The 132203-nt window shown below is 32.9% G+C and overlaps 6 protein-coding genes and 1 long non-coding RNA gene across 9 annotated transcripts; 4 read left to right on the top strand and 3 right to left on the bottom strand.

The window, feature by feature from the left end:
- Positions 1-16681: 16681 nt before the first annotated feature.
- LOC101221714 (transcriptional corepressor SEUSS) lies at positions 16682-28318 on the top strand. Of its 2 annotated transcripts, XM_031888223.1 has the most exons (11): positions 16682-17035; positions 17259-17284; positions 17433-18845; positions 18936-19055; positions 20393-20441; positions 20600-20814; positions 20910-20978; positions 22131-22228; positions 23363-23456; positions 24522-24591; positions 27035-28318. In XM_031888223.1, exons 3-11 carry the CDS (start codon positions 17772-17774, stop codon positions 27985-27987), a joined length of 2742 nt encoding a protein of 913 aa, XP_031744083.1. In that variant the 5' UTR covers positions 16682-17035; positions 17259-17284; positions 17433-17771; the 3' UTR covers positions 27988-28318. The 2 variants fall into 2 exon arrangements, with proteins under 2 accessions (XP_031744083.1, XP_011657440.1); XM_011659138.2 differs by lacking the exon at positions 17259-17284.
- A 189-nt stretch (positions 28319-28507) lies between these two features.
- On the bottom strand, positions 28508-31233 carry LOC101215380 (ribosome maturation protein SBDS). Its single transcript, XM_004146733.3, has 5 exons — positions 31020-31233; positions 30488-30617; positions 30124-30324; positions 29842-30012; positions 28508-29179 (listed from the first exon to the last, which is right to left on the bottom strand). The coding sequence occupies exons 1-5, from the start codon at positions 31151-31153 to the stop codon at positions 28736-28738; spliced, it is 1080 nt and encodes a 359-aa protein (XP_004146781.1). The 5' UTR covers positions 31154-31233; the 3' UTR covers positions 28508-28735.
- Positions 31234-34167: 2934 nt separating this feature from the next.
- Positions 34168-61236, top strand: LOC101215617 (small RNA degrading nuclease 5). The gene is made up of 14 exons (XM_004146734.3): positions 34168-34403; positions 34575-34631; positions 34720-34785; positions 35312-35445; positions 35556-35665; positions 36052-36180; positions 36339-36409; positions 40239-40298; positions 40759-40814; positions 49811-49871; positions 49969-50236; positions 59507-59688; positions 59773-60068; positions 60888-61236. Exons 1-14 carry the CDS (start codon positions 34299-34301, stop codon positions 61009-61011), a joined length of 1719 nt encoding a protein of 572 aa, XP_004146782.1. The 5' UTR covers positions 34168-34298; the 3' UTR covers positions 61012-61236.
- An 8069-nt stretch (positions 61237-69305) lies between these two features.
- Positions 69306-71394, bottom strand: LOC101215856. Its single transcript, XM_004146735.3, has 2 exons — positions 70437-71394; positions 69306-69719 (listed from the first exon to the last, which is right to left on the bottom strand). The coding sequence occupies exons 1-2, from the start codon at positions 71213-71215 to the stop codon at positions 69659-69661; spliced, it is 840 nt and encodes a 279-aa protein (XP_004146783.1). The 5' UTR covers positions 71216-71394; the 3' UTR covers positions 69306-69658.
- Positions 71395-114291: 42897 nt separating this feature from the next.
- On the top strand, positions 114292-117734 carry LOC101216099 (xyloglucan endotransglucosylase/hydrolase 2). Its single transcript, XM_004146736.3, has 3 exons — positions 114292-114746; positions 116904-117097; positions 117199-117734. Exons 1-3 carry the CDS (start codon positions 114468-114470, stop codon positions 117587-117589), a joined length of 864 nt encoding a protein of 287 aa, XP_004146784.1. The 5' UTR covers positions 114292-114467; the 3' UTR covers positions 117590-117734.
- A 4219-nt stretch (positions 117735-121953) lies between these two features.
- LOC101216338 (lysM domain-containing GPI-anchored protein 1) lies at positions 121954-124878 on the top strand. The gene is made up of 5 exons (XM_004146737.3): positions 121954-123046; positions 123521-123638; positions 123735-123896; positions 124012-124043; positions 124366-124878. The coding sequence occupies exons 1-5, from the start codon at positions 122362-122364 to the stop codon at positions 124665-124667; spliced, it is 1299 nt and encodes a 432-aa protein (XP_004146785.1). The 5' UTR covers positions 121954-122361; the 3' UTR covers positions 124668-124878.
- A 3949-nt stretch (positions 124879-128827) lies between these two features.
- Positions 128828-130829, bottom strand: LOC116404389. 2 transcript variants are annotated; one of them, XR_004217233.1, is made up of 4 exons: positions 130567-130829; positions 129724-129910; positions 129028-129164; positions 128828-128906 (listed from the first exon to the last, which is right to left on the bottom strand). It is a non-coding gene; the product is annotated as an uncharacterized LOC116404389 (long non-coding RNA). The 2 variants fall into 2 exon arrangements; XR_004217232.1 differs by having other exon boundaries at positions 128846-128906; positions 129028-129910.
- Between the last annotated feature and the right edge of the window lie 1374 nt (positions 130830-132203).

The raw sequence follows: 132203 nt of genomic DNA, 5'->3' as shown, positions 1-132203 counted from the left end.
GTGCTCAACAACTAGACAGTACAAAATATGTACTATGTTATGAAGTTCATGCAAGACATAGTAAGGCAAAAGGGAGCGTCACAATTAGAGAGATGGTATGCATTTTCTTGCACCATCTTTTATAATTATCATTCTTACACTTACGACAATCTAGTTAATACATTACATTTATTTTGTTAGCAGTTGATTTAGACAAACACCTTACACATAATTTGAATTGGATGCAGCGAGAGTTGATTATTGTGACTTTCTAGGAAGCTACATATGATACATATTTTTTGTTGCAATGAACCAATAGTTTTTATATTATGCAAGGTTATGTCTTATACGATCCTATTTGTTAGATACTATTTTTTTCAACTACATATTATCCTATTTGTTAGATACTACTTTTTTTTCCTGTAAAAACATTGGTTTACGATTTGATTAAAGAAAATTAATTAGTTTATTCGATAGATGTCTAGTACGTTTATGAAGTATATGTTATTTGCGTTTCAATTATGTGCTCTTATGGTATGAATTTTATATTTATGATTGTTGATAATTTGCATGAGTTGTTTGAAATTGTGAAGGTAGAAGTTTTGAGTTGTTGGAGTTTTGAAGTTGTGTGAGTTCTGTAGTTTTGGAGTCGTATCGGAGTTGTGTAGGTTATGTAGTTGAAAAGATATTGCAGAAGTTTTTTGAAATTATGAAGTTAGAAGTTTCTTGTCGTTAGAGTTCTAGAGCTGTGTGAGTTTATGTCATTGAAAAGGGTTATCTTGATGAATTGATCCAATTTCTTAATGGGCAAAAGACGTCAAAGTCCCCTTTCTGAATGATATGTTTTTTTATGGTATGTTTTGGCCAGCAAGAAAATGGGTTTTCTTGATGGGAAAAAAAAAAACATTAAAGTCCTATTTCTTGATGGTCAATACCATCAAGAAAGTGTTTAACGACATGTTTTGACCATAAAGAAAAATAATTTTCTTGATGGTCGGCCTTTCTTGATGTTTCCCTACTAGATGGACAAAAACCATTGAGGTAGAAATTTGTTGGCGTACTTTGCATATCAAAGAAAATAAATTTTATAATAGTTTTAGTCTACTTAATGTCATTCATTTGCCTTAAGATTTCAAATTTTTTTAAAAAATAATAATAAGTAAAGGGTGGGGAGTCGACAATCGAGAGAATGTGATGAGAGATTTAAGTTTAAAAAAAAAAGAACAAAATCCACTTTTAATTTGGGTTTATTTGATTAAGTGTATTGACTACGTTTCTCTTTTGGTATAGAAAATTTATAGAATAAATCAACAAGATTAATTGATCATTTATCAATAGAATCTAATTATCCAAATATAGAAGTCGCATTATCATTTCATCAAGGAGTTATGAAATTCTAACGACAATGATCAATATAAGTTTTTTTTTTTTTCAAAAGCTCAGAGACTAAAATAAATCAAAATATAATAAAATACAAAATTTAGAAACGGACAAAAGAGAGAGTTCACTCCATTTCCCCAACAAATAACGTCAAATGGCATGTAAGCTATTAAGAAAAACAAAAAAAAATAGCATGAAAAACACAGCCAAGTATCAAACATGCTTCATCTTCATCATTCTTCCAAAAAGAAAAGAGAAAGAAACAATGCTTTCCTTCATCAATTCCATTCATTACGAACCCATTAAATTCCAAGAAACAAAAAGGAAAATTCCATGCATGTATGTATGTCCTTGCATGAACATGACACCATCGCACATACATTACATACATAGTGACACGTGCTTCTGAATGAGGTCACGTGCTTCAGCCAAAAAACTAAAGCGCCGTTATGTTTTTATAGCGCAATAGGGCATAACGGCCGTTAAAAGAGCAAATTGTCAGCTAAGCGAACAGTTGGACTAAAAGAAGATTCTCTAATCTAAATTATAATATTATTTCTTGAAGTCCGGTTACGTACGGCCAAGTCCATGCTAACTATGGGTTTGGTCTAGTTAGTAGCCTCTCAAAACTTGCCACGCAATGTAGGTTGAGTTGTGTAAAGCATTGGATTGTGGCTTTCTTTCTTTGAAAATAAAAGGAGAATAAATAATAATGGAAGTGAGTGATATATTTAGTCTAAAAATGTATAGTGGATTGATTTGGAAAGATTATTGAGAATTAATAAAGGTTTATAATAATAATAAAAGGAACTAGTTGCTATTATCCAATCAAATGAGGAGGAAGTGGAAATTTTTGTTTGTTACCAACAAAACACAAGTTTCATCCCAAATAAAGAAATAATATCAAAATCAACACAAAGGTATACTTGTGTATTATTATTATATATGGATGTTACTTATGGTATGGTGTTAAATATAGCCTATGACTTTAGAACATATTCTATAAATTGCAATACTTTTGGGTCAAAACATTTCATAGTGTAACCTATAACTCAATAGGTACCAAGGGTTTGTAATGTTTAAGTATCGTGTTTAAATATTCGTGTCCTATGTGTTGAGGGTAAAATGATCCTAGAAAATTGTTAAAAAGAGTAGTCTTTGGGATAAAAGGATAAAAATAAAAGATGGTATTGAAAAATAGTTGAGATTACTACAAATTTAAAGCTTATTTAGATTGACTTGATGACATTAATTAAAATTGTTATAAAATAAAAACAAATTAATAATTTGTTTTAGCCATTCTTTCTCAAAAGTGTTTTTATCAATTTAATTTTGTTTGTTACATGCTAAATGTGTTTTTTATTATTATTATTAACGTTATATTACTATAAAAACCAACTATAAAATACCATAAACTAAATTATATAGTGGTTTTGTCGAACTGGTCTTTTAGAATGGTCACAAATTGGAGGTTAAACTGGTTGTGGTCAAAGGGCTATGGTTGGAGTGGCCGTTGAAGTTGGTTGTTGCACAACTATGGTGAGAGGTGGGCTATGGTTGGATGTGGCTAGGGTTTTCGATCTTGTCCTCAATCATTGATTGCTTCATTCCATAATTCTAAGTCTTCTTTGAAATCTCGCTCACATTTGTAAATCATCAAAACCTTTTTTGTCTTCTTGTTTGCAGATTTAGAGGAGATCCCTAAAGATGGATGGACTTTATGAGATTGAGACTTCTTATAAAACATCATTTTACCTTGATTCTCGTTCAAGGATTTTCATTCGAGCATAAATGGTGGTTGATAATAGCCATGACAACATAGTAAAGTAAGGTAGAGATATTTTAGTAGTTTTAAGAACGGTGTAAATTATGGAGACATTAACCACCTCTGACTCAAAACTCATTTTTCTAAAAATTTAATTAGTATATATCCTAAATAATCGACTTATTTTCTTTAAAAACTATTTTAAATGGTTGTCAAATACTCTATATTTTTTTATTTTTCAAATGGACTGTTTCTTTTCAATATTAAAGCACTTCAAAAGTTAAATGAAACAAATTTTTAATCTATACTTAAAAATGAGTTGTCTTGTCACGTTAAATTTTAATAATTGCTATTAATTTTTAATCTTATTTAAAAAAATTCATTGACTTTAATTTTAGAAAAGAAAGATAGACACAATTTTACTTGATAAAAAGAGTAATAATTTGGTGCAATACAACAACATCTTTTGAAGACCAACTAGATAAAATAAAGGCCCATGAGGGGGAAATTCAAGTTTAAAATTATTAGTAGTGTGGAGATATTAATTTTCTTACTTATTCAAATTTAATGAACTCTGTTTGATTGGGTTGGAAAGCAATAGGTTAAAACTTATAGAATTAGGAAAAGTCGATTCGAGTAGCTATTGGAGAAAAAGTTACAGCTCGTGGAAAATGGGTCATTAAGTGTTGAAGGAATGCTTGCCTCAGCCTTGGCCTTTGAGATCGAGGTAGGCGAGTTAGGTCGTTTAACCCAACTCTCTTTTATCTTTCAAATGTTTCCTTTCTTGACCCATCGACTCATTTTCATGTCCTCCTCTAATCCTCACATGGGGATCATATTTTATTGAATTCAAAATTTGTAATCTGGAACACTTCATACTAATTAGCGTTAAAAACTATCATATAATTAAAGAGAAATTATATGAACTTTATTTATCAATCGCTACTCTAAATTATCATGATTCTTTTTATTAGAGTGTTGTATATGTAAAAATCATGTCTTGGAGGGACTCTTACAGCAAGTTACCATTAGTTCATCTATATCAAAGTTTTAAATTTTGTTTCAACTCAAATAAAATTGGCAATTAATGCATGGGAACTTCTACTTAACATAAAATCCACACAAAAACTAAACATATTCTAAAATTATGTGTCTTTGAATCTGCTAAACAAATATATAAGATGTGAATATAAAAGCAATAATAATAAAAATAAATAAAATGAAGGAATTATTTCCAATAGTACAGCCGGTGAAAATATTTATACATATAACAAAGTTTTAGAATATGATAATTATCCATTAGTGTTTATCAATGTCACGAATAGAAATATATTAATGTATGTCAATGTTTATTATAAGTACTACATTTTTCTATATTTTATAAATATTTTTGTTCATTTTGATATATTTGAAAATAACCATAAAATGAAAAAACTTTGTCGTTCTTCCATTCTTTTTAATATCTAAAAAAATATTTGGTTTAAGATTCAAAAAGGTGTTGATGTTAGCAAAAATATCAAAGTCTTAATTTTACGAAAATGATGAAAATATTAACATTCATAGATATATCTACAAAATTTATAAAACAAAAATATTTAAAATGTAAATTTAAATTAGTATATAAACATTCTCACCATTTCTAAACAAGTTAACATTTTATTATTTATATTATATTTACCTTTTAGAAACATTTCATCCATCCCATTGATATTGGACCTCATAAAAGTATTAATTATATCAATAAAAATGTTGACATGATCACAAAAATATAATACTAAAAATAAAAAATATTTTTTGAATGTGTGAATAAAGAAACATATACTTCTAAGTTGTGGTAGCATTTGATGCAATATTTTGGAATTGGACCTCAAATCCATGCACATCAATCAATTTTCTAGGCTATTTAATCTCTCTTTGATTGATGTTTGGACCCATCAACCTCTTTGTGTGCCTTCTTTTTGGAAAAGCCCTACAACTTTTAGGATTCCAAAGCAAATAGGTTACCCTTTATCTTATGATTCAATGTTCAAGCTGCATGCTTGCTTTTGAAGGTATCACATCCAAACTCTACTAACGTGCAACTCACAAGCTTGGAATCATTTATTTTCTTTTTATGATGAAGTAATCTCATATATACTAGCACATATATACTAGCAAGTTGCATTATGAGATTTACAATTATGAGTGTTAAAAGATTTAACGAGTATGATGCCTTGAGTTATTCATCCAATTATTTATTTCTAAGTATAATATTTTTTTTTCTTACGTGTTAGTCAAGTTAAATAGACAATTGTTTTGTAAATTTTAAAATATAGAAGAGAAATGTTCTTACAAATGGATCAATCTATATATGGCGACTAAAGTAATCACGATTAAGATTTAATATCTCGAAGAAACGACTATTGAGTTAGATGAACTTGTACAAATGATGTATCTCATCCTAAGCTACTTCAACATTTAAGTTGATGATAAAAGAAAATCATCTAACATCTAAAATACGGTGATTAGAGTGATATTTACTTGTGTGAACAACTTCATCAATTCATTCCAAAGTCTAAGATTGTATGAGTTTATGATAGCCATCAACTTTCTCTTTCAAACTTATAAACTAATTTAGAAATGTTTAGAGAAAAGACTTAAATCTATTACGAAATTTCACAAATAATATTTATTGTTTTATTAAGATTTTTTTATATTTTTAGGATAATTATAACTTTATCTATATTATTAATTATATATGATTTTCAAAATTAAAATCAAATTGTTTCCTTAATTACATTTTACTGATAACTTCTTATTTATGATATTAATTAACCATAATTTTATTATGGAAAATTAATTAGAAATAGTTTATTAATTCAATATAAAATGATTTTTTTTTAATATGGAATAATTTAGTAATTAAATATAATTGTATCATTATTTTCAGCCCCACGTATTGAATCTGTGAAATTTATTTCGGCGCCAGCGACGATTTCGTCTTCTTCCTCCTTTAATTTTCGTTATTTTTTTCATCAATTTCGGCATCGACTTTCTTCTCCGATTTGTATTTTAAAAAATTGTTTTCTTCTTCCCTTTCGATTTGCTACAGAATATATGGTTAGTCTTTGTTTTTTTCTTTCGTATATTCTTTCTTCTTCATTTTTGTAGCATATATTTTTTTCCTTAAAAAAATTATCTTTTCGTTTCGTTTCATATGATTCGGTCATGTTCCTTCTATTTTGTTTAATTTTTTATTATTCAGTTCATCTTCTTTTCATGTTCGACATAGAATTTTTATCAAATGTCCTGTCATTTGTATATACCATGATATACCACTGAATAATAAATTTATGTTTTGTGATTTGTCACATATATACTATTGCATATATTCAATATTATATACACATATTCTTTTTCATGTTCTGTGATTTTTTCTTATTGCGTATATATACCAATATATATACAGATTATACATCCATTCAATATTCTTTTTATTTCTTACCTATATGCTATTGAATAATTCATGTATATTTTGTGATTTGTTACATACATACTACTGCATATAATCAATCATATATACACTAATTTGCTTCTTCATGTTTTGTGATTTTTTCTTACTGCATTTATATACCATTGTATGCACAGATTATGTATTCGATCAGTATTTTTTTTTAATTCTTTTACATATATACTACTGCATAATGCATATATTTTTTGTGATTTGTTACATATATACCACTTCATATATTCGATAATATATAAATGATATTATTTTGAATATATATTCAATATACTTTAACGTATTTCGAATATGAAATATAAATTTTTTACTAACCTTAAATTTTTGCCACATTTTTTTCCGAAAGATCACTGTATTAGTCGGTCGATGATGTTCTTCTTCTTCACCGCTTATACTTCCCCTAATCTTCTATTATTCGGCGTCTTTTGTGAAGAAAATGGAATCAATATTTAACGTATCCGAAGAAGGAAACTTTTACCTTTTTATTTTTTTAATTTTCTAAACCGTTACCCACGTCCCTTATTTCACTCATTGTCAGTCCACATTCTATAAACAAATTGATATAAGAACCTTTCATTCATAAAATATGAACCGTGTTATTCAATATATACTATAATTATATGGAATATATGAAAAACAATGCAAAACGAAAGAAAGAATGGACAAAGAGAGAGATTGGAAAGTGAGAAAGAGATCGAGAGGGAAGATTTTTTGAACAAAATCACCAAAATAAAAATAATTAGGGAAATTTTTTTATTATAATATTACCATAATATAATTAATCACTTACGATATTTACATAGAATATTTAATAAATACAAATATTAATCATGCATGATCCACTTCCCTTTTTCCTTTTTCTATTTTTTTAATATATTATTAATAATAAAGATGGGTAAATTGGTCATTTAAGTCTTATATTTGTGTAAAATATTAGTCAACTATTAAGACATTTGTGAAAATTTTGGAAAATTTGAATCAATCTTATAACATGGTATCCCATTTTATGCTATCTTAGTTAAAGACCCATTAATTTAAAACTGATGAATTATCTTAATCTAACTTATCAAAATTGGTTATAATTGCCAATAACTCAATTATACATCTTCACTTATCATTTGTAGTTTTAACACACATCCATCGTCTCTTTGATCTTTTGCCAGAATTAAACCAATTATATGTATATATAGTTTGAACCTTTGTTGACAACATACCACGACTTAAGATCCTAACTTGAGTTTAATTACATCGGCTACTACCAAACTCATAACTGTAAATCTCATAATGCAACTTGCTAGTATATATGAGATTACTTCATCATAGACATAAACCTAACAATATGTAATGTTAACTTTCCTCCATATCCAACCTTCTCAATGGTTCTTGAAAACTCTCTACTGCGTTTCTCCATCTTTGCTAAACACTGATGCACTGTTGTGAAAGATGTGAACAAACTTCTACTTGAAGCCACATGTATATATCGAAGAAACACAATCAATTATTCAATTAAATGAGTGTCTATTATTAATTTTTGTGTTACTCTCAATGTAGACACAAAGGGTGCGTTTGGGAAGAGAAAGAGTTATGGAAAAAATGATTATGATAATCCTAATGTTATAATAAATATGTTTAGGGGAAGGTTTATTACTGGTAGTGTTATGATAATGTGTTTGGGAGAAGGATTATACTAGTATCATGTTGATGATGACGATTGATATGTTTATGATGTTATGATGCATGATATATCAATTATATGATCAAAGACGTTATGATTAATATTCATGTCATGCTTAAGATATGTTACATGTCTTGGACTATGGTGTGTTTATTATTATTATGTTTCTAATAGAAAATTAATATATCACCTAGGGGGACTAGTAGTGGGTCCCTTATTAGGTATACTTTATATACTCACTATTTCCTATGTTTAATATTTAAGGCAAAGGTAGATGATTTGTAGAACTGGTGAGCAACATGAAGGATCTGTGACATACCATACGTGGACTCAGTTATGCTTCCGCGTCATTTTATTAGTGTTTGTGTATTTTTATTTTGAGACATTTTATTTATGGTTTTGTCTTTTTTTTTTGGTTTTCTTTAAAATTATAGAACACACGAGTCACGTTTTCAAATTATTTTTATTGCTTTTGTCAATTTTATGTCTTCAAGCATTTCTTTGAAATTAATTTTATATAAAAAAAAAGTTTTCCTCTTTTCAAGAAAGTTTAAAATATTAATTATCTCTTGAGTAAGGACCTTAGCTTCATTTTAAAGTTTGGGTCTCACGTCACCCCGTGCATCGGGGATATGGAAATCTCAACGAGACGTCGAGAAAAGTTTTCCTCGATGTCATGGAAAAGACGTCAAGGAAAAGCCTTATCTTGACGTAGGTTATACATAGGACTAAAATTTTTATTATTTTTAATAATAATATTTGTTTTTTTTTGTTATCGTGAGGTATTGTTTTCAGTTCCGCTTCAAAATGCAACAAACAAAATTTATAACAAATTATTAAAATAAAAAATATGCAATTTATAAAACTAAATACGAAATCTGAATGTATAACAAAAATTACAATTAAGTTGTTGTTCAAATAGTTCAAAATAATTACATTAAAAGAAAAAAACTACACCTATCTCTTAAAACATAGTCACAGACGCCAAAAGAATGAATTCCAAACCTACAAATGACATGAAAGTACAATTAGATATATATTACATATGAAAAATTAAACAAATTAAAAGTTGAAAATACGTACCCAAGTGTTCACAGTCTTCTCTATGCTTGACTCATTTCCTTGATCATTTTCCACATCTCTTCCATTTATCACACTTTCTTCCATTTTTCAAGCAGCCTCTTCCTTTTGTCGGTCACCCTCCTACTTCCTTATTCATTGTTATTCAATTAAGCGGTTAGCGTTTTCAAGGTTAGCCTTTAGTTCGCTAACCACTTTAGAGTGCATGTTAAAAGAAGATGAATAACTGGAAGCAATATCTTTTGAGACTTAGGCTTGGGGTCTCAAGCAAGACCTTTTAAGTAGCTCGATCGCCTAACTAAAATGATCTTGCATATCTCGTCCCCAGAGAGTGGTTGAGAACTCTCTAGGGTGGGTTGGGACTGGAGCTCCAGCATTTGATTATGCACAATACAAGTTGTAAGTTGTAAGATGAGAATTAAAATAGAAAGTACAATAAAAAGTTTTCATAAACTTACATGCGCATCCACTGCTACCTGTGAAATGAACTTGCCAGTCATACTGGTGTATGTTTCTCTGAACAAGTCGACACGATCCACTGGACGACCATGTTCTTCAACGAGCTTGTATTGTCCTTGAAGGAACAACTTGGATTGCTTCTATGGTTGTAAGGTAGCTTCACTCTAGCAGCCTTGTTAACCCTTGATTGCTCATACATTCAAACAATCAAAATGTTACATCCAAATAACAAAATGAAGTACTGTGAAGTCCAATTAAAGTAGACGATATAAATCACCTAAAATTGTCGAGTCATGTAATGATCGCAAAGGAAGTGTCAATCTTTCACGCAATTCATCAATCTCGATGGTGGATTCGCACGTGCTTTTCCATGGTCAGTAAACTACTTGAAATGTCGATGATTGTTTCCTCTGAATTGCTTTCACATATTGATCATTTGATGCTCAACAAAACAAATAAGTGCTCAATTTTCGAAATCGAGCATGAACCAACGCTACAAAAGAAAAATACATAAGTTGGACAATTACATAGGTAGGTTTAAAATATATGTTGAGTAATTTACAAACTTACCTGTAGGCTACCCTTGACGACCTTGATATACTTTGGAGGTACATTAGCCCACTTGAGAGTCTAGATTGGAAATGTGTCTCGCATTAACACGCCGATGGTGCAGCTGAATCGAACGGCGTGTGGCGAGATAGACTTATCCCCTTCTTGAGCAATTGATATATGGATCTTCCCATTTTGTTGTACATACCTATCCAACTTCAAGTTTCTAGAGTGCTAACGTCTTCTTGGAGTGAAAGTGAGAGTAGGTTGAAGGGTATCTACGAAAAAATAACACTATGAGAAACAGAAACTTAATTACCAATTTAAGTGTTTATGTAACGAGACTAACCCAAAGTGTTGGCCACCAAAGACGATCCTCCAACGTTATTGAACGCGTGGTCCAAGTTTAGGTATACATTTGTCTCATGAAGACCACTGGAAAATTATATAATTTATGTAGGCATGAAAACCAACAAAAGTTAAACAAATCTTTCAGTGAGAGATGTTTACTAATAACTAGAAATTCTAACGAATCTAGTTGTTCCAAGATTTCATGCTCATTCATTACCACTAGAGGAGTCTTACGCTCTACTTTTTCCATCATGTATTCTACTTCTACGCCAAGCGTGGTTCTCTAGAATATGCGTTGATGTTCCATGAAAGATATTTTTCCTCTTATCCCGAACGACGATCTATCTACCATGCATATAAGACATGCATGATACCCCTTCGTACTCCACTCAGATAGGTCACCATATGTCGGGAAGTCATTAATTATCCACAACAAGGCTACATACAACTTAAAGAATTGTCCCATAAGAGAATCATACATACACACACCAAAAGTCCATAACTCTTTTAGTTCACCAATCAATGGTTGGAGGTAAACATCAATTTTCCTACTAAGAAATCTTGGATCGGGTATGAGCAGTGACATGAAGAGTTTGACTTTTTCATGCATTTTCAAGGTGGAAAATTGTAAGGAATTAACACCACAGGTCACATACTATACGAGTTACTCATATGACCAAATGAATTAAATCCATCTGAAGCTAACCCTAAACGAACGTTCCATGAATCTGAAGCAAAATAAGAAAATTCACAATTAAAATGCTTTCATCTCTTTGCATTAGTTGGATGTCTCAACACAACCTCTATTTTCACTCATTTATCCTTATGTCATCTCATGTCAAATGAACTTTCTTGTGATATAAACAAGTGTTCTAATCTCGGTACCAACGGAAAGTGGCGTAATACCTTATGTCGAATTTCTTTTCCTTTCTCAGGATTAACCTTGTACCAAGACTCATCACAAGTTGGACAATGTGACAAATCCCCAAACTCTTTCCACTACAATACACAATCGTACTTACAAGCATGAATAGTCTCGTATCTCAGGCTCAAATCACACAATTTTCGTGTGGCTTCGTATAATGAACTAGAGATATTAATACTACACATTAGAAATGTATGTTTTAATATCTCCAATAACATGTTGAATGACTTGTTACTACAACCGTTGAGAATCTTTACGTGCATGATCTTAATCAAAAAAACTCAGGGAGGAAGCCTCATAACAACTGAGGTAGCTCACAACGTTCTTCATTCAATAAATCCTGAAATATGTTTGTTATCTCTTGTTCTATATCTAAACGACATGTCATTCTCCAAACCTTCATTTATTTCTTCTACATGTTCAATCGAAGCTTGCAAATCATGAAACATACTAAACATTTTATTTTCTTCAGGAAAAGGGTTACTAATAGTTTCCTCATAAAAAAAGTTACTGTTGCTAATTCCTTCATCAAATCTTTGTATACCTCTATGCAAGTTCACGGGCTCTCCATGATACACCAAGTTTGTATAGGAGGAAGGTATTCCAATGGTTAATAGATGTCGCTCCATACCCTCTAATGAGTCCCAAATTGAGTTCATACATCTCTTGCATTGACACATTGTTTGTCCATAATTATCAACATGATACTTTGCAAGCTCTAAAAATTGGGACACTCCCTCTCTATACTCCACTAAGAGGCGCTTATTCCTAAGTTTCATTCAACTCTTGTTCATCGTTAAACGCCCTAAAACATAAATAGATTAGTCTTATTTTTCGTCTCAAATGCTTCAACTTGCTATGCCCAATCTCCCAACTTTCACTAAGGTTATGTTTAAAAGTACCTAAAACTTCTAACATACTTAATTAAAAGCTACCTAACACCTCGAACCCCCAAAACTACTAACAAATTAGAAACTAATTTTAACCTAAAAAGGCTACCATACCTGCAAGATAGCCATAAAACAAATCAACCACAAATTACTTCAATCTTTTACAAGCTATCTAACATTTTCAACAAACAAAACTAGTGACAAATAATCCCCACAAATTTTCAAATATTCAAGTTGGAAACAAAATTCATATTCATATTCAAATTAAATCACAATCTCAAATTCAATAAACACCTCCCCCAATTCAATATAATCCTCCTCAAATTCAATGTAACTCCTACAAATCTCAACACATTCAAATTATTTATCAATCTCAACATCAATTTTAAATCCTAAAAATACTTCAAATTTAAATTCAATACTAAAATCTAAAACTAATTCTAAATCTAAATCCTAAAACTATTTCAAAATCTAAACTCTAAAACTAATCCTAAAACTAGTTAACTAAACAAAAACTAAATAACTTTAAACAATTTCAATAAACTCTATCTATGCAAACAATTTTAATATACATTCATTAAATACATATATTTTTTATCTTTTAAAAAAATAAACAAACCTTGATTGAGAGCGGTGGTGGTCAAATAGGATGACGAGAGAGGGACGAGAGAGGATGGTGGGCAATGGAGAACTTTGACGGCTACGACGACGGACGGTGGATGGCGGACGACAACGACAATCTCTCTCTCTCTCTCTCTCGGCCTCTTCCTCTTTTCTTTTTTGTTTTAGGTTCTGTGTTCACAGAACAAGAATTGAAATATATAGGGGATCTCCCAATGCACCTAAAAAATGTTAGGAGATCCCACTTTTCCCGACGCCATAAAGTAAAATGTCGCGGAAAGTTCCAACCAAAATCGAGGTTTCACGAATGGCGTCAGAATTGGTTGGACCTGTCCCCGACGGTTCTGCATGACATCAGGAAAAATTAAACAATTACATTATTGTTAAATTTTCCTCGACGCAGTCAACGTAGACGTCGAAGACGGTTGGAACCGTCTTCGACCTTCCTGCAACAACGTCAGGAAAACTTAAACAATTAAATAATTATCTTAACTTTTTTCGATGTTTCTTTCTTTGGCGTCGGAAAAACTTCAAAATAAATTTTAAAAAATGTAATTGGTGGAGCATCCTTGATGATGTCTCAACTTAGACGTCTAGATTGCTCCCTTATACTGATGCTACTTTACAAGCGTCGGGAATGATAGGACATTCCTGATGTACTCTTCTTCGACGTCAATTTTCAGCGTCGGGAATTCTCCGTTTTCTTGTAGTGTAAGTTTCACTATTAGCAAATAGTTTCTTGTACAACTTCACTGCATTAGTCTCTTTAACTTCAAGATTGGTCATATTCTTCACTTATATATGATAATTACAACTTCCTTTTCATTCAAGGTCTCCCGGTCTTTATCTGATTTTTCTTTCCATGTTTATTTTAGTGTCTTATGCACTTTCTTGTAGGTTTATAAATCTCCTAACTTGCATCTCCCAATACCCAAAATATTTTTTTATCAAATTTTGTGACTCCATCGAAACTTTTTTGGCTTTGATGATCCTATTACTCCTCAACCAAGTGTCTCTTAACATCACATACATGTTAGAAATTTGCACGAGAGATAAATAATTGCATAACAAACTAAACTATATCTCAACTTCTATTACATATGTTAGCGGCAAATAAATAATCAATCATGAAAGAATACATGAAGTAGATAAGAGAGAAGAAAGAACGAGACCAAAAATTATTTTGGTTGCTTCGATCTCAATATTGTATCTGGTCTTTTACACTTGTATATTCTACTTTGATAAAGACCACAAAAAATTTCTCAAATTTGACAACGAAAATATCTCTCAAATATAGTGTAACAATAACTATTTGATTCTCACCACCATAACTTGACATCTTAGAATTTTTTTTAAAAAAGTACATATCTAACCAATAGAAAACGTAATTGTATTATCTTACCAACATAAGTTCCATAAAAAAGAAACTGGTTTGTCGTTGGTAACTCTCTACAAACCTTAACCTCAAGAATAAAACATTCATAAATGTGCGTACATGTGTGTGACGATTTCATTCTAATATTAACGTGAGAATATTGAGAGTTGAATTCAAAGAGCTCATATTTGTCAAGTTTTGAAGAACACTGCTTGACTTGATAATCCTATTGTGAAACTTTTTTATCCAATGGACTTGAGTGGATCATTGAAAAGACTTTAGATACCCATCAAATAATATTTTGACATTTTTTTTTTCAATCAAAGTATCTTCTTTATACGTAAATATGAAATCTCCAACACTCAAATAATTTCCCTGCATGATATTCTCCATAACACATCATATTCCTTTGCCTAACTTAACTATCTCCTTAGTTTTTACTAAATTTGGATTTTCAACCTACTTTCAACAAAAGGTCTCTAATATAGAGTATTAAATAGAACTTATTCTAATGTAGCTTCACAAATAAAATTCTTCTTGTGAAAAGATTAACACCCTACAACAAATCAAATAGATAGCTTGTTCATATTAAGCATCTACCTTTGTCTTGATACAAATCTCATGTATAATGCGTATGCTTAGCCTTTCAAATGTCAATTCAAAGAATTTTCTTTACTATTGTCTTAAAAAAAAAGATTTCTCCTTCAAAGTATTGGGCATGACACACGAATATAACATCTATATACATGTGAAAGTTCTAGCATAAATAGAAGAATTTGAACTTTTAACCCTCTTGATGGATGATATTTGTTTTAATTAATTAAATTATGTTAAATAAATAATGAGTAAAAAATGAAAGATATCTATTTATTCCATCTTTACTTTTTTTTTTTTCTTTCTTTTAAGTAGAAGTTTATGGCTCAACAAATTGCATAAGAAGATATAGATGATAAAAGTTAATGCTAAGTCATTATAAGTAACAGATTGAGTAACAACCCATACATCACTTAAAAACATATATTTATTTCAGTCTTGAGTTAAGTTTTGATAGTTGACAAATGTAATCCATATTGTAATATACTAAAATAAATTCTCTATTCTCCTTCTTAATTTTAGCACTAGACTAATTTTTGACCCACACCATCACAATACATAAGTTGACCATTTGTACTTTCCAAGTTCCACCTCACTTTCACTTACATCAAGTCTCCCCTATTCAACAATTATTTCTTTTTGTTGCCTATCACAACCTACAAAATTTGACATTACAACTTCACTCCCTAAACTCTCATATTTACTTTTACATAGTGCTTACTTTTACTTGGTGCCTAATACAACCGTACAATTTTAAGAATATCTAGTAAATTAACTTTCATCTTGTTCTATACTGTTCTATGTATTTTTCGTTTTTATAAAGTGTTTAAAAGTTCAATTTTTTATCCAACCAATCTCTAAATTTTCAATTATGTGTCTAATAAATCGTTGACATATTCAAAGTATTTTAAAATTCACAAACCTATCTTATATAAAATTAAAATCTAGAGTCCTACACAAATCTTTTGAGTTTTAGGTTGTGTTTACGGTTGAACTTTCAATTTCATATCTATTAGTTAGATTATTGGATTTTCAATTATTTTTAATAAATCATTGATATATTTAACCTTTAAAAAAATAACAAAACCTACTTTATGCCTATTGGAAAGTTTAAAATCTAGTAGAAAATCAACCTATTCCTAAAAGGTCAAACAAAGCTATTAGACATAAACTAAAAATTTCATAAATTAACAAACACTAAGAAACATTAACCTTAGAAAGAAAAAAAAAGGAGATAATCTTTGAGACAAAACATAGTGTCCAAGTAATAATAGAACTTGAAGGTACAATCACACCATAAGATCTGGAAAATGGAAGTATGATAATGATATATATATATATATATATATATGATAATAATTTTCTATTGAGTAATTCATGAAGTTCAAAAGACACAAATGTTATAATGGATGAATGGATGGATGGATGGATGGATGCATGATGTCATGTAATAATAAGGAGAAAGAGTTGTTTAATGAAAGGAGAATGGGGTTTGACTTGGTTTGTCACATGGAATGAGAGAGAGAAAGAGAAAGAGAAGTTAAAAGGAAAGAAGGAATGAAGAGAAAAAGAAAAAAAATGAATGAGATCGAATAGAAGTTTGACGTCCACAAGGACACCCATCAACTTTCTCTCTCTAACACTAAACACCGAAGAACACACAAACACACACTGGGTTTTCTTTTTTGGTTTATGAGAGAGAAAAAATATCACTCCCACCGCAAATCAATTCTTCACACTCTCGAACCCTAGCCAAGGAAACAAACCACCTTCCACCACTTTCTTCATATCATTCTTTCTTTTTAAACTACTTACTTACAGATTCCTAATCAACTCAACTCAAATTCAATCCAATTTTCATCTTCCAATCTCTTCAACTATTACTTCCTGGTGAGTTTTTTCTTGCTTTTCTTTTTCCAATTTACTTGATTTCCTTTCCTTTTCCTTTTCCTTTTCCTCTTCTTAATTCATTATTTCCATTCTCATTTCTTTTTCGATTTCTTTTCATCTTAGTTCTGGAACAATTTCAGCTTCCAGTTTTCAACATACTCCTTACCCTGGATTTTATTTATTTATTTATTTTTCCAATTGTTTGTTATTTTTTAATTTTCAGGATTTTTTTGCTTTTCCGGGATTTGAGTAAGTTCTTTTTTTTTTCCTTTTGGTTAATTGTGATGGCTTTTCAATGTGCATTTGAGTTGGATAAGGATTTTTTTAATAATATTTTGGTGTTTTTGTTTATGAAGACAAAGTGAATGTTGTCTGAAGTTCATCGTGTTATATACAGATTCATGCAAAAGTTCTTCAAGGATTACTCTAGTGAAGATTGTCTGGTTGTAGAATGTTCAAAACCAGGGCTTGTTCCATCGTTTCAGCATCTTTTGGTTTACAGCTATTATTCAGCAAAAATCTGCACCATGTGCTGAGGCTCAAAACTTTCCCCTTTCTATTGGTTCATCACAACGACCATGAAGTTTGCAACCAGGATTGTTCGGGACCAATGTTTTTTGGACTGAGCTCTCTTATGTGCCTTGCACGAGTTCTTGGGTATTAGTCAATTAATGTTCTTTAGATAGTTTTTCTATTTTCCTTCTTCTTCAGGAGTGTGTATAGATTTTTGAAAAAGATGGTACCTTCGGGGCCATCTACACCCATTGGTGGTGCGCAGTCTGTTTCACCATCGCTTTTGAGATCAAATTCTGGAATGATGGGAGCACAAGGGGGGCTGCCTTCACAGTCAGCTTTTCCTTCTCTTGTATCCCCTCGGACACAGTTTAACAGTATGAATATGCTTGGTAATACACCCAGTATGTCTTCTCTCCTAAATCAGTCATTTGTGAATGGAGTTCCGAATTCTGGGCCCTCAGGCCTTGGAAATAGCCAACGAGTAGGTATGGACGCTGGTTCTGAGTCAGATCCATTTTCACTCGTTGGCAATGGTGTGAACTTCAACAATACCCCTTCCTCATTGGTGACATCAAATACAGCAAACCCTGGTTCATCTAGTCAAGTTTCAGTACATCAATTTTCAAATCATTCTAGTGGCCAAATCTTACCCAATCAACAGCAATCACAGCAAATTGAACCCCAGAACTTCCAACATAGTCAGCATTCAATGCAACAGTTCGCTACGTCTAATAACACGCAGCAGTCACAGCAGCTGCAGCAGCAACAACAACATCAATTCCAACGAGGAAGCTTATGCAGTGCTGGACCTGTCAAGTTGGAACCTCAAATGAATAACAATGATCTCCAAGGACAGCAACTACAGCAGCAACAGCAGTTGCAGTCAATGAGGAATCTTGGTCCTGTGAAACTAGAACCACAACAACTTCAATCAATGAGAAACATGGGTCCTGTAAAATTGGAACCTCAACAGTCTGATCAATCATTGTTTCTACAGCAGCAACATCAACATCAACAGCAACAGCAACAGCAACAACAGCAGTTACTCAGTATGTCTAGGCAGTCCTCGCAGGCTGCTGCTGCACAGATTAATATTTTGCAACAACAAAGACTCTTGCAATTTCAACACCAACAGCAACTCCTGAAGGCTATACCTCAGCAAAGACCGCATTTGCCTCAACAATTTCAACAACAAAATTTACCATTGAGATCCCCTGTAAAATCTGTTTATGAACCTGGCATGTGTGCTCGGCGCTTAACGAATTATATGTGCCAACAGCAGCAAAGGCCTGAAGTAAGATTATGTGACTTAATTGTTTCATTTGTTAGCGGTTCAACTTATAATATACGCTAAATGACCTGTATAATCATATCTGCTTTGTAGGACAACAATATCGAGTTCTGGAGGAAATTTGTTGCAGATTACTTTGCTCCCCATGCCAAAAAGAAATGGTGCGTTTCAATGTATGGAAATGGTCGCCAAACAACTGGTGTATTTCCACAGGTCTGCTGCTATAAAACCCTGTAACTTTGACAGCTCTTGAACTTGTTAGGGGGAGGAATGAGGGAGGATCATAGTAAATGGGACACTAAAGTAAAATAAGGAGTGATAAGTGTCTTTCCATCGTTCTGATGCTAGGGAAACCTTGTAATTTCGATAATTCTAAGGAGGATGTTTAAATTATGTTGCTCTTGAACTGATTGCCATGTTGCAATGGGAAATAAAAATAAGAGGAAATGATTTAAAGTAAGAAGAGAAGACATACCATGGTAAGGTTGCACTGCAACAACTATTAGTCACATTCAAACTTGGGTCCCAATATATTTAGATAATTTCCACGATTACAGTTAATTAAAATTTGGGAGACCAAGGGGAGGAAGAGACGTTAAGAGAGGGAGAAAGGCAGTGGAGGTCTTGATCGTGGGACGACTAGAGGCAGATTTGAAACTTTGTGCTAAGCCCCACCCTACTCTATTAAAATGTTTTCCATGATTGGAATTGTTTGGAATGAATTGCAATGCAGGAGAGTAAGGGAGGAATGAAGGGCTAAATGTACTGACATAAAGAGACAGAGAGAGAAGTGTCTGAGTGTGATTGCAACGACTTGGGGCACAATTTAAACTTGCACTAAGCCCGAATCCCAATCGCAATTGTTTGGAATGTAACGAAGGGTTTGGGGGGGGGGGGGGGGGGGGGGGCGCTAAGTTTAACCATTACTTCTTGTGAATTTTGAACTTTTTATTATCATTCTTTCCTTTGATTACCTTATCTGTTGGTTTCATTCAAAATAATAATATTATTATTAGATGATATAATTAAATTTATCTTCATCCACTAGCTTAAGCTTTTGGGACAATTGGTGACTTAAGATGTTACTAGAGCAGGTTGGTTCAGGAGGTCACGTGTTCAAAAAGCCCACAAGCGAGGGGGAGTGTTAGATGATATAATTAAATTTATCTCCATCCACTAGTTCAAGCTTTTCGGGTCACTTAGTCATTTAGGATGGTATCAGAGCATGTGGTTCAGGGATGTGTTGTGTTTATGTGTTCAAGCTCTTGTAATGTTATTTTCTTTTCAATTAAAATTAATTTCCACTTTATAGGTTTTCTTCACATATCAAACCCACAAGTGAGGGGGTGTCAAATGATGAAGTATTAAAATTCGTTTCACGTACTAGCTTAAGTTTTTGGGTCAATTGCCCAAGTTAACAATTAACAATTATACAAATAAAATACAAAATCTTATATACTGGTGAAGATTTAAGGAGATCTTTCATATTTACATTAAAAGTTCAGCATTGATGTTAGTGAAAGTAGTAATCCTCGTAGTGCATTTCGCAGGATGTTTGGCATTGTGAAATATGCAACCGCAAGCCTGGTCGAGGTTTTGGTATGTCACCAAATTGCATTATGGATTTTGTACTTGTGCACTGACTGTTATTCTTGTTGGCTCTAATGTTAATTTCCTCTTGATATTCTACTTTTTTCTTTTGGTACATTTTGTTTAACGGACTTCTCAGCTATATCTGAATCCTCTTAACATTTCAGAAGCGACTTTTGAAGTTCTTCCAAGGCTGTTCAAAATCAAGTATGAGAGTGGAACGCTCGAAGAGCTTCTCTATGTTGATATGCCCCGCGAATATCATAATTCATCTGGACAAATTGTCCTAGATTACGCAAAAGCAATACAAGAAAGCGTTTTTGAGCAACTTCGTGTTGTTCGTGATGGCCAACTTCGGATAGTTTTTTCTCCCGACTTAAAGGTCAAATTAGGAAGTTTCTTACTTTTCTTTTTAACAATTCCTTCTGTTCTTAGTAAACATGCTATGTATCTTACCTTCCTTTCTTTTCTTATCAGATATGTTCTTGGGAATTTTGTGCTCGACGTCATGAAGAGCTTATTCCTCGAAGGTTGCTAATACCTCAGGTATTGATGAACAGTTTTGTTAAACGTTTCAAGAAACTCTTCAAGCTGTTACATCATTTTTGTGGTGCAAGAAAGTTATTATGGTCTCATACTTAGGGGTGTCTCCTTTTTTGATAGGTTTATTGACATGATTCTTTCAGCTGCTATCTTTTGGTGAAAAAATATGCATCCTTTTGCTCTTATAGTCTTTCTTATTTAATTTTCAATTGGAGATCTTTGTAGTAATTCACCATTAAGGTGTTTGGAGTTTTACTCCCCTATTTCCTTTATCAATGAAATTGTTTCTTTGTCCAAAAAAAAATTATAAAATAAAACCAAAAAATGATTACTATATACAGGTTCATTTTTTTCTCTTTCTGACCATTCTTTTTCCATTATTATTCACGTACATGTTTAAGTACATACCTATGTTTGATAAAAAGTTCTTGTTGAACAATATTACATAGGAGAACAAGTTCTCTAACCTGAACTAAGAGAGACTAATTATTCTGTGATTGCTGAAAGCTCTTCTATTGATCAGCGAGAATGGGAAAATTACACAATTGTTGAGAGATAGCTAGCGAATAAATCTAGTCCAACACTAGACTTCAATCTGCTGTTTGCAAATTGATTTGTTAACTCTCCTTCCTACTTTTCCTATACCTCCCAACAAACATCTAAGTTGGATCTAAGCCGGAGGATCCTCAATTTCGGACTAAAGCCTAGAGTGAAGGGGGAGATCATGTACTTAGCAATGACTTTTTTAATTGACCACCTTAATCCTCCTCATTGTCTATTCAATGTCTAGTGATGATTATTTGAAAGTGAGATTCCTGGCTGTCTGGTTTGCATGGAGGAAAAAAAAAGGAAGAGAGAAAAAAAAGGAGAGCAACCTTAGATTGATAAAGGGAAAAGGTCAATACAAAATCTGTAATTGGCTTTGCGCTATTTATATATTTTGTTGGATCAACTTCTGTGCATGTAAAAAAGATATTCTGTGCATGCCTATGTACAATACATCCTTACTCCTAGTTCACCCTGTTTCATTCTCTATTATTGCATTTCAGAGGATGGACATTTGGTTGAAATTGTACTTAGAAATAGAAGATTAATATGTCGATTGATAACTATTGTTGGTTATCTGATTTGCTGACACTTGATTATGACATGCAGGTTAGTCAGTTGGGTGCAGCTGCTCAGAAGTATCAGACTGCAATTCAAAATGCATCATCAAACTTGCCTACTCCAGAGTTGCAAAATAATTGCAACATGTAATGCCTACTTTTTAAAAAAATATCTTCATTATAGAGTTCCTAGATAATTCATGTTCATATTTATAGTTTTGACTGGCTTATTATGTTTTCTTTGATATGGTATAATCCATAGTGATCTATTGTAAATGTAGGTATCGTTTGAATGTATTATTTGCTTTCTCCATGCCCTCTCTTGAAGTTAATGGGGCGTTAGGCTGAGAAATGTTTTTGGGTGACCACTTTTATTTTCCTATTTCACTCAGTTGAGGAGCTTATGCCTATGTTATACTGATCCTTTTATGGTCAATAAGAACATTTCATTAATGGTAGCTGTCTTTCTCAAAAGAAAGCAGGTTTTACTAAGGTAGATGCAAACATGATACATGGGCTTCTACATGGGGGTAAATTGATACAGTTATTTCTGATAACATTTGGGGTTAAAGTTATGTTTTATCATCGTAACCATCTTAACTTTCGGTTACCAAGCTGTTAATTGTTCCTAATGTTACTTGATTGCTCTTGTATTTTGTCGAACAGAAAAATTATATTACTGATATTTACTGATTAGGAATGTTTCATTCAGACATTTTTGTAACTAGGTGTTGCATGTTGAACTAATGATTTGTTTCAGAAAATTTACTGTGTAATTGTTGTCTATGTATATCATAATCATATGTTTACATTGTGGAGCTTTCTTATAATCTCCTTGATCTGTGTTAAAAATTGAGAATATCAATATAGTAGCAGAATCTTGATAAAAATAAAGAAATTGGAAAGTGGTTGGAAAAGTTAGATTCCATGCAGTTGAATGATGCTCAATAAAAAATGAACGACAGTTAATTTACATTGTTTTTGTGTGTGTGGGTTGGGGGGGGGGGGGGGGGGGGGGGGTGGTGATTAATTTAGTCTAATGATTTGGGATTTTGTTACTATGTGAGGGCATACATTTTGGGAAGGGTATAGATCTCATTGTAACCAATTTTAGAACAGGTGCATCGGTAAATTTCTCTACTTGGGAATCTATTATTATGGTGACTTTTCACTAATTCTATCAAAATTTTATCCCTTTTTAATTTAAAAATTTTAAACGATATGGCTATTCTTTCATGCTTTACTCTGGCAAGATTTCTTATTTTTATGGAACTTTTTCAGGTTTGTGGGCTCAGCTAGACAATTGGCCAAGGCATTGGAAGTGCCATTAGTAAATGACTTGGGATATACGAAGAGATATGTCCGGTGCCTTCAGGTAATATTCTATATCAACTTATGGTTGTGTGCTAGGTTACTTAGTTTTCTTACCAAATTTGAAAAACAAGAAGAATTTAGTGCCTGTATAATTATTGTTTTGTTTCCAATTCTTGTCTTAGGCCTTTTTTTTTGTTTTATTATGAATACTTTGTTTATTGACCATTTCCTGGCCACTCATTCTCTCTTTACTAGAAATTTGTGTAATAGTAACGTCTTAAGTTTTTTCATTTATTTTTCACTTTTAGTGGTGTGATCAAGGAGTTCCTTCTCCATTCGCTGTTTTGAGGGAAATGGAGTTCTTTTATGGATAGAGGTGGTTTGTGCTTTGTGGGGTGTGAGAAACAATAGGGCTTTAGGAGGATTGAGATGGAGTATTTGGATGTTGGGCCCTTGTGAGGTTCTTGGTTTTTCTTTGGGCTTTGGTGATGAATTCCTCCTGTCATTATTTGCTTGGTCTTATTATCCTTGATTGGAGTCTCTTTCTCTAGGGTTTTCCCATTTGTGGGTTTAGTTTCTTTTACAGGCATTGTATCAATTTTTTTTTAATGAAAGTTAAGTTTTTTCTTTGTATATATATATGTATATAAAATTTATTATTATTTTGATATCTTTCTGGTCTGACTAGTATGTGCACATTGCGACAGATCCTCAATTATTCTTTACGTTTTGGATCTGATTTTTTCCAACACTATGTTCTTGTTGGCCTTCTGGTCGTTAATTTGGAAAAATATGTTATTGAAATTGTATTAAATTCCATAAGAGGTTGATTTGTATAAATTTGTTATATGAAATTGTATGTCGAAAGAAATGTATGAAGGAAATGATTTACGAACTATTGTGAGAAGCTGAATATGTTATAAACAGTTGGGACTTTATGAAGAAGTTGAGTGTACTAAAAGTTGGACTTTCTCAAGTTCAGAATCAAATATCATATTCTAAATTATGTTTTTTTAAATAAAAAAACTTATTATTGTTGTTGTTGTTATTATTATTACTGAGAAAAATAAAGAAAAACTGTTATTGGCCCAAATTTTCTGATAGCCATCTTTTGGGTACATTGTAGATATCAGAAGTAGTCAATAGTATGAAGGACTTGATAGACTACAGCCAAGAAACTACGACTGGGCCAATTGGTAAGCATAACCTCCATTAATATTGTGTCATCTTTCCTTTCGTTAAATGCATCTGTGCTGAGGCTTCTTTGACCTTTGTAGTTTATTTATATGCACTGTAGAAAAGGCTATGACAAGGCTTTCAGATTAGGGACTGTAGATATTCTTGGAATGGTTTTGTTGTTTCCTTTTCTTCCTCCGCTTCTTTGTGAATAAAGGAAAAACTTTTTATTGTGGAAAAATTGGTGTCAGAAAGCGATTCAAGATTAGATATCAAAATATTAGGGGCTTTCCTCTGGCGGTCCATGTTTTTCACGTTGGATGATCTTTAGTGATATGGAAATGTTTCGGGAGGAGGTTTGAGGCTTCATGATATTTGCTTCTTTTAGTGAACCACATATTCAGTCTATTTTTTTAAAGATATTAAATGCTTCAAACTTAAGGGACTCTATCTGCGAAGGTAAACCTTTGATGGAGGAAGCCACCTAATTAACCGGGAATGGCCTTTTCTTTCTTAAAGCATGGGAAGCATGGTATAGGCAACATTAAGATTAAAGCACTACCATTTTTTCTTAATGGCATGGGTATTTTTCAATGAAGAAAACATCCTATGGAATATGGAGGTTGTAAAATCTAAATACAGTGCTTTCCTGTTTATATCCGTCTTTGAAAAATTACTGGGTGCCTATCCGAGAACTCCTTTAGGGTTTCAATGTCTACTATTTGATAGGGGAGCAATTGATGTTCTAGCTCTCTTATTTTTTATTAAACAGTTCTGTTGTAGCCCTGAGAGGGATGTCTTTGGAGTCATTGTCCGCTCAATGGATCCTCAACACCCCATTCCTTTTTTTTTTCTAAGAAACAAACAACTTTCATTCTTACAAGGGCATACAAAAAAACCAAGCCCACCAAAAAACAAGCCCTTGACAAGAAAGGCTTTCAACACCCCCCTTCTTTCATTGTTCGGTTAGTCCCTCTTCGTCGAGTGTTTCTATTTATTCCTTGTGTGGAAGGTGAAAATTCCGAAGGTTAAGTCCTTCATGTGACCAGTTATATACAAGAGATTTAACACCTGGATTGGATTTTTGGTAATGTTTCCAATTTTGTCATGGTGGGTGGTGTATTCTTTGAGAGCACTAAGAACCTCGTTCATGATCTTGAGATATGTGAATTTGTAAGAGGAGTTTGGAATTATATCTTTCCTGAGTTTCACTTCTATTATGTTAGTTCTCAAGGTTGTAGTGTCAGAGTGACAGTTGAAGAATTCCTTTTCGAAGCTTCTCTCCACGTGAGAGTGTGTTGCTATTATCATTTGTCTGGTCAGACAAGCGGGTTGGGTTTGACATCTGCAAAACAGGAATTTCTTCTCCACTTGCAGAAAGGATTGTTTGTGGCCTGTGGAGTTCGTGGTGTTTTGTGTGTTCTTTGGGATGGGAGAAATGCCAAATTGTTTAGAGTATTGGAGATATTTTCTAGTGATGTTTGGTTCCTTATTAGATTTCATGTCTCTCTTGGGCTTCAATTTCGAAGTTATTTTGTAATTTTGTAGTGTTATTTTGTCATTTATCTTTTAGGTTGTCTTTCTCTTGATTAAAGCTCCTTATAGTTTGGCTCCTTTTTGGGGTTCTATGCCCCTATATCCTCTATTTATTTAGTTTTTTTTTTTTTTTCATTTTCTTCCATAGAAGTTTGGTTTGTTTATGCTAAGGAAAAAAAAAAACTCCACTTTTGGCACAAAAAAGAGAATTTCCCAGTATTTGTTCCGACAGTCATTGACTAATTGCTGAGTATTCATGTTCTATCGAGAATGGTTCATCATTTATACTTGACAACAGCTTGTAAATCAGGTCTTGGGAAAATAAAATACCTCCATGGTTTTATGTTCCCATCTTTCCTAAGAATAATCAGAAGAAATTCAAGACCTCGGAAACAACACGGTGAAAAAAAGATATAGGCATAGGAGTAGATGGGTTCAATTATAAAGAATACTCTCTAAAATTTTGCTATTTGTTTTAAAAATACTCAGAAGTCTTATAATAGTTGCAATATTACCAGTCCTTATCCTTCATAACATATTCATAATTTATGGAGTAGAAATTCCTTAGAAATTCAACGCAATTAGGACTTAGTATTATGTGGTGGTGACTTGGGATGAAAAATTTGATCGTGCCCATTCTAGATCACCACCACTTCGGTTTAGGTTTTAACTTTTGTCTGAAATTTGGAAGTATTAAATGAGAAGAAATTTGAGATACTTCCAAATTTGAGATATCAGTAGCAACGTTTGAGATCTGCTCAACCGTATAAAGACTTTATGCTGAATAAAACCTTCAGTAGACTTGATACTAATGCTTGGATTCCGAATTTGAATTTACAACCCATATGCTTTTGGATAGTATCTGAAAAGAAAATAATAAACAACATTATTAGCTCATATCTATTTCTTCTTGCAACTGTTTTGCAGAGAGCTTAGCAAAGTTTCCGCGAAAGACAAATGCTTCACCTGGCTTCCACAGCCAAACTCAAATTACCGAGCAACAGTTACCTCAACCTCAGCAAACAAGTGATCAAAACGCAAACGGTGATCAAAGCTCTGCTCAGACTGCTCCGATGCAGCTTGCTGCTAACAATGGTGTTTCTGTTCCAAGTGCAAATAACTCTGGTAATCCAGCATCAACTTCATCTCCCGCCAGTACCATTGTTGGGTTACTCCACCAGAATTCCATGAACTCCAGACAGCAGAACTCTATCAGTAATGCTGGCAGCCCTTATGCTGGAAATTCTGCGCAAATGTCGTCTCCAGGTTCCTCAGCGATTGTTCAGGCACAAGCAAACTCCTCGTTCCAATCGCCTACATTGTCCTCACCTAACAATCATCCACAATCATCAATTGGCACTGCAACAACTACTAATCACATGAGTGCCGCTAATTCTCCGGCAAATGTTCCCTTGCAACAGCCAACACCTTCTTCCGAAGCCGATCAAAACGAGTCCCAGAGTTCCGTACAAAAGATTATTCAGGAATACATGATGTCAAATCATCTAAACGGGATGAACACAATGACTGGTGTATCCTCTATAGGAGATGATGTGAAAACTGTTAATGGAGTGTTACCAGGAAACAATGTTATGAGTCTCAATGGACGGAACGGCCTCATTGGAACAGGAACTGCTAATGGTGTTTCTGGTATGAGGAGTGCAGGATATGGTTCAATGGGTGGTGGTGGGGGACTCAGTCAGACTAATATGGTCAATGGAATGAAATCTGCAATGGGAAATAACTCGATTTCGAATGGGAGAATTGGGATGGCGTCATTGGCTCGAGAACAGAGCATAAATCATCAAGATTTGGGGGACCAGCTTCTTAATGGACTTGGAGCTGTGAATGGATTTAATAATCTTCCATTTGATTATTGAAACAAGAGGATTAAACAGAATTATAGTCTTCTACGGATGGGAACCACACGATGAAAGCAGGGTATGATGGGTCTTGTTCTATACTGATTTGTTATTTAAAAATATTAAAGGAAAAAATGTGGTGGTTGGAGGTGTTGCTGATTGGGTCAGAGTGAGTTTCTTTGATTTCTAATGTACAACTTGTGATTTTTCCCCCCTTTTTCTTTCTTTCTTTCTTTCTTTCTTTCTTTTTCTTTTTATTTTTTGAGTTTTCCTTTTGCATTTTAGATTTATTTACCCTTCTGTTAATCTTTTTACCCTTTTCTTGGCTTAAAGAGTTAATTTTGGAATACGTAAAATTCTATAGCGCCAACTTTGTCTCTTCAGTTGAATGGGTTTTTTTTGTGTCATACAACTCTTACAGGCTGCCTTCCTTAATAATTCGAAAGGAAGAAAGAAAGAAAGAAAGGAAACGATTAGTAATTGTTCTGTTTCAAATCAAGCCAAGTGAGTTTTTTTCCACTTGCGAACACTTAAAACATTAAGAAAGAAAAACCAAATTGATTTACAACGCTGCCATAGTTTCATTACATTCTTTATAGTACAAAAACAAAAGCACTAAAATGTCAAAACTATGAAAACTGAATTCGTTACACGATGCGTGACATGTCAAGACCATCTAACAGAGTTTAAGCTACAACTAGCCAATGATAGTAACTAAAGTACAAAACCTCACAGCTATTCACCGAAGCATAACATGGCAGGTAGTTCAAAATGAATACTCCTTCAGGTCAGACTCTGAATCACCCATTGCCAATTCTACCGTGCACTCTTCTTCGGTCAGAGGTGGAAGATTCTTGGTTTTGCGCTTTACATTATGCTTATGCCACTCACTCTTGTAATGCTCTCTAAACTTTGTAACATCCCCCACAGCTACGTTGCATGTGCTGCAGCGTTTTCCTTCCTTTGGGGCGTTATCACTGTTGATAGAAATTGTCTGCTTTTGTAAAGCTTCACTTAGTTGAGGAATAACCGATTTCGTTTCCTTTAATTGCCTTGGTGGCAGCTCCACATTCTCATAATCGTCCTCGTATTGATCCACATTGGTGTCCCCTTCCTCGTGCAAACAAAAAGAGAGAACTTCAAATCTGCCATGTAGTTCACTCATTAATGGATTGCAGTCTCGATAAAAGCTAGGATCCAATTCACAAATCTGTTGAACCAGAAAAGATAAAAACTCAGTTCCCAGTATCAATGAAGTGCAACCTACTACGAAGCATTGCCAGTACTTAATGGGAAATGCACATATGAAGTTAATATTCGAGATGATAAGTACAATAAATACAAAGGATTCTACCACTACCTATCCTCGTTCTCATACATCTCTTTGATCGCCATGAGGATGGCAATTAATTATCAATTATATATTAATCTGTACAAATACATCCACATCTTGAGTACAGTATTTCAAAAGATTTCCTTCTCTCAATCCCACTCCACCAGCAAAAAGAAATGGTGACACAATAATATAAGTAAATAATATTCACATTTCAATGTGTCTTAACACTAGCCGCTTTTAAGCATGACTAAATGCCTAGACCTCGCTTGAAATTCTTCTCACTTAGAAAACAGGTTCAAGATGGCTTGCTTCCTAAAGTCTTCGTTCCCAGGATTTATCATGCAATATAATACATGTGTACATAGCCTAGTCCAACACAACACATGGGCAACTAATGCCACATTGACACCCATGCAGGAACCAACAACCAATAAAAGAATTCAAGTTGTTCTAGGAGAAGAGTGAAATGATGATATCATTAGCAAATTGGAGAAGATAAGAAAAGCAACAATTGCAATGAAGAAACACGGACTCACAATGCTTCGTTGCTGATTTCCTGACTGGTCATCGGAAACAATACTAGCACTCCAAGCATTTAACTTATCAAGGAGAGATGGAACGTTCTGTTCAGGTACGATATATCGTAACCTCATAGGTGACCGTTTAATTGGAAAGTGTTTCTGGAGCTCATGAATAACCTCTAGTGCCTGCATATCATAAAAAACATCAGCCGAAAATTGTGGCCTTGAATTAATAGTTATACAAATCCAAAGCAGAAGAAAGTTCCATCTCACATTCAGGAAAAAGTATCAACCTACCTGTTTCTTTGAGCTGTGATTTGGATCAACAGCAAAATGAATGTCACGCATTAGTCGCTCAATCATGCTAATGGTGTAAGGGCGTTTAGTTTCAGGATTGAAGGTTTTCTGCATAACAATAGTTGCAATATCACGAAACTGATTGGATAATTGAGCCTCCCTCTCCTTCCCTGCAACTTGAAGTTCCCCTTCTTTAAGAATCTAGTACCAGGAAGTTGACAATCTCGTCAGTTAAAAAAATGAGCACAAATGCACACACCAAAAAAAAAAAGAAAAAAAAAAAAGAAAGAAAGAATCATCCATAAATTACTAGATGTGATATAAAAACATTAAAAGAAAACCTTCATTCAGGAATTCCACCAACCTTCAAACAAATTTCCGTCTGATCATCTGTACCAAAAGCTGCTTTCAATTCTTTTGTTTTTGCAAGAACTCCTTTTGAAACATTCGAATAAACAATTTGCGATTGCAAGACCTCATCCAAATCTCTCTCCCTGTTACAACATACATTTTGAAGTTCATATTAGTCAAATTTAACTATACAACACAAATAATAAAATATGAAGTAAACCAGTACCAAAGTACGTCAAATAGTACACATTGCAAATCGAGCCCTAAAATCTAAAACTGGTCTGATGGATTATAATCATATCCATCTACTTCAACAATTTACCACTCCAACTAATGTTGTCACTAGCAATTAGAAGATGTTTTTCCTTTTCCTAATCCGTTAGCCAAGGGGATCCTCCATTTAACAAATAAATCATAAATTGGTTGCAATTTCTATCCTATTATAACATCAAAGCTATACCATCTTCTCAATCATAATAACCCATCAAACTAGAGAAAATCCGATAATTGAAAGAGAGGAAACGATAGAGTTTAAGGGAGCTTACACGCCAGAGCGCCATGAAAGGACCTTGTTCTTGTAACAGGCAATCTCGAAGCGAAGACCATGTTTCTTCAAACGAACCACGGCGACGTTGGTCAGCCGCTTCTGCCCGATCGGCTGCACCAGCGATCGGGACATCTTCGTTAAAGTTTGGCGATTCGATTAAAAAGGGAAACGATAACAATACTGATACTACAACGAAGGTCTGTCCCTCCACTTCGTTTATATATGCTTAATGGGCTTTACTTGCATGTTTGCCTCTCGAGCCTTCTTCAAAATAGTTTTTAGATAGCAAAGTCCCTTCTAACTAATACGACCGCTTGGGGTGGTGATTTTGGGATTAGGAAAGGATTGTGGCCCAAATCTTGTTTGGGGCGAAGGGTTTTCGTTTTTTACAATTAGGCTTAAATAACTCTGTAAACTATCATACTTCAACTTTTTATCTTTTTATAATTCTAACTTCCATCTTTATCATAATACTATATTCATAACTCTTCCTCCAAACACATGTTATAATAACACTACAATTATGACTCTTCTCTCAAACATATATTATCATAATACTACAACAATAATTTTTCTTAACACTACCATTCATATTCCTTCCCCTAAACACATATTACCATGACACTACCAATAATAACCCTAACCTCAAACATATATCATTTATGAGCCCAAACGATGGATTCAATAAGTTCTTGCCAATAACCACGCCCGCTGAATAGAAACATTAAACTAAAAGCCCATACAAAATGAGCACCTAGGAAAAACAGGCCATATGCAGATAATGAAGAACCATAAGACTGAATTACCTGGGATGCCTGTGCCCATAAGAAATCGCGAAGCCACCCATTAATAGTAATAGAACTCTGCGCAAAGTTTCCTCCCGTAATATGAGTTACTACCCCTTGATCACTTACACTACCCCAAACATCTGACTGCATTTTCCAACTGAAATGGAATATTACTACAGAAATGGAATTGTACATCCAAAATAGCCCTAAGAAGACATGATCCTAAGCTAACACTAGGATTATTATAATCTTAGGATTATCATAATCATTTTCCCTCATAACTCATTCTCTCCCCCAAAAGCACCCAAAATGTTAGACATATACCCAAAATTTCCAAACTTTTTATAAATGTCCGAAATGAACTAATATTTTACACAAATATAAGGCTCAAATGACCAATTTACCCATATTTATTATTAATAATATATTTAAAAAACAGAACGAAAAACAAAAGAAAATGGCCCATTGTTGAACAATAAATTTTGGCCAATTAAATTTTGTCATGTTATCATAACAAATATTATGATAATTATATTTTTATTGGATTTTGATAATTAAGTTTACTAAACTCAACCCAATCAAGGTTCAATGAGAAAATGGACTCAAGCCAAAGTTTAATAAGTAGATGGGTCCAAGTCCACCTAAAACCCGTTAAATTTCTCTATAAATAGAGACATTTGCCACTCATTGGAAGGAGTATTTGGTTGAAGGAATAATTAAAGCTCTGAAGCTTTGAAGAATTGAAAATTCAAACTTCTACCAGCTCTTATTCTTATTGTGCAAGTTCATATCAACCTCGAGATAAATTAAACTTTCCTTGGATTTCAGAATATCAAATTTCAAATCGGCTTGCAACTACAACATCCTGAAGATCGAAGATCAAGAAGTTATAAGTTTTAACTTGTATTCGAGGAAAAGCATCAAATGAGTAAAGACTAGAGATTGAAGTTATAAGTTTTATCTTGTATTCGAGAGAAAGCATCAAATGAGTAAAGAACAATATCAATTAATATACAAAGTTCAATTCTACGAAATACATTTCGTCGAAATCTCGTGTGAATAGTGTGGCACGCCCAGTAGGACCATCTCTGTCTTTAATATATTTCTCTTTTGAAAAACATCTAAAGAAAAACATCCAAATACTAGCAGACGCTGAAGGAAAACTCAATTATCTAAGGAATATATGGCTGCCTAAGGAACGAATTGTCCTCTATAAAGAAACGATACCTAAATAAATATGTTAAACAAATACGCTGTATACATTTATATTGTGGGTAGTTTATCAAGAAAACTATGGATTGTATACATTTCTATTGTGGGTAAATAATGTATACAGTGGATTCGTTGAGCGTACACTGTATGCATTTCTATTGTGTGAACGAATTTTCCTTAGATAATTTCAAAACTGTATCGGTAATAAACGAATTGTCCTCTATAAAGAGTATAATCGATTAAAAAAGAGTAAAAAAAAAGTCCGCAACCAACAATTTTACTATAAGAGCATTAGTAAGAACAACCGTAAAGAAATGAGGATTGTCTGACGCTTTAGAAGTTGTTTAACAATGTTGTTATTTTGATGATTGGAAGAAGTCATGAAGGTGAGCTTTTGTTTAAGAAGTTCAAGTATTCTTTTGCAAGGACTAAAAATTTAACTTTAAACTAATATACATAAACTGATATACATAAACTAATATACATTTCTATCGTGGGTAGTTTATCAAGAAAACTAGTTGAAGGGTAGAGATGGACAAAATCTTATTTATTAAATGTTGATAAAGGAAAAGATGTAATTAATGAGAAGCTTAGGTGTAATTAATGGATTAAGGAAAAAAGTAACCCACCTCAAAGTGGTAATGAATGAGAATATTGTTCAAGAATCCACAATATTTTCTCGAGAAAACTAAAAATGGATTAAGAAAAAGTCAGCTCCTCTCAAGATAACCTTAACCCTAGATCATACTACATAATGCTTATGTTATTTAGCTCGGGGCCATATTGGGACAATATTGTGAAATTTATTGAACAAGAGCTCCCCTCCCGACTTCCTCTAGTCGCAAACAAAATGACATTGTTAAACGACCTTATAAAACGTAAGACAATCTCTATTTTTTTATATTAAAATATCTAAAGTCTCTTATTAGGTTGTTTGACTTTCTTGTCTCTATTTTCAACCGTTGATGCACTCGACCGAGAGAGATCAAAAAAGTTTATTTCGAAGAATTTTTTAAATTTTAGAAAGAATCTCAATATCTTGATCGAGATTGACCTAAAAAAATAAAACTACTAAATTTCTAAAAGCGTGATACTTTCAAAATATAAAATAAAAAAAGGTGCTATTTCAAGTGATTTTCCCAATATTTTCTCTCCTTAAGGGAAAGGTAACGAATGGGTTTTGATTCACAATCTTCCATAGGCGTTGGGCTTTCGAGTTGAAGAGAGCAAAAAACTTGTTTGGCTTCTTTCTTCACTCTCTGCTCCGAAAATTCACTATGCCATCTTCAAGTGTTTCAGGTTTGGATTCCGAAGACGACGGCCAGTCGAACGTGGGTAAAACGCAGGAGAAGCCCAGCTTCTTCGATATATATGGAGCCGATGTATGCATTCTCTTCTTCGTTTGATTTTTCATCTTCTGTATAATCATTGTTCTTGTTGCTGTTAAATCAATGAATGGGTGTTCCCATTTCCTTAAACTGCATAACTTCTAGTCATTGTGCAGACACCGGATTACGTACTCCATTCTGCTTACTTTGATTCATCTCTTGTAGGCCAAAGCTGAGATTCTTTTCAAAACTCCGGAATCTAATTCAACTTTAAGTCTGCAAGTGGGTTTCTTTTAGTTGCTAAGTTTCTTCTAATGTTAAAGTCAGAAGTCACTGTTAGATTTTTATTGTCGTTTATCTTTTTCTGCAGGATGTTCAAGAACTTGTAAATTGGGTGCTTGCTGAAGGTTTCATGCCGCGTTGGGTTTTTATCAAGGTCAATACCTTTTCAACTTTTAAAGTTTAATATCTCTAACTTGAAGTTAAGCAAGGAAGACTTGACCATAAACCTTATGTGTTTAGATAGAAATCAAATACCGACGATGTTTGTTATTAGATTAAAGGTCTAGACCTCAAATATCTTTTAGCTACGTTCTGTCATTTTTTGCTTAAATAGACTTTTCTCCTTTCCTTTCTTCACTCCCATGTCCCATGATTCACATATAATTATTTGAAGCTGCATCCTGATTTGCTCCTATGGTGTTGTGACCTGGAGATAAAATCTTACACATTTTGTTATTAACTTGTTTTCAGTGATGTCTGAATTGGATTGAGAACTGGGATTTCTGTGTTTAAATTAACTGTTGAAAGTTTACGAGCATGCTTATTTTATAACTGTGGATGTTAAATTTTTTGACGAATATTAGTTTGAATAGCCGTATGCTCTGTTATCTTATCCACGGTTGATGGCTTTCCTATATTTAAGATTTCATCTGATCACTTAAAGACTTAAATGTTTGCAGAATAAACCCCTAATCCCAAAAGTGGTTATGGTTTATCTCCCTGGCCTGGATGCTGCTCTATACATGTCACAGTCCAAGATACTTCCTACATTTAAAAAATTCTGCGGCAGTCCAAGGGCAGTTTTAGCTCTTAGGTGCTCTTTCATTTATTGAACTTTGCAATTATTTATTAAATGTATCTTTTGGATTTTTTTTTGTGATTTACTTACCAGTCCTCATATTTTGATTTTTCACGTTTTGCTAGCTGTATATCAGATAGAATGCAAACAATTGATGCACTTTTGACGTGTAAGGTAAAGAGAAAGAGGGATGCGAACAAAGTAGACCTAAAGAATAAATTGACTTCTGAGCCAGGTCTGTAAACCATTGGCAACCGATTTAATTTTGTTCTTGTGCTGTTTTTAGTATTCTTTCTATTTTCTTGTAGGAGTACGGAATCATTGTCCTTTATCACTACAACTGCATCTATTACTAGTTATCATTGTATAAACTTGTTTTTGTTCGTCCTTGAGGGTATAATATGGTGATAACCTTTTCTGAGTATAATAATGTGCTACAAGGAGTTAAACGGTAAGTCTACATGGTTTTATGTGGGCAACAGACTGGTAATTTCCTGAGGAGAGGGAATTTTAGTGGCTATAATGCTAGTTGCTAGTGGTTTTGATTCTTTTTATCTACTGGCTTGTTTACATTCTGTTTCTCTCTTTTCCTCTCAATATATTTATTTGGAATGTGTACAGAAATATCTGGCCTTGAAAAAGAAGCACCAATATCTATCAAGCTCCCAAAGGAGTTACCTTTCCCTGTAACATATTATACGCTAACTGCCAAAGCACTGGAAGACAATGGTTATCCTTTCAATCAACCAGGTGAGTTATCTTTGTTAGTTAATTGTTTGTGTTCTCTTGGAAAAGCTGTATTTTGACACCCATGAATTCTCTCTCCACCCTCTCCTACTGTCTCCACCCTCACTGAAACGTTTTCTCAAGCTAGAAAGTTCCGTAATTTAATTATTCATTTGATTCAGGTTTTATCCAAACACTTCCGGCTCCTGAGGGATGTTCACCTAATGAAATGTTGGCACTTGACTGTGAGATGGTAAGTCCATTCTTTTTCTTCCAAATTTTGAAAATTTAATGTATCTCAATGTATGCTTCATCTTAAGACGCAAGTGTATTGTCCACCCCATGTATTCAACAAATTATCATATTTATTAAAATCTTTGATTGCTTTTATTTCATTTCCTTTTCACGTTTTACTGCTTATAGTTGTGTTAAAGTTGAATTCGATGCTCTGTGGCCCTTCAAAAATAATGAAAAAGTTCTTTACAATACCATAGCATGGGCAGGGCTTTTCCTTTTTCTTTTGGGGCACTTGCAGCTCAAGAGAAACAAGCAATATTTAAGGGAAAATATTTCTCTCCTTCCTTAAGAACACAATTTCTGTTGCTGTTCTTGGTCTAAATGTAGGAAGGATCACTTTCATTAAAAGAAAAACATCAATGTGCAAGGACATACTAAAAATTAGCCCCAACACGAGTGGTCAGACCCTAACTACAAAAAATACTCCAACAAATTTTACATCGAAGTAGGGCACTAAATAAATGGCAGCAAGGAAACCATCAATAGCTCTTTCTTTTTTTGATAAGAAAACCATCAATAGCTCTTTCTTTTTTTAATAAGAAAACCATCAATAGCTCTTTCAACATCGGTAAACTTCGTTTAAGCTGTAAAGAACAACATGCCTAACAATTTTTATTGAGAAAAAAAATTGAAAGAAGGCAAGGGCATCCAAAAAAATAAGCCCATAAAACCATCCCTTCTAAAGTAAGATGTTACTTGGGCAATATTTACAAAAAAAAAAAAAAAAAAAAAAAAATGAAAACGAAGCCTAGAGTGACACATGAAATCTCACTAAGGACTCAAAACCTCTAAACACCAAATTATTCCTCTCCCCTCAAACATCCCACAATAAAGCACACACCCCAACAAAGCAAAAAATTCGGTCCGAAAGGTAGATGGAGGAAGAACTCATAGAAAAAACTCACAAGAAAAGGTTCTTACAAGATGGAGGAGGCAATTTGTGATATGGATGTATTTATCTTCTTCATTGCTCACTGCTTATTTTGTGCGAATGGAAGGAAGAAACTTATTAGGTTAGGTGCAAAACTCATTGAGGAAATACATCATCCTGGATAGAGAGTTAGCAATGCAAACTTGTTTCTTTATCATATCATTAGTGTTTATACTCTCACGAGCAAGTTCTCACCAGAAAAAAATATTTTTAGGATATCAGCTTTCTGCTATGTCAATTTTTGTTGTGTTGGGCAGGAGGAAAGATGACAATGTCACAATAGTGGTCATACTTTTTTTTCGAAAGGGGACCAGCCAATGTTATTGATCATAAAATGCTCGAAGTATAAAAGAGTTATACAAAGAGCACGAAAAAAAGAAGAAAACTAAGGATCAGAAGGCGGACCCTTACTAGGTTGACATCCCATAGCGTCCTCATCATATCTATAAAAAACCACAAGCCCAAATACAGAAATACAAAGATACAAAAACAGTAGCCATCCTCTCCTAGCCCCAAAAAGACAACCCCCAGAAAAAGGCACAAAGGGGCTGAAAATAACATCTCCGAACATAGCAAAATACTGATTAACAAAACAAAACCAAAATCAACAATAAAGTCGGCTATGTTGATTTTATGGAATTAATCTATATATTCATTTATTATTTAGTAGAGATACAAGCCTATATATAACCATAGAGAAATACACTTAAGGAAATAATATCAAATAATATATCCAGAATAATATCTCCTAAGAATAATCTAATTATATTAATACCCTCCCTCAAACTCAAGGTTGAAATCACAAACTTGAGTTTGCTAAGAACTAAGAAAAGAAACAATATATCTAGAATAGAATAAAAAAACCCGAAGAACAAAGACACAAAGAACTTCTAGGTTAAAACAAACCCACGAAAAACTTCTGGGATAGAAACATAGATCCTCGTATAGAGATCTATAACAGAACCTAGGAAGAACGAAACAAGAACTTCGGGGGGCAAAATGAAAGAGCAAAACTGAAGCAAAGTAGAATCAAAGCTGGACGAAAACAGGGTCGGAATTGGACATAAGTGTTTTGTCGGATCAGAATGGAACCGAACGAACTAAACTAGAGCAAGTCAGAATCAGATTAAACGGGAAATCTGGGGCAAACAGAACGGAAATTGAACTGAATGGAGCAGAGAGGCTTAGCGGATCTGAACAAAAACAGAAACGAGGCGTCGTTGGATCTGGGCTTCGATCTAAACTTTGAAGGCAGACATGAAGGATGGGTCTGAACGAAATTAGACAGATCTGGAACAGATTGGAGGCAGACGCGAGGATCTGAGGACATGGGGTTTCATGGTTTTGTTGGGACAGCGTAAGGAGATGGAGCAACGACAACGAAATGCAGTGGCGAGCGGAGCTTCTTGGACGACGGACAAAACCGAAACTCTTCGGCTGGGCGTTCGGCTTCAACTGACAGAGGTTCAATCGGCTGCTTGGCTAACGGAAAAACAAGAGGTCGGACGAAGAACTATGAAGGAGATGGCCGCCGCGGACGCTAGTGAAAAACGAATGGGGTTTCTGGGGTTTGGATGGTGGCAGATTTGAACAGCAATGAGTGGCAAAGGGAAGGTGCAACGACAACGGTGGATTTGCAGATCTAAGCGGCGGCTTCGGCTAATGGGAGATGATTTTGCCTCCGTTCATGGCTAATGGGAGATGATTCTGCCTCCGTTGATGAATGATCAACGGAGGCAGAGATCAAACGGTATGTGGAGGCTAGAATTCAATAAGGCGAAAACCCTAGAGCTCTGATACTATGTTGATTTTATGGATTAATCTATATATTCATTTATTATTGAGTAGAGATACAAGCCTATATATAACCATAGAGAAATACACTTAAGGAAATAATATCAAATAATATCTCCTAAGAATAATCTAATTATATTAATAGGCTAGACCACTAGCATAATCTAGCTATCAGGAAAAATAAAAGCCCTCCAAAACAAAGTTACTGAATGCTATAGACTTTGAAATCTTTGCCAAGGGTGCACCAAGTGGAGGCGATACAGACTGCCGAATCAATAGTGTTCATACAAGTCTAATTTAACATCATTTCAATTTGGTAAGAGCCAAGAGTGGAAGGCAATTCATGATTTGGATGCATTTATCCTCTTCATTGCTCACTGCTTATCGGAAGCGACAATTGTGAAATCCTATCGCTGTTGATCAGTGGAATGTTCCTTTGGCAAGGCAGAAACTTGTTTGATTAGATGCTTACATTAGCATTATTGAGATTAATTACAGATTTATTCACAAGCTGGGAAGTATGAAGATAACAATTATTTTTAATGATTTTATGAAATATCCATGACAAGGCAGTGTAGTTATTTATTTGCTTTGTAAAATTTGGACTCCAAAGCTAAGTTGTTGAAATGTTAATGTTGCATGTAGTTGATAAGCCTTGCCCTACACTTTTATTTATAATTAGTTAGCTAGGAAATGATGGAAGTTTTGCAATCTCTCAATTTTTCACAGAGAACTCACTGAGCAGAAATTAGCCAAAACATGCTCTTTCACGTTTCTCAGCTATATACTCTTGTCTCACTGCCAGTCTGCCAATTTAACTAAAAGAGTTATCTTTTGGCCCCACCAATACACTTAATGCACTAATCTTCCTTACTCATGCGCCTATCCTTTTCCTTACTCTCTTCCGGGTATATACTTTCATAACAGGGGCCTATCAGTATTCTGTTCACATGCGTTAAGGCTACTGCACCAGCAAAGACTCAATAATTATCTTTATTTGTAGTTCTTGACATAATGCATTGTTATTGTTAATAATTCTTTTTTTCTTTAATTTTATTAGTGTGTGACCTGTGAAGGGTTTGAGCTCACAAGAATAACCCTGGTGGATATGGAAGGACGGGTAGGCAATCTATCTCTACCTCATTTACGTGCCTTGGCGAAAGCATTGGATTTTTGTACGATGAAACTTAACTGGTGCTTTGAAGACTTTAAACCAAGTACTTGATAGTTATTATCTGATTTCTGAAAAAAGAAATAATCTAGAACTGAACAGTTAATTGGCGTAACCATCTTGCTAAATACTAAGTTAATTCAAATATTTTTATCTTATTCCTTTCTTAGATTATGCTTCTCTTTGAAGTTAACGTGTTTATTTAATAATTTGAAGCTGTTGGATTTAAGTAGCATGCAGTTCCCGTTTGTCTGTTTTAGACCACCTATTGCCAGTTTTGGGCTGACAAAGTCATACCAATTTTTATTTAATTGGGGACTTTTTGTATTTGATTTTGCTTTTTTACCAACATGTTATACTTCTACGTGTCCCATTGTTTTTATTTTTTTCCTTTTCCTGGTTATTTCAGGTTCTTCTTGACAAATTGGTAAAACCATCAAATGCAATTGTTGATTACAATACGAGGCAAGATCTTCTTGAGCTTTTAGTAGACAGTTAGATTTGATGTTGATGATGAAAGTACTTGTGATGTCTCTATGTGTTTTTTTTTAAATGTCATCAAGAAATTTATATGATGTGAAATTTTAGCATCCTGTATTTGATTGATACAATGATTCATGAAGCCGTTGTAGTTATATCACGTATTTTACTATTCTTTAAATTAATTACCTTGTACAATGATGCTTGTTTTGTTTGTTTGTTTTATGGATGAGAAACATGTAAGAATATATCCAAGAAGTGTTGAAGTTAGAGCGAAATATGAAATAACTCCCTTAATTCATTCTATACAATAGAGTTCAATATATATAGGCATAGGTGGAAACCCTAACTATATAAGATCCCGTGTTCATATGACCATGATCTTTATATAAGATCCCATGTCCAGGTGCAGCCTTAAGCTAACATAAAATATGTTGTACTGCATCCCAATGTTTCACTATGGGTGAGGTCATGAACTGACTCATAATGCTTACCAAATAAGCTATGTACGGACGTGTTACTTTAAGGTAATTTAACTTCCCAACCAGTCTTCTATATCTCTCAGGATCCTCAAATAGTTCTCCATTTTTTAATAGTTGTAGACTGGGCATTTGTTAAGACTCTAAACCTGAAACTCAGTAAGATCTCAACAAAAGACCAAATAGAGACAAAATACTTTGCTATAGCCTATAATATATTAATAAAATGATCCAAGGTTCCCAGACAAGACAAGAATACCAAAATAACAAGTAATCTAAATAGCCAGATGACAAAAACAATAAAAGAAAGAAAGATTACAGCTCCTTCGAGAATAGCCGGCAACTTCTCCTAAAAGCTTACCACAACTTTCACTCTAAAATTTAGACCTAGTTTTCATGCCCAAAACATTTTGTATTTATATCCATGTCTCTAGTGGGCCCTTAGGTATTTCTTTCTCTCTCTCCTCAGCTCTCTCTTGGCATATTCCGTGAGTTTCCCATTTTACCCTTTCTTTTATATGTATGAAGGATTGGAGATCTAACATTACCGCACGCCTCGAAATGCACCTTGTCCTCAAGTGCACGGATCCCAAGTCTTTTTACTCTTTGGAAAGCCCTTCCCCTTGTTCGGCCATTCATTTATTGCTAACTCTCTAATCTCTCTTATCCATAAAACTGTTTCAGGCCTCAACTGTAATTCGAATTATTTGGTTACACCTTGGAGGTATGTATTGAACTGGTTGATTTTGCCCCAATTCTAGCTTCAACTGTGACACATGGAACACCTTGTGGATGCTTGCTTCCGGTGGCAACTCGAGGCGACAAGCAACTGCTCTTATCTTTTCAGTATAATATGACCCATAGAACTTTGGTGTTGGTTTTTCACTTCTCTTTCTTTCTAATGATCGTTGCCTGTAAAGTCTCAGCATTAAATACACTTCTTTCCTTTCTTGGAAATTCAACTCACTCCGGTGCAAATCTGTCTGCTTCTTCATCATATTTGGTGCAAGGACATCATCTAATCTGAACCTTAAAGAACCAATTTCGCTCACAAAGGTAGTGTGACATTGGGTTAAGCCAGTAGCTTGGCACATAGGGGGGTTGCCATGTCTCCATACTTCTTGACAAACCTTCCGTAATATCCTATCAGCCTTAATAATCCTTTCAATTCTGATACATTCTTGGTTGGCAGCCAATTTACCCTTGCTCTATCCTTCTCCTCATCGGTTTCCACCCCCGTTTGTGTGATCCACTTTCCCAAGTGTTGTATCTCAAAGTGGCGGATAACACACTTCTTATTTTCTACACCTTTCTTCGAAGCTTATACGATACAGTGACTTGATTCCACCTGTGGTAATCTACACCAATGCGCCACTTCCCCTCTTTCTTCTTAACTAAAAGCATTGAACGTGAGTAAAGGTTTCTCCTTGGCCTAATGATTTATGCTTGACCCCCTTCGGTTCCCTAATTTCTCACTCTCCCCTTTCTAAACGTACCCATACTTATAGGGTCTCGTGTTGGTTTTATTTCCTTCCCAAATGAGAATCCGATGGTCTATTGCCCGCTTTTAAGGCAACCTTCTAGGTGTGTCAAAGATATTATCATACTACATCGGAAGAGCTTGCATCCCGTGCAACCATTCTTTGCCCCTTCCTTCCCGACTCTTGTTCTCAGTCTTCTCTTCTTCCTCAACTTCAATCCAGGACCCCTGTTCTTCCTCCTCCCCAGCTTTCCTCAACTTTTTCAATGCACTGTCAACCATAGTTAAGGTCGATCCCCCTGAGCACAATGAGTTGGTGCTTTTTTTTAATTGCATGTGACTTCGGCGACTCATGTACCCTGATCCATCCCGTCGAGCACAACCATGGTATTCCTACCACTACATCCCTCTTTCCTAAATTAATGGTTAGGAAATTTATTCGGATGGTTATTTCGGGACGTTCCAGTTCGATTCTGTCGCAGGTTCCCTCCCCTTTGACGGTCGTAACAACTCCCATAGGTACTCCAATTTCTAAACTTCAGGTGATGGGTAGTTTGAGTTCCTCCACAATCTTCTGTTGTATAAAAATGGGAGTTGCCTCACTATTAATCAAAAGGTTTACCCCCGTCCCTTTAATGGTTTTTTTTCCTAATCGTTCCCATTTTTTAAATTCCGTGGATGGCCTGCAGAGCGATTTCCATATCATCACAGACCTCCATCGTCTTCAACTCTACTCTTTACCTAGTCGTGATCAAAGCTTTCTATCGAGCAACCACCTGACTGAGTTTCTCTTTTCGTTTAATTCCCTCGCATGAGTATAATGACTTGCGGCATCTGGGTTTCTCTCCTTTTTTTTTTCTCTCCCTGTGAAATTTCAATTTTGATGGGTTTTGGAGGATTGGGCTTCCCTCTTACCTGGCCCATGGGCTCCCCATTCACTAAGGGCCAATTTTAGGAAAATATTTCGTCATTTATTATCTTGATCTTCCCGATACCATCTTCCAAAGTTCCTAGATAATGGCTCACCAATTTCACCTGCAACTTAGGTTCTTGCGCGTCTTGCGTGATCCTTGTTAGGTGAACTCGCCGACTTCTTTTGCTGGTAGTTTTGAATTGCTCACACAACTTCTATTTCAAGTCTTCCCCGACATTATCTCTCACGATGGTTACTCCGATGAAAACTTACTTCACCTCGATGGACGTTTACCGCGATAACTTTGACGTTCTCCACCTCCTCTAAGTCATTTATCTCGAAGGCTTGCGGATCTCAATATACCCTGAATTACAGACTCACTCCATCGAGGGTGGACATTTCCAAAGTCTTATATTCATTTTTAACCACAGTTCCAGGTTCGACCGTCTTAGGCGTTTCTAACTCCTCCCTTTTCTCTTTCGTCTTGTGCACTCAGAAGTTCCTGACTCTTCTTTTCTCCTACTCGCCACACTCTTTTTTATTTCTTCAGCTAATCGGTCCATACTTTCCTTTAATCCGAGAAAGATTTCCTTGAGGTCTATAATCTTCCTTTTGTTTGATTTCATTCTTTCTTCAAGCTGTTTTTGAGCCATGGAACGTGTCCTTCCCATAATGAAGGGATCTGATACCAATTTGTTAAGACTCTAAACCTTAAACACAGTAAGATCTCAACAAAGACCAAATAGAGACAATACTTTGCTATAATGTATTAATAAAATGATCCAAGGTTCCCATGCAAGATAAGAATACAAAAATAACAAGTAATTTAAATAACCGGATGACTAGAATAGTAAAAGAAAGAAAGATTCCAGCTCCTTTGAGAATAGCTGGCAACTTCTCTTAAAAGCCTATCACAACTTTCACCCCAAAATTCAGACCTAGTTTCCATACTCAAAACATTCCTTATTTATATCCGTGTCTCTAGTGGGCCCTCAGGTGTTTCTTTTCTTCTCTCCTCAGCTATCCCTTGGCATATTTCGTTAGTTTCCTCTTTTTTTGTATATGTATGAAGGATTGGAGATCTTTATCGGAGTACTGCATGGCTTGACTCCCAATTTTTCTGTCTCAGATAGCAAATCAAGCATATATTTTCTTTGTGACATAAAAATACCCTTCTTGCTTGTCATTACTTCAATGTCCAAAATGTACTTAATCACTCCCAAATCTTTAGTGTGAAATCGACTTTGGAGGGAAGATTTGAGAGAAAATATACTTGATGTGTCACTGTCGGTTAAAACAATGACGGCCGAACAAGATCCCATAGTGTTGTCTAATTTGGTTCAATTGCAGGCTTAATCTATCCATTGTTTGTGTACTAAATCTCAAAAGTACCAAAACTGTTCCATTACAATCGTTGCTAATTTAGGTAACATGAACCACAGTCTCTCTTCTTCGCCCACACAGTGGTCATAGATTCCGGTGTTACTGCTTCTATGACAGGTTATACCAAATTATTTTCTACAATTTTATCTACTTCAGTTATTAATGTTACCTTAGCAAATGGATCAAAGCCTTCTGTTATTGTATCTGACACTGTAAATATCACCCCATCCCTTTCTCTGTCATTTGTCCTACATTTACTTCAGTTGTCATTTAACTTGATCTCTATTAGTCAAATCACTCGTGACCTTAATTGTTGTCTCATTCTATCATGGGTTGGCTATTGTTTGTTTCAAGATCTCGTAACAAAGAAGATTATTGGGAAAGGATATGAATCTAGAGGACTTTACAGTTTTGATCACCAAGTATTGACATCAACAACCGTTGCTTGGTCAGGATTTGTTTTTCCTTTTGATGCCCGTTTGTTCTTCATGGTCAGATTCCTTATCATGTTCTTTTTCCAGCAAAACTATTGTTTCCTATTGAGCCAAAAATATTTGGTTGTACTTGTTTTGTTCGAGATGTTCGTCCTAATTCGACAAAGTTAGACCCCAATTCTTTGAAGTGAATTTTCTTAGGCTATTCTCGTGTTAGAAAAGGATATAGATGTTATTGTCCAAGTTTAAATAGATATTTTGCATCTTAAGACTCTTCGAGGATAAGCTTTCACTACCCCTATGCCTAGTACAAGTCAAGGAGAGGAGGAGGATGATCTTTTTCTTTATACTCTCATGTCTCTAACTACCTCCCTTGATTTGTTTCCTCTAGCTTCTGCCCCTAATCATCTATCTATAACTAAAGTCTACGCTTGTCGACAACAACCTCCAGTTTAATGTTCTATCCCAAAAGACACTTTGTTATTGGACCTAGAACCAAGTGATGAGCTTCTTATTTCAGGTAAAGGTTGTCTTGCACTTATACTATCGCTTCTTGTGTATTTTATGGCCAATTACCATCTCCTATATGTTAGTTTGTTAAATCTCTTGACTCTGTCTTGATACCAAAGACTGTTTATGAAGCTTTGTCTCATTTTAGGTGGCAGGCAGTGTAATGATTGAGGAGGTGAATGCCTTAGATGATAATGTTACTTGGGATCTAGTATTTCTTCCTATTGAAAAGAAGACTATTGGGTGCAAACGAGTGTTTGCAATTAAAGTTAATCTCGATGGATTAATAGCTCGTTTAAAAAGCACGCCTTGTGGCTAATGGTTATGCTCAAACGATGGGGTTGACTATTTTGATACATTCTCTCCCGTTGTTAAGCTTACTTCTGTTAGGTTATTCATTTCTATGGCAACATCTCAAGATTGACCTTTACATTAGCTTGACATTAAAAATGCTCTTCTCCAAAGTGATCTTTAGGAGGAAGTCTATATGGATCAACTACCTGGATTTGTTGCTCAGAGGGAGAATGATGAAGTGTGTTGCTTTTGCAAATTCTTGTATGGGTTGAAGCAGAGTTCATTTGCATGGTTTGGAAAATTTAGTAAAGCACTTGACCAATTTGAAATGAAGAAAAGCAAATCAGATCACTCAGTTTTCTACCAACGATCTATGTGTGGAATTATTGTACTTGTTGTATATGTTGATGATATTGTTATAACTGGACGCAAGTATATTGTCTCTCAAATCTTTCCTCCAAAGTCAATTTCACACAAAAGATTTAGAAGTGCTGAAGTACTTTTTGGGCATTGAAGTAATGAGAAGCCAGAATGATATTTTTATGTCATTGAGAAAATATGTGCTTGATTTGCTATTTGAGATAGGAAAATTGGGATCCAAGCTAGGCCGTGCTTGGATGATACCTGGTCTACAACCGTTAAAAGATAGAGAACCATTTGAGGACCCTAAGAGATATAGAAGACTGGTTGGGAAGTTGAATTACCTTATAGTAACATACATGTCTAGACGTAGCTTATTCAGTAAGCATTGCGGATTTCCATGTATGCCTATATATATTGAATTCTATTGTATAGATTGAAATAAGATTGTTATTGCATATTTTGCTCTAACGACAACAGAGTCGAGTGAAGAAAATGAGGAGGAACAATCAATTGATGAAATCAAATGTGAAGGTGTGGAAGTGGAGGAAGCCATTGCAGAGGTGGAAGAAGAAAATACGCATGAGCAACCTGATTTGAAGAAACTTGAAAACCCATTTGTAATCATACACGAAAAAGAAGAAGACAAAGCAGTTGTTTGGGGTGAATAGTTTTGTGAAATTTTTACTTGAATTCCCCTTCCTGACCTGACCCAAGAAACCCAACACCTTCCTTATGATAATATTTTTCTTTCAACCCATTACCCATATAATTCGACCTAGGGGTGTTCGTGGGTTAGGATGAGTTGGGTTGAAGGACTTTTTAGATACGACCCAATTTTTCGGGTTGTAAATTTTGTTTTTTTTTTTTTTTGAAAAGGAAGCAACCTTAGTTATTAAATTTTTTAGTAATGAGCATAAGCTGGTACAAGAGGATTATACAATGAGCAAACAAAACAAGGATCAGAATGTGCACTTGGACATCTCAGCTAGGTTGACACTCTCTTAGCACCCTCATCATATCCAAACATAATAAAGGACCAAACAATAATTAAAGTCAGAGTGAGGGCTATCTACAACCAATACATCTCAATAAGAAACATAGAAACAAACTCTAACAAGACTAGGAATAAAGTTACATTCAAACAAAGAAAGAATCTACAAATGGAAGAAGCATCTGAGGTCGTGAGCCCAAATTGAATCATCAGTCAAGGAGGAAAAATGAAGGCCTGCCAATATAGTAAGATATCTTGTATTGAGAAGTCTCTAAATTGTTCGCTTAGAGAGCACCATGAAGAGGCATTCAGCTGTGCGAACTTGTACCTATTGGATCAAGAGGAGACTTTATTGTGAAAGACCTGTTGATTTCTCTCAAACCACCATTCCATCGAAATTGCCTTGACTGCATTGAAGCATTTTTCTTCCATAACCGGGTCGATAAATAGGTCTAACATTATTCTTGCAATCTTCATCAAAAACTCAATTGAGATTGTGTGAATGAGTTTACTCGAACAATCTGTGTGGTAGGTCCTCATGAAATCTGAGATAGAATAAGCATATATGTGGCGAAATATAATGAGTGAGTAGTTTCTTTTGCATAACTGAAGCACAATTTAAACTCCCGAACAACATAATTCATCAGGGTGTAAATTTTGTTAAACCTTATAAGTGAATGAACCCAACCCAACTATGAAAAATTTGGGTTGGGGTTGATTCGGGTTACCCTGGTAATTTATTTAAATTTTTGTATAAAGAGTATAATGTTAATACATAAATTTGATTTTATTAATTTTACGTGTGGAATGAAGATTAACAACTCAATTTCAATTTATATAGTGAAAATTTTCTTTTCAAAGTGCTAAAAAACTACTTTTGGGGGTTGTTGGAGAATAAATTATTAAAGAACATTAATGAAATTAAATAAAACTAAAATAAATATATGTTTAGATAATTGTATCATACGTGAGAAAGTATACATGTTAACCGTTAGTAATAAGTTCGGATTAGTTCGGGTTGGGTTGAGTTATTCTAGTGAACCCATGAACCAACCAAACTCTTAAGATTCCCGTTGATTTGAACCCAACCCAACCTATTTTGCACGGGTTGGGTTAAGTTGATTGTTTTTTTTTGGGTCATTGGATTTTTTGAACACCCCTAATTTGACCCTTGAAACAACCCTAGACCCGCCTCCAATTTGGAAAATTTTCGAATTGCTTGACCTATGACCCATGTTAATTGCAAATTTTATAATTTTGCTACTCTATAAAGAAGGTAACAAAATTTCCTTTTTTCCCACCATTTATCATCATGACTTCATACTGCCACACCCAAACCAACTACAATTAATATGGCCCAACTTAAGTCAAAGTTACTTCAAACTTGGAAAGAAGGGTTTTCTTCATTTGCTAAGGAGTATGATTATGTTGTACTGGCAATGTAAATTTTTAACAACTTAGTTTTCAGGTTCATTGATGATAGTCTTGATGGAAATAATTCTCTTTCAAGAGTAAAATATCTGATACATTGAAATTTGGTTGTCATTGATGTTAGATGGTCAGAGACGTTTTATTTTGGATGACTTATTTTTACTTTTACCTTTACTTTTGTTTTAAAATTCAAGGTGTTTTTTTTGTGTGTGTGGGGGGGGGGGGGGGGGGGGGGGGGGGGGGGGGGAGGGGGGGCTACAATATGATGTAATAGGAATTGAGATAATTTGGTAAATTCGTTAATGAACCAAAAGTTATTGAATACAACGGAAGAATGTAATGTAAGATAGTATACTAAAAGAATAATTAAAAGGAAACTAAAAGTAATTAATCAAGGATTAACCAAGATTAATCTGAATTTATCAAATTATCCTAATCCCATTGCATCAGTAATGCTACTTAAAGAATAGAGAATTTTTGGTTGTACAATGATGGTTCATTTTCATCATGTTTGTGCATGAACTTGTTGTCCGGGTGAAATTCTTAGCTTACTTAAGTGTTAATGCCAGTTGCCCAGTCTGTCAGTATGGCTACTTTTCTTTAATTCATTTGTCTTCATGCGATCTCAAGGTGCAATATACTAATGAAAAACAAGGATCTATCCTCATTCTCTTTTTTATGTTTGTTTTATGCGGCTTAACAGGTATAGTGGAATTACATGCGAGATGTTAAGTGGGGTGACCACTAGTCTGGAAGATGTTCAGGTTCTCTCTTTGACACTGTACTCACTGATGTTATCTACTTGCAGCAATAATTGTTTGATGAAAATTTTAAATCATTTGTGGTAAATGTACTTTGCAGAGAATTTTTTTAAATCTGGTTCACAAGGAGACTGTTTTAGTTGGCCATTCACTGGAGAATGACCTGATGGCATTGAGGATCTCTCATGATCTGGTAGTTGATACTGCAGTACTTTATAAGCATCCCCGTGGCGGCTCTCATAAATCTGCCCTTCGGATTCTTGCTAAAAGATTTCTTTCTAGGGAGATTCAACAATCTGGAAATGGCCACGATAGTATTGAAGATGCAAGAGCTACTATGGAACTAGCACTTCTTAAAATTAAACATGGTAAGTGACATTCTACTGACACTATACTTGTGATGAGCATAGTTTGACAGTCAACTCTGAAGTTCATTAGGAATATTACCGTTTAGTGGTGTTTATTTCAGTTAGTTTAGTGTTTAATAATTTGCAATCTACAATTCATTTACTGGTGCAAGAAAAGCTGATTGAGTTTCATGTTTGATGTATTCAATATTCATTAGTTGCCACATGTGATGTTAAGATGTTGCAGTGAAAATGAAAAGCCTGACCTATTTATTCATAAAACAAATAGTGGTTAAACATATTTTTGAAGGGGTCAACTTGTTATTCGACCATTCCTCAAAAGGGGTAGCATGCTCTCGAGGAGGATCTTGTTGAATTTTTATCCGGTTTCTTTCATAATGGAATAGTAAACTAATACAAATAGAAGTCCTTGTAGCTTTTCTAAAAGGCTAGTGCTGCTGAGGTTTCTAACCACTGCCTATTAGCATCTCCCCACAAGTATGAAGGAAGGGAAGTAGAAAGCATAAGGGAACGGGCTACTTCCAGAAGGTGACGGTTTTTTCGCTCGGCCACTCCATTTTGTTGAGGAGTGTAGGCGCACGAGTATTGATGAACAATCCCCTTGGAAGCAAGAAATTCACTAAGGTTATGGTTTTGGAATTCCTGACCATTATCACTCCGAAGAATAGCAATTTTTTGATGGAATTGTGTTTCAATAGTGTGATAAAAATTTTGAAACATAGAGGAAACCTCAGATTTATCAGTGATAAGGTAGACCCAGGTAAGACGGGTATGATCATCAATGAAGGTTACGAACCACCGTTTTCCAGATGAGATTGTTATCTTGGATGGTCCCCAGACATCACTATGAACAAGAGTGAAGGGTTGGGTTGGTTTGTATGGTTGTGAGGGAAAAGAGACTCGATGTTGTTTGGCCTGAATACACACATCACAAGATAAGGTAGTCATCTCAACTTTAGAGAAGAGATGTGGAAATAAATGTTTCATATATTGAAAATTAGGGTGGCCTAAACGAAAATGCCACAACATACAATCTTGTTCAGAAGTAGTGAAATAGGAAGATAAGAGACTAGTCCTAGGAATGCTACTAGAAGAGGTATCGTCATCAAGGAGGTAGAGTCCCCTACTATGCCGGGCAGTGCCAATCATCCTCCCCGAGCTCAAGTCCTGAAAAGAGACAGAATCAGGTAAGAATATTGCTTTGCAGTTTAACTCATGAGTGATCTTGCTTATCGAAAGCAAATTATAAGATAGTTTGGGCACATGCAAAACATTATGTAAGGAGAGCCCTGCACAAGGAGAAACCTTCCCCTTTCCAGCAATGGGGGCCAAGGAGCCATCTGCAATTCTAATTGTCTCGATCCCAGCACAAGGAATGTAAGATACAAAATGTTCAGAGGACCCAGTCAAATGATCTGTGGCACCAGAATCCAGAATCCAGGGGTTCTTCCCATCAATACTAACAAGACCGAAGGAATGAGGTATACCTGATTGGACAATGGCACCTAAAGTGGCAAGACTGAGATCAGTTTGGTTTTTGTGTGGATCGGATTGTTGAGGAGGTTCAGCAGACTCACTCACATACGCCCACCCTGTGTTCTGTTTGTCGTTGGAAGGGCGTTTCTTACTTCCTGGGGGACGACCATGTAACTTCCAACATTGTTCTTTGGTATGCCATTGTTTTTTGCAATGCTTGCAGACAGGAATTGGTTTTCCATTATGCTTGTCACTGCTACTGTTAGAAGATCTTGCACTAAAAGCAGCAGCGTCAATAGTAGGGGTGGCGGAAATATTCATAGCACTTGTGCGATCTTCCTCGAGGCGGATTTCAGAGCAAACTTCCATCAGGGAGGGAATCGGTCTTTGACCTAGTATACGCCCTCGAACTACATCAAACTTAAGATTAAGACCAACAAGAAAGTCATAAATCCTGTCATTCTCTTCAATTCTCGAGTACTGTACACCATCAGTGGGATCACGCCAGACTAGTTCTCTGCATAGGTCCATTTCTTGCCATATAAGAGAAAGCTTATTGAAAAAGGATGTGACATCCATGGTTCCTTGCTTGCATTCATGAACTTGCTTTCTCAGCGTGTATAGACGAGAGGCATTCTGACGTTTTGAGTAAAGTGTCTGGGCTGTGTCCCAAATATCCTTGGCTGTTGCAGCAAACAATAACGGCTTGCCAATTTGAGGTTCCATACTATTGATCAATATGGATCGAAGAATAGAGTCTTCTTCCTTCCAATATCGTTCATGTGGGTCGCCCGGTAGGGGCGAGGTATTTCCCATGTCAGAAAGCTAAATTTTTGTCGTCCTTCGAGGACCATCTTTACTGACTGAGACCATGAGAAATAGTTGTTGCCATTCAACTTTTCTTCTGAAAGATGATACATGGAAGACTGAGCCACTATATTAGTCACATAAGGAGAGGATACATTAGGGAACGAGTTTACCGGATTCTCAGAATACATCGGTAGAGTGGATGTCGTCCCTAAGGTAGCCTCAAGTGATGTTATCTGTTGTCGAAGCCCTTCCAATTGTTGATGAACTATTCCCGAGGAAGCTTGCACGTTACGGTTGGAATATGCCGAAGATTCACCAACCTCAAATGTTGAGTGAATTTGAGAGTTTTTAACATCGGGATGGTAGCTAGGATCATTGGGTGGCTGGCCATACAGATTTGACGGCAGAAGCGGTGGTAGCCGATTGGAATTAGATGGCAGGACATAAATCGGGGCGTGGGGAGCAATATAGGCCGCGGACGAAGAAAAGGGTTGGACAGATGGGATGGTCGGCGCCGTCTGAGGAAGAAAACCAGGCGCGTGGTGGTCCGGCGGCGGCGCGGACGACTGCGGTAATGACGAAAAATTATTTTCGGACGTTTTCTGTAGCCGGCTTAATAATTCGTCCATGGCAGCACTCATCCGAGCATCGATGGCAGCAGCTACGACAGCACTAAAATTGATGGCTGGACTTCTATTTGATTTTTAGAAGTGGTTTGGTTTTTTTGGGTTTCTAGGGTGTTTTCATTGTCCCGCTCTGATACCATATTGAAAAGAGAGACAACGAGTTCACACCAATTTACGTGGAAACCCGAGTACCGGGAGAAAAACCATGATTGTTTGTGTTGTTATTATTTTCTAATGAATAAAGCCATAGGTACAAGGGAGAATAAATAGAGTACACAATGGAATAAAAAAGGAAAAGATTTAGGAAAATAAGGAATACATTCCCATAATCTTTCCATAATTATTCTAGGATTCTAACAAGGAAAAAGCCTAGAAAAAAGGAAAGAATTCCAACAATATATAATTAAATTTGCTTTCAACCACCAACTTAAGCTTTTGGGTGAATTGGTGGTTTAATACGGTATTAGAGTAGGTAGTCCAGGAAGGTCCTGTATTCAAGCCCATGCATTGTCGATTTCTCTCCAATTAAAATTGATTCCACTTGTTGGACTTTTCAAATATTTCAATCCCACAAGTGAGGGGGATTGTTGTGATTTATAACTGAATTTGCTTTCAAGCACCAACTTAGCTTTTGAGTGAATAGGTGGTTTAATAAAAAGCATAAAATTCAAATTAATTAGCCATTTTAGTTTGTGAGTACAAGACTTTCAACTTGGGCAGGGACTAGAGTTTGTAGATGTCATCCTAACATTTAAAAAAAAAAAGAAAAAAAAAAATATATATATACATATATATAAAAGAATTTCAACTTGAAATAGGCAATGGCTAACAATTAACACGATAGATAGATTTAGAGAAGAAAATTATGAACTTTAAGGATTGGACACTGGTAAACGGCAGTAACATTTGAAGTTCGCTGTCTAGAAGTGCACGAAAGGAGAGCCTATTCAACTTAAATTTTAGGTTTTGTGATTTTTTATACTTTTTTTAAAAAAAAGTTAATGGGCTTTAAAATTTCGGCCCATTCTTCTTTATTTTTCTTTTCCAGCATGTTTGTGAAGTGTCTCCAGTGTGTCCAAGCGTGTCTGATTTATTTATTTTTTATAAAAAACTCATGCAAAATGGTGTGTTGGACACGTGTTCAGACGAATCCGTGTTCGCAAAATGTCCGACTATACCACCTCTAATATGAAGTGTCCGTGCTTCTTAGCACTAGACCATCTGTTTCTACACTGCCATTTTTGCTTTCAAGGGTTTTTACTTTCAAAACTCTTGTTCCATTCATATGTTATAACTATTGAAAAGAGAGACAACGAGTTCACACCAATTTACGTGGAAACCCGAGTGCCGGGAGAAAAACCACGATTGTTTGTGTTGTTATTATTTTCTAATGAATAAAGCAATAGGTACAAGGAAGAATAAATAGAGTACACAATGGAATAAAAAAGGAAAAGATTTAGGAAAATAAGGAATACATTCCCATAATCTTTCCATAATTATTCTAGGATTCTAACAAGGAAAAAGCCTAGAAAAAAAGGAAAGAATTCCAACACTCCCCCTCAAGTTGGGACGTAAATATCAATGAGGCCCAACTTGCTAACGCAGAAGTCGAAGTTTGGTCTGAGAAGCCCTTTGGTAAGAACATCAGCAACCTGTTGACTCGAAGGGATGTACGGAATGCATATGCTCCCACTGTCAAGTTTTTCTTTGATAAAATGTCGATCAATCTCAACATGTTTAGTTCTATCATGTTGAACAGGGTTGTTAGCAATACTAATAGCGGCTTTATTATCACAGAAAAGCTTCAATGGTGTCTCACATTCCTGATGAAGATCTGTCAAAACTTTCTGAAGCCAAATTTCCTCACATATTCCTAAACTCATAGCTCTATATTCAGCCTCAGCGCTGCTCCTGGCCACAACACTTTGCTTTTTACTCCTCCAAGTTACAAGATTGCCCCAAACAAAGGTACAATAACCAGAGGTAGATTTTCTGTCAACAACAGATCCTGCCCAATCCGAGTCAGTGTATGCCTCAATGGTCTTTCTGTCTGTTTTTCTAAACATCAGCCCTTTACCAGGTGTTGATTTTAAGTATCTCAAGATTCTGTTGACAGCTTTCATGTGTTCCTCATTAGGGGTCTGCATAAACTGGCTGACAACACTCACAGCAAAGGAAATATCAGGACGAGTATGAGATAAGTAAATTAATTTACCCACGAGGCGTTGATATTGTTCTTTATCAACTGGAACTTGATCATCAGAGTTTCCTAGTTTGCAGTTGAATTCAATAGGAGTGTCAGTGGGACGACATCCTAACATACCTGTCTCGGTTAACAAATCAAGGATGTATTTTCTTTGAGATACGGAGATACCTTCTTTAGATCTGGCCACCTCCATTCCAAGGAAATATTTCAAATTTCCCAAATCCTTGATTTCAAACTCATCGCCCATTCTCTGCTTTAGTTGACTGATTTCTGCCTGATCATCTCCAGTCAAAACAATGTCATCCACATAAACTATTAGAACAGCAATCTTTCCTGTTTTGGAAACCTTTGTAAATAAAGTATGATCAGAGTGTCCCTGCCTGTACCCTTGGGACTTGACAAAGGTAGTGAATCTGTCAAACCATGCTCTGGGAGACTGTTTCAGACCATATATAGATTTCTGGAGTTTACACACATGCTGACCAAACTGAGCTTCAAATCCAGGCGGAGGGCTCATGTAGACTTCCTCTACGAGGTCTCCATTCAAAAAGGCATTCTTAACATCCAGCTGATATAAAGGCCAATCTTTGTTCACAGCAACAGATAACAGAACTCTAATAGTATTCAACTTAGCAACTGGAGAAAAAGTTTCTGAATAGTCAATACCATAGGTTTGAGTAAATCCCTTCGCAACTAACCTTGCCTTGTGTCTGTCAAGAGTACCATCAGCTTTGTATTTGAGAGAGAACACCCATTTGCATCCCACAGTTTTGTGTCCCTTAGGTAGAGTACAAATGTCCCAAGTACTATTCTTTTCAAGAGCTTTCATCTCTTCCATGACAGCATTCTTCCATTCAGGATACTTTAAAGCAGTGTAGATATCTTTTGGTATTATGGTAGAGTCAAGGCTTGCTGTAAAAGCTCTGAACTGAGGAGAGAGAGTATCGTAGGAAACATAATTGCAAATGGGGTGTTTAGTACAAGACCTGGTGCCTTTTCTCAGAGCAATGGGAATGTCAAGAGAGGAATCATACTCATCTGATTTTCCTGTATGACCCTGTTCCGCTTCATTATTACGGGTTTCTATTCTGACCTCAATCTCATCATCACTGTCCTTTTCTTCAACGTTTTCAAGAACAGCAACATTAGACCTGTCATTCTCACTTATCATATTCTTAGTACAGGGTTCAGTAGGGTTTTCCATACCTTGATCTCGAGGAGGTTCAGAGTCTTGGACTGGAGCCGGCGGCTGACTAGTAGGGGAACCGACTTCCTTTTTGTGATTCCTCCTGTAGTACGTTTTCCAGGGGACTTGGTTTGTGGGTAGGACTATGGAATGAGGAATGATGTTAGACACAACACTAGGAGTGGGTTCGATGAATTCAAAGGTGTTGTTAGACTCTTCACTCACACTCTCCCCCTGAAGATGGCTAACGGGAAAGTAGGGTCGATCCTCACAGAAAGTAACATCCATAGTGACAAAGTATTTTCTGGATGGTGGGTGAAAACATTTATAACCACGCTGGTGAGGGGGATACCCAACAAACACACATGCCTGAGCCCGAGGGGTAAATTTGGTTTGATTAGGGCCAAAATTATGGACATAAGCGGTACACCCAAACACACGAAGAGGAACCTCAGAAACATGACGAGTCGATGGGTAGGACTCCTTAAGACAATCTAAGGGAGTTTGAAGATGAAGAATACGAGAAGGCATTCTATTGATTAAATGAGCTGCTGTAAGAATAGCATCTCCCCACAAGTATGAAGGAAGGGAAGTAGAAAGCATAAGGGAACGGGCTACTTCCAGAAGGTGACGGTTTTTTCGCTCGGCCACTCCATTTTGTTGAGGAGTGTAGGCGCACGAGTTTTGATGAACAATCCCCTTGGAAGCAAGAAATTCACTAAGGTTATGGTTTTGGAATTCCCGACCATTATCACTCCGAAGAATAGCAATTTTTTGATGGAATTGTGTTTCAATGGTGTGATAGAAATTTTGAAACATAGAGGAAACCTCAGATTTATCAGTGATAAGGTAGACCCAGGTAAGACGGGTATGATCATCAATGAAGGTTACGAACCACCGTTTTCCAGATGAGGTTGTTATCTTGGATGGTCCCCAGACATCACTATGAACAAGAGTGAAGGGTTGGGTTGGTTTGTATGGTTGTGAGGGAAAAGAGACTCGATGTTGTTTGGCCTGAATACACACATCACAAGATAAGGTAGTCATCTCAACTTTAGAGAAGAGATGTGGAAATAAATGTTTCATATATTGAAAATTAGGGTGGCCTAAACGAAAATGCCACAACATGCAATCTTGTTCAGAAGTAGTGAAATAGGAAGATAAGAGACTAGTCCTAGGAATGCTACTAGAAGAGGTATCGTCATCAAGGAGGTAGAGTCCCCTACTATGCCGGGCAGTGCCAATCATCCTCCCCGAGCTCAAGTCCTGAAAAGAGACAGAATCAGGTAAGAATATTGCTTTGCAGTTTAACTCATGAGTGATCTTGCTTATCGAAAGCAAATTATAAGATAGTTTGGGCACATGCAAAACATTATGTAAGCGAGAGCCCTGCACAAGGAGAAACCTTCCCCTTTCCAGCAATGGGGGCCAAGGAGCCATCTGCAATTCTAATTGTCTCGTTCCCAGCACAAGGAATGTAAGATACAAAATGTTCAGAGGACCCAGTCAAATGATCTGTGGCACCAGAATCCAGAATCCAGGGGTTCTTCCCATCAATACTAACAAGACCGAAGGAATGAGGTATACCTGATTGGACAATGGCACCTAAAGTGGCAAGACTGAGATCAGTTTGGTTTTTGTGTGGATCGGATTGTTGAGGAGGTTCAGCAAACTCACTCACATACGCCCGCCCTGTGTTCTGTTTGTCGTTGGAAGGGCGTTTCTTACTTCCTGGGGGACGACCATGTAACTTCCAACATTGTTCTTTGGTATGCCATTGTTTTTTGCAATGCTTGCAGACAGGAATTGGTTTTCCATTATGCTTGTCACTGCTACTGTTAGAAGATCTTGCACTAAAAGCAGCAGAGTCAATAGTAGGGGTTGCGGAAATATTCATAGCACTTGTGCGATCTTCCTCGAGGCGGATTTCAGAGCAAACTTCCATCAGGGAGGGAATCGGTCTTTGACCTAGTATACGCCCTCGAACTACATCAAACTTAGGATTAAGACCAGCAAGAAAGTCATAAATCCTGTCATTCTCTTCAATTCTCGAGTACTGTACACCATCAGTGGGATCACGCCAGACTAGTTCTCTGCATAGGTCCATTTCTTGCCATATAAGAGAAAGCTTATTGAAAAAGGATGTGACATCCATGGTTCCTTGCTTGCATTCATGAACTTGCTTTCTCAGCGTGTATAGACGAGAGGCATTCTGACGTTTTGAGTAAAGTGTCTGAGCTGTGTCCCAAATATCCTTGGCTGTTGCAGCAAACAATAACGGCGGCGGCGCGTGGTGGTCTGGGGGCGGCGCGTGGTGGTCCGGTGACGGCGCGGACGACTGCGGTAATGACGAAAAATTATTTTCGGACGTTTTCTGTAGCCGGCTTAATAATTCGTCCATGGCAGCACTCATCCGAGCATCAATGGCAGCAGCTACGGCAACACTAAAATTGATGGCTGTCCCTTCTGTTTGATTTTCATAAGTGGTTTGGTTTTTTTGGGTTTCTAGGGTGTTTTCATTGTCCCGCTCTGATACCATATTGAAAAGAGAGACAACGAGTTCACACCAATTTACGTGGAAACCCGAGTACCGGGAGAAAAACCACGATTGTTTGTGTTGTTATTATTTTCTAATGAATAAAGCAATAGGTACAAGGAAGAATAAATAGAGTACACAATGGAATAAAAAAGGAAAAGATTTAGGAAAATAAGGAATACATTCCCATAATCTTTCCATAATTATTCTAGGATTCTAACAAGGAAAAAGCCTAGAAAAAAAGGAAAGAATTCCAACAATAACTGTTACCATTTCTTTGGGATTGACAGTGGGAAAATTATTGGCAGCAGTCTTGATTGATAACAAACATATCTTTTGCATTGTGCAGTTTGGTCCTGGGATTATCTTACCTTGTGATCATGTGTTATAAATTGTCAAATTTGAAGGCTTTTCTCTTGTTTTCCATCAGGACCAGACTTTGGTTCACCTCCATCATTAATCCGAAAGAAACTACTTAATATACTTGGTGAGAGTGGAAAGACATCTTCTTTCATTGATGATATTGCAACGGTGAAGAGATATTGCTCTGAATCATCACATGCATTTCCTGTAACTTCTGATGATGAAGCTCTTTCAAGGGCAAAAAAGGAGGTTGGCTAACTGCTGATTGTATTTGTCTGAAATTTCAAATATAACTGATATCTAATGGTTTGTTTGGGCCTGTTATTGTACTAGGCAATGAATGAGAAAGTTCACTTCATCTGGACACAGTTTTCAGAATTAAATTCTTACCATAAGAAGCAGGTAGATGATGAAGAAAAATTAAATGTCAAGCTTGCAGAGTTGCTGTCATTGCTTACGTGTGATACAAAATCTGTCAACAAGAAAAGGAATAGGGCCAAGATCTCTGTTGAACTGCAGGAAATTTTGGCTCGCATGGATTCTAGAATCAATGACCTCTATACCTCATTACCTACTAATGCTATGCTTATCATTTGCACTGGTCATGGCGACATAACACTTGTACAGAGGTATGTGAATAGCCCAACTGAAATCTTTCCTTTCCATTTATTATGGTAAATTCTGACTGCTTCCAAGTACCTAAGTTTCCATTTAATAGATCAAAGAGAAAATAACAAAGAATCTAGCAATTATTAAAACATGGATGACAATATACTGCAGGAGTTACCACTTTCTGCCTGCTTCATTGAACTTATTCATGCAGTAATGTAATTACTTTGTTAAATCGATTGATGAAAACTTGTTAGCTGAGTTCAACATGACTTATGGCTATAAACTGTGATAAAGAAAATCTCCTTAGGTGTAAATTAGCAAAAAAGAAAGAAGAAAAACTCCTTGGATGGCTGATGTATGTAATTAGCTCTTTTGTTTTTACTTTCCTTTGCGCTATATTATTAGCTTTTGTTTTCACTGCAACCCCAAAGCCAACGATCTGATTGCTGAAAAGAAAATTTGTTGAATTGAATAGTAGTATTGGTGGGAACGCAAAACGTTACGGCTTTACCAATTGGTTAGAACTTGGAAGAAATAAGTTCAATCCATGGTAATTATTTATCTAAAAGAGAAGATGAATAGGAGTTTTACAGGGCTCGATAGTCCCTATTGGAGTTGGCTAGATTTAGTTCTTCATTCTTCTGTCTGTGTATGTGTTAAGCAGGTTAGGTAGGTAAATATCAATACCTTAGAGTTTGAATATGTTTTATTTCGAAATACTTTTATAGTTGTTTCATATCAATTCACACAAAAATTGGTGCATTTCTCATGAACTTCATTAGGAGTTGTGTTTCTAAACGGTATCTGATATAAAGGTTGATGTGTTATGGATGTAGATTGAGAAAAATGCTACAAGAGCAGAGTGAAACAAGCATATGCCGTGAGAAGATTGTTAAGATATTGGAAGAGCTCCATGCCCAAGCTGAAGTAGCTTTGTGTTTTGTATGTACAAAACATTGATTAGTAAAATCCTAAATCTCTCATCAATTTTGATCCTTTGATGTAATATATCATAATTTAAGATTCGAACTTTTTGGTCGATGAAACTATACTGAAGTTGATACATCCTACATGCACCTAGACCCACACGTTGGTAGAAATCACAAATATGACAACTGAAAATTTGTAATTTATAATTATCATAGGTTGTTTTATATCGGAAGCTCAAATTCATCGACTTTGAAATTGTCACCTGTCACTTCTAATACTTTAATATACTTTTAAATGTAATTTTTATATCGTTGAAAAATAGTTTTGAAGGATTGAAAATATAGTAATTTTAATCCTTTTAAAATAACTTTCAAACTTATCTTTAATCGTTGGTTTTTATAAACAATGAGTGTAATCAAAAATTTAAAATCCATGATTACAATGAAATGAAATTATATATCGATCAATGAGTTATTGTTTTAAAATGCTATATTTGTGACTATTTCGAGAATATGTATTTGGAGTTTTCCATTGTTTTTAAGTACAATTAGAGTGTAAAAATTTGAAAAATTGATTTCAAGGGATGCAACAAAATTCCGGCAGGACACAATTTGGTTTTGATTAATGAAGTCTTACACGTCAATCATCTCACATAATTAAAATTATCAATGTTGATATAAATATCACAAGTTTAATTTTATGAAGATATTCTTTACTCTGAAAGTAAGTTATAGATCTTGTTATTGTGCTACTTTCATATTTTGATTATGAAATGATGATTGTATATTTTTTTCATGCTTTATGGATACTTATCTAAAATATTGATTAATCATTAATATCAATATTCAATCCACCATTTACTGGTATATATCCATTTTAGGAATAACTAAATAAAATAAAATAAAATCAGAATTATATCTATGAGAATTTTGTTAGTTTAACAAAATTACATTGGAGAATTGCATCAGATGATAACAAAATTTTTTAAGGAAAAAAGTCTTTCCACAGCAACTCTACTTTGCATATTACAGTTATGATAAGTATGACAAATAATTAGATATATCATACAACAGTTAGAAGGCTATCAAAAAGTTATTTGTTTTTAAATTTGTTACTTTTGCAATTTAGAAAATATAATGACATGAGTATTATTATCATAATTTTTTTTTGCTATTTTTGCAAAACGTCCCAAATATATTTACCATTAAATATTATGGATGATGACACATATGACAAAATTATTTAAATTAATGGGGTATTTTTAAAATGAAAAATCTCACAGGTCCATAATGCGAAATATAAAAAATGTCCTAATGAATGCACGATTAATCGGCTACACCGGGCAAGTAATGTTGTACTAAACGATCATCATACGTGATATTGTAGACAAAGATACAACTGATACATGATCTTGTAGATTTCCATAAATATAAACGATCAAATAATAAACGCTAAACGATGGCTAAAAACTTTAGATATAAATGATCGTCGGATATGTATGTACGATCGTGCATGTAAGTATAAACTATCATTTAGAGAAGCCAAGCCCAATCACTCTTAATTGCAAAAATACCATCAAAATCAACGTACTATAAAAAGGAGAAGACATTTGTTCAAACTTTTCGTTGTATATCTTCTTTATCAATTGTTTATTTCCTTGTACCTTCTTAAACAAAACTTTCGAAATTCTTCTTCGCCTTGTTCTTCACCTTCCTTTCTTATCAATTTTCCAAAATTTGTTTATGGCATTCGGGTCGTTGTTCAACATTTTGGTTCCACAACAAAATCTATCTCCATCTATCTTGATCTATCAACACCATCTATCTTTTTCTATCCTGATCTATCTCCCATACAAAGAGGTTTGAATCTATATTTGTTATATTTAATTGAATAATCATTTTTATTATATGTAACTTAACTCTTACTTTTTTTTTTTAATAAATAGATGGTGAGCAAGAAGCAAGCATCATCAAGTAGCAAATCAATGAAATCTAAATGAAAGGCAGAAGAAAAAAAATTTAGACAGAAAAAGAAACGAAGGCAACAAAATAGAATGCCAATATATGTTTGTATAGTGTTCTATCTTTGTGTATACTTGTGTAATCTTTGTTTGATTGCTCTATCTTTGTCAATATCAATCTGAATAGTGTTGCGTATTTGTGAATCTGTTCGGACTAGCCATTTGTTTATAATATATTGTTTGTTATATCTTTTCAATAGGTCAAACACCATCAAAATAACATTATTATGGAAGATGAATACAAAAATCTTAGAATTATTGTGTACTAGAGTCTAGAGATATTGAATTAGATCAAATAAAAAATAGACCAAACAATTCATTCTCGAGCTTTGATGAACAACCCTTTTGGCCAGTTTCTTAACATTAAAATAGCCAAAATACCAACACTTGATTCCTAATTAAATTTCTTAATAAGGAAGCAATGTCATACAAAAAAAGGCCAATGTCCTTGCTTTCAACTTTAATGGACATATAGCACAATTTGGACTGAGAGAATTATATCTGGTGATTGGATTAAAATTACACAAATTTCTAGAGTCAAATCTAAGAGAAAGAAAAGAGAATGGTATGAAAAATGCCATTTTCGGTCATGACGACTTTATAACAAGAAGAGATATGGAGAGGAATTTCAAAGCATTATGCAATGAGGAAGACTCATTGAAAGAAAAATTAGTTGACCTCTATATCTTAGAAGCCTTTTTAATTTCCAAGCAATAACATAACCACAAATCTTCAACATCTAGACATATTGGATCATGAAGAAACCTTCAAAGACTATCCATGGGAGAGATTATCATACATCCTAAAATGTCAATTCTTCAAGAAAGTATCATACAATGACAAGGATGATATATACCTTCAAGGGTTTTGCCTAGCTTTAGTCTATTGAGCTTTTGAGACAATGCCAAGACTTTCCAATTTAGATGTTGGGTTTGGAAGAAAGCTTGGAATTCAAGGGCCAACGATAGTGGCATGAGAATGTTTGGAGTCAAGTGATTGGAGGACTCTAAACATGAACATTTTTTTTAATTTGCGAAAGTAAGTAAATTTAGATCATGTTTTATATATGTCTATCTAGTTAGACAATGAAAGATTTCTATCCATGTCTATTTGGAATGGACGTTGATAAAAATCTATCTCTGATTATCAATATAGTTGCTACTTTTTCACTAATAATCTAACATTATTTTACTTGTAGTTCTCTATGACACCACTAGACTCAACATAAGAAGAAACAACTTTGAAATATTTGAGAGATATTGAGGAGGGGGATAAAAAAGAACAGGCAGAGGAATAAAAAAGAGAGAAAGAAATGGAAAGAAACATAGAAATAATAGAAAAACAAAATCTTGAATGAAATAATTGAGTTAAGAAAATATAAAGAAAAAATAGAAGCAGAACAAATTTTGTTACGACAAGGACTAAAAGAAATAAAAAGTATGTTGACACGGGTTATAAGAAGCTTAAATGTTGAGCTATCATGAGACAAGTTTCCACAATAATAGAGAGAAAGAAAGTGCCTATCGACGAGTTGTGGAAAAAAATAAATCACCTACTTCTAGCCTTGACCTTCTCGAGGAAGATGAAAAAGTTAACAATGGTCAACTATGCAACAACACATTGCTCTACAGTTAGTGTTTGATTCATTATCTACTGCTTTCTATTGTTTAAAATTGCTTAAATTCTAAATAAAAAACAATTGTCTTTTTTCTTTCTCTATGCAGGGAACTGTGGTCTTTGAAACACAAAGTGATTTGGAAATAATATGAATTATAGATTTAGAAACACCCGAAACAAAACTGTTGCCACAGGTTTAATTCTTTCGCAAACAATAAATCTATCACACATTATCTGATATAGCTAGAGATAGAGCTCTATCTCTGTTTATCTTTCATAGTCAGAGATAGTCCTCTAGAGATAGTCCTCTATATCTATATATATATAAGATGCACAATCCAAGACATCTATATGATGTTTTTTTAACATTCTTTCTTTATATACTTTCTAATAGGTGAAGAAGAAGAGAATATAGAAACCACAAATTTAGAAACACTAAAATCACAAATGTTGACACAGGTTTTGATTTCTTTTGTATACAATTGGTTTCACGATTGTTTATATACATTGCACGATCATTCATTTATGTATCTTTATACTATCGTCTATATATAGACACGATTGTTTATATGTCTTTGTATGATCGCTCATTTATGTATCTTTGCACGATTGTTTATATATCTTTACACGATCGTTTAGATATTTTTTATTGCACAATTATTTACATTTTCTTGCACAAACATTTTGACAAAAGATTTTCATATTACATTCAAACAAATGAAGATAAAGATAAAGATGGAGAAAAAGAAGAAGAAGCTGAAGATTAAGAAAAAATAATGAAACATGAGACGAAAGTGAAAAAGAAGAAAATAAGAGGAGGAAAAACAAAACAAAACAAAGTAATGAGCAATTGGTAAATATTGTGATATTTCACTGTCTCTGTGTACCTAAAAAGAATAAATAACTATCATTGCCTACCATTCATTGTTCTTGTTATTAACTTCAACAATTTCTTGCAGCAAGTCGTTGAAGAAAAGAAAATAGAAAAAGAGTATGAGAAAGTCGAATGTGAGAAAAATGAAGAAGATACAAATACTTATAAGAAGGAATTTTGTTCATGACAAAAGGAAGACAAAAGGTGAATCAAGTTGTTGATGTTGATGATATTGAAATTGAAGAAGAGATCGACAGTGATAGTAGTGAAGAAACTGTAGAAGAAGAAATAGAAACAAAAGAAAAATTAAGAAAAATTAAAAGGAAAAAAAATGATGGGGACGAACAAAAGCCAAAAGTTTCAAACATGCTATAGAGACAACCAATCTCAAAACTGATGGAAAACAGTAGATGTACGGCGAAATACAAATAAATTCTACTTTAATTGCATCTAAACTAATTTAGCGATTAACATGCATATCAACTACCATAATTAAATGAAATTAGGGTTAATAAAAGTTATACCTTCGTAGCTTCCCGATTAGTCGATATCTCCTAACGAACACAAACCCAAGATCACCACTAGAGTTTATCCACTATTCTCCAGACTTAGAACTAAATTGTGAACCTGTTAAGTGAATGAAAATGGGGAGAGCAAGATGAAAATTGGAAGGCGATAGTTGGGGATCTCGGTAGAGAAATAATTTGGTCAATTTTTTGTAAAAACAAAAATACAAATTTTGGCCAAATGTCTTTGTAAATTTGAAATGAACCATAGTTATAACCTAATTACATACAAAATTGCATATAATTAGTTGGCGAAACCTCAACACCTAGCATTCCACTAACCATTAGTGGAACTTAGTGGGCTAGTTGTTTACATATCATGTAACCATCTATCCTAGTAAGTGTTTGTGGGATTATCCAACAAAATGTTGCATTTTTCCATTAACTTAGTTCAAAGGTAATATGATCATTTGACCATTTCCAATTTGTTTGTCTTGACTAGTTTTGACCTCAACACATAACATTCATTTTTCAAAAATTCAAATCACATTTGAATATAAAGTCGATCAAAGTTTGACTTTTCATAGTCAAAAGTCAACATTTTGACTTTTTACAACTTTGACCATTTTTATCAAATCTGAGCTTCCGAATATGAATTTGTATTTATATTTTTATAATTTAAATTATATTTAAACATAAACTTTATTTCAAACTTATAATCGATGACTATATCACGTATATTCGTCAGTTTCTCTATTTTTACCTAATTCCAATAATTCAAATTATTCTAACATATTATTCTAATATTATTTCATATGAGCTAGCAGGGGAACCTAGTGGACTTATAGATCATGGGCTCTAATAATCTAAGATTAACTGGCTAAACCCTTTTAGACTAAGCTAATTAACATTCATTAACTAACGGGTCATTCCACTAAAGTCTCATAATTGTTCAGAGCCACTAGCCATGTTTGCTCTTCTTTATAGGAAACTAATTCATTTAAGTATATAGGTCGAGGAGGGTGAAATGATACTCAAGGTTGGAACGAGAGATGTCATTTTAGCACTTTTGTCGTACGAAAAATGAGGAGGGAAGTTTCAAGGAGTTAGGATGGACCGTAAAAATTTAGCACTTTTGTTATATTTATGTAAATTTATCCATCAAAATGTAATATGTTTTTTTTTCGGCAACAAAAATTCAAATTAGTCTATACAATGACTTGATCAAAAAGTTCAATGATGTCATAGAGAAAGGAAAATATTATAAAATTCAAATGTTGGAAATGTAACAAAAAAAATATTTTTTATATTAACAAAATATTTACGTAAAATTTCATATTATCGGTAAATATTTTAGTTTATTTTTCTATTTAAAAACATGATCCAAATAAAAAAATCCTTTTAGATTTAAAATAACAATTTCTCTAAATGTTGCACCCTCTGGTTGTATCAGCTATTATATATTTTCCTAATGATCTTTTCAAACGTAAAACCCAAATACCTTACACTTGCAAACATAGTTTTGATTTGACTTAAATTATTTCATATATTTTATTTTAGTTTTCCTCTCCATATAATATCAAATTTGACGTTGACATATCAACGTTGCTCTTGATTTTAATCTTAAAAGATGAAACTATTTAATACTAAAATTGAACCAACAACAACAATTATTTATCTTACTATTGTAACATACAATAGAAAATTTATTTAAAATGACAAAAAGTTTAAAAATATGTAGTAATCCAACAAAATATTATAGTATAAATAACATATGATATTTCGGTCCAAAATATTACACTTAAATTATTTTGCTATGTTCACACTTAAGGGCCATGAACCAAAAAATACTCCTAGTAATCCCTATTCTATTCCCAAGCTGTTGAAAAGTCTTGGTGTTCCTTCCAACAACTTTGATTTATTTATTCTTTGAATTGTTTTTTAACGTTTAAAACTTATCAGAAGCCCAACATTGGTACCTTCCTATGATTATTTTTTTATTCATGCAAAAGATTTTTTATGCTAATTATAACCCATCTGTTACGTTTATCATAATACATCCCTAGCGGTATTCAGAATTTCTTGTTAAGCAAGAAATAATAGCAACAACAAAAAAGTAATTTAATTTAATGTATAAAAAAGGATCGACCTTTGATCTCTTGATTGAGATTAAATGTCTAAAGTAGATGAGGTATGCTGAGATTGATATCATCTGAATACGACCCAAGATTTGGTCTTTTAAAATGTGAAAGGAGTTCAAGGTGCTGTAGAATCTCTCTCTTCTTCAAGTCGTCATGAATATTTGTTTCCAATCAAAACTTGAAGAATCAGTGGGGTTGGGACTTTCATGATGTGAGTTTTTGACTCGAGGAAAAATACTTGGAATTAGAGGCAATTTGTTCTTGAAACTTTTTGTGGATGTTGGCCAAAGTTTCAATAGTATAGGGTCATCAAATGTAATTAGCTAAGGGGTTGTTTGATATTCAAGAACGCTCCAGTCCACACATATGATCATCTATGAGTTTCTTTGATTTATTATTTTTAACTAATATTTTTGAAATACAAGCCAAGTTTTGAATCCAACTTTAGTAGTTTATTTGAAGTATATCGATAATAAGTGTTTATCAATCCGTGGTAAATTTTGTTATATTTACAATTCTTTAAACAAATTAAACTTGCAATTTCACTTAAAATATTCTGGGTTCTTTAAACACGTTAAAGTTGCAATTTCACTAAACATATCACGGGTATGCATTATGAGTCAAATAAATCAGCTAAGAAAGATGTTGTGATAAGTGGCTATAGGATGAAAGAATTATGATAGAAAGGACGAAAATGATTGCTTTTTAAAATGTTTGTAAAGAAAATTAGATATTTTGAAAATAGCCATTTTCTTAATTTTCTTTTACTAGAAAATATAATAAAACTATGAAAATTTTAAAACGGAATAAATTTCCAAGTTCGAAAATTAATTTAGAAGATAAACTAGTTTCTATACTCTTTTAAGTGTAGCTTTTTTTAGCATAATTGAGATTAAAGAGATGCTAATCATACATCTCAACTGGACAACTAGACATTCTTATTGAGTTACACTTGCATTGACTGTCTTTTTACTTAATCCTTGCATTTATTTATTTATTTATTGTCAAATTCGAGCATCATTCAAAAATTAAGAAAATAGTAACATGTGCTTATAAAGGTGGAAGATCCACAGTTTAATAATGCTATTTTATCAATATTAGAAACAAAAGTAATCAAATTTGGCCTTTAAAATTCTCAGCATCACATTGGTTGCACCAAAAATAAATAAAATTTGAATCTAAGGCATAATTTGATTGGATGGAACCACTTTTGTAGACAAAGCATCAGAACAGTTCTTAGCCATCAAAATGATAGTGAAAAAGAAAATACAAAAGAACATATTAGTTGAAAAGGGAGATTAATTCCATCAATTAGCTTAAAGAAGAGGAACCCTGGAGGACACAGGGCATACATATATATTAAAGAACCAAAAAAAGACAAAAAAAGGAAGCATTTTTGTTGAGAAACTGAAAGGGAATTTACAAACGCTGTAAAATTAATGCCTTCATTTCCATAACTTTATATACCTATAGCTTCTGCTTTTACTTTGTTTGAGTGCATGGCAGAGCAGCCTCTTGTTCATTCATCCCGTTCATGGTATTTGGGATAAATCCATGACCAGCAACCTCCATTCGCACGCCTGTATTAAATTGATTCATAAGAATGAAGATCAACCCAGTTTATAGCAGTTTCTTAAAGAAAATTCAAGACCCAGAACAATGCATAGTAGAGATAATTCTATTGAATTGTGAGATTGTGTGTCCATTTCAGAGAGAAAATCATTCATCATCAACTCATCAGATTTTCCTATGTTCCTAGAGGATGGGGAGCTTGAGAATCTTTCACTACTTAAAATGGTGCAGAGAAGCGATGATTCCCTTTTAATGGAGAGATTTGTGTGTTCTTCATTTCAGAGGAAACCCATTCCTATTCTTCCCAAAATTCTTAAACAGCTCGAAAAATTATACTACCCAAACTGATGCCTTATTTAATGGTGAATTTGGCTGTTCTTCCTTTCAGAGAAAATTCATTCATGTTATTCAATTTAACTCAGCAAGTTCTTAGAATTACTAGTGCATAAAACAGCTTGAGGAATTCTACTACCCAAAATGGTAGAGATACTGAATTTGCAAGTTCTTCATTTCAGTAGAAACCCATTTATGTTCAACTCAGTAAATTCTTACGATACTACAGACAGCCCGGAGAATGACCCAAAATAGAAATAGATCTATTCGGTGGTGATTTTCTCTGTTTTTCATATCAACACAGAAGATCAAACATGCACATTCATATCTCAAGTTAAAAGGTAGAGTGAATCAAAGAAGCAATTGATTGATAGTTATGGTGTTACTGTTACCTGCCAGTGGATTTTGTTCTATTCTTGTTGCTGCCATCGCTGCTACTACTGCTACTGCTCTTGATGCTTCCATTGTTAACATTAGAGCCATAAGAAAGGCTTTCACTCTCAGATGAAACTGAGAGTCTTCTCTTCCACCAATCCTTTTCCACCAACTGAGGAGGTTTAGGCGAAACTTTAGCACTCATATTCAAACTAGAATCATTTTTCTTCTTCTTCTTCCTCGTCGTCGTTCCGATCGATTTCGGAAACCCCATTTTCAGATACAAACCTTCATTCTCCATACTAGTTCTACCAACCAAAGCCCTAGTTTCCTTCCTGGATTTCCGATTCTCCCTCGAAAAAACCTCCCGATCGCCGCCAAGATAAGAATCCTTCTCATCCACTCCAGTGTCTTCTCGTTGCCCTAAAACCATCGGCTGCTCCACCAAATCTCTCAACGACAACTCGTAACACGACTCCGGCATATTATTCACAATTTCCATGAGCTCCTTCTGTCCGGTAGCGATAGCGAGAGCCTTGGACGGCGGAGACAGAGTGTGGTAATTGGATCGGTAAAACTGAGGGCTCCGTTGAGGACTAGTTAAACGAAACCCATATTCGAAGGGATGATCATCCCTGAGATGAATCTGCTTACCATTCCAACTCCTGAAGATATCGTGATTGAGAGCGGGTCTGGAGGACCTGGTTGGAGAAGAGAACTCCATGGTGGTGTTCAAAGCCCTAAAATCAGGGGATTCAGTAGGGCTTGAGAGAAGCTTGCGGGTGCTACCGATCATGATGAATTGGAAATGAAGAAGAGGAGAGAGAGAGAGAGAGGAATAGATGGTGAGGAAAAATGGAGGTTGCGGTATGATTATGGCAGTGGAAGAAGAAGAAGAGGAAGAATTGAAGAAAGCAGAGTCATTTTCATGGGCGACTCTTTGTGGGTCATTTTTTCTCTTCTTTATTTTTTCAAATTGCAAATTCCAAAATTAGAATCTAAGACTTTATACTCTTTATATTTCTCATTTTAATAATTTTAAATCAAGTCATTCTTAAAATATTTATAAATATAACAAAATATCAAGTTTAAAGGTTGTAAAGTAATATGATATTAAATTTATTTTAACTCATTAGAGTTTCAAGACAAATAATCTAAGAAAGGTTGAATTCAAACTTTCACGTTTCTTATTTCTTCCTTAATTAATACTACTTTTGGCATTTTTATATATAAATTAAAAATAGTAGAAAGTATTTATTATTATAGTTAGAATCTCAACCATTAAATTGGGTTGAAAGTTAAAGTTGCACCAACCAATTTTTTTAAATTCTAACTTTCCAAGGCTTTCTTAAACTAGTTCTAGACAAGAAAGGGTGAAATTCAAATCATAAACTTTTTAAAATATATATTATAATAAATTATGATTTAATTATTGATGTGAAAATAATTTAAAATAAATAGTCTACTTTAGTTCATATAATTTAACATAATTAAATTAATTTAGAATTGATGAAACACTATTTTATTTGCTTCTACGGTTTGGTTTTTGTCCCTATAGGATACGAAGCCGAAGGGAATGAAGGGTGAAATAAGAGAAAGGTTAAATTTACATTTAAAATATTTGTGTATTTTGTATTCAATTTTCTGTCCTTTCTGAAGGGAAAAAAAAAAAGAAAGGAGGATTTTGGAATGGGGGCCAGAAAGTCTTGGGATTCTAGAAGAAGACGTGGATGAGGTGGAACTTTGCAATTTAATTTCTTAGAATGACGTGGTTTTATATTATTGGTTCCCCTGTGTTCCGTTTTTTGACTTTTGAGTTATTTTGTTTTTTCTCTTAAACAAATATACATTTTCCTCTCTTTCTATAATCCTCAATAATGTGTAGAAGATGATTACCAAAATGTTCATGCAACAATGACAGAGATATGAATAATTTAATATACGATTCCATTCATTATCCTTTGGCTAAACTACGAAACGAATCTACTCGTAACATTTTTGTTTTTTAAAAAAATTATCATTTTTATTTCTCATTATTTATTTTTACTAAGAATTAATATTTCTGTATAACAAAATAGTAAATATGATAAGACTTTTAAATTTTACTTAATTACATAATTCTTCCATTCACTTATTTAACATAAATCTTATTATTATTTTTTATTCATTTATCTACCAGTTTTTCAAAAGTCAAATCTAAACAATTGTTTTTTCACGAATTTATATTTATACCATCTTTTAGAATAAATTTGGTTAGACAGTCGTTATTTGATTAGATTTAATTATTTTTTAATCCAAATTTGAAGGACATTATACTTCATTAAATCGTTTGAAAAATAAAATAAAAAATAGATCTTTTATATTTTATACATTATTTTGAACCAAATAATAATTTGAAAAATAAATAAATAAGATGAAGAAGAAAAATATTCGACGGAAGAAAAATGATAGTGAGAGAAAAAATTGCACGAGAGCAAAAGTAGAAAGACAGTAAAAAAAAGAGCAAATTTGAAATATTTTTAAAGATAGATCTGCTTAATTTTCTTTACTTTGTTATCGGATAAATATTTTGACTCTTATATATTTAATCATATGTTTTTTCTTTATTTTTTTATAAAAATTTAATTATTTCTAAAATAAATTTCTCAAAATGTTTTTTTTTTAAGAAGGCGCTTTTAAAATTTAGCTATAGGGTAATTATTTAATATTTTGCTTTTGTTCTTATAAATCAAGTTCATAAATACTTATTATATATTGTTGATATCTACATTTTGCAATTATTTTAAAAAAGAAGCCAACTTTTAAAAACTAAAAAGAGAAGTTGGTTTTAGAAGTATGTTTCTATATTTAAATTATGAATAAGAATTTAATAATTGTACCTATAAAAACAAATTTTGATAAATAATAAAAGAAATAGACTTTTACTTTTTCAAAAACAAAAATCAAAGTTATAAATAAATAAAACCTTATAAATATAGTCTTTTTAATACTTTAATTATAGGTTAAATCATAAATTTTATCTTTAAATGGGTGAAGATTTTACTTAGGGTATTAAAGGCAAAATTCAAATTTATATTTAACCGAACAAATAATTCGTAACAATAGTTAAACTCGATACAAAATTCAATGTTTCAATATTTATTAGACACTTTTTATAATTTATGAATGATATAGATACAAACCTCAAATTAGTTCTAGACTAACATAGTAATTTTAAATTTTGTTTATTTATTGAGTTTTTATGATGGATAACTTTTTGACGTAAAATATATTAAGAATATAGTAACTTTTAAAATAAATGGTAAATATAGAAAAAAGTTTATTTATTTTTTTGCTTATTCTTAAAATATCATTCTTTTAAAGGTAATTGTAATGATTAGCGTTTTTAGAAGAATTAATTAATGGTATAGCAACTTTTAAAATAAATTGCAAATATATAGTAAACTTTCTCCAACGTTTTGATTATTTTTTGTTTATTCCAAAAGTAGTCTTGATTTCACGTGAAAAATAATCTAGCGTGATTTTTAACCTTTCATAGAAATAAATTCAACTTTATTTCTATCTACCAATGATAGAAATCGAAATCTATGACTATCAAATACATAACAAAAGCATAACTGAAACTATATATTTTCTTATGTCTCATAAAAAAATCCAATTTTCTACAAGTCTATCACTAATCAAAATTCATCACCAATAGACTATAAACAACGGTCAAAAATGAAGAAAAAGAAAAAAAAAAAAAACTATACATTTTTACTTTTCATGAAATATATATTCAACTTTCTTCTACTCTATCATTGATAGACTGTATTCAACTTTTTATAGTCTATCAGTGATGGAAACCTATCATCGATACACTTTAATAATGAACAACACACAAAAAAATCACTTTAAATATATTTTTTGTGATATGGTTTTACCATTAATGAAAGTTTATCATTGATAAAAGCATTAACAACCAATTTCTACAGATTATCAAAACTAAACAAAAATTGGAAATCGTGCTTATATGTTTTCAAGGCTATTTGCATATTTTCATCGTCAAGAGAAGTTTATCAACGATTAAAGTGTATTACTTATAGACTATAACTATTATTAATACTTTTTTTTTATCACTTATAGAAAATAAAAACAAATCGCGATCCACGCTAATATATTTTCAATGATATGCTTTTATAATTGATAAATTTGTTATCATTTTTTAAAGTATATCATTGATCGTATGCTACCACTAATAGATATGTGATATAAAAATATTGGTTATATATGTCTATTAGTAATAGAGACATATCAACGATAGTTTGCTATCACTGATAAATTGATATATTTCTTTGATGGAATCCTATTTGTGATACAAAAATATTAATGAAGATAGCTAGTATGGTATCAATAATAGATTTCTATAAAATGAGTCTACCACTTATAGGTTGTTATCATATCTATCAACGATAGACTTAAAAAAGTGAAAATTCCATGTCTTCAATGAGTTTCTTTACCTCTTCTATAGCTAAAGAGTTAAGAGGCAAATTTCGTTATATTTGTAATTAGTTTTTTAAAAAAAGGGTTTACGAATTATAGACTTTTATAAAAGCAGTCTATTAAAGATAAAATTCTATTAGTGATAGCAGGTGACAGACTTCTATCAATGATAGCAGTGAAGTTTACTAGCAATAGTCTTTTATTGATGATATACTTTAAAAAAACTCGGAATTTCGTGCCTTAAGTATTTTTTGATGTTTTTAATGAGTTTTTGGACATTTTGCATGATCAGAAGATAAATTTTGATATATTTACAATTGGTTTTAAATTATTCAAGGACTAATTTGTATTTATTTTTTATTATAAGAACGAAGAATTGAAACTCGTACCTACAATTACAACTACGTGAATTTACTTATTTGGTTTGTACGTCAAAGTTGATTTTGTTGAAATTGATGAGAAAGAGACGACCCTTTCCTATTTCAAAGATTAACAATACATGCCCTATTTTGATTTTCACTACCATATATTAAACTAAAATGAGTTGATAATCTTTTGTAAGGAATATTTGTGGACAAAGAGTGAAAGTTAATTGAATTAGAGGGACAATTAGTAGAGACGTGTGGGCTTTCAACTCAAATTTATAGTATGATGTGGCATTGAATCATTCATCACACACCATCATATTCATATTTCATATGATCATCAAATGATCTCTTAATTCATTGCTTTTCAACAATTCCACAATTTAGACCCTATTTATTTATTACTTTAGGTGAGACAATTCTTTGATTTTAGTTTTTTATTTCTTAAATTTCTACTTATTTTCACGATAATCTTTTTTTTTTCAATTTAAAAAATGATATCTTTAAATATAAAAAAATTACTTATAAAACATAACAAAAATTTATATTTTTATCAAATGATGAATATGATTATCGATGTTTATTACGGATAAACATGAAGTTTTGATAATATATATTTTTAAATATTTCACCGGTTATACTCTTTATAATAAATTTATTTTTTTTAAAAAAATTATACTTAAATACACAATTTAATTTCTTGTTAAATTATAAGAAAACTAAAATTTGATTTGAGTTTTCAATATATTAATATGTGATGATTGAATATAAAAATTCAAGGGTTGGTAGACGTACCATTTTAAAACCTTAAACTAAAAATCAATTAATTATAAATTATAATTATAAAACAATAATTTACGAAAGTTTATCTTTCTACTTATTCATACCACTTTTGTATTTAGATTCTATTTAGTTTCTAAATTTTAAAATATATCTTTTTAGTCTATGTATGTCTAATCTTAAAATTTTGAACTTGATTTTAATTTGATCATGTTTTACAAAACTATAGTTTCATTGTTGAAATTTGAGTTTTTGTTACAATTTGGTTTTTAAATTTCAAAATTGATCATCTTTCTATTGAATTTAAAAATTATAATTACTTAAATTTTTCTATTTTCATCTTGATTAAAACTAAAACTTAAAATTTACTTCATAATTATTTCAAATTAATTAAACAACCCTAATGTCAATAAGAGGATTATTTAATAAAATTAAATTTAAAAGTGTGAGTTTGAAACAAGAGTAAGTTAAATTATAATTTTCTAAAACGTAACAACTAAATTGAAGTTAAACTAAAAGAAGAAAAAAATATAATACTTTATTAATACAATAATTGAATTATTAACCAAATTTAAAAAAGAAAACACAAGTTTATAAAAATTTTAAAATATAACTTGGCTTTTACTATTAAAGAAAATGGATAACAAATGAAGAACTTGAGAGGGTAGGAAAAGAATACAAAATAGTTACCTAATAATATGTAATTTGAAAATGAAAAGGACAAAAGTATACATTTTATAGCATAAAATTGTATATGTCATTGTTGTTGTTACCGAGATCACACGACTCTGGACAGTCATGCCAGAATTGACAATTGACTCCAAAAATATATTGATTCTAATTGCAAACTACAATATTGAGAATTTTTCTCCATGAATAAGTAAGCATTTCTTATAATTAAAACATGCAAGACTTTTTAGTCCTCAATAAGTTTCTCCCAACTAACCTATGTACAAAATTGTTGTTGAGTATTTTCACTATATTCCTTATATTACAACACTTTTAAAATATTTATTTTTGCTATATTTCTATTTTTCAAAATTATTGTATACATTATATGGACTTTCAAACTAAAAAAATTATGCTTATATTTGTAGATGATGTTTAGTGGTATAAACACTTCTATTTCTAACTCAAAGAGGTGCGTGACCTATTGAGATTTAATTTACACATCAACCAATAATATAATTAAAGCTTAGTAAGATTTAGGCAACATAGATTAAACTCAAAAATCAAATTCAACATGAACGTAGTAGTTTTTTTTGTGTAATTCCATATTTCTTTAAATTTGGAAGCATTATACAATTCAAACAATAGGGCTAGAAATTCAAACATGTCCTCATTTTGTCCCAAAGTTGTAAATGAATGTCTCTGAAATGTTGAGACAAAAATTTTACATTTTATATTTGCTCTAAACTCTCAAAAAGTTCCTTTTCCAAAAGCTAAAAATCAACAAATACATATAGAATGCTACCACACGGCAAATGAGTGGAAGTCAAAATCAATCACAAACCATATTTATTTTCAAAACCTCCTCTTTTTGCTTTCTTTTTCTTTTTCCCGATAGCGCCTTTTTACCATTCCTAAAAGTAATTGTTTTATTTTATTGATTAAATTGTTTTCGGTCTTTCATTCACTTTTTCTTCTCTCGTCCATCCTTATAATATACTTTTTACTTTTTGGACGAACAAAATAAGAAAAATAGCAAAAAATTGACATTCAATTTATTTAGTTATATTAATCCCGAATCTATCCCTAGTTATAGGATAATTAATAGATTCAAAGTATACTATAATGACTTCAAGATGGGGCATGATATGACAAATTTCCCAAAGAAAGTATTTTATAAACAACCTTCAACTTTAGTACATCCCAACTCTTCGAAATTTTATTGCTGGTCAAAAATGAAATTAGAGCAATATCTTTTATAATAAAGAAAAATATATCTACGAGATTCTCGGTTTGTTATATTTTAAACCATTTATTAACAATATCGATAATTATTATTAGATAATACATTATATATATTTTTAATAATAATTTAAAATTATATTTTAGATTAAATTACTTAAAAATTATATTTTGGTAGCACTTGTATATATTTCTAATATAGAAATAGAAAATATATATTAAAATCTATATGCATAATACGTTCTTTGTATTAAAATTTTAAATTTTAAAATGTATATTATTTATATCTATTTTTGAAAAATATTATGAAGATGTACGTTTCTTTTATATTATTTTGAAATATTAGTATTCGTGCTATTTACATTTTAAATTTTAAACTTATGTTATTTATAGTCGGGAGTCATGTAAGTATAACTACTTTGTGATTACGCTATTGTAGTTTATTGGTATTAAATTTAACTCCCTTTAGTTTGTAATTAACTTCTTACATGTTTTGATAATGAGAACTTGAAGACTTGTGTTCTCATTTAGGGATAAGGTTCATTTTGTGTTATATGTAATCATAGTTACCTCACAAGTATGATATATTTCACGTACGTTGATCACACCAGAGAGCCTCTTAGTTGAGACGAGGCTGAAGATAACTTTAACAGTTAATCTAAAAAGCATCAATCATAAAAACCAAAGATATAATTAAAATTCAGTCAAACTATAACCATTTAAGAAAAATATTAGGAACAAACAATAACTTCTCCTCTTGGCAAGAGTCAAATTGATCCACCTACTCCCACCAGAGAGTCACTCCATTTGTTCAAAACTACCACCCTCAACCTTAAACACAAAAAATAGTTCATTTGGGTTGAACCCATAGCACGAAAAAGAAACACTATAAAAGAAATCCTTGAAACGACACCCACCTTACTCAACCAGCCCACTATCAACGGTTTGCACGCAACATCGACAACAATAATGGACAAGATTCATTGTCTAGTATGGCTCAAGATCTCTCAGCTACCTAGATCTATAGTCTTGACTAAAAAATCACAGGTCCGCTGGTGCTTAAAAAAGAACGAAACGATACGGAGTCTTTGCTAACTCCTAAAAAGTGCTATCTTGATAAGGAGTTTTTGCTAACTCCTAAAAAGTGCTATCTTTCTGGTTGTCAGTTTGGACTTACTAACTTCGTGTATGTGTGTAACGCAGATGCAATGCGTCACTAAGTTAGGTCATTGTGCATAACCCGCTCACCATGAGTCATGATCATAGCATGTGAAATGCTCACTGTGTACCTTTTCATCGCATAATACTTAAGTCCTCGTTGAGTATAAGTTTTCCTACAACTCACTCAAGTGCAAGAGAACCACATGTTTACCTAGGTGATCTAAAGTCGAACACAGGAAATTGTTAATAGACATTAGTTCTAGTGAATTACTCATTAGTTGGGTGGTAAAAGAATTAACTAATAATGTATAAAAGAATTTGAACTAGGATTAAACTACTTATGTACACCTAAAGAATTTGTAAAGGGGAGTGAATGATGTGAAATAGAATAACTTGCAAACTAACTTGTATGCAAGAAAGAGTGAAAGAAGGCCTATGTGCCATTAGAAGATTAAGCAATGCAAGAGCTTGATGTTATTTAACTTACTCAATCAGCTTTTGATTAAGGCATGCTCCTTTTAGAGTCATTGACACATAGTCTCCTTTTGGGATCTACATGACTAAGTCTGATCATGTGACATATATATAGAAGTATTCACTTATAACACTTATAAAACTTCACGATTAAGAACAACAACCTCTCGACACCTAATGTCCACACTTGTTTGTCTTTTAGGATACAAATGTTGGAATTTATCTCACCAAGGTGGAATTTGTTGCCAACTTTCTTCTTGCGCGCATTAGCCTTATCCTTGGTACTTGTTCTCTCGGGTAGTTGGTAATTGACATTGGCCAAACGATGAATATGACTCAACTAATGCGATAAGAATTATAAGCTAACCCCTTATCAAGAACATATCACTGATTTAAACTACTAATAACTCTTTGACAAATGAAAAGTAAAAAAATGATTGAAAATGTATAAATATGTAATATAAGTAAAGAATGTAGGCCTTAGGCCGTTGTACAATATGAACAACTAATATTACAAAGAAGTGCAAAAATGAGAAGAAAAGAGAGTAGAAATTATTACAAGTTAGGGGAAAATGAAATTATAGATTCTTCTCTTCTCAGAAGGCAAACTTTCACTTTTACAACTGATTGGAGAAGAAGAAGGAGCATTTAGAGACGACGGAAAGGCTATTACTTTTTGCCACTATTTAGGATTTGTGCCTGGCGTCTCTTTGTAGGTTGACAGAAATGGCTTTATATAGGTAGCAATTGGGAGGGAAAAATTTTATATTCTAAATTTGTGACTGACATTTGTCGAAAGGTGTCTGTCGCACGTCACACCACCTCCAACTACTGCTCTTGTCTTCTAGTGACCCTTCTTTGCATTATAACTTATTCCTCGCTTGGAGACGTTAATCGCTAGATGAGTTCCTGGTTATAGTCCTTGGGCGAACTATTTCCTGCAGTTCACTAGTTTCTTTCTTTATTCCATATCCTGCGTTTAGACATTAAAATTGTGTGGAACAGACATAACACCTATGTAAAGTATATTTCCAAGTACTTATGCGTTTACAACACAAGTTACGTATTCTGATAATCTACTTGTGCGTTTTAACCTCATTATTCGAATAAAAGGAGCTATAATAACAGATATTTATACACGCTATCACTTTCTCCACCTAAATCATGCAATCTATTTGATGGTTTATCTTGGTACACTGAAAAGTAAATAAGCAAAGAATACTTTTGAGAAAATTAAGATATCTTTGGTGTTAAAATTGTAAGTTAAGGAATTATTCGCCCTAGACACAGGTGCTGCACGTCGCACAATGCTTTTCCTTAACAAGGTGTTGAAGCTCTTTGGTGCTTTGACGATTTCTATATAAGGAATTATTCGCCCTAGAGTTGTACTTCTCCTTGGAGAGTACTAAGGAAGAATATTGGGAACTAGAAGTCCCTTAGCTCAAGTCTTGATACTTATGGTGGCTCGAGAGAGCATTAATAACATGAGCTTGAAAGATCCGTGAAGTGTTCGTGAGGATCTTCCAAGCATCTCCCTCATCTTCTCAACATTCTTTCTTTCCCTTATAATTTCTATATTACTTACCTTTTTCATGTATTTAATTAGGATTAGTTCTAAGTTTTTTTTTTTCATGGTTATTGGGAAATAAACATAGATTCTAGTTGAAGAATTGGAACATGAATTGATGTGAGTTTTATAAATATTGATTATTGATACTCTTATGTGTTTTATCACCCATCTACAGTTATAAACGGGTTATGGATTATTGTACAAGTTATGTTTAATGAAATGTTGTTTATTTGGTTGCGTAGTTTCAAAGCCAAAGCATTAAGCACGACTATTTAGAAAAGCATATATTATAAAATAGTCACTCATTGAGTTTTCAACTCATTCTTTCAAAATGTTTTCTCACTTTTCATGTAGTGATCATCATGTTGAGCTTGTCCTACAACTGCTATTGGTAAACTGAGATTATTCTCTTTATAGTTAGCATGTGTATGCATTTAGCATGATTTAGAAGTCATGAGCCTAGATAGTAATGTTTATGTTTTCCATTGAGCATCTTTAGTTGTTGCATTAGGATTTGTTTCAAGTTTAATAAGCATTTTGCTTCTATTGGTTTTATTCCAACTAGTATGCATTGTTAGTTCGAAGACTACTGAATTAATTAGTAGTCTCTTAGAGCCCTCACTCTCTCTGACCTCAAAAGAGGGTGCGAAGGCTAGCAAACATTGCCATATTTTGACAACACCCACCAATCAACACTCTCCAATCAACTAAAAAGTTTGTGAGGCCCAAATCCAAAAAGGCACATCTGTGGCGATTTCTCCTAATCCTTTTGATTGGTCTCTCTCTTTATCCACAAGTTTCGAATTGCAACTTTACATATGTCAGCTTACTACTTGTCTTACTACTTGTCGGGTTATGCAACCAACTAAAATTTGACATGCCGTTAATTGTCAACTCAGAAATCATGATTAATTACTTCCCTTGGAACTCTCAACTTATCTTCTTGGAATGCTCATCTCAGGATTATACGTTTTCTTTAAAAGGATAAACTTATTTTCTTGGAATGCTCAACTCTTTCTCGCCTGATTTCTCTTTACGATAGATAACAATCGTCTTCTCCTTCTTGCCAGACTTCATTCTCGTTGCTACATGAAACACCTAATTTTATGATAAAACTCTTGCTTCAATTTAATGCAACTTCTGCCTCGCATTGCCTTCCTTTGAAACACAACCTTCTCCGCAAAATGCTTCAAAATTGAACTTAGCCAAAATAATCCATTTATTAAGGTTCTTTTTTAACAGAACTCTCTTTTTGGATCTGGCATCACAATACTTATTTATATGTATTTATCCTAAAAAAAAAGTGGGGAATATTTTCCCACGGGAAACCAGATCCCGACAGAATCTCTACGGGGAATCCCCACCCCGTTTCTAGTGGAAAAATTCATAGGGATGAGGATTGGGATAGGGGACGGGAACGAGGAGTGGCATCCTTGTCCCTACCTCGCACTGTGGACGTCTCTACTACTAGAGAGCTTTCTGGGAAGGGTTTCAAAGGTTGAAGGAATTTAAAAGAAGGTCCGTTTTAGAGAGAATCCAAAGAATCTTTAAAGACCTAAGGCTAGAGGATTCAATACTTGAAATTTTAAGCAAAATTTTCAAGGTCTGATAGTTAAGAGGATTTCAAGTAACTTTGTAGAAGGAAGTTTCTTATTTTTAGGAGTAGTTTTTTAGTTATGAGTTTTGAAAGTTGAAAGTTATTTATAGAATTAATAGAATTAATATGATGCCTCAGCAGAGGGGCAACCGTTTTGAACATTGGCCATTTGAGAGGAAGATGGTGGACGCAAGAGGGTGAGTTGTGGCATTGAGAAAGCGTAAGACATAGCCCAACACATAGTTAGGCAGTATGAGGTGCGCCCCAAGGCTATGCGATAGGGTCTCGGGAACAAAGGCCAACACACAGCTTAGCCATGCGCCCATGGTGGACACACGAAAATACCAACGTGAGGTTAGGATGTGGCTTGGCACCCTGATGGGGTCTGTGTGCACGCATGAAACCTTCTGTTGCCCAACCATGCACTGACCATATCTTAGTGCCATTTAAGGCCATTTTTTTGTTTTAGCAATTTTTGAGTAAAATTTGGACTATTGTAGGATTAAGAGGATTAATTTAAGATTAAATTCTCTTATTTCAAGAAAAAAAAAGAGATTGGACAAATTTATAGACCTAAAGAAGTTAACTTTAATTAGTAAGTGACAAAATGTGTTTAATGCTAATTTAAAACATACTTTTCAAGAGAGTATTTTAAACATGTTTTGAGTTATTTAAGTATGGTTATTTACTGATTTTATCTTGATATTTTCAAAGCATGCATTTAAGTTAAAGCTTGAGATATGTTTGTTAAGCATGAGCTTGAGTTAAAGTATGAGTTTAAGTTAAGCAAGAGTTTGAGATAAACATGAGATTTAAAGCAAAGTACGTTTGAGAAAAAGCATGTTTTAAATTTTCTTTGAGTTTATGAGAATTTCACTAGCTACATGATTGAGTTTGTTGAGCGAGAGACTAATATATTATGTGTGCAGACATAGACTATTCCGTTGTTGGTGTTGAGTTTACTCTATAATAGCGATGTTGTTGGGAGTGTTGAACATGTCCCACTAAAACAAGGATGCTGAGAGTACTAGATATATCCCATTACAACGTAGCTAGATGCCGAGTAAGTGTATGCGTAGTCATGCTAGTGTATTTATATGAAAATTTCTTTGCTAAAGATTTCTTATTGATTTGCTTCAAAAGTATGTTTTTTTTAACTTAGACACTCGTTGGGCTTTAGTTCATGTTTTCAAAATGTTTTCTCACTTTTTTGGTAGAGATTGTGGTCTCAAAGCCTGACCTAGAGGAGTTTCTGTTGTAGTATGACACATACTCTTTACATGCATTTTGGTTTGTATATATTATGAGGGGCTTGGTAACTTTTTAGGAGTTCGGCTTGTAGTATGTTTAAGCATAGTTTTTGTTTACTTAAGACTATGCTATATTACGTTGAGTTAGAATTCTAGTTTGTTTGTGCTATGCCTTGCACTACTTTGTGATAAGTACTTAATGAGTAAGTCTAGTTGATTTTATTGCATATGTTGACCTTGAGATATTTGCAGTGTTAGAGTTATAGTTGAAGTCTAGTTAGGGTTAGTGAGTGTTGTGGAGAGGAGAACAATACATGCTAACTTCACACAATCTCTTAGGCTTAAAGAAGGGAGTCTGGGATGGGATGTAACAAAAGTGTAGTACCTGATGGTGATGAGACATAGTGTATGGCTGTGGGAAAATACCTTAGCTTATAAGATAGACAAATCTATAAAATTCCTATACTAGACTTTGATACCAACTGGAACGACCCAAACTTTAAAGGACCGCCTAGGACGTTATTGTGTATTCAAGTTTTGAGAAAAAAAGTAAAACAATAAAAATCAAATCAAAAGCAAATGCCTTTATTCAACCGATCTCTATAATATGCAAGTAGCTAAAAGGAGAAAGCATAGGTCACTTTAATAAATATAACGTGAATATTATTCAACATTGTCATAAATTTAGCCATATATTCTCTCTTTTAATTATTCTAATTGTGGCATTAGTTATATTGAAATTGACAAATTTAATTTCTATGAACTTTTTAATTCAAATACATGTTCTTAGGGGTACGAATTCAGATTCTTCCATTGTACATAGAAATGAAAGAAAACTAAAATGAAAATCCAAAAACAACCATTCTCGTTAGGAACTTAAAGTTATTAAAATTTGTGCCACAATCTTTTGTGAATTAAAAATAGAGCTTTTGTGGTTGCGCCAAATTTAGAAAATGTCAAATAAGTTGTTAAACTTTTAATTTATACGTTGTATCTATCAAACCTAAAAATTAAATTTTGTGCCTACAATTTACACATATTACACCTTTACAACTATGCAACTAACATGGTCTTCAATTTTTCAAAAAAAGAAAAAAAGAATAGATCAATGAATATACGTCGTGCTAAAAATTTGAAGACCTAATATAGACTAAAAATTGTATTTAGTAAAATTATTTACAAATTTTAACTTTTTAAAAAATATTATTTTTTATTCGATAAACTAAATTTAAAAAAAATTAAAAATTCAAATCAAATGAATATTAAATATGATTTTAGAGATTCCTTAAACATTTTTTACTTATTAACTGAAAATTTTAAAGACATCATAAATGTTGTTTAACATTTAAGAACATATTTGACACAAACATAAACGTTATTGACTGAGTAACGTTGCATTTAAGCCTATAAATTTGGTGTTGGGACAAAAGAGATTGGCTTGGAGTGTCGTTGTTGAACATTATCGCTTGAAGTGTCGTTGTTGAATATTATTCTTTTGAAAGCACTCTTTTTTTCTTTTTTTTTTCTTTTCCCTTTTAAAAACGTAGCTTTTACTCTGCGAAATGGTGTTGGCAATTAAAAGGGGACTATTTGTTTGGTGCCTAAAATCAAGGAACTCACATCCAAACATATAAAGTGATTGGTGTGTGATCACTTTTGGAGTTGTTGGCAGTCACTCCATTATATATACATATTTGTGGAGTTTTTCCTTTTTCCTTTTATTTGCCTTTCACTTTACCCAAGAGGGGTTTTGATAAAGATTGTTTCATATTGAATTACATTCCCCCACAACCATTTCATTTTTAGTTTTTTCTAGTTTTATTTTTTCCATACAAAAGATTTGGCAAGAAATATAGAGAGGAAGGAGATGTTTTAGATTTAATGTGAAAAAAAACTAAGATCCTATTTCATAAACCCTATAACCAAACCAAAATTTAAAATGTTTTCAAAAAAATTATGTATATTTTAAAATTTTGGCTCAGAAATCAATGGTTGTACTTAAGAAAAATGTAAATTATTATAAGGTATCGATGAGAAAATAAGATTAATTTTCAAAAACCTAGAACAAAAAATGTAATGAGTAACAAATGAGATCGGAACGTTAACTAAACAAGGATTTCTTTTTGTTGTTAATCTATCAACAATAGAAACTGAAAAATAAATTATGAATTTTAATTTCAGTATGGTGTTAAATAGAGTCTTGATTTATTTAGCATTTAAACAGTTTTAGATGAGAAAAAGAAAGTCAAATTTAGAGTTTTATTATGACATAAAATTTAATAGTATATTTTAATAAATGAACAATTTTTGTAATGAAGGTTAAAGAGTTAATTTCGAGTTATTAGACACGAAATTTAATTCATAAATTTAATAGACAGATTATCTTAAAGTTTAGTGGGGAAGATTGTAATTTAACCTTGTTTTTATTTGTATATGTATTTGTGGTGTTGGTGTCACCCACCAATTTCTCACACCAAACAAATTTGCTATATTTGATTAACTTTATCTTTCTTTTTTTTAGAATTTCTTTTTCACTTTTGGTCTTTTCTTCTGATGTAAGTCTATTTAATAGAGATGTTTTTCCCAATCTAATTAGGTTTCTATTTTTAAATTTTAAAAAATATAGAAGTAGTTTTTTTTTTTCAAAATGAGATTTTCTTTTTGGTTGAAATTTCAAAACAATTTGGTGATTGAGTTGTGTACTTGTTGTAATTATGGTTTTTTTTTATAAAAAAGATAGACATAGTTGCAAATTTAAAACAAAATTATTGACACATAAAGAGTATTTGATGGTTGAGTTGTGTACTTGTTTTATTTGAATCATAATTATTACAAATTGGAAAAATTTTAAATGTGGATGTGATAAAAAACCAAATTCATAATTTTTTAAAGTCAACGTCGATATACATTTTTATCAAAATGAACATAGTTCAATTGACATAGTGCTCATATTATCCTTCTCAAAGTCAGATGTTCAATTTTTCGACCAATTCCAAGATTCAAAAGGCTATTCAAAAGTATTAAATGTGCTGAAAACTTAACTTGAAATTCTAGTGAACGAATTGAGGACAATAAGTTACGACATCCAACAAACTCTCCAGCATGGAAGTTAGTAGACTTTGAATGACCAGATTTCAGTTATGAACCTAGAAATCTTCGTTTAGCATTGTCAGCTGTAAATCCTTATTGTGACATGAATTCTAAATACAGTTGTTGGCCAGTAGTGATGGTTATTTACAATCTTCCACCATGGTTGTGTATGATAAGAAAGTAGGTGATACTATTAATGCTAATTTCAAGGCTAAAACAACTGGAAGATGATATAGGCACATATTTAGCACCACTAATTGAAGATTTAAAACTTTTATGGAAAAATGGTGTTGAATGTTATGATGCTTATCGAGAATAACTATTCAACTTAAGGTAAGTTTTGTTGTGGACAATCGATGATTTTTCTGTATATGATAATCTTAGTGATGTTGTGTGAAATGGTACAAGGCATGCCCAATTTGTGGAGATAATACAAATTCTATAAGGTTAAAGCATGGGAAGAAAATGACATACCTAGAACATCATAGATTTCTAGCACGCAATCATATGTACCGACGACAAAAGAAGTCATTCAATGGTAAAAAATAAACTTGGTACAATTCCAGAATCACCTTCTGGAGAGGCTGTGTATTTAAAATTAAAAGATCTTGAATTTCCTAGAGGGAAGAAGAACCATAAGAAACTCTCGATGAGCAGTAATGTAAAGATTAATTAGAATATATTATCTTTCTTTTTTTAGTTGCCATACTAGAAAGTGCGCTTCTTGATATTTCTGGGAAAAATAAGGATGGGTTGAAGGCTAGACGCGATTTAGTTGATCTAAAATTTTGACTAGAGTTTGCCCCTATTAGCAGTGAAAATAAAATATTCATTCCTCCTATGTGTTATACTCTTACAAAGAATGAAAAACGATAGGCTTTAAAGACTTTGTCCGAAATAAGGGTTCCCAAAGGTTACTCTTCCAATAATTAGAAACCTTGTGTCAATGGTAGATTTAAAACTTAATATTTTAAAATCTCATGATTGTCATGTGCTCATACAACAATTGTTTTCCATTGCGATAAGATGAATGCAACCGAAACATGTTCGTTATGCTATAACTAGGTAATGCATCTTTTTCAATTATTTATGCAACAAGGTATTAGATGCGCCACAACTAGACAAGTTGGAAGAAGATATTGTGGTAACATTGTGTTTATTTGAAAAATATTTTCCCCCTTCATTCTTCACAACCACGATTCATCTCACACATATAGTTAGAGAAGTCAAACTTTGTGGCCCTATATATCTTCGATGGATGTATCCCTTTGAAAGATTCATGAAGGTCATCAAAAACTCTGTGAGGAATAGATATCGTCCAGAAGGTTGTATTGCTGAAAGTTATTTAATAGAATAAGTTGTTGAATTTTGTATTGATTTCTTATCTGGAGCAGATCCCATTGGGCTTGGGGCTCGCAAGTCACAAGACCATTCAGACACTTCAAATATTGGTAGACCACTGTTAATGTGAGTTTCCTTCAAACCTGAACAAGAATTTCTATATCAAGCTCATTGATATGTCTTGGAAAATACAATTGATGTCGAACCATATATGGAGTAAGTTTATTAATTGGTTTCTTGATTGTTTCATTGACTTTTATATAATTAATCTAACTATATTACCTTGTTTGAATGATGACTACAAAGAAAACATTTAAAGACATTGCAACTGTAAAATTAGAATAAGTCTAAAAATAAAAAATGGCTTCAAAAGGAACATAATCGAACTTTTATGCACTGATTACGAGAAGAGGTATGGTGTTGAACCTAGTAATTTAGTTACACATGTTATGTTGAGATTTTTGTCCTAAAATTCGTAGATTATAAATATAATCCATTAACTGCTATTAATAAAGTGTTATTATTATAATAAATGTTATTGATTATATTATTAGCTTTGTCTTAATAACCCAAATCCAACAAACTAACATCCTAAGCTGTTTGATGAGTCTTGAACAACATGTAGAAACATACAGGGATCAATGATTGAGATCAACTTAAAAGACCTATAGTATAGGGGTAAAATTGGGTACCTTATTTTGGTAGCACTATGGATACGACTCATTTTGTATATGATACAAACACAATCATCCAACGCATTCATGTAAGTGACATACGAGTGACGGTATCCTAGGCAATGAGTTTGCATAAGACCGAAATGTGAAATAGTAACCACTAGATGTAACTCCGTTAACTAGTTAGGTTTTTATTTCATTACGATGACCTAGGTAATTTAGTCTTAATCATGAGTGTATTATGAACTCTTATTCGCGAGAGATTGTCCTTTGATTTGTACAGGTGAGAGTGATCAGATTATCGACTCAATATGCTTATCATTTTAGAGACAAAATCGAGTGGAGAGCTGAGAACCTAATTACACAAGATGAAATTCACTCATTCCTTACTTTAAGGATAAGTAGATGAATGTTCCCTTAAATGGTGTTTTTGGGACTAGAACAAAGGGCCCTGCTCTCTCTATGGCATGAGAAGAGTTTATGTTTATTGGTTGGACCATAAACAAGTTGTTCATTAGAGAATCACTGGTATTTAAGGACTAGAGGTAACCCATGGGTAAAACGGTAATTTGACCTACCTAGTGTTACGAACACTCGTGAAGGACTAACTTACTATTATTGGTCTATATTTATGGACACAAAAATTAGAGGTGTAATCGAGTTGGGAGACATTCTCAACCCAAGCCATATTTTTGGGTTATATGGGTTCACAACTCGAATAACTCGAATTTAGTTTTCAACCCAATCCAACCCAACCTGTAAAATACGGGTTGGATTGTGTTGTGTTGTTGTTATTTTTTTTTTTTTGTTTCTACTTTCTAATGAAAACGAAGGTGGACTACGAGATTGTGAGGGAGAAGATCGAAGACTGAGGTGAGATGGAAGAGAAGAATCGAACACAATGAAGAAGGGTAAGCGAGACGTGAGGAGATGAAAATTGAAGAGGGAGGAAGACCTAATTTTTAGATTTTATTTTATTAAATAAATAATATATATATAAATATACATTTTATATATTTATTATATTAATTTGGGTTGGGTTGGATTGACCTAAAATTTTCAACCTTCCAACCTGAGACCCAACCCAACCCAACCCGAAAAAAATCAATTTTTTAACCCAACCCAACCCACATTTTAACCCAACTCAACCCAAACCTTATAATATGAGTTGGGTAGTCCGAGTTATTCTGGTTCAACCCATATTCTTATACCCTATAGAAATATATATAGTAAGAAGAGTTTAGTTGTGAGTCTTTAGTGGAGTGTACACACAATTAACGAATATTGATTAATGTGGTTAATAAGTTTAGCCAATTAATATCAGATCGTTGTAGCTTTTGATCTGTAGGTCAATCAGGTCCCCTTCCTAGCTCGTAAAGAGTAATGTGATTTATTTATATTGGTTATAATTTGAAATATTCAAATTTATTTTATAATGTATGGTGATACATTATAATATAAAGTTTACATTTTAATCAAACTTTATTATATAAATTTAATTTTGAATATAATTGAAAATTAACTTATGAGAGATAAAATATTTGAATGAGTTCAAATATTAATTTAATATGAATTGGATTAATATTAAAATTATTGGCTATGAAAGTAATTTATATTTGAATATGATTCAAATTTAATTAAAGTTAAATATAAGATATTTAATTTAACTATTAATTAATTAATAGTTTAGTTTAATTCTATTTAATTAAATTTGATTTAATTTATTTTAAATTATAAGAAATTAAAGAGATATTCATTAAATAATAGAATCTCGTGATTCTCTCCTAGTCACTCAAGAAAATGGAGTTATAAACATGTTGAAGAAAAACAATTTTTTTTATTCAAACCTATGCTTTTGCTCTTTGCAAAAATAGTTTCTCTTTAATCATTTTTTCCATCCCAATTGGTTCTCACAAACTAATCTCATCCTAGAGGATATGAATGTCTCAAATGGATGGTGTTCAAATTTGGAGTTTTTGATTTAGAAACATCAAACTACGTAAGTTTTACATTCTCTGTATCTTTTAATTTAAAAGCGTACTTAGCCTTTATGTTATAATAAGAAAATTAGTTTATATATTATTTTGCCAATGTATTGGTAAATTAATTTTTAAATTAAATTGAGGAATAGTTTTGTAAAATCTTCCGCTACCTACGGCTTTTACCCTTTTATGTTATGTGTCCAACTTTAAATAAGAATTCTCATGGTAGGTATCAACTGAGCTTGAAGTTGGAAATACTAGAGTTTCAGATAACTTACGGTGGTTTGCTCATGACCCTCATCCTTTTGTTGTTACATATAGTGGTTATGCAATAAATGGATGTCACTATCACACAAAATCTTGTGATAAAGAACAAAGGGTATAAAATAGTGGAGTTAGCTTGGTTGCAAAAACAATGCAAGTGTCTAGTTCTAAAAATAAAAATTGCATCATTGGAGATATGTCATTCTATAGAGTGATACAAGAGATATGAGAACTCAATTATAATAAGTTAATGTTCCTATGTTTAAATTGATTGGGTTCAGAATGATGGTGTTGTTCGGATCGATGAACTTGGTTATGTTTTAGTTGATTTTAATAGAGTATGACACAAGTTAAACTCCTTCATACTAGCAAGCCAAGCAAAACAAATATTTTATGTTGAGGATCCAAGCGATGTTAGATGGTCAATTGTGCTTACTCCACCACGAAGAGACTTTGAAGATATATATAACGACGCGAAGTTGGTGATACAATACTACAGTGTCAAGGAATACCCAATGATATGCCAGATGTCGATTTAAATAATGACTTGGAATGACAAGATCTCAACGTACGTACGATCAGATTGTGAGGCACATGAATACCTACATAATATTAAATGGTGTGTGTTTTTAAAATTTCAGACTAATAGTACCATAAGTTTATCATGTTCATTCATCTCATTTTGTTTTTTATTATTTAAAACTTGTATATTACGCTAATTGTTTCTTGATCTAATTGACAACCTTCGATTCATACGTCACATGGATGATTTTGGTGAAGAACTTGTTGTTGGTGAGTTGAATGCAACATTTGCAATTGAGGATGGGGAAGATCTTGGTATTGAAAATGAAACTCCAAAATAGGTAAATAGACCACGATGACCTATTATTATGTTTGATATAACTCACATTAGAAGTTTGGGAGAGAAGAAGGTGGTGATGTACAATGAAAATGGAGTACCTATTGGCGAGAATAGAGTGACGAAGTTGAAGTTTTTCATAGGATATGCGACACATTATCATGTCCCTATCACATATACGTCTTGAAAAAGTGTGCTTGCAGAAATGAAAGATAAGATATCCAATACAGTTAAGGTATATATAATTTAAATGTGTTTATATTGATAATGTTCCTAATATACGTACATACTACTACAAAACTGACAATACTTGACGTTTTTTCACTACTACAAAAACAACATTGCTTGACGCCTGCAATTTTGGTATACTTGACAGTTTTAATAAAAATTGTCAAGTAAAATAAAAAAGCGTCAAGAATAATAAAAAGTAAAAAAATGCATAATTTTTTTTCTTCAAAAAATCAATACTTGACCAGTTGAAGTGTTAGTTTTATTTACTTTAACATTTTTTAAATGTATAGAATTATCTATTTTTAAATAATTTTTTCTCTTTTTTGTCTAAAAAAATTCATCCACAAATTTTTCTTTCCTTTCTCCCTCCATATCTCTAAATTTCTCTTCTTTTTTTTTCCAGGCGATCTGTTCTAACTTTCCCAAATTTCTTATGTATCCCACATTTCCCGGCCCTAGTTTGGTGCCAACAATTTTCTATCGCCCAAGGAAGAACAAGATACTCCTTGGCCGATATCTCCTTCTTCTTTAATCTCTTTGCCTCTTCTTCCCTTTTTCTTCTTCTTCCTCTTCTCTTTAAATTTCCAACTAAATGAAAAAACCTCCCACGTAAACATATTCCAACTTTGGTAAAAAAACCTAAAGAATGAAATGTACGGTGATGAGACCTTTAGGGTTTTTAGATGAAATTTTAGAACTTGCAAATGGGGTAAAACCTGAGCAGAGTGGAGTTTATTTTATATTTCGGGCAGATTTTGGAGCTGGAATCAGGCCCAACCATTCCATTTTTTTGTAAATCTCTGCTCAATTTTTTCTCATCTCAAATTTTCATTTGTTCCTGTTCTCCTCTCTGCTAACAAGGTTTTGTAATGATAAAAGCTGATTGATATTGTATTCTCTACCATTTGGGGTTGAAAATGCTACACCATTTCCTTATACTCTCAAATTTTGAGGAGCAACTACAAATGTATGTACTATTCTTTAAACAATTATTACTCATTTATTCTCTGTGTTGAACAGTAAGTAAATGAGTAATAATTATCAACTGATAATTTTGCAAGTGCATCATTAATTTTCTAAATGGATGATCCATCACCAGAACCATGAAATTGGAAACAAAGAACTATATATCAGAAGGAAGTAAATACTATGGTTGTGCATACCAAAAAATAAAATATACAATCTGCATACCAATCTTCCATCTTCATCTCTAAAATCACCCCACAAAAACAAAATGCAATCTCAATCACACACAGCCTTGAAAATTACAACACCCCAGATCAAATCTAATAAAAAAAACTCAAGAATTTTGAACTTACAGAACCGAGAGAGGCATATACCTACTAATGTTTAAGTGCATTAAAGGTCTTAACTGAAAAGAAGAAAAAAAATCAATACAAAAAAGATTAAATTTATTTATTTTTCTTTTTAAAAAAGAGTACAAATATTAGAAAATAAATCATATATTTAACATAGTTTTTAAAGAATCTTTTAAGACAACAATCCCAATTCATTCCTAATACTAGTGATCAAAGAGATGATAAGTCAGTCATCATCATCATAATACTATATGAAAATACACCCTATTAGCTCATTTCATAACTCATTTGCCAATGGCATTTTACTACAAACCCTTCAAAGACACCACCATACTAAGACATTAGACAACTTATAATTGTTCGCCGCATTGACTATAAATCTCAAATATTCATCCACGCCACAAATTTTTTTCCTTCTCCCTTTTCTCTAAGCCATCAGCTCAATAGTTTTTAACATTACATAAATTATGAAGAAGAAATGGTAAGAATAGTATACATCTCTAAGTACATACACCAGATTGAAGATGCAACTCAAGATAATTCTGTAGTACCTCATACATTAGCATCTAGAATAAGTAGATCAGTGGAAGTGATGTACTAAACAGTCTTTATTCACCGACTAATTATATCACACGACCTCGACGACATGTAAGCTCAGAGCTTGGTATTTTATGTTAGTCATTCGCTTTTGGAACTAATAATATGGTTCTTTTTCTTTTGAGCTGTTGTTGAGCAAGATGAAAAAATATACCAGGGCAGACAAGAGAAAAAAGAAAAAAAGACTCAAAAGTTACAGGAAGAGACTCCAATCCAACAAAATCAAACTAAGACATGGAGGCATTAAACACCATCGCCATGATCTTTACTTCTTCTGGTATAACACGAATTAGTTGTAAGTTTCTTTCTCTTAGTATTATCATCACTTGACTAACAACAACATTAATAACACTTCTCAATAAGAACTCCCCCTTCTCAAGCTCCATCGTACTGATTTAAAAAACAATAAGAAAAATTAGCTATAGCTTGTCAAGATATTATTGTTTACTAAGGAAAATGATTACATGAATCCAAAAGAGAAAGGGAGAAAGTGTAGCAAACACAAGGAGAAGAGAAATAATTTAGGACAAAAGATCTTTATCATAGATTACTTGTAATTGTTTCAAGATTTTCATCTTCTTGATAGCCGAATCAAATACCATAGCACAAGTAGTGCTACACGTGTAAGCTTAAGGCTCAACCTTATAATCATATTTAACATAAACTCTCCACGTGACCCGTTAAACACACTTAGAAAATTCCTCCAAATTTTTCTTGCTCCTTTTCGCCTAGTCTTTTCTTTTCTTAAAGCACCTTAGTCGCATAGTACTGATACCAGGACTTCAAGTCTTCCACGCTAACTACTTTAGATATCAACTTCTTATCGCTTAATCTTATTTCAAAACACCTTCTTTCAGCCAAAACACCTATTTCAGAACATTTAGCCAAATTTTATTCTCTTATCTTTTAATTTAGATACATAGCACAAAATTCCTAAAAGCATTGTTAATGATAGAGATGTGAAATTCTTACGTCACTTTTGAAAAGTCCTTTAGGTAAAACATGGTACAAAGTTAGTAAACTCCACTATGTGGCATCCCTAAACTGATGAACAAATTGAGATAGTCAATAGGATGATAAAGATTATGCTTGGGGCTCAAATAGATAAAAATGCTAAAACTTGGGAAGGTTTTCTACAACTTATTGAGTTTGTATACAATAGGGTTGTTTATATAGTGTCACTAACTGTTCATCATCTAAAATTGTATATGGTTCTAACCCTTTAACACCTATTGACTTGTTCACTTTGCCTTCTAACGTGGTAGTGTATTTTCAAGTTGATGAGAAGGTCACCACCATTCAAGTGCTCAATAAAGAGATTAAAAAAAAGAAGAGAGAAGCAAAATGTCAAGGAAGCAGAAAAGGTCAACCAGCATACAAAACTCATGATATTTAAGGAGGGACCTTTGGTTTCAATCCACCTTTGAAAGAAGTGATTTCCACATCAAAGAGATTCCAAGATAAACCCAAAAGGTGATGGACCTTTTCATGTGATAAAAAAAATCAATGACAATGCCTACCAGATTGATCTTAAAGAAAAATGTGGTATGAGTGCTACTTTTAATATTTCTAAGTTAACTCCTTTTGACGTAGATAACTAGCTTAATTCGAGGACGAATCCTTCAAAAGAAGAAGATGATATGAAACAAGATGCCCTCCGGACCAATTCCACATTCTAAAGCCAATAAACTACAACTAGCATTAAATTCTTACATTCAAGAGGAAGTGCACTCAATTGAGGAGATTCACGTCGTAACAATTATTCAAAAGATTTATAATTGGAGTCGGTTGATGCTACATGATGGAACCAATTGACCTTTGAGATCTCATGTCTTCAAGATTGCTTTCCAAGACTTGATTTAGATTTGAAGATGAATCCTTCAAAAGGAGAGGATGATATGAACCAACCAAACATCATGTTATTAATTCAATTTTATTTAATAATTGTGATGTAATTTTAATATTTTTCAGTTTTATCTTTTTTATTGACATTTAAGTAAGGTCAATTTAGTCTTTTTACTATGTATTAGGGTTGTTTGTATGAGGCTACTTAAGCCTTGCTATTTGGTTGTTTTAATTAATTTTTTTATAGTTGAAGTTTTAGAGTTTTTCTATCGGTAGAAAATCTATAGTAGATGAGAGAGCCTTATCGTCATCTTTTTGCAATTCTTGATCTTCGGTTGCATGCGAAGAATATTTAGGTAGTTTTGATCATCCTACTTGTGGAGTGTTCGAACTGGAATAAGTAATTGCTTCTCCTTCGCTCTTGGTCTTTAATCGAAGGATAATCCAAATCCAATTCCTTCCTTTCGGTTTTTGTTAAATTGATTTGGGGGTTTTAGAATTTGATATTAAGGGTTCGCCAATTGGATTTCTAAGGTTTTCATATATCACCTATCTTCCAACGATTGTTGACTGACACCAAGAGTGTGTCAGAACTCCTAATGGCCTTGATACGACATCTGAAAGTATTCAATTTTCCTACCACCTATCTTTCGACAAATTTTCATTGCATCAAGAAATACGTTTTTTCTTGTAGTGTTCTCTTCCTTGTGCACAACTTCTTTGGAATTTAGAGTTACTCTTTTACGTGTTTGTTGTGCATATTTAAAGGAGTCCCATATGTAGGGGAAGCCTAGATGAGTGGTTAAATGATTAAGCTTTGTGGGAGATATTGTAATCAAGTTGTAGTTAGAGATAAGTACAACATGTTGTATTTATTTATCCTTTATATTAGTAAAATTATGTTTGTTAGACACTTTGTTCTCTTAAGATAAGTGGTATTGGACCTAATTGGATTATCAATCTCTGGTTATTTATTTGTAACTTGTTTATGTTTGCTCAATTGGTTCTTTGAAATCTTGATATTGTTATTAACAACTTTTAATGGGTAGTAGGACTAGCATATATTTTTTATCACGTACAATCAAAATTGAATATGTATTATTATAATCATGTTTCAAATTACTTTTGTACATGACAAAATATGATTTAAGATTTTCAACATCATTTTCCAACAATTCATTAGAGTATATTACTTTTTTTTTTACATAAAACATAACTAAACATGGCAATTTGCTATATTTGGTTCTATAGAACAATTTTGAAAACAAAAAAAAAATCTATAGTCCCACAATGAAAAATAACAAAAATGTCCTCGTCAACACACGATTAACTAGCAGTTGCGTGCTTGTTTTTTTTTTTTTTTTTCATGAAACTCTCACCCAAAAGTGTATTGGTTGTTAAACGTGATTGTTTTGAAATTGGGATTGTGTTTCATAGGACTTAAGGTGAACTGTGTTGCACGATACTAGTGAGGTTAAAATTTGTCCAGAGTTAATCTCGCGCAACATGATCTACTTGGCTTGATTGGAGGTTGTTTGTTTGGTTGGTTCGTTTGAGGGTTTGCAACACTCGATCTCACTCAACTATGCCTACAACCTAACTACGTTGATACTTGCTTGTCATTCTGAAAACAATATTCTAAAAAACTTGCCTTAAATTAAGGTATAAAGACATATTTAGCAAGATCAATACATTGTACAATCTTAATATTTAACTCCTCATGACGTGTCATTGAATACAGATCATTGCATGCAAAATACTCTTTATTATTCTCTTCATCATACGAGCAGACGTGATCATTACATGCAAAATGCTCCCAATGTTCCCACCACATATTTCCTTGCCCTCGTTGTACAAGTTTTCTTATTGTTTGCCCAAGTGTAAACGAAACAATATGTTTTCCCAAATGAACAAGGGTCGAACACAGAGAATTGATATCAAAGCTTAGTTCTATGTACTACTACAAAACTGGCTTTACTTGACGCTAAAAAACTATCAAGTATCTGTTTACTTGACGTTTTTCAATGCGTCAACTATAATAATTCAAGACCGAGGGAGCGGGAATACTCTTTCCGTCGGCCGCAGAGCGGTTTACCTTATTGTCCAGTGTCAAGAATAAGAGAGGTATACTTGACAGTTTTTAAGCATCAAGTAAAGCCAGTTTACTTGATAGATAAAAAGTGTCAACTATATGAGATTAATTTACGTTTTTTACATGTCACGTAATCCAGTGTCTAAGAATAAGAGGGGTTTTATTTGACAGTTTTTAAGTGTAAAATAGAATTATACTTGACAGTTTATAAACTCAAGTATATAAAATTTGTTGGCATTTTCAACATGTCAAGAATTTGTTTACTCTTGACACGTTTTGCATGTCAAATGTTTTTTTTTAAAATTATATATTTTAAAATATCTATGGTTCACCTGTTTTGAAATTCAAGAATGTTGAATGTATATAAGTAAAGCAAGAGTACAAATGTGCTAAAGTACACATTAATTGAACAATCGAATCAACTAAACTTTTTCTATCAAAGAACTTATAATATTTTAACATATTGCATATATATATAGTCAGCGTGTGAAAGAAATTCAAGGGAGACAATCACTGACATTTCAAGAAGTACAGCGACCTTGAAGAAGCACGTGCAAACGCACTATCGAGATTGGTCAATCGCGTGCTAGATTTGCACTTTCTTTGTGATCATTACATAACTCAACAATTTTAGGTGATTTCTATCGTCTACCTTAAAATCAATTAACAGTACTTGATAGTTTTTATATCAATGAACCATATACATACATATAGTTAGCCTATACTTCTAACAATAGCCTAAACTTTTCATCTATGTGTAGCCTAACTATAGGTGTATCAACAAAATATCAACTAAACTAATTCACCTAGCTATATCAAGTATATTAACAAAATATCACACCTATATCCAGTATCAACAAAACTTGTCTATCTACCCAAAAATATAATCACTATAAATCAAATGTGGCCACCCAAAAAAATCAGCAAGCTCCATACACACTTCATCCAACTCGAATTGACTATATGGGTTCCTTGTATCAATTTGAGATGAAACCCAAAATATTAAAGCTAATACTTTGATTACTTGAATTGATTACTTTAATACTTTGATTACCCCCACATAGAAAGAATATAAGTAGATTGCCTTAACATAATCCAAAACAAGTTTCTCTATGCTAAATCAAAAGTAAACTACAACAATTCAAAGTAACATATCACCTATAGCTTAATTATTTTATTTCCTAAAGAAACATAATATGATCAAATCTAAACGGAGAGCACGTCAAAGTATGAGCTATGTGTTTCAATATCAATGGAAAAAAAAGCAATACAATTAAATTCAAAGAAACATAATATGATCTAAAATCCTAAGATTCAATTCAAAGAAACAAATTGCCTTAACATAATCTAAAATGCTAAGATTCATTCAAAGAAACAAATCACCTATAGCTTATTTTATTTTGTAAAGAAGCATAATATGATCAAAACTAAATGGAGAGCACATTAAAATATGAGCTATGTGTTTCAATATCCACGGAAGAAGAAGTCATACAATTTAATTCAAAGAAACATAATATAATCTTAAATCCTAAGATTCAATTCAAAGAAACAACCAAGCATGATTTGGTAACTCCACGAACTAAAAAGTAAAAAAAAAAAAAAAGTCATGTTAATTGTTTCACTCTTCACTACTTTTGCAATTCTTCTATTATAAAATTTATGCAGAGCTCTACATAGAAAGTACAACAGACAATTTCATACTTTGAACCTAAAACAAAGTGATTATATGAAAAAAGATATTTGTAGATACATAGGTTCCATAATTAAGTTTTAGGTGCACTTTATCTTTCAATGGCGAAGGAGAAGAAATTTTTTGTATTGAACAAACATAGTACTGCAACTTAAAAATCCTATAGGTCTATATTATTCCAGACGAAAAGAAACATGAAGAAAAATGCGTTGGTTGAGGTTGGTATAGCCTCGTGCAGAAGATAAAATACATACACAAGAAATTAGGGCTTACCTAATTAATTCCATGGGAGTTCGATCTCCATAAAGTGTTGGTTGAAAGTGAAAGTGGTATATGTCATTTGTTTCTTCACTTTCTAATGCTTGAGTTTGTGCTCAATGGAGGTTGGTATAGCTTGAGTGTGACTGAAATTTGGCTCCAAATATTCTTCAAATGTCACCAACACAATTTTGACGATGGTCTGACACGGAGTGGAGAAATGTGACTGAAATTTGGCTCCAAATATTCTTCAGACATACATGCCATCCTTGAAGCATGAAAAATTTTAAATGACATGAACTGAAAGGGGATAAATTTGAGAGATGATTTCTTTTTTTTTTCTTCTCAAACTACAGATATATAGTTCATTTTTCTCAAACTACATAACAACAGTATAATTCCACATCTACAACATGGTGTGGTGGGAGTTGGAAGAGCAAACCATTTGCTATATTCAATCTATCCAGTGCAAAAAGTCACATCAGTAATTCTTTCATGTTCTATTATGCACCATCCCTACAAGCTTAACCTAAACATATAATGCAGCTCAACAAGCTTAACCTAATAATCGTGATTCAACTTTCAAGTTCAAGAGGTAAATTTGTTAGATTACCCTGCAGACTTGGATAAAATCATTCTCTCAAGCCATTTCCAGCTTTACTTTAGCTCTCTTTACCACTAGAGTTCTGTCATTCGACTACTTGCATTCCACCAAACATTTTAATGAGACAATTTGCAGATTACTGTGCAGATCCATTTTGATTTTTATCCTATGGGGCTGTTTGAAATAGGCTATAAACTTTATTCTTACCAACAACAATTTTTTTTAAATGAGAAACCAAGACATGGTAAATAATTAATATGATAAACTTCAATAGAAAACTTTATTAATGATCAAAAGTTCCTAAAACAAGTAGATAATCTCTCTATTTACGTAGAATTGGAAAGCAAACCAATCCTATTCTTAAGAAATCAAAGAAACTAATCCTAATCCCAATAAACCAAGGAAACTAATCCTAATTCTAATCAATTATATAAACTAATCCCAATCTAAATCAATTAAATGATTTTACCATAATACCCTAATGTACCTTAATCTTACTACGTCATAATAAAAGAAAAGGGAAGGCCAACTAGCAGAAGCTTGCTGGAGAATGCAGAGGATCCATTTGTACATATAAACAGAGATGAAGCACATAACTTCTAAAACAAAACCTCCAAAAAGGGCAACCGAAACTCTTAATACTAGTATTCAAATGCTCTAAAGAATTACTCATATAGAATTACACCAGAGGACTTTAACTTTCTTCATCTCCAGGAAGCAAAAAGAAGGCAATGAAGAGCCATTAGAAAATATTATATTTTAGTCTTTTGTACAGAAAGCTTGTTTGGCAAAGATAATGTTTTGGATAACCACGAGTCAGAGCTTTGCTCCCCCCATATCCGAAGGCAGCCATGCTCGTCCCATAGCCCGGACCTGGACGTCAAGGACTTTTGCTATTAAGGTAGCCTAAAGTGGTTGCCTAATAAAAACAAACATAAAGCATTTCTTCAAAGATTGTCCTTTTACCTCTCAGTGCTGTTGGAACTTTTCCATTTTCAAATTCACTGTCTCCCTCAACTATATTTGAACAGTTTTTTTATGTTTTCTCTCGACAACAAATCAAAATTTTCATTGATATAATGAAAAGAAGCAACACTTTCTCAATCTATTCAATTTTTCAAACACAAGTTTGATATTTTAAATCCTTTCTCATCCTATTCAAGTTTTAAACCACAACTTTGATATTTAACTTTTTTTATTATTCTCCTTTGATATTTTAATGTCTATTGTGAAGAAAGTATAAATAAATGTTTGAACAATCCAATTCAAGTATCCAATAGTTCTTCAACTCACGTTTACAAGTTCCTAGTGCATGTCTATAATGCTTAATAAGTGTTAGCATTTTCTCCAACGCACATAATAAAATTCATAAAACATGAAGCTGTTGATGTTTCTCATCAGAAAATATATAAAATAAATAAAAAACATCATCTAACCTTGGGAATTTGTAAAGGGGTGGAAATGGATGCAAGATGAATATATGAACTAACTTATATGCAAGAAAGAGTGAAGGAATGTCTATGTATTATAACGCGATTAAGCAATGCGATAACCTTGATGCGATATAACTTACTTAACCAGCTTATGATTAAGGTGTGCTCCTCTCGGAGTCATTAAATGTCACACATGGTCACCTTTCGGGATCCATATAACTAAGTGTGATTAGACAAGATATATCTAGAAGAGTTCATTTATGAGACGTATAAAACTTCACGATTAAGGACAACAACCTCTCAGTGCTTAGTGCCCACACTTGTTCACCTTTCGAGATACAAATAATGGAAGTTATCTCGCAAAAGAAGAGAAAACTTTTTCTTGCATGTCCTTGCTACGTATCCTCTCGGGTAGTTGGCAACTTACGCTGGCCAAGTGATGAGAATAGTTCAACTATTGCGGTAAGACTTATAAGCGAAACTTCCTATCAAGAACTTATTATCAACCTAAACGATCCATAACACATTGACTGATGGAAAATAGAGAAATGATGGATTGAAAGGTATAAATATGTAATATATATATATATATATATATATATATATATAAACATTGTAGGCCTTCGGCCATTGTATAATATGAACAAAATAAATATTATACAAAGAATACAAAAAGGGAAGACAAAAGACTGGGAGAAAGACTATTCCTTTCCTCCCTTCTCTCTATAATCTCCATTATTATTTTGGCTCCTTCAAGCCTTCATTTTGGCCCATTCAAGTCTCCTTCTTTATAGTAGAGGTGGAGTCCTTTTATAGGCATCTTTCGACGAAAAAGTTATATTCTTCTGAGCATGTCAGCTCCAGTTGCAGCATTGAAACATCACATCGACTCCAACTACCATCCTTGTATTCTAGTGAATCTTCCTTGCATGGTAGTGTGTCTTCTCACATAGAAGTTGTACTTATTAGACGAGTTTCTATTGCGTGATCTTGCACGTCTTTGCTATCCATACATCTCTTCTTTTGTTGGTTATCTTGCATTTATATACTACGAATAGGGTAAAACATACATGAAAGTTTATGTAAAGTGCCATGTCTAAATAATTATGTATTTACAACCTAGGACATGCGTTTTGGCATTTTTATCATTCATTTTGGTCTCACTATTCTACCTAAAATACTATATTAACTTGTATATCTACAAGTTATCAGGAAGTCATCTCGCTTAGGTGAGAAAACTCTTCCATTCACGTGTTAGTCATGTCCTTACTACTTACCCTTTCGAGTAGTTGGTGACATACACTGGTCAAGTGATGAAAATAGCTCGGCTAATACGATAAGCATTATAAGTAAAGCTTCTTATCAAGCATGAATCATAAACCTAAACTACTAATAACACAAAGACAAATGAATAGTAAAGAGATGGATAGATTGAATAGGGTATAAATATACATTGTATTAAAGAATGTAAACCTTCGACCATTGTACAATATAAACATCATACAATATAAGGAAATACAAAAAATGGAATGAATAGAAAAGATATTATAAGTTAGGGGAGATGAGGATGAGATCTTCTTCACTCAAACTACAAGCTTTCACTCAACTGACTATCGAAGAAGATGAAGATATGCTTTCCAGATGGTGGTAAGGCTAATCCTTGCCACATATTCTTCAGGTTTCTACCCACCTCTTCAACGAGGGGGTAGTTGCTTGTTTTGGCGTCTGGCCAGTCCGATGAGACTGCCCTATTTTTCTTGATGGTGATGGAGCTCTTTATATAGGTATATTTCGACTGGAAATCTATCTTTCTGATCATGTCGGCGTCGAAAGTTGTCATTTTCGTCAAGTCACATCACTCCATCTGTCACTTTTGTTTTCTAGCAAACCTCTTCTCACATGGTGATTTGGTCTTCTCAACTAGTATTTGCATGAGTTTCTCTGTGATTTGCTTGCTTATTATTTTGTTAATAGTCCCACGTTTAGACACTAAAAATCGGATAAAGCAGACATCAAGCTTATGTAAATGTATTTCTAATTAATTATATATTTACAACACAAGCTACGTTTTTGGCACACTTACCACATGTTTTAGTATCATTATTCTACTTAAAATACCATAATAACTACTCAAATCTAAACAATTTTTTTCAAGATTTCGTACATGATCGTTTAGAATTGGCTATTCTTTGCTATACGATCGTTTAGATTTGACTACCCAAATCTAAACAATTTTTTCAATTATTTGGTACACAATCGTTTAGATTTTGCTATTCTTTGGTATACAATCGTTTAGGTTTGATTATTTAGATTTGAGTAGGCAAATCTAAATGATTTTTCTCAAGATTTTTTGATACACGATCGTTTAAATTTTTTTAATATTTGATAGACAATCTTGAACCAAATAACATATTGAAAAAAATAAAAGAAAAATTACAAAAAAAAAAAAAGAGAAAAAGACGATGGAAAGAAAAGAAGAATGACAGAAGAAAGAAGATGAAAAAGAAGCGCAAACCTATAATATTTTTGAAAAAATGGTCGACTTCATTAACGTTTTTATTTCGTTACACGCGCCATAAATGTTTTGGTATTTTGTTATATTTATGAAAATTTCCAATTTTTTTATATTTTTTTGAAATCATAATCTTTGTTTTAAATCAATTATAAATCTTATATTATTATAATTTCTCAAAGTGTTATTTGGTTCAAAGTCTTGTACCAAATATAGAGATTTTGGTACACAATCTTGAACAAAATCATTGGAATATTAGTACATGATTGTTTAGAGTTGACTACAACCAAATCTAACAAATATAAAAGATCTTGAAAAACAAAATTTTCTTTTGTTATTACACAATCGTCTAGGTTAGCCAAATTTAAATGATCGTGTCCAAAGAATCTTGAAAATAGTCATTGGTATATTGGTACACGGTCGTTTAGATTTTGCTACCCAAATCAAAATGATCGTGTACCAAATAATTTTAAAAGAAATCATTAGAATATTAGTACACAATTGTTTAAAATTGCGTTAGCCAAATTTAAATGATCGTGTAGCCAAATATAAATCTTTTATATTGGGATATTGTTATAAGTCAAATCCAAAGGATTATGTACCAAATATAAATGACCAAATATATTACATGTGCAAGTGACCAATTATTCACGTGTTGATTGGAGCATTTTTTGTATTTTTCATTATGGGCCTGTAGACTCTTTTCATTTTCGAAATTGTTCTATATAGTGTAAATATTTTTCCAGTTTGTAATATTCCTTAAAAAACTTCTAAGAATAATTGGAGTAAAAGAAAAGAAGAAAGATGATGGAAAGGAAAACAAAGATTGTAGAGGAAGACGAGAAGAAAAAAGATAAAAAGGAAGGACAAACCTGAAATATTTATAAAAAAATAGTTGGCTTTATGTGTTTTTTGATTTTGTTACACGACCATATATATTTTGGTGTTTTATTATATTTAGAAAAGTTAACCAATAAGGTATGGTTATTAATATAAGGTTAATTAGTTCTTAAAAGTGGAAAAAGAACGAAAATACTATACATAGTGTTCTTGAAACAGTATTATGTAGTTCATTAATATTGTAATTGTAAAAGTTTGATGAGGGAATAATAATGACGATGAAGCATTGAAGCCATAATGAGGTGATTGGTTTTAAATTATAATACTTTGAACTAAATGATTGGAAAAGAGAGATTAATTAATTTAAGGAATATTATTTTGCATCTAATTCTCCAACTTTAGTTATCATAATAAATATGGAAAGTAGGGTCCGATTACCTGATGATTGGATGCCATATTATGTTTGTGATTAGTGGCTCAATTATTCATCACCCTTTTCCAAATCTCATATCTTTATGTGCTTTTTTAAAATATTGTTTGCCAATTTTGTGTGATGAAATAGGAAGGAGATGACGTTGACCATCAACATAATTTTTTAAAGCTGTTTTTTTATATATATATAAGTTCAAATTTCGTAAATATAACATAACACTACAATATTCACCGTCTTAGTAATAAAATCATGTTTGATTTGATTTTTCTTAAATAATAATTTTGATATTTCTCTTCATTAACTTGTGGTAGGAATGTGTTAGATGCAATATTCCATGGAAGAGATTGAAACATGTGAAAGGAGTATGGATGGAAGAAGCATGGGAGGAAATGAAATGAGATTGGTTGTGAATATGGAAGCAAAGGAAGAACGATGGTGGCAGCTGTGGAGTTGGCATTGGACAAAATAAGAATGATTTGTAGGTCCAAAGTTGAAACCTCATTTAGTGTGCGATGCCAAAACCCGTTGGGTTGTCATCCACCACCCAACCATCTTCTTTTTCTTTCTTTTAAGAAAAACATTTTATTTAAAGAATTAATTCAAAATTTCAAAATTTTGAACTTAGTTAGGCCCCACGCGTAGGGCCACGAAATAATGGTCACTCATATTTGGACCCTACAAAACATGATGCTTCGATACTAAATCCATGGACCAAATCAGTATCCCTTCACTAACTAAAATACCATTACTTTTTCTTTAAATACTCACAATTCTTCAATCTCTTCTATTTCAAATCAAATATAAGTGGACAACATTTTGTCAAAATAACTTAATTCTAATCTAATCCTTATTAGGTATACAGTAAGGAAAAAAATAAGTGATTAACATCCATAAATTAATCATCCAATCATTTAATTTTTTTTTTCAAAATTATAACAAATTAATTAGTAAAATATTTACATTATATAGAATAATTTTAAAAAACAAACAAAGTTGTCCACGATAACAAAAAAAAAAATGTCTGAGTCAACATACTATTAATTGGCCACTCACGTGCACAATATATTTGGTACACGATCTTGTACCAAGATCGTTTAGATTTGGTTAATTTTTTTCAATATTTTTTATTGTTTAGATTTGGCTCTTAAATTCTAAATGATTGTGTATCAATATCCCAACGATTTTTTTCAAAACATTTTATATTTGGTACAAAATCTTGAACCAAACAAAACTTTGAAAGAAAAAAAAAAATTTATGATTGATTGAAAACAAATATCATGATTTCAAAAAAATATATAAAAGAAAAATTGAAGAAGAAGAAAAGAAGAAAGACAATGGAAAGGAAAATAAAAATTTACTACAAGAAACCAGAGTATTCCCAATGCAATAAAACGTCGACAAAATTTCAAAGTGCATTGGCCAAAGTAATGCCGATGTCAAATCTTTTGTCGATAAGAACGTCAGTAAAACATAGTCGAGAAAACTTCGGTTGACGCGAAAAATGGACGACGTTGGCATGGGTGTATCTCCAACGTAAATAATTTCAACACGTAGACGACGTTGATATTGAACAACTACCAATTTCAACGTCGCATCAAAAAATTCTTACCCAGATGTATGTAGATGATGTCAAGGAAATTCATGATCCCGACATATACCATGCGTCGGGATAAATTTTTTATTTATTTATTATTTTGTTATTTTTGTTATGGTGAAGTATTATTTTTTGTTCCACTTTGTAAGGCCAAAAAAAAATTGCAATCAATTATGAAACTTAAAAAATTGCATTTTCTAATAAAACATGATACAAAATAGTTATAACAAAAGTCATAAATAATATGTTCAAAATAATTACATTAATTTTTTTTTAAAGAAACTACACCTACCTCCTGTTAGATAGTCGCAGACGCCAAATAAAGAATGTCAAACCTACAAATGACATAAAAATACAATTAGAATAGTACGGATGCGAAATTTAACAAATTAAATGTTGAAAAATACATATCCCAAGTGATCACGGTTTTCTGTGTGCATGACTCATATGCTTGATCATCTTCTTCATCTCTTCCATTTGTCATGCATAGTTTTCTTCCATTTTTTGAACAATTTCTTCCATTTTTCGGTACCGCACCTCCTCCCTTGTTGTTCTTGAATCAAGCGGTTAGCATTTTCAAGGCTAGCCCTTAGTTTGCTAACATCTGTCATGTGTGTCTGGTGTCCATAAGAGGAGGAAGAAGTGCAAGCAGAACTCTTTTTGGATTTGGGTTTTGGGTCCCAACCAAGACCTTTTGAGTAGCCTAATCATCTATCCAAAACAGTATTTGCATATCTCGTCCTTATAGAGTGGTTGAGAACCCTCTAGGATGAGCTGAGATTGGAGTTCCAGCATTTGATTTTACACAATACAAGTTGTAAGTTGGGAGATGATAAGAATTAAAATAGAAAGTATAATAAAATGTTTTCATAAACTTATATGTGCATCTGATACTGCCTGTGAAACGAACTCGCAAGTCCTACTGACATGCGTTTCTTGAAACAACTTAACACGGTCCATCAGACGACCATATTCTTCCTTGAGTTTGGCTTGTCGTGTTGAAGGAACGACTTGGATTCACTCGTGTGGTTGTAATGCTGCTTCGCTCTAGCAGCCTTACAAACCTTTGATTGCTCCTACATTCAAACAATTATCAAAATGTTACATTCAAACAACAAATTAAATGAAGTACTGTTAATTGATTTTAAGGTAGACGATAGAAATCACCTAAAATTGTTGAGTCATGTAATGATCACAAAGAAAGTGCAAATCTAGCACGTGATTGACCAATCTCGATAGTGCGTTTGCACGTGCTTCTTCAAGGTCGCTGTACTTCTTGAAATGTCAGTGATTGTCTCCCCTGAATTTCTTTCACACGCTGACTATTTGATGCTCAACAAATTGATTAAGTGTTAGATCTTCGAGATCGAGCAAGAACCATTGGTACAAAAGAAATAGGTTTGAGATTAGTCTTCTACATATGTAGGTTCAACATATAAATATGTTAAAAAATTTACAAACTTACCGCTAAGTCGTCCTTACGACCTCAATGATTTCTTAAGGTACATCAGCCCACTTTTGGGCCTAGATGAAAACGTGTCTCATGTCAACACACTGATTGTGTAGCTGAAACGAGGAGTATGTGACGAGACTTGCATGTCCCCTCTTAAGGGGATTGAAATGGGGATCCTCCCATTCTATTGTACATACCTTTCCAACTCAATTTTTCGGGAGTGTTGTCGTCTCCTTGGAGTGGAAGTGGGAAAGGGTTGAGAAGGATCTACTAAAAAACACACTTATTAGATCCAATAACCATAACTACAAGTGTTTAGGGTAACAAGGCTAACCTAAAATGTCACCCATCGAAGATGATCCTTCCGCGTTATCTAACATGTCCAAGTTCAGGTACACATTGTCCTCATGAATATAATACCACTCGAAAATGATGACATAATTCCTACAGACATAAAAATCAACAAACGTTATCAAATGTGAGATTAGAAACTAAATGTATAGAAAAATGACCAATGGGTATACGTGAAGAAGACAATATTATTCATCGTCGTTTGACCCACTTTGATGTGATGATAATTATTCATCATCATCGTCTGTGAAGTCGTACGCTACATGACGCACATCTGGTCTTTCCACCAGTGTAGGATCAACTCCAATCCTACACAGAGTGTCATCCTCAATAATGTGTTCATCCACATGATGTTCGACGACGATTTTCAATAAATTAAGTTAGTTCACTATTACAAATTTGGCCTTCTTTGATGTGCAAAGCACATAAAAAAATGTCTACTTTGATGGTCTTTGTCCATCAAGTAGGCATACATCAAGAAAGCTCGATCATTAAGAAAACTAGTTTTCTTGATGGTCAAAACATGTCACCAAAAACTCTTTATTGATGGTATTGGCTATCAAGAAAGGGAACTTCGATTTTTCTTTTCCATCGAGGAAACTGAAAAGCCCATCAAGAAAATCAGTCAATGCATATCATAAAAAACTCTTTCTTAATAGTATTTGTCATCAAGAAAGGAAACTTCGATGTTTTTTCCCATTAAAAAAAAAAACTGAAAAGCCCATCAAGAAAATCGTTTTCTTGATGGCCAAAACATGCCATAAAAAATCCTTTCTTGATGGTATTGGTCATCAAGAAATGAGACTTTGATGTCTTTTTACCTATCAAAGAATCTGAAAAGCTCATCAAGAAAATTGTTTACTTGATGGCCAAAATATGCCATCAAAAACATATTCTTGATGGGATTGGCCATCAAGAAAGGGGACTTTGACATCTTTCACCTACTAAGAAATTGGATCAGTCCATCAAGATAAACTTTTATGTTGACATGTTTTTCCCATCAAGCTAGCCTTTCTATTAACTGATTTTGTCCACAAAGATAGCCCTTCTAGTGATGAGTTTTGCCCATCAACAAAAACTTATTCTTGACGTTTTGAACCCGTCAACTATAATAGCTTTAGAAAAAAAAATATGAATCATTACGACCCTCCCATATATGTGACCGGTAATTAACCACAAACAGTCTAAAATACCTGAAAATACCAAAACCTCATAATTTGCAAAATCTATTACATACAACTACAAACTAGTTCGAAAAACTCTTGCAAATTTGTGTCAATTACATAACCTGCATAACTCCTCCACAACTCCAAAACTCCAACAACTCAAAACATCTAACTTCACAACTTATACAAAATTCATTACATACAACTACAAACTAGTTCAAACAACTCCTGCAAATTCGTGTCAACTACATAACCTACATAACTCTTCCACAACTCCAAAACTACATAACTCACACAACTTCAAAACTCCAACAACTCGAAACTTCTAACTTTGTAACTTATGCAAAATCCCTTACATACATTTACAAACTAGTTCAAACAACTCTTGTAAATTCGTGTCAACTACATAACCTGCAGAACTTCGCCACAACTCCAAAATTACAAAACTCACACAACTTCAGAACTCCAACAACTCAAAACTTCTAACTTTACAACTTCAAACAACTCATGAAAAATATCAACAATCACAAATATGAAATTCATATAATCATACTATATAATTGAAACGCAAGTAATATATATTTCATAAAATTACTAGATATTCATCAAATAAACTAATTAATTTTCATTAATCAACCATAAACAAACATTTCTACAAAAAAAAATGGTATCTAACAAATAGGATCATATAAGACATAACTGATCTGTATAAATTGACATCGTATCACGATATACCTAAACTATAAATATAAAAACTGCTCGTTCATTGCAATAAAAAAACATGTATCATATGTAGCGTCCTAAAAAGTCACGGTATTCAACTCTCACCACATCCAATTCAAATTGAGTGTAAGGTGCTTCTTTTGTCGGCTATAAATGAAATAAAATGTAATTTAATAACTAGATTGTATTAAGTGTAATTAACAATAATAGCTATAAGAGATTGTGCAAGAAAATGCATACCACATATGTAATTATGACATTCTTTTGCCCTACTATGTCTTGCATGAACTTCATCACATAGTACCCACATTCTGATTGCCCGACTGTTGAGCACACTATAAACACACATATATATTCAAAACACGTGTTAAAATAAAAACAAATATTTAAAATGAATGTGCACATTACCATTTATTTTGAATTTAAGTATTCATACCCTTAATAGAAACCCAAGAGGTCAAGCTCATTTATTTGTTTCAGCCCAAAACATTCTTAAGGCTATGGATTAAAACGAATAAAAAAAGTATAACAAAGTGCAATTTACATAATGAATATACACTTGTGTGAAATAACCGTTAAATACTTACGTATTGACCATAGATTTCAACTTGTCTTAACGAATCAAGTGCATACACCGTATTCGTATGTAATGAGATAGTAAATAATATTCAATAATATTTATATAATAAACATATGTTTCAATCAAGTTAATAAAAAATAGTATAATTAAAAAGCATATGAAAAATAACAATACTTGTTTTCTAACTTACCCGCAATTAAATAGACATATCAATACTTTATTCTTGTTTGATACCAATTTATTATACAAGTATCGAACTCTATATTTTTCGGAACCTGAACCTTTTCAAATTTGTCCAGGATTCATGAAATGCATATTTATCTAGAATATTTGGATCAGATTCATATAAGTATCTAACATTAAAAAAAAAAAAAAAAAACTTCAAATATTAGAAATAGGCATCTAAAAATAATAATAATAAGATTTTTAACTTGCACACTTAGCAAACCCAAACAATAAGACTATAAATGGGACACAACTCAAAATCTCTAAACTCAAACCTAAATCCAAAACCAAACACATGTCATGACCTTAGCCTCATGGACTTTAACCGCTCTACAATATATAATGTCGTAAGTTATTTGACAACACCTCTTCAATATCATAACATGGCATCGCTTGAGCATGTCCTTTTATCCTCTTTACAATATACGAATACGTGAAAGTTTTACCAAATGAACAAACACGCTCCAAATGATGCCAAATCACCAATCTCTCTAATTCCTATACTCAGTGGAAATGTTATTTTAAGTAGCATCGAATCCATAAATAGATCTCAGAGGAGGAGGGAACGGCATCTAACAACTTCATATCAAGACGTTTGAAGCTTAAGTGTATGCAATGTCCTTACCCAACACCGTGTTACATACAAAAGATCAAGATATATACCTTTCTTTTGTAGATGTATCTTTCATTTAGTAGGGACAAAAATAGAACAAAATTTCAACACTAACATATCATAGTCTTTCGCTCCAAATTTGGAAAAAAAATGTAAAAACGGGCATAAAAACTGAAAGTTATATGAAATTGGGATTGTTATTATTACTTGATCATGTAATAAATCACGATTCTATAATATTTAATGAAACAACATCTTATCTTACAGAAAGGAATTGATCAATTATAAATCATAAATAAATCTTTCAATTACTTAAATTTCAATTTGGAAACGTACTCCCAAACTCACCCCAATAATTTAACACCACTAAGACTATTTTTGATAACGATTTCAAGTTCTAGTTATATATATATATACACTTTTAAGAATATCAAAATTCATTTTTTCCTCACGAATTTTGTAATATGATTTCACATTCTGAAACAAACAATTCCCTAATCAAATTATGCTTAGCATTAATATAACAGTTAGAAGAAGTAGAATACGTCATAAAGAAAACGCAAACAGATTGTTTATAAACTTCATTTCAAACAAAACTACTAAATTCTCACTTTAATAACCATTTAGCTAATTAGCTTAATTTTATAAATGATACTCTCTCTTCATTTAATTTGGATATAAGGTTAATTTTTTTTGTCAATCAATAATCTAAAATTGGTTAAAGTAGATACTTCATAAAGTTTAAATCTATTTAATGTTATTTTTTCTTCCATTAATATCACTTGTTGAGTCTTGTATATACTTTAAACTCACAAATAAGAAGAGTGTTGTTTTCTCTTAAATTAATATTGATTTTTTACTTATCTAATTATTTTCTCGCTCTTTGGTCCATGAATGATTTAAGAGTTTATTTGTTTTCTTTTCTTAATTACCTACTCTTCTACTTTAGGAGTGTTTGAAAATTCAAATAAATTAGTACTCAAATGTAGATAATCATGATGGATAAAAATTTTAGGGATTATAGCTAAATAAATAGCAATATCTTTTTAAAAAATTGTAAATATAGCATTAGTGAAAGACGGTGGTAGTTGCTAGACTTTTATGATTAAGCAGTTATATGTCAATGTTTGCAATACATTATATTATTGATAAACTTTTGCTATTAATTATATATGCTAATACTTTAAATTTAATTATATGGTTAATGGGTAGAGAGCTTGTAATTAATTTTAAAAATTTGGGTAAAAATTAAAAAGGTTAATTAGAAAAAGAAATCATGGTTGTACATGGAAATGGTGAGAAATAGTTGGAGAAATTAATATTTGAAATGGAATCTTGAAACTTTAAATTGAAAATAATTAGTAGAAAAAGAAATAGGAGGAAGAAGAAGAAGAGAAGAAATAAAAGAAAAGAATAATACAAATGGGAAAGTGTGTATATATTATACAGTAAAGTAAAGAGAAGTTAAAGCAAAATTAGGTGGTGAGAAGTGAGAGAAGGTAGTTTATAAGGTGAGTGAGCGATCAGAGATTACAGAGGTGGCAGCTCTCTTCACGCGTCCCTCACACCCTCTTTCATTACTCTCTCTCTCTCTCTCTCTCTCTCTCATATATATAAATCTCCCTTCTTTTCTTTCTTCTCAATACAATATTTAATTTCTTAGTCTCTTAGGCGCGGAGTTCCGACGACATGGGCGGTGGCTCAGCAGTGAAGTGGTTGGCATTTTGGTGGCTGAGTGTTTGTAGTTGTAGTAGTTTTGTTTATGGGGGAAACTTTTATGAGGATTTTGAGATAAATTGGGGAGAAGATAGAGCTAAGATTTTTAATTCCGGTGCCCTTCTTTCTCTTTCTTTAGATAACCTTTCTGGCTCTGGTTTTCACTCTAAGAAAACCTACCTCTTTGGCCGGATTGATATGCAGCTCAAGCTCGTCGCCGGTAACTCCGCCGGTACCGTCACCGCCTACTATGTATGTACTCTCAGTACTCTTTCTTTCTTTCTTAACAATATTTTCTTCATTAAAATGAGGACATTACCATTTATTTAATAAATTTTAATAAAAATTATATTTACGAGCTATAGTAAAATTTTGAATTTTACGATAGATTGTAAATATTTTGTAAAATTTGTTATTTTTAAAAAATTTCTTAAATTTAGACTCTATATTACATTTATAGATACATAAGCTTTAAAAGTATGGAGATGTAGAAAAAACTATAAATTTCTAAAAATTGAAACTATTTAAAAATTATAGGTTAGCCATTTTACTAATTTTTTTTTGTAAATAACAGATTATTTTCAATTTTGATTTATTAGCATTTTGTTTAGATCATTATACTTGAACACTATTCATAAAATAACTACACTTTAATAAGTACTTTATTCTTTTTCTTTGTTTTTAATTATTTTCCGAGTATCATATAAAGTTACATGCTAAACTCAGTTGTTCTTAAATGGGCTTGAAAAGTTTAAGAGTAAGATGATTTATTTCTTGGAAAGAATATAAAATAATTATTAAATTGTCGTGATAGTGTATGCATCTTTGTCTATACTTTTTTTGTACATACAAAATAAAATTTAAGTTCACCATATTTTCAATTCGTATCATTCAAATAATATAATTTGGTCACTTAATTATTTTAATTTCTATACTTTCTAGTTTCTATATCAATTTAATCATTTGAGGTTTAAAGTGATATAATTTGGTTTCTTAATCATTTTAATTTCTATATTTTCTATATCAATTCAATGATCGAGGTTTAATGTGATACAAGTGGTTGTATTTAAAATTTTATAATAATTCAATATCTTTTAAGTTAAAAAAAGAGAAAATTTTAAAAAATGGTTAATTTTACAAAATACTTATAACCTATAGCAAATTTTATTACTCATAGTCATTGATATGTTAGAGTGATAGAAGACTATAATAAAATTCAAAATTTTGTTATAGCTTGTAAATATTTTAATTTATTTTGCCATTTTTAAAAATGTTCCTTAAATCTATTATTTATTTGTTTGTTTATTATTATTAGGTTAATTTTTATAAATATAACAAATCAGTAAAATAATTACACTGAGTAACAAAATAAAAAAATAAAAAAAACTTATGAAGGTGACTATTTCTTTTAAAATATTTCAAGTTTACTTCTCATTTTCATCATCTTTTCCTTTTTATCGTCTTTCATCTTTATTCTTTTACCATTTCTTTTTATATTTTTTAAAATAATAATTTTTTTTCAATCGATCATAAATTTTGTATTATTTTTTTTCAAAGTGTTATTTGGTTCCAAATATGAAAGATCTTGAAAAAAAATCGTTGGAGGTCAAAACAAGTAGTCAAATCTAAACGATCACTTGGTATTCAAATCTAAGAATTTTGATAAAACTTGTTTTTGTTTAGATTTAGTAGCCAAATCTAAACGATCTTCAGTATAAGATCGTGTACAAAATATATATTGCGCGCTCAAGTGACCAATTAATCATGTGTTGACATGGACATTAGTTGTATCTTCTATTTTAGGTTTATGAGTTTTTTCATTTTCGAAATTGTTTTATGTGTAAATATTTTGTCGATTTGTTTTATTTTTTTAAAAAAAATCACTTATTATTGTTATTATTTTGTTTAAAAGTCACGTTAAATGGCTATTTTTAAATATAAAGTAATATAAAATAAAGCATTCACAAAATATACCAAATTTTAGATTCTATTATAAATAGACATTGATAATAGATAGAAAAATGTAAAAGTTTATTATATTTTGTAAATATTTTCAATATCATTCTACACTCCTTTCTTTCTTATGACTTAATTACGATACATCCACTTATGGCGGCATATCATCACTAAAATCAAAGCCAATAAATAGAAACAAAAATGAGAAGGAAAATGACAAATGAAGGAGAGCCTAAGGCTAGTAAACAATTTAGATATTATATTAACAACAAGTGTTGATGTGATTAGGTAAATCATATAGCTAGCTGGAACTGTTGATTCACAAGCCATTGTGACTTTTTTGGGATTCTTTTGTCTAAAAAAGTAAAGAAATGATAAGATGGTAAAAATAGTGAATTTGAATATTGGATGATATTAATAAATCTATATTTGTATTTGTTTGTGTTGAGGTAGTTGTCTTCGGAAGGGCCAAGGCATGATGAAATTGACTTTGAATTTTTGGGAAACTTAAGTGGTGACCCATACATTCTTCATACAAATGTGTTCACTGAGGGAAAGGGAAATAGAGAACAACAATTCTACCTTTGGTTTGATCCCACTAAAAACTTCCACACTTACTCTATCATTTGGAATCCCCAACAAATTGTGTAATTAAGCTCAAACTCTCACACACACTTTTCTTTTTTCCTTTCTATCTCTAACTCAAAATAGTTATTGAATAATGAGTGGTGGTGGTTGTGTTGGTCAGATTCTTAGTGGACAACTATCCAATAAGAGAATTCAGAAACGCAGAGGTATTCGGCGTACCCTTTCCTAACACACAACCCATGAGAATCTACTCTTCTCTTTGGAACGCGGACAATTGGGCCACTCGTGGCGGACTAATTAAAATCGACTGGACCCACTCGCCTTTCACCGCATATTACCGCAACTTCAACTTCAACGCTACCACCACCACCGCCGACTACTCCTCCAAGTCCTCCTCCGCCGCTTCTCCCCATGCTGTCTACCAACTCGATGCATTCGGTCGGCGCCGCCTCCGCTGGGTCCAAAAGTACTTTATGATCTACAATTATTGTACGGATCTCAAGCGCTTCCCTCAGGGCCTTCCTCCTGAATGCAATCACCACCATTACTAATTTCCCCAATTCTGTTTTCCTAATTGATTACGGGTTTTCTCACGTCTGTGAACCTTCATGCTTCTTCCCTCTATTTCATGTACAAAATGTTTTCCTTTAATTTTCTCTACTTTATATATATCCAATAAAAGTTTTGTTATCTAAATGTTAGACGTGCTCGACACATTAAACCTCAAACATGATTTATATTTAATTTTAGACGAAAAGTCACGAACTGGGTCACACTTAAAATGATAATATGACCTTTTTTAAGAAAAGAAACAAAAACAAAAAATTGTATGACAGTATGGTCACATTTAAAATGAAGAGTGGGAATATCGTCACATTTGAGTGTTTGATAGTATGGTCCGAATGAAAAGTATTTAATAAAGAAATGGTTTAGGTCCTAGCTTGACATGTCTCCTATTATCATTTTTTTTGTTTTTTATGGATGCCCCATTAATTTATGAGTGTGTGTTTGCATCTAGACTCCAAAGTATTATATAAAATGAGTATGTTTTTTTCAATTCAAATTGTCCGGTTAAAGGTTTAGGTGTGTCAATTCTATTTAAGTTTGAAAATTTGTAGTGGGTAGCTTTTTTAGAAGATGATATAGCAAATATAGCATATTGTTTTAAAATTTTTCAAATACCCTTCACAACTTATTTCTTTTCTCCTTTTTAATGTCCAATTATTCATTATTTCTTCTTCCACTTTTTAAGACACTAATCATTCTTTCTCTTACCAGAAAAACAATAATGTTCATATTTCTTCTCCTCCTTTTCAAGGCCCTAATCATCTTTTCTTATACACAGAAAACGATTTGTTCTTCCGATCTTAATCTTAATTTTTGGGTATCAATTTTACATTTTGTGCAATATGAATTATAATGGTTGTTGATCGTAGTAATTTTACTTCATTTGTGATTTTTCTCTACTTTCTTCGATGTGTATTATGAGCTAAATTTGATTTCAAAGGATTTTATTTTCTTTTATTACGTTGGTTTGGTTTTACTTTGTCCATCAGTATTGTGATGTACTTATATTATAGGGAAATTTTTAAAAATAACAAATTTTACAAAATATTTACGAGGGATAGTTGCAAATTTAACAATTAAATTTAAAATAATTAAGTATATAGCAACTTTTTAAAAAAATTACAAATATAACAAAATTTGTCAAATTCTATCAATGATAGAGTCTATCACTGATAGATCATACGAGTCTATCAGTGATACAAGTTTATCAACGATAGTTTTGCTATATTTGCAATTTTTTTTAAATGTTGTTATATTCTTAATTATTATTCCTCAAATGGTCATCCATTAGAATTACTCTATTTATAACTTAGAGCAAAATTTTTAAATTCTATCACTCATAGTCACTAATATGCAAGAGTGATTGAAGTTTATCAATCACTATCAGTGATAAAATCCAAAATTTTGTTATAACTTATAAATAATTTAATTTATTTTGTTATTTTTAAAAATACGTCTATATTATATCATTGCAAGAAAGTGTCTATTTTGACCATCTTTTATCGAGGGCTATAAAAAACCTTCAAAAAAATGTACATTCAATCGGAGGTTTAGGAAAAACCTTTCAGAAATATATACTTTTTATCAAAAAATAATAAAAATCTTTAAAAAAGATATATATTTTATTGAAGGGCGGCTGAAAAACCTTCGATAATATCTACTCTTTATCGAAGGATAATAAATAACCTTTGAAAAAAATATACATTTATCGGAGGATAATAAATAACCTTTTTAAAAAATATACATTTATCAGAGGTTTCGAAAAAATCTTTGAAAAATATGTACTTTTTATCAAAGGTTAATAAAATCCATTGAAAAACATATACATTTTATGGAAGGCTTCTTAAACACTTTTGTTAATATCTACTTTTTATGAGTCTTTCTTATAGTATCTGGCCTGTCATTCTTATTCCATATGATTTGTCACCGTGGATGTGTATGAAAAAGCCTTATTTCATGCTATCATTACTCATTCCAGATCTAAAGGTCCTGTAAGTGATATTGATATATTTTTGCAACCATTAGTTGATGAACTGAAGTTCTTATGGGATGTAGGGGTTGAAACTTATGATGCTTCACTAAAACAAAATTTTAATATGCATGTTGCATTATTATGGATCGTTAATGATTTTCCAGCATATGGAAACTTATATGGTTGGAATACAAGAGGCACATTAGCTTGTTCTTCATGTAATTTTGATATTCGGTCACTTTATTTGAAAACTAGTGGGAAAATGTGCTACATAGGACATCGTCGATTTTTACCTGTAGAAAATGAATGGAGACTACAAAAGGAGTTGTTTGATGGATTTATTGAAGAAGAGCTACCTCCTAAAAATTTGTCTAGAAATGATATACTTGAACAAGTTGAATCAATTTGAAGAACATATATTTGGTAAGAGTGTGAAAAAGAGAAAACGTTATAGTGATTGGTTAAAGAAAAACATATTCTTTAAGCTACCTTACGGGAATACTTTGTTGTTGCGACACAATTTAGATGTCATGCATATTCACAAAAATATTTGTGAAAATGTAATTAGTATACCGTTAAATATCAAAGGGAGGACTAAAGATAATTTGAAGTCTCTTCTTGATCTTCAAGAAATGAATATAAGACAGGAATTGCATCCAATACAACAAGAAAACAAATTGTATTTGTCACCTTCATGTTGTATGTTATCATTAAGAGGAAAGAAATGCATTTTGCCAGCATTTGAATAAATTAAAAGTTTCAGATGGATTCTCTTCTATGATTGGAAGATGTGTCAATCTAAAAGGGAGAAAATTATTTGGTTTTAAAAGTCACGAGTATCATATTATTATGGAATATTTGCTCCCATATGCACTTCAAGGGTTAATGAGAAAGCAGGTTCGAGATGTATTGACTAAATTGAGTAGTTTTTTTAAGATCTTGTGCTCAAAAGTGGTTAAAGTGGAAGATATAAATCTTCTCGAAGTTGAAAATTCAGAAATTCTTTGTAAAATGGAAATGTTGTTTCCTCCATCGTTTTTTTTTTATATATATATATATAATGGTACATTTATTAATCCATTTACCAAACGAGGTTGGAGTTGGTGGACCAGTTTGGTATAGGTGGATGTACCCTTTTGAAAGATATTTAAGTAAGTTGAAAGCTTGTGTCCGCAATCGAGCTCATCCTGAAGGTTGTATAGCATAAGGTTATATCGACAATGAATGTGTAATGTTTTGCACCAGATATTTTCACACCATAGAAGCTAAGTTCAACCAAAAGAGAAAAAATGAAGATATTGATTATAGTTCTTATAAAGGATTATCAATCTTTAAACTTGTTGGTCATCCTACGGGATGAGTCAAACAAACAAGAAGGCTAACAATAGAAGAGTGGAGACAAGCCCATCTCTATATTTTAAAGAACTGTGATGATATCTTCCCATATATCAAGTACGTAAAACTTCTCTCAATTTTAAAAATTTCAATATAGAATCTAAAATAACCTTTTAACTTTTTTAGTGAGCACATATGAGGATTCCAACATCTTAATCCTAGAAACAGACAAAGAAAGCATGACAAATGAGTTTATAGAATGGTTTGAAAATCATGTAAGTGAGGAAAGACAATAGCTACGATACTTATTTTTCTGTACAATTTCTACTTATTTATAAATATGATAGTATTTTCTATGTAGGTTACTAAATTATATATTGATGGAAGCAATGAAGTTGACAAACAGTTATTAGATTTCTCTCGAAGTCCATCACAAGAAGTAACATGCTACAAGGAATATATTGTTAATTAATGGATTTAGATTTCGTATCAATGATATTATAACTTCAGTACACAACTTTTGTATTTTTAATTAGGGCCCTTGCAAAAAAAAGTTACGATAATAGAGCTTATGTCACTACATTTTCTAAATTACAAAAACGACAAATTTAAAAACTATGATTACTGTCTGATAGCCCTCCGATAGTACTTGATTTGAAACACAGACATCTCAAACCCATCAAATAGACTAGGAGGCATTTGATTTGAAAAATGTGTGCGAATGCATGGTTAGGATTTTTGTTATATTTAAAATTTTCGATAAAAGAATGTAAAAAATGGATTTTCATTAAACTCAACGGCACTTGAAATGAAATCTTGGATGGGCCCACTTAAGATGCCAGTGCCTCCACCGTACCCTCAAAAAGCAAAAAAGCTGAAATTCTCAAATTGTCCTCCCGGAGAAAAGCAACCTAGATTCAGAAAGTCACAATACGTCGTCGTTTGAAACATGAAAAAAAGCGGGAATTTTGAGCTTTACTATGGGCAAAGTAGTCCAAATGAAAGAAACTCGAAGATCGAGATTCTGCCCTTTGTCTGCTGTCTCAATGGAACATATTTGTCTTCTTCCCTTCTCCAAACTTATTCTTTCCCTCGCTTCTGCTTCTCCTTTTTTTCTCAAAAAACCCTAATTGAATCCAACAAAGAAACAATACCCATATTCTTCAGAAGTGTAGTTGTAATTTTTTCAAGCCAAAAACCCCTTTGTGCTGTTTGCAGAACCAAAAGGTCTATCTTATTCAATGTGAAGAAGAATTTTGTTCCAGTTCCAACCTTCTCTACTTCTTGTTCTTGGAGGATAGTAAAGTAGAGGAAAAAGCGGAAAAACCCCGTCATTTTGATATTTGATTTTGAAAAAAAAAAAGGAGTAAAAGAAAGAAAAATCTAATTTCCCTCTGCTTTACTCTGTTTAGTTCTTAGAGGAGCTTGCCATAGAACAAAGCTTCCAGAATGGCAGATCAGGTGCTGTCTAGTGCTTGCAGAGCTCTGAATTTGCTTTTGTTCGTTATTTTGACATCTAATTTGGTCAATGTAGCTTTCGTTTCCGCCAAATCAACTATAGAGCCATGTTCCAACTCCGATTCTTGCAATGCCCTGCTCGGTTACACTCTTTACACCGACCTCAAGGTGTCTGAAGTTGGTTCGCTCTTTCAAGTCGACCCCATTTCGATTCTCACTGCCAACGCCATAGATGTTTCATACCCAGATGTTGAAAATCACATTCTACCTTCGCAGCTCTTTATTAAAATCCCCATTTCTTGTTCTTGTGTTGATGGGATTCGTAAATCGGTTTCGACTCGGTACAAGACTCGCCCATCTGACACTCTCTCCTCGATTGCTGATTCCATCTACGCTGGTTTGGTCTCTTCAGATCAGATTCGGGAGGCTAATTCCATTTCGGACCCCTCTCTTCTCGATGTTGGACAGACTCTTGTTGTGCCACTTCCTTGTACTTGCTTTAATGGAACCGATAATTCGTTGCCTGCTATTTACTTGTCTTACGTTGTTCAACCTGAAGATACGTTAACTGGGATTGCTTTTAGATATTCCACTACTATCACTGACTTGATGGATGTTAATGCCATGGGCAATCCAGCGATTAAGGCTGGGGATATTTTGGCCGTTCCCTTGCCTGGTAAGTTTTGAATCTTCTTTGTTTCGCAATTTCAGAAATTTTGGGACTTTGATGTTGTTAATCTTCATTTACATGCTCAATGTTATGTTGAAATCTGTACTTGATTTATGTGGCCGTCAATCATTATAAATTGTTCTGAAATCAATAAATTAAGATAACAGAAAAACGTAAACAGGGAAAAGTTACGAACGAATTTACGTGGCTTTAACAATGTATGAGCTCGGCAAAGAAAATGACCTACTATTAGAGAAAGTTCAGAAAATAAAGAATAGAGGCACGACTAGCTGGGTTTTGAGAGTTATTTCTAGCCCTAGGTTCAAAAATGTAAATAATGCAAAGATGACAAATATATAACTACCTTGTTGCAGGAAATGAATTGCTGAATGTGCTATGGTTTAGTCATTAGACAGACTCGTAAGTTCATAATTAATTGTTTCTGAAGAGATGGGGATGTTTGTTGCTTCTTCTTTGCAGCTTGTGCATCTAAGTTTCCTTCATATGCCTCTGACTTTGGCTTGATTGTGCCCAATGGGAGCTATGCCATTACGGCAAGTCATTGTGTGCAATGTAGCTGTGGACCAGGGAACCTCAAGTAATTGAGCAGCTTTTTTTTTTAATTTTTCTTTCGTTGATATGGTGTTCTGATTATTGATGGTTTTCATTTGCTTAATCGTTTGTTATGAAACAGTATGTATTGCATGCCTGCTCCTTTTGCCGTTTCTTGTTCGAGTATGCAATGCAAAAATAGCAATCTAATGCTTGGGAACGTCACTGCACAGCAGAGCAGTGCAGGTTGCAATGTTACATCTTGTAGTTATGGTGGTTTTGTAAATGGCACCATATTGACGATGTATGCCTCTTTTTCTTCTCATTTGGTTTCAATCTTTTTGATTAAGCTGGGTGTGCCATTGTGGAGAGTTTCACTCAAAAAATCTTTTTGATCAATCTATATTCATATTTTACAGGTTGTCTTCGAATCTTCAGCCTCGATGCCCTGGTAATTGTTCTTTTTGTTTTGGTTTAACCTTTATGCCCAGAAAACTTGCCTTTTAGGTGTCTTGCTTGGCAGGTTCATCAAAATGTTAAAAGATTGTGAATTTAACTGGTTGATAGTTGCTTTTGAGCACTTGTCCCAAGTGCTTAATTAACTATTTATGTTGATTGGTGAATTTATGATAAAATGTTAACTGTAGAGTTTAAACAGATCCAATTTGCCTTTTCTGTGATTCAATTGAAATTCAAAACAATTACTTCAGTACCTATTTTCAGTTTAATGCAAACCTTATCATACTTTTCTTCATGGTCATTTCGATTTACAGGGCCACAGCAATTTCCCCCTCTTAAAGCCCCACCTACTACAGTAAGTAGGGATAAAAATTTTGCACCTGCACCTGCTCCTCAATTCGATGGCTCTGGATCACCTGCACCCAGTTCGGGATTGATCCCTTCAACAACTGGTTCTCTCCCTGGACTCCCGCCAGCCAGTGGCCCCATTGGTAGTACTTCAGGGATGAACTCAGCGCCTTCCACTGCTTCCTCATTGGTGAATCCATTAGCTAGTTTCCCTGCTGCCTTTCTGTTATTTATCCTCGTCAACTACATAATGTCATTTTCATTGTAATTTTTTTCACGGCGGGTCAATTTCAAAGGTGGGCTTTGTATTATTTGTGGTCTATATGTTTTGAGATTTTTCTTCTGTATGCTGGCTGTATGTAACTGTTATTAATTCTTCCCTGTTAAAACTGATGTATGGATGCGGCGAACTAAAGGTTTCTGGAGATTATTTCTTTGATTTCTTATAATTCTACTGTCTTAGAAGATACTGCACATCACTGTTTATTGTTTATGTAAGATTGTTTTAGTTGCCATTATTATTTATGTAAGATTGTTTTAGTTGCCACTTGTTACATCCATTTGTTATTTTAAGTTACTGACATGAAAGAATATGTTGCCAGTTAGACACTATGCTATTGATAAGGGTTTTGCAATATGTAGATTCCATGCTATTGATAAAGATTTAGCAATATGTTAATGTCTTACGGCTTCAGATGCTAGTTAAGTGGGAGCAGAGCACTGGTAGGACCAATGTTATTCAAATGATACAAATGATCAAGTTCCGACTTCTAGTGTAATTGAGTTGAGAACATTGTGTGGGAATGAATGATACAAATGTTGTTTCAAGATCATGAAGAACCAACATATTTTGATGTTGCATGCTGCCTAAAACCGACCAACCTCCTGCACCCACCATCGTGAATCATGTAATCCCTAGCTCCTCGTCGACGACCATATAGTTATCAACAGGAAGCTTCAAGTCAAGACCTTCAAAATGAAATATCAAATCAGGCACATCAAGTTTACTATTTTTGTGGGAAGGGAGCTCAAAGCAGAGGTCAAGCCCAATACTTGCTGACCAAAGGCATCCTCTGAAGTACATGATCGATGTGCTCGAATCTATGTTCACGCCGCTGGTGCCATCATTGTTTAGTTTAAACCATGAGGACGGGACAGCTTGTAGAGATAGATAGTAGTAAGATGGATCAAATGGATTTTGTATTAGTGGCGTGGTCTTGATTGCTCGGTTCGTGGGTTTGACAATGTGTTTTGAAGATGATTCAAAGGCCAGACTCCCAGTTCAATACCGGTCCTATGTTGAACCTATCTATGCCAGCACCCTGTGTCAAGCCCTTTACATGGTTCTTTATCTCGCCCCAAACACTATATCTTGTGTATAAACTTGCTGATTTGCTTCCCCAAGGGTCAAGGTCTCGAATGCCAAAAAACCTATAGAGAAAGACCCGTCTCTATAACTATATGAATACTCCAACCTAAGAAGCACAGACACATACATAGATACGATAGGACACGACGATACGTCAATTTCTAAAATAATAGGACACGGACACGTTGGGGATACGTTATTTTTTTAAAGTATTTTTTTATATAATATATATAAATTTGATACAAAACACTAAATGTTTTTCATTTCCTAAAAAAAAAAAAACTAAATGTTCTTCAATCTTCACTAAAAAAACATAAAATGTCAAATTAACATTTAACTATTATAGGTTGTAATAGTACAAAACATATTAGGTATATTCAACAGTGATTTTCATACAAAAGAATAAAATATTAAATACTAATAAAAAAAACTTTCCTCCACAAAAGAAAACGTGCCCTCCTCCACGGAAGAGAAAGGAAGAAAACTGAAGAAGATTTGATTTACTGTATGTTTATCTAATAAAATCTTTATATTTGATTATTTATTAGAACTAGTTCAGTGGACTGGGCTTTGGGCTGGAAGTTAAATATTATTTATTAGAATTAGTTTAGTGGGCTGGTCTGGGCTGGTCTGGGCTTTGGGCTTCTTCCAAAAAGGAAAATGGAGTGTCCGGATGTGTCTAAGACCTGTGCGGACAATTAAAAAAAGGACACAAATTTTGGCGTGTCCGACACGTGTCCGCAACGTGTCCAGACGAATTCGTGTCCGTTAAGTGTCCGACATAGATACCAACTCTAATATGAAGTATCTGTGGTTCTTAGCTCACAACCATTACTGGAATTTGAACCATTACTAGAATTTGAATTGGTCAATTTCTAGCCTAATGTAGGGGAGTGAGTACGAGTAACATTGGCAATAACATTGGCAAAGGAAGACAATTGTGCAGGATCATATACAGAAGTTGGCTGCTCAAAGCATGGCTTGCATTGCGTCCATACCAAGTCGCTGCCAATATAAAAAATGGCAGAGAATGAAACAGGAGGCATCCCTAATGACAATTTCATCAAATAGCTCCCCTGTTGTTCAACGACTAGCATTCAAATGTCGAAGTTACTTATCGTCATCTTATTGAAATTCTGTATCCGGGTTTTGTCACACTCAATTCCTCGTTGGGGCATTTCGAATTTGGTAAAATTTTGAGCGTGTTAGATCAAAATGAACAAAATGAAATCCACTATTTAGTGAACTTTTACTGAAAGCTGTAGATAAACTATACTAATATTATTTTGTTTTTTCTTTAAATAAAACATTAACAGTAATTTGTGGCTACTTTTTTTTTACCATATGTTCCCAAATCTACTTTGTTTAAGGAAAGTTAAACATATTCCATATCCATACTAATCCCAACAATTCATGTGATGCTAGTGGTAGGCTATAGTTTGGAAGATGACACGAAGGACAACAAAGATTTGCAGATTTTATCAACAAAATGTTGTCAAGTGTGTACTACATAAGAAAACGTGATGTCAAACTCTGTCAACTGTGCACTAAAAGTTTGCCATCGGGAGATATTTAAGAAAAATGAAGTTTTTCTACATGTTTTAGTTTTTCAATCGGGAAATTGTTAAAAATAACAAATTTGACAAGATATTTACAACATATAAAAAAAATTTCAGATTCTATCAATAATAAACATTGATATCTTTCTATCAATGAGACAGTGATAGAAGGTTATCAATTTGTATTATTAATGTTATTCAAAAACTTATTATAACTTATAAATATTTTAATTTATTTTGCTATTTTTAAAAATGCTCATTTTTAATTCCACTTATTAATTAGTATGCAATCAAGTTTTAAGTTTCTAAGTCCTATTTTCTTCGGTATACAATAAATTGTGTTTGAATGACTTTTGGGGCTTTGGTCATATCCACAACCATTTGGCCTATGAAATGAATTATACTGCTCTTAAAAAACTGAGATTATCAATATTAAAAATTTGTGTTTATTCGATCCTTTTGGTGTTGTATTTTCTTTTCAAATCTTGCTTTAGATTTGATGTTAAAATAAATTCGTCAAATTAGCCTTGATCAACTAGTTTTGAAGTGAGTTGTCTTAAGAATTAAGGTGAGTATCATAAGTTCTAAATTTGATCTAAGCTTCCACTTGTCTTAGTTTACAAACAACGTAGGCCTAAACTCTGTAGGTAACCCTCAAACACTTTAGCTGTGAGGACTTTTATAAAAGGATAAGCAATGTTTCGATCAGAATATATTTGGGTAACACTAGTAGAAAAGTGGTCTACCACGACAGTTATTTACTGTCGTAAACGAAAATCGTGACAGTTATTTTCAGTCATAGAAGCGGGAGTCATGGAAAGCCATTCGATGACAGTTTTTAAAAACTGTCGCAATAAGTTATTTTATGACATGAAATAAATGTCGTTAATCAAAATTCAACGGCGTTAAATAACTGTCATATTTTATTTTATGACAACAAATAACTATCATCATTTGTATATTAACGACTATTAAATAAATGTCACGAATTCATTTATTGTGACAATTTTTAATTGTCATGAATATGTTAATCGTGACAGTTTTTTTGTATAAAAATGTCATTTTTTTGCTATTGACGACATTTTTTTCCTATCACATATAAGGCAATCGTGACAATTTATTTTATTAAACAACTGTCATTGTTTTCGGATTGACAACAATTAATAACTGTCACAAATTCATTTATTACGTCATTTATTTTTTGTTGCAAATTTCTCAATTTACTACAGTTTTTTCCTGTTCTCCTTGCCGCTCCACCATTACAAAACCATTTGAATGACAATAATGTAGCTGAGAATGACGATTTTGAATTTATAATATTGACACCCATATAGAAAAAAGTAGCCAACACTTTAATATATATACGATATAATACAATTTATAATATTCGTACATTTTCAATCAAGTGTCAACAATTTACAAGTACGGAATCCCAACCCTTAATCAAAAAATATTTTAAATAGCATTAGAATACATCTAACAATATTTTTGGCAGAAGCATAAACGACCAACCGATAATGTTCGTCTCTGAAAATGTTCTTTGAAAGAAAACTCATGAAGTTGTCGACTCCGGTTGAACCTACAAAGACAACATGAATATATAAGCATCCATAACACATACATTTGTGAGCCAACATTACCACAACAAAGAAGAAAATCGATAACAATGATTTTCAATCATGGAGATGTCTAAAATTCACCTTTTAGCTAGGATCTTGGGAGGTTGATCTTGTCTTTAGCTTGTTATATTATAGAAGAAATTTTTTTCCCAAAAGTTCTACCAAATGAATTACACAATATCGGCACAAAATGAAGTTCCAATGAATAAAGAGCCCAACTAAAAGGAAAAAGAAAGTTGTATCAATAACAAACCACAATCTGTCGCAATGATCATGCTAGAAAGTGTAAGAGAGGGAAAATGAGCAAACGTTCCACAATTATTGCAGCTTACTTATATCTAAAAAAGAGTATAACTTGATGGTAAATGACATGTCTCTCCAAAGGTTGTAGAGGTTTGATCCCCTCCAACCACAAATGAATTACCGTTTAAATATTAAATTTGAACCTTCAAGAGTTATCTATTCATCTTACTAACAGAACGTTCTTTTAGAACAATGACAAACATAATGTTTTCTACATATTTAACATTGAATATGTAATCTTTATACTTCAAATCCCCTCTATATTCGGTAGCCAAGATGACCAAATCTGGGCGAATCAATTTGCCCAATGTTTGTATTCATTACTCATAAATATTGAATCCAAAATTTAAAAAAAAAAAAAAAAAAACCAAAGTTGATTTTGAAATACAAAAACAGAAGGGGTCTAAATGGGGTGGAGGATTCAGTGACTAACTTTGAGTGTTTAATAGCTTTGAAAGACAGAGAGAAAAGTACCTAGTAGATGAAGAGGGTCCGAGCAAAATCCTTAGTCCAACAAATGATTTATCTTATATAAACAAGTGATTTATTATGTTTCTTTTAGTCCAGCAACATGGTGGCATTAGAAATAAGGATAATTTTAAATCACAATTCTTCTAAATCAGTCAGCAACTTGGTGGCATCAGCAACATGGTGGCTCCACCTGAAAGCACAATGCTTCTAAATCAAATTTTAAATTCCAACTCATTGAAAAATCAAGAAATGTTCTTATAACAGGTATGAGTTACCTCTTTCCTTGATAGTTGATTTTGTATCGGAAAGCATGTTAATTAAATTAATACCAAACATATAGGAAGATCAAAAGTCTGTAAAAAAAACTTCTAAATAAGATTTGATGGATAGATATATTTTCCTACAGACGAAGCCTTTTCCCATGTGAATACTAAATAGAAAAATGATCTAATCAATTTTGTTTTCCCAGCAACTAGTATTTTGTCTGATTAGTTCCCATTTTGGAACATAGCAATTCCATCCTACAAAATCATTGAATTTAATTGTTGAAATAACTAAAGAATGGGAAATTAGAACAATTTTAGATTGTACCACTGTACACTGCCATAAATTAAAATTCAAGAGAAATCCACAATTAGAAAAGAGAAATTGGGCATAACTCAAACTCACAAAATAATCTCATGTAGTTGCAAGAACGAATTAAAGACATAACAAAAATTCAACGATTAGAAAAAAAGAAATTGGAAAGAACTGAAACTCACAAAACAATCACATGGAGTTGTTGTAACCACAACAAAGAAGAACTTCATAGAGAGAGAGAGAAAGAGATAACGAAGAGAAGCTTACCGACGGAGGGGTGACGACCGATGTCCACGATTTGAAGCTTCAAGTTGATTGCGGAGGTTTGGAGAAGATAGAGTGGTGGCGACGGGGTGTTGGTGACGAGGAGGAGGAGGTTTGGACGGACGGGCATGAGGAGGGAAGTGGTGGCAACGAGACTTAAGATGGCCGGAATGGGAAGAAACGCGCACAGGAGGAATGGGGAAAATTTAGGAGAGAAACGCGGATGGGAGGAAGCAATTGGGGAAAAATTAAGGGTTTAGAAGGGGAAATTGTGCTTTTTTTAAATATAAAGTTGTAATTTTAATTTTTTAAATATAAAATAATAAATTTTTTAATGGTAACATTTTATGACATTAAATAACTGTCGCGGAAAGTATTATCTAAAAAATTCCGTCTTTTCCCGCCAAAAACACGAAATTTTCTATTTTGTGACAGTTTTTTCTTCTCCCTCCCATTTTGTGAGGTATATAATTGTCATAATAGACATATTTTCTTCTAGTGTAAATATGACCATATCTTGAATAATCATCAATGAAATGGATGAAATATTCATACCCACCTCGAGTTTTGACATTCATTGGTCCACAGAGGTTTGAATGTACGAGCTCTAAAGGTCCTTTGGCTCTGAGACCTTTTCTAGTAAATTAAAGATCTCTTAGTCGTTTTTCTTTCAAAACCTGATTCACAATGGAGTAAGGAGTTATATTCTAACTGACTTAGAAACCCACACTTAACTAATCTTCCAATCCTATTAAGATTTCTGTGACTAAGTCTCAAGTGCCATAGATAGGCGTTAGAAGAAACATTTTGTCTTTTATTCCGAGTTTCGGTCGTTCTAAACATTTCAGTACCTAAGGCAAAATTTCCTTTGGTTGGTCTTAACTTATATAAGTTGTTTTTATGTATAACAGAACAGACTTGAATACCTTTATAGAAAATAAACGCTTCATTAATTTTAAAAGATATTTTATACATTTGTTCCACAATACAAGAGATAGATATTAAATTTCTTCTCATTTGATGTATATACAAGACATTATTAAGTATGATATATCTATCTTCGTAGCATGAAAATATTTTCATGATATCCTTCTATCTTTCACGTTAAAATTAGATTCTAGTTAAAATTAAAATATTTTAATTCTAGTTAAAATATTTTCAAGATATCTATCACGTTAAAATTAAAATGGAAAAATATTTTCATGAACTCTCAACTGCGTTTGAATACTCATGCTTCTGATATGACTCCATGTTTAATCATTTTAGTTCCAGATGTTGGATCAAAAACGACCATCTGTTTTACTCGAAAAGATGAGCTGGGATGATGTTCTTAAAATGGGTGACCAAGTCTACATGCAAGTCACTGTTGGTCTGCTTCCGCTTCATTTATCGTTATTGTTGTATTGTGGTTTTTTTTTATTCGAAATCGTGTTTGGTTTTCAAGTCTTGGGTTTCTTCCAAATGATAAAGAACTAGAAGATATCCAAAAAGTTTGTAGTTGATGGATAATGGCATGAATTGATTCCAGTTTTAGGTTACGAAAGAAATCAGTTTCTTTATATGGTAAGTGGTTCTTCTTCTTGGTTTTTTTTACTATTTTTTTTAATAAAATTACTAACATGAGATTAGTTTAACGTAGG

Source organism: Cucumis sativus, chromosome 6, assembly GCF_000004075.3.
Source record: "Cucumis sativus cultivar 9930 chromosome 6, Cucumber_9930_V3, whole genome shotgun sequence".
NCBI classification, from domain to species: domain Eukaryota; kingdom Viridiplantae; phylum Streptophyta; class Magnoliopsida; order Cucurbitales; family Cucurbitaceae; genus Cucumis; species Cucumis sativus.
Note: the sequence above shows the minus strand (reverse complement) of the source record. Positions and strands in the feature narration are given on the sequence as shown.

What these genes read in the sequence shown, in the direction of transcription:
- LOC101215617 (XM_004146734.3), top strand. Translation starts at nt 34,299, where the DNA reads ATGCCATCTTCAAGTGTTTCAGGTTTGGATTCCGAAGACGACGGCCAG. An exon ending in AGGGCAGTTTTAGCTCTTAG is followed by an intron (nt 35,446 to 35,555) that starts GTGCTCTTTCAT and finishes ACGTTTTGCTAG; the next exon opens with CTGTATATCAGATAGAATGC. An exon ending in GACATAACACTTGTACAGAG is followed by an intron (nt 60,069 to 60,887) that starts GTATGTGAATAG and finishes TTATGGATGTAG; the next exon opens with ATTGAGAAAAATGCTACAAG.
- LOC101216099 (XM_004146736.3), top strand. Translation starts at nt 114,468, where the DNA reads ATGGGCGGTGGCTCAGCAGTGAAGTGGTTGGCATTTTGGTGGCTGAGT. An exon ending in GTACCGTCACCGCCTACTAT is followed by an intron (nt 114,747 to 116,903) that starts GTATGTACTCTC and finishes GTGTTGAGGTAG; the next exon opens with TTGTCTTCGGAAGGGCCAAG. An exon ending in TGGAATCCCCAACAAATTGT is followed by an intron (nt 117,098 to 117,198) that starts GTAATTAAGCTC and finishes TGTGTTGGTCAG; the next exon opens with ATTCTTAGTGGACAACTATC.
- LOC101221714 (XM_011659138.2), top strand. Translation starts at nt 17,772, where the DNA reads ATGGTACCTTCGGGGCCATCTACACCCATTGGTGGTGCGCAGTCTGTT. An exon ending in GATATGTCCGGTGCCTTCAG is followed by an intron (nt 23,457 to 24,521) that starts GTAATATTCTAT and finishes GGTACATTGTAG; the next exon opens with ATATCAGAAGTAGTCAATAG. An exon ending in AACTACGACTGGGCCAATTG is followed by an intron (nt 24,592 to 27,034) that starts GTAAGCATAACC and finishes ACTGTTTTGCAG; the next exon opens with AGAGCTTAGCAAAGTTTCCG.
- LOC101215380 (XM_004146733.3), bottom strand. Translation starts at nt 31,153, where the DNA reads ATGTCCCGATCGCTGGTGCAGCCGATCGGGCAGAAGCGGCTGACCAAC. An exon ending in CTTTCATGGCGCTCTGGCGT is followed by an intron (nt 30,618 to 31,019) that starts GTAAGCTCCCTT and finishes ATGTTGTAACAG; the next exon opens with GGAGAGAGATTTGGATGAGG. An exon ending in GAAATCAGCAACGAAGCATT is followed by an intron (nt 29,180 to 29,841) that starts GTGAGTCCGTGT and finishes CTGGTTCAACAG; the next exon opens with ATTTGTGAATTGGATCCTAG.
- LOC101215856 (XM_004146735.3), bottom strand. Translation starts at nt 71,215, where the DNA reads ATGATCGGTAGCACCCGCAAGCTTCTCTCAAGCCCTACTGAATCCCCT. An exon ending in AGAACAAAATCCACTGGCAG is followed by an intron (nt 69,720 to 70,436) that starts GTAACAGTAACA and finishes AATTTAATACAG; the next exon opens with GCGTGCGAATGGAGGTTGCT.
- LOC101216338 (XM_004146737.3), top strand. Translation starts at nt 122,362, where the DNA reads ATGGCAGATCAGGTGCTGTCTAGTGCTTGCAGAGCTCTGAATTTGCTT. An exon ending in TTTGGCCGTTCCCTTGCCTG is followed by an intron (nt 123,047 to 123,520) that starts GTAAGTTTTGAA and finishes TCTTCTTTGCAG; the next exon opens with CTTGTGCATCTAAGTTTCCT. An exon ending in TCTTCAGCCTCGATGCCCTG is followed by an intron (nt 124,044 to 124,365) that starts GTAATTGTTCTT and finishes TTCGATTTACAG; the next exon opens with GGCCACAGCAATTTCCCCCT.